At 51.2% G+C, this 121,803-nt stretch overlaps 59 pseudogenes; all 59 read left to right on the forward strand.

The window, feature by feature from the left end:
- The first annotated feature begins 12,984 nt into the window (after positions 1-12,984).
- On the forward strand, positions 12,985-13,103 carry LOC141051943 (5S ribosomal RNA; annotated as a pseudogene).
- Positions 13,104-16,707: 3,604 nt separating this feature from the next.
- LOC141055562 (5S ribosomal RNA) lies at positions 16,708-16,826 on the forward strand (annotated as a pseudogene).
- Positions 16,827-23,761: 6,935 nt separating this feature from the next.
- On the forward strand, positions 23,762-23,880 carry LOC141055567 (5S ribosomal RNA; annotated as a pseudogene).
- A 5,360-nt stretch (positions 23,881-29,240) lies between these two features.
- Positions 29,241-29,359, forward strand: LOC141052112 (5S ribosomal RNA; annotated as a pseudogene).
- A 1,049-nt stretch (positions 29,360-30,408) lies between these two features.
- Positions 30,409-30,527, forward strand: LOC141056689 (5S ribosomal RNA; annotated as a pseudogene).
- A 1,841-nt stretch (positions 30,528-32,368) lies between these two features.
- LOC141055570 (5S ribosomal RNA) lies at positions 32,369-32,487 on the forward strand (annotated as a pseudogene).
- Positions 32,488-34,722: 2,235 nt separating this feature from the next.
- On the forward strand, positions 34,723-34,841 carry LOC141059200 (5S ribosomal RNA; annotated as a pseudogene).
- A 1,449-nt stretch (positions 34,842-36,290) lies between these two features.
- Positions 36,291-36,409, forward strand: LOC141055556 (5S ribosomal RNA; annotated as a pseudogene).
- A 1,057-nt stretch (positions 36,410-37,466) lies between these two features.
- On the forward strand, positions 37,467-37,585 carry LOC141058859 (5S ribosomal RNA; annotated as a pseudogene).
- A 665-nt stretch (positions 37,586-38,250) lies between these two features.
- On the forward strand, positions 38,251-38,369 carry LOC141055296 (5S ribosomal RNA; annotated as a pseudogene).
- Positions 38,370-39,230: 861 nt separating this feature from the next.
- LOC141057685 (5S ribosomal RNA) lies at positions 39,231-39,349 on the forward strand (annotated as a pseudogene).
- Positions 39,350-41,378: 2,029 nt separating this feature from the next.
- On the forward strand, positions 41,379-41,497 carry LOC141058863 (5S ribosomal RNA; annotated as a pseudogene).
- Positions 41,498-41,574: 77 nt separating this feature from the next.
- LOC141058627 (5S ribosomal RNA) lies at positions 41,575-41,693 on the forward strand (annotated as a pseudogene).
- A 665-nt stretch (positions 41,694-42,358) lies between these two features.
- On the forward strand, positions 42,359-42,477 carry LOC141055307 (5S ribosomal RNA; annotated as a pseudogene).
- Positions 42,478-43,338: 861 nt separating this feature from the next.
- LOC141058357 (5S ribosomal RNA) lies at positions 43,339-43,457 on the forward strand (annotated as a pseudogene).
- Positions 43,458-45,486: 2,029 nt separating this feature from the next.
- On the forward strand, positions 45,487-45,605 carry LOC141058870 (5S ribosomal RNA; annotated as a pseudogene).
- A 77-nt stretch (positions 45,606-45,682) lies between these two features.
- Positions 45,683-45,801, forward strand: LOC141058632 (5S ribosomal RNA; annotated as a pseudogene).
- A 469-nt stretch (positions 45,802-46,270) lies between these two features.
- LOC141058584 (5S ribosomal RNA) lies at positions 46,271-46,389 on the forward strand (annotated as a pseudogene).
- An 861-nt stretch (positions 46,390-47,250) lies between these two features.
- Positions 47,251-47,369, forward strand: LOC141059040 (5S ribosomal RNA; annotated as a pseudogene).
- Positions 47,370-53,317: 5,948 nt separating this feature from the next.
- LOC141051585 (5S ribosomal RNA) lies at positions 53,318-53,436 on the forward strand (annotated as a pseudogene).
- Positions 53,437-55,269: 1,833 nt separating this feature from the next.
- On the forward strand, positions 55,270-55,388 carry LOC141058882 (5S ribosomal RNA; annotated as a pseudogene).
- A 665-nt stretch (positions 55,389-56,053) lies between these two features.
- LOC141058591 (5S ribosomal RNA) lies at positions 56,054-56,172 on the forward strand (annotated as a pseudogene).
- An 862-nt stretch (positions 56,173-57,034) lies between these two features.
- On the forward strand, positions 57,035-57,153 carry LOC141052143 (5S ribosomal RNA; annotated as a pseudogene).
- Positions 57,154-62,289: 5,136 nt separating this feature from the next.
- On the forward strand, positions 62,290-62,408 carry LOC141058889 (5S ribosomal RNA; annotated as a pseudogene).
- A 665-nt stretch (positions 62,409-63,073) lies between these two features.
- LOC141058594 (5S ribosomal RNA) lies at positions 63,074-63,192 on the forward strand (annotated as a pseudogene).
- An 861-nt stretch (positions 63,193-64,053) lies between these two features.
- Positions 64,054-64,172, forward strand: LOC141051616 (5S ribosomal RNA; annotated as a pseudogene).
- A 665-nt stretch (positions 64,173-64,837) lies between these two features.
- On the forward strand, positions 64,838-64,956 carry LOC141056667 (5S ribosomal RNA; annotated as a pseudogene).
- A 5,165-nt stretch (positions 64,957-70,121) lies between these two features.
- Positions 70,122-70,240, forward strand: LOC141055083 (5S ribosomal RNA; annotated as a pseudogene).
- Positions 70,241-70,513: 273 nt separating this feature from the next.
- Positions 70,514-70,632, forward strand: LOC141055092 (5S ribosomal RNA; annotated as a pseudogene).
- Positions 70,633-71,101: 469 nt separating this feature from the next.
- LOC141051849 (5S ribosomal RNA) lies at positions 71,102-71,220 on the forward strand (annotated as a pseudogene).
- A 1,433-nt stretch (positions 71,221-72,653) lies between these two features.
- On the forward strand, positions 72,654-72,772 carry LOC141058272 (5S ribosomal RNA; annotated as a pseudogene).
- Positions 72,773-82,797: 10,025 nt separating this feature from the next.
- Positions 82,798-82,916, forward strand: LOC141051332 (5S ribosomal RNA; annotated as a pseudogene).
- Positions 82,917-84,561: 1,645 nt separating this feature from the next.
- On the forward strand, positions 84,562-84,680 carry LOC141059115 (5S ribosomal RNA; annotated as a pseudogene).
- A 3,008-nt stretch (positions 84,681-87,688) lies between these two features.
- Positions 87,689-87,807, forward strand: LOC141056781 (5S ribosomal RNA; annotated as a pseudogene).
- Positions 87,808-89,052: 1,245 nt separating this feature from the next.
- On the forward strand, positions 89,053-89,171 carry LOC141058282 (5S ribosomal RNA; annotated as a pseudogene).
- Positions 89,172-89,248: 77 nt separating this feature from the next.
- Positions 89,249-89,367, forward strand: LOC141055095 (5S ribosomal RNA; annotated as a pseudogene).
- Positions 89,368-89,640: 273 nt separating this feature from the next.
- Positions 89,641-89,759, forward strand: LOC141055102 (5S ribosomal RNA; annotated as a pseudogene).
- A 77-nt stretch (positions 89,760-89,836) lies between these two features.
- Positions 89,837-89,955, forward strand: LOC141058842 (5S ribosomal RNA; annotated as a pseudogene).
- A 1,245-nt stretch (positions 89,956-91,200) lies between these two features.
- Positions 91,201-91,319, forward strand: LOC141056733 (5S ribosomal RNA; annotated as a pseudogene).
- Positions 91,320-92,572: 1,253 nt separating this feature from the next.
- Positions 92,573-92,691, forward strand: LOC141054113 (5S ribosomal RNA; annotated as a pseudogene).
- A 2,029-nt stretch (positions 92,692-94,720) lies between these two features.
- Positions 94,721-94,839, forward strand: LOC141051339 (5S ribosomal RNA; annotated as a pseudogene).
- Positions 94,840-97,072: 2,233 nt separating this feature from the next.
- On the forward strand, positions 97,073-97,191 carry LOC141058736 (5S ribosomal RNA; annotated as a pseudogene).
- A 3,008-nt stretch (positions 97,192-100,199) lies between these two features.
- LOC141056785 (5S ribosomal RNA) lies at positions 100,200-100,318 on the forward strand (annotated as a pseudogene).
- An 853-nt stretch (positions 100,319-101,171) lies between these two features.
- On the forward strand, positions 101,172-101,290 carry LOC141058288 (5S ribosomal RNA; annotated as a pseudogene).
- Positions 101,291-101,367: 77 nt separating this feature from the next.
- LOC141055107 (5S ribosomal RNA) lies at positions 101,368-101,486 on the forward strand (annotated as a pseudogene).
- Positions 101,487-101,759: 273 nt separating this feature from the next.
- LOC141055110 (5S ribosomal RNA) lies at positions 101,760-101,878 on the forward strand (annotated as a pseudogene).
- A 77-nt stretch (positions 101,879-101,955) lies between these two features.
- Positions 101,956-102,074, forward strand: LOC141058848 (5S ribosomal RNA; annotated as a pseudogene).
- Positions 102,075-104,691: 2,617 nt separating this feature from the next.
- On the forward strand, positions 104,692-104,810 carry LOC141054937 (5S ribosomal RNA; annotated as a pseudogene).
- A 1,057-nt stretch (positions 104,811-105,867) lies between these two features.
- On the forward strand, positions 105,868-105,986 carry LOC141058671 (5S ribosomal RNA; annotated as a pseudogene).
- Positions 105,987-106,063: 77 nt separating this feature from the next.
- Positions 106,064-106,182, forward strand: LOC141052955 (5S ribosomal RNA; annotated as a pseudogene).
- Positions 106,183-107,241: 1,059 nt separating this feature from the next.
- Positions 107,242-107,360, forward strand: LOC141059181 (5S ribosomal RNA; annotated as a pseudogene).
- A 1,636-nt stretch (positions 107,361-108,996) lies between these two features.
- Positions 108,997-109,115, forward strand: LOC141058293 (5S ribosomal RNA; annotated as a pseudogene).
- Positions 109,116-109,192: 77 nt separating this feature from the next.
- Positions 109,193-109,311, forward strand: LOC141055115 (5S ribosomal RNA; annotated as a pseudogene).
- A 273-nt stretch (positions 109,312-109,584) lies between these two features.
- LOC141055120 (5S ribosomal RNA) lies at positions 109,585-109,703 on the forward strand (annotated as a pseudogene).
- Positions 109,704-109,780: 77 nt separating this feature from the next.
- Positions 109,781-109,899, forward strand: LOC141059176 (5S ribosomal RNA; annotated as a pseudogene).
- Positions 109,900-113,496: 3,597 nt separating this feature from the next.
- Positions 113,497-113,615, forward strand: LOC141051343 (5S ribosomal RNA; annotated as a pseudogene).
- Positions 113,616-116,232: 2,617 nt separating this feature from the next.
- On the forward strand, positions 116,233-116,351 carry LOC141058048 (5S ribosomal RNA; annotated as a pseudogene).
- An 852-nt stretch (positions 116,352-117,203) lies between these two features.
- On the forward strand, positions 117,204-117,322 carry LOC141051328 (5S ribosomal RNA; annotated as a pseudogene).
- Positions 117,323-119,139: 1,817 nt separating this feature from the next.
- On the forward strand, positions 119,140-119,258 carry LOC141051346 (5S ribosomal RNA; annotated as a pseudogene).
- Positions 119,259-121,803: the final 2,545 nt, after the last annotated feature.

A 121,803-nucleotide genomic window follows, 5' to 3' on the forward strand; every position in this document is an offset into this window, starting at 1 on the left:
CCTGGTCCTGTTGACATTTTGTACGTTTTATTTCCAAGCTTGCCCTTCCGAGTTTATCCTTCTTGAAAAGAACATCAGAGATGGCACGCTACCGTCAACGGCCATTCTAAGCTGAATATGCATTCCCTCGTCAGATCACAGCCTCTAAGCAGCTTGAGGCCGGGCCAGTACCGACATGGGACACTGGCTGGGAATCCCTGGTCCTGTTGACATTCTGTATGTTTTTTTTCCAAGCTTGCCCTTCCGAGTTTATCCTTCTTGAAAAAAATGTCAGAGATGGCACGCTTCCATCATCGGCCATTCTAAGCTGAATATGCATGCCCTCGTCACATCGCAGCCGCTAAGCAGCTTGAGGCTGGGCCAGTACCGGCATGGGAGACTGGCTGGGAATCCCTGGTCCTGTTGACTTTTTGTACTTTTTTTTCCAAGCTTGCCCTTCCGAGTTTATCCTTCTTGAAAAGAACGTCAGAGATGGCACGTTTCCGTCAACGGCCATTCTAAGCTGTAAATGCATTCCCTCGTCACATCGCAGCCGCTAAGCAGCTTGAGGCCGGGCCAGTACCGGCATGGGAGACTGGCTGGAAATCCCTGATCCTGTTGACATATTGTACATTTTATTTCCAAGCTTGCCCTTCCGAGTTTATCCTTCTTGAAAAGAACGTTAGAGATGACACGCTTCCGTCAACGGCCATTCTAAGCTGAATATGCATGCCCTCGTCAGATCGCAGCCGCTAAGCAGCTTGAGGCAGAGCCAGTACCGGCATGCGAGACTGGCTGGGAATCCCTGGTCCTGTTGACATTTTGTACGTTTTTTTCCAAGCTTGCCCTTCCGAGTTTATCCTTCTTGAAAAGAACGTCAGAGATGGCACGCTTCCGTCAACGGCCATTCTAAGCTGAATATGCATGCCCTCCTCAGATCGCAGCCGCTAAGCAGCTTGAGGCCGGGCCAGTACCGGCATGGGAGACTGGCTGGGAATCCCTGGTCCTGTTGACATTTTGTACGTTTTTTTTCCAAGCTTGCCCTTCCGAGTTTATCCTTCTTGAAAAAAACGTCAGAGATGGCACGCTTCCGTCAACGGCCATTCTAAGCTGAATATGCCTGCCCTCGTCAGATCACAGCAGCTTGAGGCCGGGCTAGTACCGGCATGGGAGACTGGCTGGGAATCCCTGGTCCTGTTGACATTTTGTACGTTTTTTTTCCAAGCTTGCCCTTCCGAGTTTATCCTTCTTGAAAAAAACGTCAGAGATGGCACGTTTCCGTCAACGGCTATTCTAAGCTGAATATGCCTGCCCTCGTCAGATCGCAGCCGCTAAGCAGCTTGAGGCCGGGCCAGTACCGGCATGGGAGACTGGCTGGGAATCCCTGGTCCTGTTGACATTTTGTACGTTTTTTTTCCAAGCTTGCCCTTCCGAGTTTATCCTTCTTGAAAAGAACGTCAGAGATGGCACGCTTCCGTCAACGGCCATTCTAAGCTGAATATGCATTCCCTCGTCAGATCGCAGCCACTAAGCAGCTTGAGGCTGGGCCAGTACCTGCATGGGAGACTGGCTACGAATCCCTGGTCCTGTTGACATTTTGTACGTTTTTTTTCCAAGCTTGCCCTTCCGAGTTTATCCTTCTTGAAAAGAACGTCAGAGATGGCACGCTTCCGTCAACGGCCATTCTAAGCTGAATATGCATGCCCTCGTCAGATCGTAGCAGCTTGAGGCCGGGCCAGTACCGGCATGGGAGACTGGCTGGGAATCCCTGGTCCTGTTGACATTTTGTACGTTTTATTTGTAAGCTTGCCCTTCCGAGTTTATCCTTCTTGAAAAGAACGTCAGAGATGGCACGCTTCCGTCAACGGCCATTCTAAGCTGAATATGCATGCCCTCGTCAGATCGCAGCCGCTAAGCAGCTTGAGGCTGGGCCAGTACCTGCATGGGAGACTGTCTGGGAATCCCTGGTCCTGTTGACATTTTGTACATTTTTTTTCCAAGCTTGCCCTTCCGAGTTTATCCTTCTTGAAAAGAACGTCAGAGATGGCACACTTCCGTCAACGGCCATTCTAAGCTGAATATGCATGCCCTCGTCAGATCGCAGCAGCTTCAGGCCGGGCCAGTACCGGCATGGGAGACTGGCTGGGAATCCCTGGTCCTGTTGACATTTTGTACGTTTTATTTCCAAGCTTGCCCTTCCGAGTTTATCCTTCTTGAAAAGAACATCAGAGATGGCACACTTCCATCAACGGGCATTCTAAGCTGAATATGCATGCCCTCGTCAGATCGCAGCCGCTAAGCAGCTTGAGGCCGGGCCAGTACCGGCATGGGAGACTGGCTGGGAATCACTGGTCCTGTTGACATTTTGTACGTTTTATTTCCAAGCATGCCCTTCCGAGTGTATCCTTCTTGAAAAGAACGTCAGAGATGACACGCTTCCGTCAACGGGCATTCTAAGCTGAATATGCATGCCCTTGTCAGATCGCAGCCGCTAAGCAGCTTGAGGCAGGGCCAGTACCGGCATGGGAGACTTGCTGGGAATCCCTGGTCCTGTTGACATTTTGTACGTTTTATTTCCAAGCTTGCCCTTCCGAGTTTATCCTTCTTGAAAAGAACATCAGAGATGGCACGCTACCGTCAACGGCCATTCTAAGCTGAAAATGCATTCCCTCGTCAGATCACAGCCTCTAAGCAGCTTGAGGCCGGGCCAGTACCGACATGGGACACTGGCTGGGAATCCCTGGTCCTGTTGACATTCTGTATGTTTTTTTTCCAAGCTTGCCCTTCCGAGTTTATCCTTCTTGAAAAAAATGTCAGAGATGGCACTCTTCCATCATCGGCCATTCTAAGCTGAATATGCATGCCCTCGTCACATCGCAGCCGCTAAGCAGCTTGAGGCTGGGCCAGTACCGGCATGGGAGACTGGCTGGGAATCCCTGGTCCTGTTGACTTTTTGTACTTTTTTTTCCAAGCTTGCCCTTCCGAGTTTATCCTTCTTGAAAAGAACGTCAGAGATGGCACGTTTCCGTCAACGGCTATTCTAAGCTGTAAATGCATGCCCTCGTCACATCGCAGCCGCTAAGCAGCTTGAGGCCGGGCCAGTACCGGCATGGGAGACTGGCTGGAAATCCCTGATCCTGTTGACATATTGTACATTTTATTTCCAAGCTTGCCCTTCCGAGTTTATCCTTCTTGAAAAGAACGTTAGAGATGACACGCTTGCGTCAACGGCCATTCTAAGCTGAATATGCATGCCCTCGTCAGATCGCAGCCGCTAAGCAGCTTGAGGCACAGCCAGTACCGGCATGCGAGACTGGCTGGGAATCCCTGGTCCTGTTGACATTTTGTACGTTTTTTTTCCAAGCTTGCCCTTCCGAGTTTATCCTTCTTGAAAAGAACGTCAGAGATGGCACGCTTCCGTCAACGGCCATTCTAAGCTGAATATGCATGCCCTCCTCAGATCGCAGCCGCTAAGCAGCTTGAGGCCGGGCCAGTACCGGCATGGGAGACTGGCTGGGAATCCCTGGTCCTGTTGACATTTTGTACGTTTTTTTTCCAAGCTTGCCCTTCCGAGTTTATCCTTCTTGAAAAAAACGTCAGAGATGGCACGCTTCCGTCAATGGCCATTCTAAGCTGAATATGCCTGCCCTCGTCAGATCGCAGCCGCTAAGCAGCTTGAGGCTGGGCCAGTACCGGCATGGGAGACTGGCTGGGAATCCCTGGTCCTGTTGACATTTTGTACGTTTTATTTCCAAGCTTGCCCTTCCGAGTTTATCCTTCTTGAAAAGAACGTCAGAGATGGCACGCTTCCGTCAACGGCCATTCTAAGCTGAATATGCATTCCCTCGTCAGATCGCAGCCTCTAAGCAGCTTGAGGCCGGGCCAGTACCGGCATGGGAGACTGGCTGGGAATCCCTGGTCCTGTTGACATTCTGTATGTTTTTTTTCCAAGCTTGCCCTTCCGAGTTTATCCTTCTTGAAAAAAACGTCAGAGATGGCACGCTTCCGTCATCGGACATTCTAAGCTGAATATGCATGCCCTCGTCACATCACAGCCGCTAAGCAGCTTGAGGCCGGGCCAGTACCGGCATGGGAGACTGGCTGGGAATCCCTGGTCCTGTTGACATTTTGTACGTTTTTTTTCCAAGCTAGCCCTTCCGAGTTTATCCTTCTTGAAAAGAACGTCAGAGATGGCACGCTTCCGTCAACGGCCATTCTAAACTCAATATGCATGCCCTCGTCACATCGCAGCCACTAAGCAGCTTGAGGCCGGGCCAGTACCGGCATGGGAGACTGGCTGGGAATCACTGGTCCTGTTGACATTTTGTACGTTTTATTTCCAAGCTTGCCCTTCCGAGTTTATCCTTCTTGAAAAAAACGTCAGAGATGGCACGCTTCCGTCAACGGCCATTCTAAGCTCAATATGCATTCCCTCGTCAGATCGCAGCCTCTAAGCAGCTTGAGGCCGGGCCAGTACCGGCATGGGAGACTGGCTGGGAATCCCTGATCCTGTTGACATTCTGTATGTTTTTTTTCCAAGCTTGCCCTTCCGAGTTTATCCTTCTTGAAAAAATCGTCAGAGATGGCACGCTTCCATCATCGGCCATTCTAAGCTGAATATGCATGCCCTCGTCACATCGCAGCCGCTAAGCAGCTTGAGGCCGGGCCAGTACCGGCATGGGAGACTGGCTGGGAATCCCTGGTCCTGTTGACATTTTGTACGTTTTTTTTCCAAGCTTGCCCTTACGAGTTTATCCTTCTTGAAAAGAACGTCAGAGATGTCACACTTCCGTCAACGGCCATTCTAAGCTGAATATGCATGCCCCTGTCAGAGCGCAGCTGCTAAGCAGCTTGAGGCCGGGCCAGTACCGGCATGGGAGACTGGCTGGGAATCCCTGGTCCTGTTGACATTTTGTACGTTTTTTTTCCAAGCTTGCCCTTCCGAGTTTATCCTTCTTGAAAAAAACGTCAGAGATGGCACGCTTCCGTCAACGGCCATTCAAGGCTGAATATGCCTGCCCTCGTCAGATCGCAGCCGCTAAGCAGCTTGAGGCCGGGCCAGTACCGGCATGGGAGACTGGCTGGGAATCCCTGGTCCTCTTGACATTTTGTACGTTTTTTTTCCAAGCTTGCCCTTCCGAGTTTATCCTTCTTGAAAAGAACGTCAGAGATGGCAAGCTTCTGTCAATGGCCATTCTAAGCTGAATATGCATGCCCTCTTCAGATCGCAGCCGCTAAGCAGCTTGAGGCCGGGCCAGTACCGGCATGGGAGACTGGCTGGGAATCCCTGGTCCTGTTGACAATTTGTACGTTTTTTTTCCAAGCTTGCCCTTCCGAGTTTATCCTTCTTGAAAAGAACGTCAGAGATGGCACGCTTCCGTCAACGGCCATTCTAAGCTGAATATGCATGCCCTCATCAGATCGCAGCCGCTAAGCAGCTTGAGGCCGGGCCAGTACCGGCATGGAAGACTGGCTGGGAATCCCTGATCCTGTTGACATTTTGTACGTTTTATTTCCAATCTTGCCCTTCCGAGTTTATTCTTCTTGAAAAGAACGTCAGAGATGACACGCTTCCGTCAACGGCCATTCTATGCTGAATATGCATGCCCTCGTCAGATCGCAGCCGCTAAGCAGCTTGAGGCAGGGCCAGTACCGGCATGCGAGACTGGCTGGGAATCCCTGGTCCTGTTGACATTTTGTACGTTTTTTTTCCAAGCTTGCCCTTCCGAGTTTATCCTTCTTGAAAAGAACGTCAGAGATGGCACGCTTCCATCAACGGCCATTCTAAGCTGAATATGCATGCCCTCGTCAGATCGCAGCCGCTAAGCAGCTTGAGGCAGGGCCAGTACCGGCATGGGAGACTGGCTGGGAATCCCTGGTCCTGTTGACATTTTGTACGTTTTTTTTCCAAGCTTGCCCTTCCGAGTTTATCCTTCTTGAAAAAAACGTCAGAGATGGCACGCTTCCGTCAACGGCCATTCTAAGCTGAATATGCCTGCCCTCATCAGATCGCAGCCGCTAAGCAGCTTGAGGCCGGGCCAGTACCAGCATGGGAGACTGGCTGGGAATCCCTGGTCCTGTTGACATTTTGTACGTTTTTTTTCCAAGCTTGCCCTTCCGAGTTTATCCTTCTTGAAAAGAACGTCAGAGATGGCACTCTTCCGTCAACGGCCATTCTAAGCTGAATATGCATTCCCTCGTCAGATCGCATCCGCTAAGCAGCTTGAGGCTGGGCCAGTACCTGCATGGGAGACTGGCTGGGAATCCCTGGTCCTGTTGACATTTTGTACGTTTTTTTTCCAAGCTTGCCCTTCCGAGTTTATCCTTCTTGAAAAGAACGTCAGAGATGGCACACTTCCGTCAACGGCCATTCTAAGCTGAATATGCATGCCCTCGTCAGATCGCAGCAGCTTGAGGCCGGGCCAGTACCGGCATGGGAGACTGGCTGGGAATCCCTGGTCCTGTTGACATTTTGTACGTTTTATTTCCAAGCTTGCCCTTCCGAGTTTATCCTTCTTGAAAAGAACATCAGAGATGGCACGCTTCCGTCAATGGCCATTCTAAGCTGAATATGCATGCCCTCGTCAGATCGTAGCCGCTAAGCAGCTTGAGGCCGGGCCAGTACCGGCATGGGAGACTGGCTGGGAATCACTGGTCCTGTTGACATTTTGTACGTTTTATTTCCAAGCTTGCCCTTCTGAGTGTATCCTTCTTGAAAAGAACGTCAGAGATGACACGCTTCCGTCAACGGCCATTCTAAGCTGAATATGCATGCCCTTGTCAGATCGCAGCCGCTAAGCAGCTTGAGGCAGGGCCAGTACCGGCATGGGAGACTAGCTGGGAATCCCTGGTCCTGTTGACATTCTGTATGTTTTTTTTCCAAGCTTGCCCTTCCGAGTTTATCCTTCTTGAAAAAAACGTCAGAGATGGCACGCTTCCATCATCGGCCATTCTAAGCTGAATATGCATGCCCTCGTCACATCGCAGCCGCTAAGCAGCTTGTGGCCGGGCCAGTACCGGCATGGAAGACTGGTTGGGAATCCCTGGTCCTGTTGACTTTTTGTACGTTTTTTTTCCAAGCTTGCCCTTCCGAGTTTATCCTTCTTGAAAAAAACGTCAGAGATGGCACGCTTCCGTCAACGGCCATTCTAAGCTGAATATGCCTTCCCTCTTCAGATCGCAGCCGCTAAGCAGCTTGAGGCCGGGCCAGGACCGGCATGGGAGACTGGCTGGGAATCCCTGGTCCTGTTGACATTTTGTACGTTTTTTTTCCAAGCTTGCCCTTCCGAGTTTATCCTTCTTGAAAAGAACGTCAGAGATGGCACGCTTCCGTCAACGGCCATTCTAAGCTGAATATGCATGCCCTCGTCACATTGCAGCCGCTAAGCAGCTTGAAGCCGGGCCAGTACCGGCATGGGAGACTGGCTGGGAATCGCTGGTCCTGTTGACATTTTGTACGTTTTTTTTCCAAGCTTGCCCTTCCGAGTTTATCCTTCTTGAAAAGAACGTCAGAGATGGCACGCTTCTGCCAACGGCCATTCTAAGCTGAATATGCATGCCCTCGTCAGATTGCAGCCGCTAAGCAGCTTGAGGCTGGGCCAGTACCGGCATGGGAGACTGTCTGGGAATCCCTGGTCCTGTTGACATTTTGTACGTTTTATTTCCAAGCTTGCCCTTCCGAGTTTATCCTTCTTGAAAAGAACGTCAGAGATGGCACGCTTCTGTCAACGGCCATTCTAAGCTGAATATGCATGCCCTCGTCAGATCGCAGCCGCTAAGCAGCTTGAGGCAGGGCCAGTACCGGCATGTGAGACTGGCTGGGAATCACTGGTCCTGTTGACATTTTGTACGTTTTTTTTCCACGCTTGCCCTTCCGAGTTTATCCTTCTTGAAAAGAACGTCAGAGATGGCACGCTTCCGTCAACGGCCATTCTAAGCTGAATATGCATTCCCTCGTCAGATCGCAGCCGCTAAGCAGCTTGAGGCTGGGCCAGTACCGGCATGGGAGACTGGCTGGGAATCCCTAGTCCTGTTGACATTTTGTACGTTTTTTTTCCAAGCTTGCCCTTCCGAGTTTATCCTTCTTGAAAAAAACGTCAGAGATGGCACACTTCCGTCAACGGCCATTCTAAACTGAATATGCCTGCCCTCGTCAGATCGCTGCCGCTAAGCAGCTTGAGGCTGGGCCAGTACCGGCATGGGAGGCTGGCTGGGAATCCCTGGTCCTGTTGACATTTTGTACGTTTTATTTCCAAGCTTGCCCTTCCGAGTTTATCCTTCTTGAAAAGAACGTCAGAGATGGCACGCTTCCGTCAACGGCCATTCTAAGCTGAATATGCATTCCCTCGTCAGATCGCAGCCTCTAAGCAGCTTGAGGCCGGGCCAGTACCGGCATGGCAGACTGGCTGGGAATCCCTGGTCCTGTTGACATTCTGTATGTTTTTTTTCCAAGCTTGCCCTTCCGAGTTTATCCTTCTTGAAAAAAACGTCAGAGATGGCACGCTTCCGTCATCGGCCATTCTAAGCTGAATATGCATGCCCTCGTCACATCGCAGCCGCTAAGCAGCTTGAGGCCGGGCCAGTACCGGCATGGGAGACTGGCTGGGAATCCCTGGTCCTGTTGACATTTTGTACGTTTTTTTTCCAAGCTTGCCCTTCCGAGTTTATCCTTCTTGAAAAGAACGTCAGAGATGGCACGCTTCCGTCAATGGCCATTCTAAACTGAATATGCATGCCCTCGTCACATCGCAGCCGCTAAGCAGCTTGAGGCCGGGCCAGTACCGGCATGGGAGACTGGCTGGGAATCCCTGGTCCTGTTGACATTTTGTATGTTTTATTTCCAAGCTTGCCCTTCCGAGTTTATCCTTCTTGAAAAAAACGTCAGAGATGGCACCCTTCCGTCAACGGCCATTCTAAGCTGAATATGCATTCCTTCGTCAGATCGCGGCCTCTAAGCAGCTTGAGGCCGGGCCAGTACCGGCATGGGAGACTGGCTGGGAATCCCTGGTCCTGTTGACATTCTGTATGTTTTTTTTCCAAGCTTGCCCTTCCGAGTTTATCCTTCTTGAAAAAAACGTCAGAGATGGCAAGCTTCCATCATCGGCCATTCTAAGCTGAATATGCATGCCCTCGTCACATCGCAGCCGCTAAGCAGCTTGAGGCAGGGCCAGTACCAGCATGCGAGACTGGCTGGGAATCCCTGGTCCTGTTGACGTTTTTTTTCCAAGCTTGCCCTTCCGAGTTTATCCTTCTTGAAAAGAACGTCAGAGATGGCACGCTTCCATCAACGGCCATTCTAAGCTGTATATGCATGCCCTCGTCAGATCGCAGCTGCTAAGCAGCTTGAGGCAGGGCCAGAACCGGCATGGGAGACTGGCTGGGAATCCCTGGTCCTGTTGACATTTTGTACATTTTTTTTCCAAGCTTGCCCTTCCGAGTTTATCCTTCTTGAAAAAAACGTCAGAGATGGCACGCTTCCGTCAACGGCCATTCTAAGCTGAATATGCCTGCCCTAATCAGATCGCAGCCGCTAAGCACCTTGAGGCCGGGCCAGTACCGGCATGGGAGACTGGCAGGGAATCCCTGGTCCTGTTGACATTTTGTACGTTTTTTTTCCAAGCTTGCCCTTCCGAGTTTATCCTTCTTGAAAAGAACGTCAGAGATGGCACACTTCCGTCAACGGCCATTCTAAGCTGAATATGCATTCCCTCGTCAGATCGCAGCCGCTAAGCAGCTTGAGGCTGGGCCAGTACCTGCATGGGAGACTGGCTGGGAATCCCTGGTCCTGTTGACATTTTGTACGTTTTTTTTCCAAGCTTGCCCTTCCGAGTTTATCCTTCTTGAAAAAAACGTCAGAGATGGCACGCTTCCGTCAATGGCCATTCTAAGCTGAATATGCCTTCCCTCGGCAGATCGCAGCCGCTAAGCAGCTTGAGGCTGGGCCAGTACCGGCATGGGAGACTGGCTGGGAATCCCTGGTCCTGTTGACATTTTGTACGTTTTATTTCCAAGCTTGCCCTTCCGAGTTTATCCTTCTTGAAAAGAACGTCAGAGATGGCACACTTCCGTCAACGGCCATTCTAAGCTGAATATGCATTCCCTCGTCAGATCGCAGCCGCTAAGCAGCTTGAGGCTGGGCCAGTACCTGCATGGGAGACTGGCTGGGAATCCCTGGTCCTGTTGACATTCTGTATGTTTTTTTTCCAAGCTTGCCCTTCCGAGATTATCCTTCTTGAAAAAAACGTCAGAGATGGCACGCTTCTGTCATCGGCTATTCTAAGCTGAATATGCATGCCCTCGTCACATCGCAGCCGCTAAGCAGCTTGAGGCCGGGCCAGTACCGGCATGGGAGACTGGCTGGGAATCCCTGGTCCTGCTGACATTTTGTACGTTTTTTTTCCAAGCTTGCCCTTCCGAGTTTATCCTTCTTGAAAAGAACGTCAGAGATGGCACGCTTGCGTCAACGGCCATTCTAAACTCAATATGCATGCCCTCGTCACATCGCAGCCGCTAAGCAGCTTGAGGCCGGGCCAGTACCGGCATCGGAGACTGGCTGGGAATCCCTGGTCCTGTTGACATTTTGTACGTTTTATTTCCAAGCTTGCCCTTCCGAGTTTATCCTTCTTGAAAAAAACGTCAGAGATGGCACGCTTCCGTCAACGGCCATTCTAAGCTGAATATGCATTCCCTCGTCAGATCGCAGCCTCTAAGCAGCTTGAGGCCGGGCCAGTACCGGCATGGGAGACTGGCTGGGAATCCCTGGTCCTGTTGACTTTCTGTATGTTTTTTTTCCAAGCTTGCCCTTCCGAGTTTATCCTTCTTGAAAAAAACGTCAGAGATGGCATGCTTCCATCATCGGCCATTCTAAGCTGAATATGCATGCCCTCGTCACATCGCAGCCGCTAAGCAGCTTGAGGCCGGGCCAGTACCGGCATGGGAGACTGGCTGGGAATCACTGGTCCTGTTGACATTTTGTACGTTTTTTTCCAAGCTTGCCCTTCCGAGTTTATCCTTCTTGAAAAGAACGTCAGAGATGGCACGCTTCCGTCAACGGCCATTCTAAGCTGAATATGCATGCCCTTGTCAGATCGCAGCCGCTAAGCAGCTTGAGGCCGGGCCAGTACCGGCATGGGAGACTGGCTGGGAATCCCTGGTCCTGTTGACATTTTGTACGTTTTTTTTCCAAGCTTGCCCTTCCGAGTTTATCCTTCTTGAAAAAAACGTCAGAGATGGCACTCTTCTGTCAACGGCCATTCTAAGCTGAATATGCCTGCCCTCGTCAGATCGCAGCCGCTAAGCAGCTTGAGGCCGGGCCAGTACCGGCATGGGAGACTGGCTGGGAATCCCTGGTCCTCTTGACATTTTGTACGTTTTTTTTCCAAGCTTGCCCTTCCGAGTTTATCCTTCTTGAAAAGAACGTCAGAGATGGCAAGCTTCTGTCAACGGCCATTCTAAGCTGAATATGCATGCCCTCGTCAGATCGCAGCCGCTAAGCAGCTAGAGACCGGGCCAGTACCGGCATGGGAGACTGGCTGGGAATCCCTGGTCCTGTTGACATTTTGTACGTTTTTTTTCCAAGCTTGCCCTTCCGAGTTTATCCTTCTTGAAAAGAACGTCAGAGATGGCACGCTTCCGTCAACGGCCATTCTAAGCTGAATATGCATTCCCTCGTCAGATCGCAGCCTCTAAGCAGCTTGAGGCCGGGCCAGTACCGGCATGGGAGACTGGCTGGGAATCCCTGGTCCTGTTGACATTCTGTATGTTTTTTTTCCAAGCTTGCCCTTCCGAGTTTATCCTTCTTGAAAAAAACGTCAGAGATGGCACGCTTCCGTCATCGGCTATTCTAAGCTGAATATTTATGCCCTCGTCACATCGCAGCCGCTAAGCAGCTTGAGGCCGGGCCAGTACCGGCATGGGAGACTGGCTGGGAATCCCTGGTCCTGTTGACATTTTGTACGTTTTTTTTCCAAGCTTGCCCTTCCGAGTTTATCCTTCTTGAAAAGAACGTCAGAGATGGCACGCTTCCGTCAACGGCCATTCTAAACTGAATATGCATGCCCTCGTCACATCGCAGCCGCTAAGCAGCTTGAGGACGGGCCAGTACCGGCATCGGAGACTGGCTGGGAATCCCTGGTCCTGTTGACATTTTGTACGTTTTATTTCCAAGCTTGCCCTTCCGAGTTTATCCTTCTTGAAAAAAACGTCAGAGATGGCTTGCTTCCGTCAACGGCCATTCTAAGCTGAATATGCATTCCCTCGTCAGATCGCAGCCTCTAAGCAGCATGAGGCCGGGCCAGTACCGGCATGGGAGACTGGCTGGGAATCCCTGGTCCTGTTGACTTTCTGTATGTTTTTTTTCCAAGCTTGCCCTTCCGAGTTTATCCTTCTTGAAAAAAACGTCAGAGATGGCATGCTTCCATCATAGGACATTCTAATCTGAATATGCATGCCCTCGTCACATCGCAGCCGCTAAGCAGCTTGAGGCCGGGCCAGTACCGGCATGGGAGACTGGCTGGGAATCACTGGTCCTGTTGACATTTTGTACGTTTTTTTTCCAAGCTTGCCCTTCCGAGTTTATCCTTCTTGAAAAGAACGTCAGAGATGGCACGCTTCCGTCAACGGCCATTCTAAGCTGAATATGCATGCCCTTGTCAGATTGCAGCCGCTAAGCAGCTTGAGGCCGGGCCAGTACCGGCATGGGAGACTGGCTGGGAATCCCTGGTCCTGTTGACATTTTGTACGTTTTTTTTCCAAGCTTTCCCTTCCGAGTTTATCCTTCTTGAAAAGAACGTCAGAGATGGCACGCTTCCGTCAACGGCCATTCTAAGCTCAATATGCATGCCCTCGTCAGATCGCAGCTGCTAAGCAGCTTGAGGCAGGGCCAGTACCGGCATGGGAGACTGGCTGGGAATGCCTTGTCCTGTTGACATTTTGTACGTTTTTTTTCCAAGCTTGCCCTTCCGAGTTTATCCTTCTTGAAAAAAACGTCAGAGATGGCACGCTTCCGTCAACGGCCATTCTAAGCTGAATATGCCTGCCCTCATCAGTTCGCAGCCGCTAAGCACCTTAAGGCCGGGCCAGTACCGGCATGGGAGACTGGCAGGGAATCCCTGGTCCTGTTGACATTTTGTACGTTTTTTTTCCAAGCTTGCCCTTCCGAGTTTATCCTTCTTGAAAAGAACGTCAGAGATGGCACACTTCCGTCAACGGCCATTCTAAGCTGAATATGCATTCCCTCGTCAGATCGCAGCCGCTAAGCAGCTTGAGGCTGGGCCAGTACCTGCATGGGAGACTGGCTGGGAATCCCTGGTCCTGTTGACATTTTGTACGTTTTTTTTCCAAGCTTGCCCTTCCGAGTTTATCCTTCTTGAAAAAAACGTCAGAGATGGCACGCTTCCGTCAATGGCCATTCTAAGCTGAATATGCCTTCCCTCGTCAGATCGCAGCCGCTAAGCAGCTTGAGGCTGGGCCAGTACCGGCATGGGAGACTGGCTGGGAATCCCTGGTCCTGTTGACATTTTGTACGTTTTATTTCCAAGCTTGCCCTTCCGAGTTTATCCTTCTTGAAAAGAACGTCAGAGATGGCACGCTTCCGTCAACGGCCATTCTAAGCTGAATATGCATTCCCTCGTCAGATCGCAGCCTCTAAGCAGCTTGAGGCCGGGCCAGTACCGGCATGGGAGACTGGCTGGGAATCCCTGGTCCTGTTGACATTCTGTATGTTTTTTTTCCAAGCTTGCCCTTCCGAGATTATCCTTCTTGAAAAAAACGTCAGAGTTGGCACGCTTCCGTCAACGGCTATTCTAAGCTGAATATGCATGCCCTCGTCACATCGCAGCCGCTAAGCAGCTTGAGGCCGGGCCAGTACCGGCATGGGAGACTGGCTGGGAATCCCTGGTCCTGCTGACATTTTGTACGTTTTTTTTCCAAGCTTGCCCTTCCGAGTTTATCCTTCTTGAAAAGAACGTCAGAGATGGCACGCTTCCGTCAACGGCCATTCTAAACTGAATATGCATGCCCTCGTCACTTCGCAGCCGCTAAGCAGCTTGAGGCCGGGCCAGTACCGGCATCGGAGACTGGCTGGGAATCCCTGGTCCTGTTGACATTTTGTACGTTTTATTTCCAAGCTTGCCCTTTCGAGTTTATCCTTCTTGAAAAAAACGTCAGAGATGGCACGCTTCCGTCAATGGCCATTCTAAGCTGAATATGCCTTCCCTCGTCAGATCGCAGCCGCTAAGCAGCTTGAGGCTGGGCCAGTACCGGCATGGGAGACTGGCTGGGAATCCCTGGTCCTGTTGACATTTTGTACGTTTTATTTCCAAGCTTGCCCTTCCGAGTTTATCCTTCTTGAAAAGAACGTCAGAGATGGCACACTTCCGTCAACGGCCATTCTAAGCTGAATATGCATTCCCTCATCAGATCGCAGCCTCTAAGCAGCTTGAGGCCGGGCCAGTACCGGCATCGGAGACTGGCTGGGAATCCCTGGTCCTGTTGACATTTTGTACGTTTTATTTCCAAGCTTGCCCTTCCGAGTTTATCCTTCTTGAAAAGAACGTCAGAGATGGCACGCTTCCGTCAACGGCCATTCTAAACTGAATATGCATTCCCTCGTCACATCGCAGCGGCTAAGCAGCTTGAGGCCGGGCCAGTACCGGCATCGGAGACTGGCTGGGAATCCCTGGTCCTGTTGACATTTTGTACGTTTTATTTCCAAGCTTGCCCTTCCGAGTTTATCCTTCTTGAAAAAAACGTCAGAGATGGCACGCTTCCGTCAACGGCCATTCTAAGCTGAATATGCATTCCCTCGTCAGATCGCAGCCTCTAAGCAGCTTGAGGCCGTGCCAGTACCGGCATGGGAGACTGGCTGGGAATCCCTGGTCCTGTTGACTTTCTGTATGTTTTTTTTCCAAGCTTGCCCTTCCGAGTTTATCCTTCTTGAAAAAAACGTCAGAGATGGCATGCTTCCATCATCGGCCATTCTAAGCTGAATATGCATGCCCTCGTCACATCGCAGCCGCTAAGCAGCTTGAGGCCGGGCCAGTACCGGCATGGGAGACTGGCTGGGAATCACTGGTCCTGTTGACATTTTGTACGTTTTTTTCCAAGCTTGCCCTTCCGAGTTTATCCTTCTTGAAAAGAACGTCAGAGATGGCACGCTTCCGTCAACGGCCATTCTAAGCTGAATATGCATGCCCTTGTCAGATCGCAGCCGCTAAGCAGCTTGAGGCCGGGCCAGTACCGGCATGGGAGACTGGCTGGGAATCCCTGGTCCTGTTGACATTTTGTACGTTTTTTTTCCAAGCTTGCCCTTCCGAGTTTATCCTTCTTGAAAAAAACGTCAGAGATGGCACTCTTCTGTCAACGACCATTCTAAGCTGAATATGCCTGCCCTCGTCAGATCGCAGCCGCTAAGCAGCTTGAGGCCGGGCCAGTACCGGCATGGGAGACTGGCTGGGAATCCCTGGTCCTCTTGACATTTTGTACGTTTTTTTTCCAAGCTTGCCCTTCCGAGTTTATCCTTCTTGAAAAGAACGTCAGAGATGGCAAGCTTCTGTCAACGGCCATTCTAAGCTGAATATGCATGCCCTCGTCAGATCGCAGCCGCTAAGCAGCTAGAGACCGGGCCAGTACCGGCATGGGAGACTGGCTGGGAATCCCTGGTCCTGTTGACATTTTGTACGTTTTTTTTCCAAGCTTGCCCTTCCGAGTTTATCCTTCTTGAAAAGAACGTCAGAGATGGCACGCTTCCGTCAACGGCCATTCTAAGCTGAATATGCATTCCCTCGTCAGATCGCAGCCTCTAAGCAGCTTGAGGCCGGGCCAGTACCGGCATGGGAGACTGGCTGGGAATCCCTGGTCCTGTTGACATTCTGTATGTTTTTTTTCCAAGCTTGCCCTTCCGAGTTTATCCTTCTTGAAAAAAACGTCAGAGATGGCACGCTTCCGTCATCGGCTATTCTAAGCTGAATATTTATGCCCTCGTCACATCGCAGCCGCTAAGCAGCTTGAGGCCGGGCCAGTACCGGCATGGGAGACTGGCTGGGAATCCCTGGTCCTGTTGACATTTTGTACGTTTTATTTCCAAGCTTGCCCTTCCGAGTTTATCCTTCTTGAAAAAAACGTCAGAGATGGCATGCTTCCGTCAACGGCCATTCTAAGCTGAATATGCATTCCCTCGTCAGATCGCAGCCTCTAAGCAGCATGAGGCCGGGCCAGTACCGGCATGGGAGACTGGCTGGGAATCCCTGGTCCTGTTGACATTTTGTACGTTTTTTTTCCAAGCTTGCCCTTCCGAGTTTATCCTTCTTGAAAAGAACGTCAGAGATGGCACACTTCCGTCAACGGCCATTCTAAGCTGAATATGCATGCCCTTGTCAGATTGCAGCCGCTAAGCAGCTTGAGGCCGGGCCAGTACCGGCATGGGAGACTGGCTGGGAATCCCTGGTCCTGTTGACATTTTGTACGTTTTTTTTCCAAGCTTGCCCTTCCGAGTTTATCCTTCTTGAAAAGAACGTCAGAGATGGCACGCTTCCGTCAACGGCCATACTAAGCTCAATATGCATGCCCTCGTCAGATCGCAGCTGCTAAGCAGCTTGAGGCAGGGCCAGTACCGGCATGGGAGACTGGCTGGGAATCCCTGGTCCTGTTGACATTTTGTACGTTTTTTTTCCAAGCTTGCCCTTCCGAGTTTATCCTTCTTGAAAAAAACGTCAGAGATGGCACGCTTCCGTCAACGGCCATTCTAAGCTGAATATGCCTGCCCTCATCAGATCGCAGCCGCTAAGCACCTTGAGGCCGGGCCAGTACCGGCATGGGAGACTGGCAGGGAATCCCTGGTCCTGTTGACATTTTGTACGTTTTTTTTCCAAGCTTGCCCTTCCGAGTTTATCCTTCTTGAAAAGAACGTCAGAGATGGCACACTTCCGTCAACGGCCATTCTAAGCTGAATATGCATTCCCTCGTCAGATCGCAGCCGCTAAGCAGCTTGAGGCTGGGCCAGTACCTGCATGGGAGACTGGCTGGGAATCCCTGGTCCTGTTGACATTTTGTACGTTTTTTTTCCAAGCTTGCCCTTCCGAGTTTATCCTTCTTGAAAAAAACGTCAGAGATGGCACGCTTCCGTCAATGGCCATTCTAAGCTGAATATGCCTTCCCTCGTCAGATCGCAGCCGCTAAGCAGCTTGAGGCTGGGCCAGTACCGGCATGGGAGACTGGCTGGGAATCCCTGGTCCTGTTGACATTTTGTACGTTTTATTTCCAAGCTTGCCCTTCCGAGTTTATCCTTCTTGAAAAGAACGTCAGAGATGGCACGCTTCCGTCAACGGCCATTCTAAGCTGAATATGCATTCCCTCGTCAGATCGCAGCCTCTAAGCAGCTTGAGGCCGGGCCAGTACCGGCATGGGAGACTGGCTGGGAATCCCTGGTCCTGTTGACATTCTGTATGTTTTTTTTCCAAGCTTGCCCTTCCGAGATTATCCTTCTTGAAAAAAACGTCAGAGATGGCACGCTTCCGTCATCGGCTATTCTAAGCTGAATATGCATGCCCTCGTCACATCGCAGCCGCTAAGCAGCTTGAGGCCGGGCCAGTACCGGCATGGGAGACTGGCTGGGAATCCCTGGTCCTGCTGACATTTTGTACGTTTTTTTTCCAAGCTTGCCCTTCCGAGTTTATCCTTCTTGAAAAGAACGTCAGAGATGGCACGCTTCCGTCAACGGCCATTCTAAACTGAATATGCATGCCCTCGTCACATCGCAGCCGCTAAGCAGCTTGAGGCCGGGCCAGTACCGGCATCGGAGACTGGCTGGGAATCCCTGGTCCTGTTGACATTTTGTACGTTTTATTTCCAAGCTTGCCCTTCCGAGTTTATCCTTCTTGAAAAAAACGTCAGAGATGGCACGCTTCCGTCAACGGCCATTCTAAGCTGAATATGCATTCCCTCGTCAGATCGCAGCCTCTAAGCAGCTTGAGGCCGGGCCAGTACCGGCATGGGAGACTGGCTGGGAATCCCTGGTCCTGTTGACTTTCTGTATGTTTTTTTTCCAAGCTTGCCCTTCCGAGTGTATCCTTCTTGAAAAAAACGTCAGAGATGGCATGCTTCCATCATCGGCCATTCTAAGCTGAATATGCATGCCCTCGTCACATCGCAGCCGCTAAGCAGCTTGAGGCCGGGCCAGTACCGGCATGGGAGACTGGCTGGGAATCACTGGTCCTGTTGACATTTTGTACGTTTTTTTCCAAGCTTGCCCTTCCGAGTTTATCCTTCTTGAAAAGAACGTCAGAGATGGCACGCTTCCGTCAACGGCCATTCTAAGCTGAATATGCATGCCCTTGTCAGATCGCAGCCGCTAAGCAGCTTGAGGCCGGGCCAGTACCGGCATGGGAGACTGGCTGGGAATCCCTGGTCCTGTTGACATTTTGTACGTTTTTTTTCCAAGCTTGCCCTTCCGAGTTTATCCTTCTTGAAAAAAACGTCAGAGATGGCACTCTTCTGTCAACGGCCATTCTAAGCTGAATATGCCTGCCCTCGTCAGATCGCAGCCGCTAAGCAGCTTGAGGCCGGGCCAGTACCGGCATGGGAGACTGGCTGGGAATCCCTGGTCCTCTAGACATTTTGTACGTTTTTTTTCCAAGCTTGCCCTTCCGAGTTTATCCTTCTTGAAAAGAACGTCAGAGATGGCAAGCTTCTGTCAACGGCCATTCTAAGCTGAATATGCATGCCCTCGTCAGATCGCAGCCGCTAAGCAGCTAGAGACCGGGCCAGTACCGGCATGGGAGACTGGCTGGGAATCCCTGGTCCTGTTGACATTTTGTACGTTTTTTTTCCAAGCTTGCCCTTCCGAGTTTATCCTTCTTGAAAAGAACGTCAGAGATGGCACGCTTCCGTCAACGGCCATTCTAAGCTGAATATGCATTCCCTCGTCAGATCGCAGCCTCTAAGCAGCTTGAGGCCGGGCCAGTACCGGCATGGGAGACTGGCTGGGAATCCCTGGTCCTGTTGACATTCTGTATGTTTTTTTTCCAAGCTTGCCCTTCCGAGTTTATCCTTCTTGAAAAAAACGTCAGAGATGGCACGCTTCCGTCATCGGCTATTCTAAGCTGAATATTTATGCCCTCGTCACATCGCAGCCGCTAAGCAGCTTGAGGCCGGGCCAGTACCGGCATGGGAGACTGGCTGGGAATCCCTGGTCCTGTTGACATTTTGTACGTTTTTTTTCCAAGCTTGCCCTTCCGAGTTTATCCTTCTTGAAAAGAACGTCAGAGATGGCACGCTTCCGTCAACGGCCATTCTAAACTGAATATGCATGCCCTCGTCACATCGCAGCCGCTAAGCAGCTTGAGGACGGGCCAGTACCGGCATCGGAGACTGGCTGGGAATCCCTGGTCCTGTTGACATTTTGTACGTTTTATTTCCAAGCTTGCCCTTCCGAGTTTATCCTTCTTGAAAAAAACGTCAGAGATGGCACGCTTCCGTCAACGGCCATTCTAAGCTGAATATGCATTCCCTCGTCAGATCGCAGCCTCTAAGCAGCATGAGGCCGGGCCAGTACCGGCATGGGAGACTGGCTGGGAATCCCTGGTCCTGTTGACTTTCTGTATGTTTTTTTTCCAAGCTTGCCCTTCCGATTTTATCCTTCTTGAAAAAAACGTCAGAGATGGCATGCTTCCATCATCGGCCATTCTAAGCTGAATATGCATCCCCTCGTCACATCGCAGCCGCTAAGCAGCTTGAGGCCGGGCCAGTACCGGCATGGGAGACTGGCTGGGAATCACTGGTCCTGTTGACATTTTGTACGTTTTTTTTCCAAGCTTGCCCTTCCGAGTTTATCCTTCTTGAAAAGAACGTCAGAGATGGCACGCTTCCGTCAACGGCCATTCTAAGCTGAATATGCCTGCCCTTGTCAGATCGCAGCCGCTAAGCAGCTTGAGGCCGGGTCAGTACCGGCATGGGAGACTGGCTGGGAATCCCTGGTCCTATTGACATTTTGTACGTTTTTTTTCCAAGCTTGCCCTTCCGAGTTTATCCTTCTTGAAAAAAACATCAGAGATGGCACTCTTCCGTCAACGGCCATTCTAAGCTGAATATGCCTGCCCTCGTCAGATCGCAGCCGCTAAGCAGCGTGAGGCCGGGCCAGTACCGGCATGGGAGACTGGCTGGGAATCCCTGGTCCTCTTGACATTTTGTACATTTTTTTTCCAAGCTTGCCCTTCCGTGTTTATCCTTCTTGAAAAGAACGTCAGAGATGGCAAGCTTCTGTCAACGGCCATTCTAAGCTGAATATGCATGACCTCGTCAGATCGCAGCCGCTAAGCAGCTAGAGGCCGGGCCTGTACCGGCATGGGAGACTGGCTGGGAATCCCTGGTCCTGTTGACATTTTGTACGTTTTTTTTCCAAGCTTGCCCTTCCGAGTTTATCCTTCTTGAAAAGAACGTGAGAGATGGCACGCTTCCGTTAACGGCCATTTTAAGCTGAATATGCATGCCCTCGTCAGATCGCAGCCGCTAAGCAGCTTGAGGCCGGGCCAGTACCGGCATGGGAGACTGGCTGGGAATCCCTGGTCCTGTTGACATTTTGTACGTTTTATTTCCAAGCTTGCCCTTCCGAGTTTATCCTTCTTGAAAAGAACGTCAGAGATGGCACGCTTCCGTCAACGGCCATTCTAAGCTGAATATGCATTCCCTCGTCAGATCGCAGCCTCTAAGCAGCTTGAGGCCGGGCCAGTACCGGCATGGGAGACTGGCTGGGAATCCCTGGTCCTGTTGACATTCTGTATGTTTTTTTTCCAAGCTTGCCCTTCCGAGATTATCCTTCTTGAAAAAAACGTCAGAGTTGGCACGCTTCCGTCATCGGCTATTCTAAGCTGAATATGCATGCCCTCGTCACATCGCAGCCGCTAAGCAGCTTGAGGCCGGGCCAGTACCGGCATGGGAGACTGGCTGGGAATCCCTGGTCCTGCTGACATTTTGTACGTTTTTTTTCCAAGCTTGCCCTTCCGAGTTTATCCTTCTTGAAAAGAACGTCAGAGATGGCACGCTTCCGTCAACGGCCATTCTAAACTGAATATGCATGCCCTCGTCACTTCGCAGCCGCTAAGCAGCTTGAGGCCGGGCCAGTACCGGCATCGGAGACTGGCTGGGAATCCCTGGTCCTGTTGACATTTTGTACGTTTTATTTCCAAGCTTGCCCTTTCGAGTTTATCCTTCTTGAAAAAAACGTCAGAGATGGCACGCTTCCGTCAATGGCCATTCTAAGCTGAATATGCCTTCCCTCGTCAGATCGCAGCCGCTAAGCAGCTTGAGGCTGGGCCAGTACCGGCATGGGAGACTGGCTGGGAATCCCTGGTCCTGTTGACATTTTGTACGTTTTATTTCCAAGCTTGCCCTTCCGAGTTTATCCTTCTTGAAAAGAACGTCAGAGATGGCACACTTCCGTCAACGGCCATTCTAAGCTGAATATGCATTCCCTCATCAGATCGCAGCCTCTAAGCAGCTTGAGGCCGGGCCAGTACCGGCATCGGAGACTGGCTGGGAATCCCTGGTCCTGTTGACATTTTGTACGTTTTATTTCCAAGCTTGCCCTTCCGAGTTTATCCTTCTTGAAAAGAACGTCAGAGATGGCACGCTTCCGTCAACGGCCATTCTAAACTGAATATGCATGCCCTCGTCACATCGCAGCGGCTAAGCAGCTTGAGGCCGGGCCAGTACCGGCATCGGAGACTGGCTGGGAATCCCTGGTCCTGTTGACATTTTGTACGTTTTATTTCCAAGCTTGCCCTTCCGAGTTTATCCTTCTTGAAAAAAACGTCAGAGATGGCACGCTTCCGTCAACGGCCATTCTAAGCTGAATATGCATTCCCTCGTCAGATCGCAGCCTCTAAGCAGCTTGAGGCCGTGCCAGTACCGGCATGGGAGACTGGCTGGGAATCCCTGGTCCTGTTGACTTTCTGTATGTTTTTTTTCCAAGCTTGCCCTTCCGAGTTTATCCTTCTTGAAAAAAACGTCAGAGATGGCATGCTTCCATCATCGGCCATTCTAAGCTGAATATGCATGCCCTCGTCACATCGCAGCCGCTAAGCAGCTTGAGGCCGGGCCAGTACCGGCATGGGAGACTGGCTGGGAATCACTGGTCCTGTTGACATTTTGTACGTTTTTTTCCAAGCTTGCCCTTCCGAGTTTATCCTTCTTGAAAAGAACGTCAGAGATGGCACGCTTCCGTCAACGGCCATTCTAAGCTGAATATGCATGCCCTTGTCAGATCGCAGCCGCTAAGCAGCTTGAGGCCGGGCCAGTACCGGCATGGGAGACTGGCTGGGAATCCCTGGTCCTGTTGACATTTTGTACGTTTTTTTTCCAAGCTTGCCCTTCCGAGTTTATCCTTCTTGAAAAAAACGTCAGAGATGGCACTCTTCTGTCAACGACCATTCTAAGCTGAATATGCCTGCCCTCGTCAGATCGCAGCCGCTAAGCAGCTTGAGGCCGGGCCAGTACCGGCATGGGAGACTGGCTGGGAATCCCTGGTCCTCTTGACATTTTGTACGTTTTTTTTCCAAGCTTGCCCTTCCGAGTTTATCCTTCTTGAAAAGAACGTCAGAGATGGCAAGCTTCTGTCAACGGCCATTCTAAGCTGAATATGCATGCCCTCGTCAGATCGCAGCCGCTAAGCAGCTAGAGACCGGGCCAGTACCGGCATGGGAGACTGGCTGGGAATCCCTGGTCCTGTTGACATTTTGTACGTTTTTTTTCCAAGCTTGCCCTTCCGAGTTTATCCTTCTTGAAAAGAACGTCAGAGATGGCACGCTTCCGTCAACGGCCATTCTAAGCTGAATATGCATTCCCTCGTCAGATCGCAGCCTCTAAGCAGCTTGAGGCCGGGCCAGTACCGGCATGGGAGACTGGCTGGGAATCCCTGGTCCTGTTGACATTCTGTATGTTTTTTTTCCAAGCTTGCCCTTCCGAGTTTATCCTTCTTGAAAAAAACGTCAGAGATGGCACACTTCCGTCATCGGCTATTCTAAGCTGAATATTTATGCCCTCGTCACATCGCAGCCGCTAAGCAGCTTGAGGCCGGGCCAGTACCGGCATGGGAGACTGGCTGGGAATCCCTGGTCCTGTTGACATTTTGTACGTTTTATTTCCAAGCTTGCCCTTCCGAGTTTATCCTTCTTGAAAAAAACGTCAGAGATGGCATGCTTCCGTCAACGGCCATTCTAAGCTGAATATGCATTCCCTCGTCAGATCGCAGCCTCTAAGCAGCATGAGGCCGGGCCAGTACCGGCATGGGAGACTGGCTGGGAATCCCTGGTCCTGTTGACATTTTGTACGTTTTTTTTCCAAGCTTGCCCTTCCGAGTTTATCCTTCTTGAAAAGAACGTCAGAGATGGCACACTTCCGTCAACGGCCATTCTAAGCTGAATATGCATGCCCTTGTCAGATTGCAGCCGCTAAGCAGCTTGAGGCCGGGCCAGTACCGGCATGGGAGACTGGCTGGGAATCCCTGGTCCTGTTGACATTTTGTACGTTTTTTTTCCAAGCTTGCCCTTCCGAGTTTATCCTTCTTGAAAAGAACGTCAGAGATGGCACGCTTCCGTCAACGGCCATACTAAGCTCAATATGCATGCCCTCGTCAGATCGCAGCTGCTAAGCAGCTTGAGGCAGGGCCAGTACCGGCATGGGAGACTGGCTGGGAATCCCTGGTCCTGTTGACATTTTGTACGTTTTTTTTCCAAGCTTGCCCTTCCGAGTTTATCCTTCTTGAAAAAAACGTCAGAGATGGCACGCTTCCGTCAACGGCCATTCTAAGCTGAATATGCCTGCCCTCATCAGATCGCAGCCGCTAAGCACCTTGAGGCCGGGCCAGTACCGGCATGGGAGACTGGCAGGGAATCCCTGGTCCTGTTGACATTTTGTACGTTTTTTTTCCAAGCTTGCCCTTCCGAGTTTATCCTTCTTGAAAAGAACGTCAGAGATGGCACACTTCCGTCAACGGCCATTCTAAGCTGAATATGCATTCCCTCGTCAGATCGCAGCCGCTAAGCAGCTTGAGGCTGGGCCAGTACCTGCATGGGAGACTGGCTGGGAATCCCTGGTCCTGTTGACATTTTGTACGTTTTTTTTCCAAGCTTGCCCTTCCGAGTTTATCCTTCTTGAAAAAAACGTCAGAGATGGCACGCTTCCGTCAATGGCCATTCTAAGCTGAATATGCCTTCCCTCGTCAGATCGCAGCCGCTAAGCAGCTTGAGGCTGGGCCAGTACCGGCATGGGAGACTGGCTGGGAATCCCTGGTCCTGTTGACATTTTGTACGTTTTATTTCCAAGCTTGCCCTTCCGAGTTTATCCTTCTTGAAAAGAACGTCAGAGATGGCACGCTTCCGTCAACGGCCATTCTAAGCTGAATATGCATTCCCTCGTCAGATCGCAGCCTCTAAGCAGCTTGAGGCCGGGCCAGTACCGGCATGGGAGACTGGCTGGGAATCCCTGGTCCTGTTGACATTCTGTATGTTTTTTTTCCAAGCTTGCCCTTCCGAGATTATCCTTCTTGAAAAAAACGTTAGAGATGGCACGCTTCCGTCATCGGCTATTCTAAGCTGAATATGCATGCCCTCGTCACATCGCAGCCGCTAAGCAGCTTGAGGCCGGGCCAGTACCGGCATGGGAGACTGGCTGGGAATCCCTGGTCCTGCTGACATTTTGTACGTTTTTTTTCCAAGCTTGCCCTTCCGAGTTTATCCTTCTTGAAAAGAACGTCAGAGATGGCACGCTTCCGTCAACGGCCATTCTAAACTGAATATGCATGCCCTCGTCACATCGCAGCCGCTAAGCAGCTTGAGGCCGGGCCAGTACCGGCATCGGAGACTGGCTGGGAATCCCTGGTCCTGTTGACATTTTGTACGTTTTATTTCCAAGCTTGCCCTTCCGAGTTTATCCTTCTTGAAAAAAACGTCAGAGATGGCACGCTTCCGTCAACGGCCATTCTAAGCTGAATATGCATTCCCTCGTCAGATCGCAGCCTCTAAGCAGCTTGAGGCCGGGCCAGTACCGGCATGGGAGACTGGCTGGGAATCCCTGGTCCTGTTGACTTTCTGTATGTTTTTTTTCCAAGCTTGCCCTTCCGAGTGTATCCTTCTTGAAAAAAACGTCAGAGATGGCATGCTTCCATCATCGGCCATTCTAAGCTGAATATGCATGCCCTCGTCACATCGCAGCCGCTAAGCAGCTTGAGGCCGGGCCAGTACCGGCATGGGAGACTGGCTGGGAATCACTGGTCCTGTTGACATTTTGTACGTTTTTTTCCAAGCTTGCCCTTCCGAGTTTATCCTTCTTGAAAAGAACGTCAGAGATGGCACGCTTCCGTCAACGGCCATTCTAAGCTGAATATGCATGCCCTTGTCAGATCGCAGCCGCTAAGCAGCTTGAGGCCGGGCCAGTACCGGCATGGGAGACTGGCTGGGAATCCCTGGTCCTGTTGACATTTTGTACGTTTTTTTTCCAAGCTTGCCCTTCCGAGTTTATCCTTCTTGAAAAAAACGTCAGAGATGGCACTCTTCTGTCAACGGCCATTCTAAGCTGAATATGCCTGCCCTCGTCAGATCGCAGCCGCTAAGCAGCTTGAGGCCGGGCCAGTACCGGCATGGGAGACTGGCTGGGAATCCCTGGTCCTCTAGACATTTTGTACGTTTTTTTTCCAAGCTTGCCCTTCCGAGTTTATCCTTCTTGAAAAGAACGTCAGAGATGGCAAGCTTCTGTCAACGGCCATTCTAAGCTGAATATGCATGCCCTCGTCAGATCGCAGCCGCTAAGCAGCTAGAGACCGGGCCAGTACCGGCATGGGAGACTGGCTGGGAATCCCTGGTCCTGTTGACATTTTGTACGTTTTTTTTCCAAGCTTGCCCTTCCGAGTTTATCCTTCTTGAAAAGAACGTCAGAGATGGCACGCTTCCGTCAACGGCCATTCTAAGCTGAATATGCATTCCCTCGTCAGATCGCAGCCTCTAAGCAGCTTGAGGCCGGGCCAGTACCGGCATGGGAGACTGGCTGGGAATCCCTGGTCCTGTTGACATTCTGTATGTTTTTTTTCCAAGCTTGCCCTTCCGAGTTTATCCTTCTTGAAAAAAACGTCAGAGATGGCACGCTTCCGTCATCGGCTATTCTAAGCTGAATATTTATGCCCTCGTCACATCGCAGCCGCTAAGCAGCTTGAGGCCGGGCCAGTACCGGCATGGGAGACTGGCTGGGAATCCCTGGTCCTGTTGACATTTTGTACGTTTTTTTTCCAAGCTTGCCCTTCCGAGTTTATCCTTCTTGAAAAGAACGTCAGAGATGGCACGCTTCCGTCAACGGCCATTCTAAACTGAATATGCATGCCCTCGTCACATCGCAGCCGCTAAGCAGCTTGAGGACGGGCCAGTACCGGCATCGGAGACTGGCTGGGAATCCCTGGTCCTGTTGACATTTTGTACGTTTTATTTCCAAGCTTGCCCTTCCGAGTTTATCCTTCTTGAAAAAAACGTCAGAGATGGCACGCTTCCGTCAACGGCCATTCTAAGCTGAATATGCCTTCCCTCGTCAGATCGCAGCCTCTAAGCAGCATGAGGCCGGGCCAGTACCGGCATGGGAGACTGGCTGGGAATCCCTGGTCCTGTTGACTTTCTGTATGTTTTTTTTCCAAGCTTGCCCTTCCGATTTTATCCTTCTTGAAAAAAACGTCAGAGATGGCATGCTTCCATCATCGGCCATTCTAAGCTGAATATGCATCCCCTCGTCACATCGCAGCCGCTAAGCAGCTTGAGGCCGGGCCAGTACCGGCATGGGAGACTGGCTGGGAATCACTGGTCCTGTTGACATTTTGTACGTTTTTTTTCCAAGCTTGCCCTTCCGAGTTTATCCTTCTTGAAAAGAACGTCAGAGATGGCACGCTTCCGTCAACGGCCATTCTAAGCTGAATATGCCTGCCCTTGTCAGATCGCAGCCGCTAAGCAGCTTGAGGCCGGGTCAGTACCGGCATGGGAGACTGGCTGGGAATCCCTGGTCCTATTGACATTTTGTACGTTTTTTTTCCAAGCTTGCCCTTCCGAGTTTATCCTTCTTGAAAAAAACATCAGAGATGGCACTCTTCCGTCAACGGCCATTCTAAGCTGAATATGCCTGCCCTCGTCAGATCGCAGCCGCTAAGCAGCGTGAGGCCGGGCCAGTACCGGCATGGGAGACTGGCTGGGAATCCCTGGTCCTCTTGACATTTTGTACATTTTTTTTCCAAGCTTGCCCTTCCGTGTTTATCCTTCTTGAAAAGAACGTCAGAGATGGCAAGCTTCTGTCAACGGCCATTCTAAGCTGAATATGCATGACCTCGTCAGATCGCAGCCGCTAAGCAGCTAGAGGCCGGGCCTGTACCGGCATGGGAGACTGGCTGGGAATCCCTGGTCCTGTTGACATTTTGTACGTTTTTTTTCCAAGCTTGCCCTTCCGAGTTTATCCTTCTTGAAAAGAACGTGAGAGATGGCACGCTTCCGTTAACGGCCATTTTAAGCTGAATATGCATGCCCTCGTCAGATCGCAGCCGCTAAGCAGCTTGAGGCCGGGCCAGTACCGGCATGGGAGACTGGCTGGGAATCCCTGATCCTGTTGACATTTTGTACGTTTTATTTCCAAGCTTGCCCTTCCGAGTTTATCCTTCTTGAAAAGAACGTCAGAGATGACACGCTTCCGTCAACGGCCATTCTATGCTGAATATGCATGCCCTCGTCAGATCGCAGCCGCTAAGCAGCTTGAGGCAGGGCCAGTACCGGCATGCGAGACTGGCTGGGAATCCCTGGTCCTGTTGACATTTTGTACGTTTTTTTTCCAAGCTTGCCCTTCCGAGTTTATCCTTCTTGAAAAGAACGTCAGAGATGACACGCTTCCGTCAACGGCCATTCTAAGCTGAATATGCATGCCCTCGTCAGATCGCAGCCGCTAAGCAGCTTGAGGCAGGGCCAGTACCGGCATGGGAGACTGGCTGGGAATCCCTGGTCCTGTTGACATTTTGTACGTTTTTTTTCCAAGCTTGCCCTTCCGAGTTTATCCTTCTTGAAAAGAACGTCAGAGATGGCACGCTTCCGTCAACGGCCATTCTAAGCTGAATATGCATGCCCTCGTCAGAACGCAGCAGGTTGAGGCCGGGCCAGTACCGGCATGGGAGACTGGCTGGGAATCCCTCGTCCTGTTGACATTTTGTACGTTTTATTTCCAAGCTTGCCCTTCCGAGTTTATCCTTCTTGAAAAGAACATCAGAGATGGCACGCTTCCGTCAACGGCCATTCTATGCTGAATATGCATTCCCTCGTCATATCGCAGCCGCTAAGCAGCTTGAGGCCGGGCCAGTACCGGCATGGGAGACTGGCTGGGAATCACTGGTCCTGTTGACATTTTGTACGTTTTATTTCCAAGCTTGCCCTTCCGAGTGTATCCTTCTTGAAAAGAACGTCAGAGATGACATGCTTCCGTCAACGGCCATTCAAAGCTGAATATGCATGCCCTTGTCAGATCGCAGCCGCTAAGCAGCTTGAGGCAGGGCCAGTACCGGCATGGGAGACTTGCTGGGAATCCCTGGTCCTGTTGACAATTTGTACGTTTTTTTTCCAAGCTTGCCCTTCCGAGTTTATCCTTCTTGAAAAGAACGTCAGAGATGGCACGCTTCCGTCAACGGCCATTCTAAGCTGAATATGCATGCCCTCATCAGATCGCAGCCGCTAAGCAGCTTGAGGCCGGGCCAGTACCGGCATGGGAGACTGGCTGGGAATCCCTGATCCTGTTGACATTTTGTACGTTTTATTTCCAATCTTGCCCTTCCGAGTTTATTCTTCTTGAAAAGAACGTCAGAGATGACACGCTTCCGTCAACGGCCATTCTATGCTGAATATGCATGCCCTCGTCAGCTCGCAGCCGCTAAGCAGCTTGAGGCAGGGCCAGTACCAGCATGCGAGACTGGCTGGGAATCCCTGGTCCTGTTGACATTTTGTACGTTTTTTTTCCAAGCTTGCCCTTCCGAGTTTATCCTTCTTGAAAAGAACGTCAGAGATGGCACGCTTCCGTCAACGGCCATTTTAAGCTGAATATGCATGCCCTCGTCAGATCGCAGCCGCTAAGCAGCTTGAGGCAGGGCCAGTACCGGCATGGGAGACTGGCTGGGAATCCCTGGTCCTGTTGACATTTTGTACGTTTTTTTTCCAAGCTTGCCCTTCCGAGTTTATCCTTCTTGAAAAAAACGTCAGAGATGGCACGCTTCCGTCAACGGCCATTCTAAGCTGAATATGCCTGCCCTCATCAGATCGCAGCCGCTAAGCAGCTTGAGGCCGGGCCAGTACCGGCATGGGAGACTGGCTGGGAATCCCTGGTCCTGTTGACATTTTGTACGTTTTTTTTCCAAGCTTGCCCTTCTGAGTTTATCCTTCTTGAAAAGAACGTCAGAGATGGCACTCTTCCGTCAACGGCCATTCTAAGCTGAATATGCATTCCCTCGTCAGATCGCAGCCGCTAAGCAGCTTGAGGCTGGGCCAGTACCTGCATGGGAGACTGGCTGGGAATCCCTGGTCCTGTTGACATTTTGTACGTTTTTTTTCCAAGCTTGCCCTTCCGAGTTTATCCTTCTTGAAAAGAACGTCAGAGATGGCACGCTTCCGTCAACGGCCATTCTAAGCTGAATATGCATGCCCTCGTCAGATCGCAGCAGCTTGAGGCCGGGCCAGTACCGGCATGGGAGACTGGCTGGGAATCCCTGGTCCTGTTGACATTTTGTACGTTTTATTTCCAAGCTTGCCCTTCCGAGTTTATCCTTCTTGAAAAGAACATCAGAGATGGCACGCTTCCGTCAACGGCCATTCTAAGCTGAATATGCATGCCCTCGTCAGATCGTAGCCGCTAAGAAGCTTGAGGCCGGGCCAGTACCGGCATGGGAGACTGGCTGGGAATCACTGGTCCTGTTGACATTTTGTACGTTTTATTTCCAAGCTTGCCCTTCCGAGTGTATCCTTCTTGAAAAGAACGTCAGAGATGACACGCTTCCGTCAACGGCCATTCTAAGCTGAATATGCATGCCCTTGTCAGATCGCAGCCGCTAAGCAGCTTGAGGCAGGGCCAGTACCGGCATGGGAGACTTGCTGGGAATCCCTGGTCCTGTTGACATTCTGTATGTTTTTTTTCCAAGCTTGCCCTTCCGAGTTTATCCTTCTTGAAAAAAACGTCAGAGATGGCACGCTTCCATCATCGGCCATTCTAAGCTGAATATGCATGCCCTCGTCACATCGCAGCCGCTAAGCAGCTTGAAGCCGGGCCAGTACCGGCATGGGAGACTGGCTGGGAATCCCTGGTCCTGTTGACATTTTGTACGTTTTTTTTCCAAGCTTGCCCTTCCGAGTTTATCCTTCTTGAAAAGAACGTCAGAGATGGCACGCTTCTGTCAACGGCCATTCTAAGCTGAATATGCATGCCCTCGTCAGATCGCAGCCGCTAAGCAGCTTGAGGCTGGGCCAGTACCGGCATGGGAGACTGTCTGGGAATCCCTGGTCCTGTTGACATTTTGTACGTTTTATTTCCAAGCTTGCCCTTCCGAGTTTATCCTTCTTGAAAAGAACGTCAGAGATAGCACGCTTCTGTCAACGGCCATTCTAAGCTGAATATGCATGCCCTCGTCAGATCGCAGCCGCTAAGCAGCTTGAGGCAGGGCCAGTACCGGCATGCGAGACTGGCTGGGAATCACTGGTCCTGTTGACATTTTGTACGTTTTTTTTCCAAGCTTGCCCTTCCGAGTTTATCCTTCTTGAAAAGAACGTCAGAGATGGCACGCTTCCGTCAACGGCCATTCTAAGCTGAATATGCATTCCCTCGTCAGATCGCAGCCGCTAAGCAGCTTGAGGCTGGGCCAGTACCGGCATGGGAGACTGGCTGGGAATCCCTGGTCCTGTTGACATTTTGTACGTTTTTTTTCCAAGCTTGCCCTTCCGAGTTTATCCTTCTTGAAAAAAACGTCAGAGATGGCACACTTCCGTCAACGGCCATTCTAAACTGAATATGCCTTCCCTCGTCAGATCGCAGCCGCTAAGCAGCTTGAGGCTGGGCCAGTACCGGCATGGGAGGCTGGCTGGGAATCCCTGGTCCTGTTGACATTTTGTACGTTTTATTTCCAAGCTTGCCCTTCCGAGTTTATCCTTCTTGAAAAGAACGTCAGAGATGGCACGCTTCCGTCAACGGCCATTCTAAGCTCAATATGCATTCCCTCGTCAGATCGCAGCCTCTAAGCAGCTTGAGGCCGGGCCAGTACCGGCATGGGAGACTGGCTGGGAATCCCTGGTCCTGTTGACATTCTGTATGTTTTTTTTCCAAGCTTGCCCTTCCGAGTTTATCCTTCTTGAAAAAAACGTCAGAGATGGCACGCTTCCGTCATCGGCCATTCTAAGCTGAATATGCATGCCCTCGTCACATCGCAGCCGCTAAGCAGCTTGAGGCCGGGCCAGTACCGGCATGGGAGACTGGCTGGGAATCCCTGGTCCTGTTGACATTTTGTACGTTTTTTTTCCAAGCTTGCCCTTCCGAGTTTATCCTTCTTGAAAAGAACGTCAGAGATGGCACACTTCCGTCAATGGCCATTCTAAACTGAATATGCATGCCCTCGTCACATCGCAGCCGCTAAGCAGCTTGAGGCCGGGCCAGTACCGGCATGGGAGACTGGCTGGGAATCCCTGGTCCTGTTGACATTTTGTATGTTTTATTTCCAAGCTTGCCCTTCCAAGTTTATCCTTCTTGAAAAAAACGTCAGAGATGGCACCCTTCCGTCAACGGCCATTCTAAGCTGAATATGCATTCCTTCGTCAGATCGCGGCCTCTAAGCAGCTTGAGGCCGGGCCAGTACCGGCATGGGAGACTGGCTGGGAATCCCTGGTCCTGTTGACAATCTGTATGTTTTTTTTCCAAGCTTGCCCTTCCGAGTTTATCCTTCTTGAAAAAAACGTCAGAGATGGCAAGCTTCCATCATCGGCCATTCTAAGCTGAATATGCATGCCCTCGTCACATCGCAGCCGCTAAGCAGCTTGAGGCAGGGCCAGTACCGGCATGCGAGACTGGCTGGGAATCCCTGGTCCTGTTGACATTTTGTACGTTTTTTTTCCAAGCTTGCCCTTCCGAGTTTATCCTTCTTGAAAAGAACGTCAGAGATGGCACGCTTCCGTCAACGGCCATTCTAAGCTGAATATGCATGCCCTCGTCAGATCGCAGCTGCTAAGCAGCTTGAGGCAGGGCCAGTACCGGCATGGGAGACTGGCTGGGAAACCCTGGTTCTGTTGACATTTTGTACGTTTTTTTTCCAAGCTTGCCCTTCCGAGTTTATCCTTCTTGAAAAAAACGTCAGAGATGGCACGCTTCCGTCAACGGCCATTCTAAGCTGAATATGCCTGCCCTCATCAGATCGCAGCCGCTAAGCACCTTGAGGCCGGGCCAGTACCGGCATGGGAGACTGGCAGGGAATCCCTGGTCCTGTTGACATTTTGTACGTTTTTTTTCCAAGCTTGCCCTTCCGAGTTTATCCTTCTTGAAAAGAACGTCAGAGATGGCACACTTCCGTCAACGGCCATTCTAAGCTGAATATGCATTCCCTCGTCAGATCGCAGCCGCTAAGCAGCTTGAGGCAGGGCCAGTACCTGCATGGGAGACTGGCTGGGAATCCCTGGTCCTGTTGACATTTTGTACGTTTTTTTTCCAAGCTTGCCCTTCCGAGTTTATCCTTCTTGAAAAAAACGTCAGAGATGGCACGCTTCCGTCAATGGCCATTCTAAGCTGAATATGCCTTCCCTCGTCAGATCGCAGCCGCTAAGCAGCTTGAGGCTGGGCCAGTACCGGCATGGGAGACTGGCTGGGAATCCCTGGTCCTGTTGACATTTTGTACGTTTTATTTCCAAGCTTGCCCTTCCGAGTTTATCCTTCTTGAAAAGAACGTCAGTGATGGCACACTTCCGTCAACGGCCATTCTAAGCTGAATATGCATTCCCTCGTCAGATCGCAGCCTCTAAGCAGCTTGAGGCCGGGCCAGTACCGGCATGGGAGACTGGCTGTGAATCCGTGGTCCTGTTGACATTCTGTATGTTTTTTTTCCAAGCTTGCCCTTCCGAGATTATCCTTCTTGAAAAAAACGTCAGAGATGGCACGCTTCCGTCATCGGCTATTCTAAGCTGAATATGCATGCCCTCGTCACATCGCAGCCGCTAAGCACCTTGAGGCCGGGCCAGTACCGGCATGGGAGACTGGCTGGGAATCCCTGGTCCTGCTGACATTTTGTACGTTTTTTTTCCAAGCTTGCCCTTCCGAGTTTATCCTTCTTGAAAAGAACGTCAGAGATGGCACGCTTCCGTCAACGGCCATTCTAAACTGAATATGCATGCCCTCGTCAGATCGCAGCCGCTAAGCAGCTTGAGGCTGGGCCAGTACCGGCATGGGAGACTGGCTGGGAATCCCTGGTCCTGTTGACATTTTGTACGTTTTATTTCCAAGCTTGCCCTTCCGAGTTTATCCTTCATGAAAAGAACGTCAGAGATGGCACGCTTCCGTCAACGGCCATTCTAAGCTGAATATGCATTCCCTCGTCAGATCGCAGCCGCTAAACAGCTTGAGGCAGGGCCAGGACCGGCATGCAAGACTGGCTGGGAATCCCTGGTCCTGTTGACATTTCGTACGTTTTTTTTCCAAGCTTGCCCTTCCGACTTTATCCTTCTTGAAAAGAACGTCAGAGATGGCACGCTTCCGTCAACGGCCATTCTAAGCTGAATATGCATTCCCTCGTCAGATCGCAGCCGCTAAGCAGCTTGAGGCCGGGCCAGTACCGGCATGGGAGACTGGCTGGGAATCCCTGGTCCTGTTGACATTTTGTACGTTTTTTTTTCCAAGCTTGCCCTTCCGAGTTTATACTTCTTGAAAAAAACGTCAGATATGGCACGCTTCCGTCAACGGCCATTCTAAGCAGAATATGCCTGCCCTCGTCAGATCACAGCCGCTAAGCAGCTAGAGGCCGGGCCAGTACCGGCATGGGAGACTGGCTGGGAATCCCTGGTCCTGTTGACATTTTGTACGTTTTTTTTTCCAAGCTTGCCCTTCCGAGTTTATCCTTCTTGAAAAGAACGTCAGAGATGGCACGCTTCCGTCAACGGCCATTCTAAGCTGAATATGCATGCCCTCGTCACATCGCAGCCGCTAAGCAGCTTGAGGCCGGGCCAGTACCGGCATGGGAGACTGGCTGGGAATCCCTGGTCCTGTTGACATTTTGTACGTTTTTTTTCCAAGCTTGCCCTTCCGAGTTTATCCTTCTTGAAAAGAACGTCAGAGATGGCACACTTCCGTCAACGGCCATTCTAAGCTGAATATGCATGCCCTCGTCAGATCGCAGCCGCTAAGCAGCTTGAGGCTGGGCCAGTACCGGCATGGGAGACTGGCTGGGAATCCCTGGTCCTGTTGACATTTTGTACGTTTTATTTCCAAGCTTGCCCTTCCGAGTTTATCCTTCTTGAAAAGAACGTCAGAGATGGCATGCTTCTGTCAACGGCCATTCTAAGCTGAATATGCATGCCCTCGTCAGATCGCAGACGCTAAGCAGCTTGAGGCAGGGCCAGTACCGGCATGCGAGACTGGCTGGGAATCCCTGGTCCTGTTGACATTTTGTACGGTTTTTTTCCAAGCTTGCCCTTCCGAGTTTATCCTTCTTGAAAAGAACGTCAGAGATGGCACGCTTCCGTCAACGGCCATTCTAAGCTGAATATGCATGCCCTCGTCAGATCGCAGCAGCTAAGCAGCTTGAGGCTGGGCCAGTACCAGCATGGGAGACTGGCTGGGAATCCCTGGTCCTGTTGACATTTTGTACGTTTTTTTTCCATGCTTGCCCTTCCGAGTTTATCCTTCTTGAAAAAAACGTCAGAGATGGCATGCTTCCGTCAACGGCCATTCTAAGCTGAATATCCCTGCCCTTGTCAGATCGCAGCCGCTAAGCAGCTTGAGGCTGGGCCAGTACCGGCATGGGAGACTGGCTGGGAATCCCTGGTCCTGTTGACATTTTGTACGTTTTATTTCCAAGCTTGCCCTTCCGAGTTTATCCTTCTTGAAAAGAACGTCAGAGATGGCACGCTTCCGTCAACGGCCATTCTAAGCTGAATATGCATTCCCTCGTCAGATCGCAGCCTCTAAGCAGCTTGAGGCCGGGCCAGTACCGGCATGGGAGACTGGCTGGGAATCCCTGGTCCTGTTGACATTTTGTACGTTTTTTTTCCAAGCTTGCCCTTCCGAGTTTATCCTTCTTGAAAAAAACGTCAGAGATGGCACGCTTCCGTCAACGGCCATTCTAAGCTGAATATGCTTGACCTCGTCAGATCACAGCCGCTAAGCAGCTTGAGGCCGGGCCAGTACCGGCATGGGAGACTGGCTGGGAATCCCTGGTCCTGTTGACATTTTGTACGTTTTTTTTCCAAGCTTGCCCTTCCGGGTTTATCCTTCTTGAAAAGAACGTCAGAGATGGCACGCTTCCGTCAACGGCCATTCTAAGCTGAATATGCATGCCCTCGTCACATCGCAGCCGCTAAGCAGCTTGAGGCCGGGCCAGTACCGGCATGGGAGACTGGCTGGGAATCCCTGGTCCTGTTGACATTTTGTACGTTTTTTTTCCAAGCTTGCCCTTCCGAGTTTATCCTTCTTGAAAAGAACGTCAGAGATGGCACGCTTCCGTCAACGGCCATTCTAAGCTGAATATGCATGCCCTCGTCAGATCGCAGCCGCTAAGCAGCTTGAGGCTGGGCCAGTACCGGCATGGGAGACTGGCTGGGAATCCCTGGTCCTGTTGACATTTTGTACGTTTTATTTCCAAGCTTGCCCTTCCGAGTTTATCCTTCTTGAAAAGAACGTCAGAGATGGCACGCTTCTGTCAACGGCCATTCTAAGCTGAATATGCATGCCCTCGTCAGATCGCAGCCACTAAGCAGCTTGAGGCAGGGCCAGTACCGGCATGCGAGACTGGCTGGGAATCCCTGGTCCTGTTGACATTTTGTACGGTTTTTTTCCAAGCTTGCCCTTCCGAGTTTATCCTTCTTGAAAAGAACGTCAGAGATGGCACGCTTCCGTCAATGGCCATTCTAAGCTGAATATGCATGCCCTCGTCAGATCGCAGCCGCTAAGCAGCTTGAGGCTGGGCCAGTACCGGCATGGGAGACTGGCTGGGAATCCCTGGTCCTGTTGACATTTTGTACGTTTTTTTTCCAAGCTTGCCCTTCCGAGTTTATCCTTCTTGAAAAAAACGTCAGAGATGGCACACTTCCATCAACGGCCATTCTAAGCTGAATATGCCTGCCCTCGTCAGATCGCAGCCACTAAGCAGCTTGAGGCTGGGCCAGTACCGGCATGGGAGACTGGCTGGGAATCCCTGGTCCTGTTGACATTTTGTACGTTTTATTTCCAAGCTTGCCCTTCCGAGTTTATCCTTCTTGAAAAGAACGTCAGAGATGGCACGCTTCCGTCAACGGCCATTCTAAGCTGAATATGCATTCTCTCGTCAGATCGCAGCCTCTAAGCAGCTTGAGGCCGGGCCAGTACCGGCATGGGAGACTGGCTGGGAATCCCTGGTCCTGTTGACATTCTGTATGTTTTTTTTCCAAGCTTGCCCTTCCGAGTTTATCCTTCTTGAAAAAAACATCAGAGATGGCACGCTTCCGTCATCGGCCATTCTAAGCTGTATATGCATGCCCTCGTCACATCGCAGCCGCTAAGCAGCTTGAGGCCGGGCCAGTACCGGCATGGGAGACTGGCTGGGAATCCCTGGTCCTGTTGACATTTTGTACGTTTTTTTTCCAAGCTTGCCCTTCCGAGTTTATCCTTCTTGAAAAGAACGTCAGAGATGGCACGCTTCCGTCAACGGCCATTCTAAGCTGAATATGCATGCCCTCGTCAGATCGCAGCCGCTAAGCAGCTTGAGGCTGGGCCAGTACCGGCATGGGAGACTGGCTGGGAATCCCTGGTCCTGTTGACATTTTGTACGTTTTTTTTCCAAGCTTGCCCTTCCGAGTTTATCCTTCTTGAAAAGAACGTCAGAGATGGCACGCTTCCGTCAACGGCCATTCTAAGCTGAATATGCATTCCCTCGTCAGATCGCAGCCGCTAAGCAGCTTGAGGCTGGGACAGTACCGGCATGGGAGACTGGCTGGGAATCCCTGGTCCTGTTGACATTTTGTACGTTTTATTTCCAAGCTTGCCCTTCCGAGTTTATCCTTCTTGAAAAGAACGTCAGAGATGGCACGCTTTTGTCAACGGCCATTCTAAGCTGAATATGCATGCCCTCGTCAGATCGCAGACGCTAAGCAGCTTGAGGCAGGGCCAGTACCGGCATGCGAGACTGGCTGGGAATCCCTGGTCCTGTTGACATTTTGTACGGTTTTTTTCCAAGCTTGCCCTTCCGAGTTTATCCTTCTTGAAAAGAACGTCAGAGATGGCACGCTTCCGTCAACGGCCATTCTAAGCTGAATATGCATGCCCTCGTCAGATCGCAGCAGCTAAGCAGCTTGAGGCTGGGCCAGTACCAGAATGGGAGACTGGCTGGGAATCCCTGGTCCTGTTGACATTTTGTACGTTTTTTTTCCAAGCTTGCCCTTCCGAGTTTATCCTTCTTGAAAAAAACGTCAGAGATGGCATGCTTCCGTCAACGGCCATTCTAAGCAGAATATGCCTGCCCTCGTCAGATCGCAGCCGCTAAGCAGCTTGAGGCTGGGCCAGTACCGGCATGGGAGACTGGCTGGGAATCCCTGGTCCTGTTGACATTTTGTACGTTTTATTTCCAAGCTTGCCCTTCCGAGTTTATCCTTCTTGAAAAGAACGTCAGAGATGGCACGCTTCCGTCAACGGCCATTCTAAGCTGAATATGCATTCCCTCGTCAGATCGCAGCCTCTAAGCAGCTTGAGGACAGGCCAGTACCGGCATGGGAGACTGGCTGGGAATCCCTGGTCCTGTTGACATTCTGTATGTTTTTTTTCCAAGCTTGCCCTTCCGAGTTTATCCTTCTTGAAAAAATCGTCAGAGATGGCACGCTTCCATCATCGGCCATTCTAAGCTGAATATGCATGCCCTCGTCACATCGCAGCCGCTAAGCAGCTTGAGGCCGGGCCAGTACCGGCATGGGAGACTGGCTGGGAATCCCTGGTCCTGTTGACATTTTGTACGTTTTTTTTCCAAGCTTGCCCTTCCGAGTTTATCCTTCTTGAAAAAAACGTCAGAGATGGCACGCTTCCATCAATGGCCATTCTAAGCTGAATATGCCTGCCCTCGTCAGATCGCAGCCGCTAAGCAGCTTGAGGCCGGGCCAGTACCGGCATGGGAGACTGGCTGGGAATCCCTGGTCCTGTTGACATTTTGTACGTTTTTTTTCCAAGCTTGCCCTTCCGAGTTTATCCTTCTTGAAAAGAACGTCAGAGATGGCAAGCTTCTGTCAACGGCCATTCTAAGTTGAATATGCATGCCCTCGTCAGATCGCAGCCGCTAAGCAGCTTGAGGCCGGGCCAGTACCGGCATGGGAGACTGGCTGGGAATCCCTGGTCCTGTTGACATTTTGTACGTTTTTTTTCCAAGCTTGCCCTTCCGAGTTTATCCTTCTTGAAAAGAATGTCAGAGATGGCACGCTTCCGTCAACGGCCATTCTAAGCTGAATATGCATGCCCTCGTCAGAGCGCAGCCGCTAAGCAGCTTGAGGCAGGGCCAGTACCGGCATGGGAGACTGGCTGGGAATCCCTGATCCTGTTGACATTTTGTACGTTTTATTTCCAAGCTTGCCCTTCCGAGTTTATCCTTCTTGAAAAGAACGTCAGAGATGACACGCTTCCGTCAATGGCCATTCTAAGCTGAATATGCATGCCCTCGTCAGATCGCAGCCGCTAAGCAGCTTGAGGCAGGGCCAGTACCGGCATTCGAGACTGGCTGGGAATCCCTGGTCCTGTTGACATTTTGTACGTTTTTTTTCCAAGCTTGCCCTTCCGAGTTTATCCTTCTTGAAAAGAACGTCAGAGATGGCACGCTTCCGTCAACGGCCATTCTAAGCTGAATACGCATGCCCTCGTCAGATCGCAGCCGCTTAGCAGCTTGAGGCTGGGCCAGTACCGGCATGGGAGACTGGCTGGGAATCCCTGGTCCTGTTGACATTTTGTACGTTTTTTTTCCAAGCTTGCCCTTCCGAGTTTATCCTTCTTGAAAAAAACGTCAGAGATGGCACGCTTCCGTCAACGGCCATTCTAAGCTGAATATGCCTGCCCTCATCAGATCGCAGCCGCTAAGCAGCTTGAGGCCGGGCCAGTACCGGGATGGGAGACTGGCTGGGAATCCCTGGTCCTGTTGACATTTTGTACGTTTTTTTTCCAAGCTTGCCCTTCCGAGTTTATCCTTCTTGAAAAGAACGTCAGAGATGGCACGCTTCCGTCAACGGCCATTCTAAGCTGAATATGCATTCCCTCGTCAGATCGCAGCCGCTAAGCAGCTTGAGGCTGGGCCAGTACCTGCATGGGAGACTGGCTGCGAATCCTTGGTCCTGTTGACATTTTGTACGTTTTTTTTCCAAGCTTGCCCTTCCGAGTTTATCCTTCTTGAAAAGAACGTCAGAGATGGCACGCTTCCGTCAACGGCCATTCTAAGCTGAATATGCATGCCCTCGTCAGATCGCAGCAGCTTGAGGCCGGGCCAGTCCCGGCATGGGAGATTGGCTGGGAATCCCTGGTCCTGTTGACATTTTGTACATTTTATTTCCAAGCTTGCCCTTCCGAGTTTATCCTTCTTGAAAAGAACATCAGAGATGGCACGCTTCCGTCAACGGCCATTCTAAGCTGAATATGCATGCCCTCGTCAGATCGCAGCCGATAAGCAGCTTGAGGCCGGGCCAGTACCGGCATGGGAGACTGGCTGGGAATCACTGGTCCTGTTGACATTTTGTACGTTTTATTTCCAAGCTTGCCCTTCCGAGTGTATCCTTCTTGAAAAGAACGTCAGAGATGACACGCTTCCGTCAACGGCCATTCTAAGCTGAATATGCATGCCCTTGTCAGATCGCAGCCGCTAAGCAGCTTGATGCAGGGCCAGTACCTGCATGGGAGACTTGCTGGGAATCCCTGGTCCTGTTGACATTTTGTACGTTTTATTTCCAAGCTTGCCCTTCCGAGTTTATCCTTCTTGAAAAGAACGTCAGAGATGGCACGCTTCCGTCAACGGCCATTCTAAGCTGAATATGCATTCCCTCGTCAGATCGCAGCCTCTAAGCAGCTTGAGGCCGGGCCAGTGCGAGCATGGGAGACTGGCTGGGAATCCCTGGTCCTGTTGACATTCTGTATGTTTTTTTTCCAAGCTTGCCCTTCCGAGTTTATCCTTCTTGAAAAAATCGTTAGAGATGGCACGCTTCCATCATCGGCCATTCTAAGCTGAATATGCATGCCCTCGTCACATCGCAACCGCTAAGCAGCTTGAGGCCGGGCCAGTACCGGCATGGGAGACTGGCTGGGAATCCCTGGTCCTGTTGACATTTTGTACGTTTTTTTTCCAAGCTTGCCCTTCCGAGTTTATGCTTCTTGAAAAGAACGTCAGAGATGGCACGCTTCCGTCAACGGCCATTCTAAGCTGAATATGCATGCCCTTGTCAGATCGCAGCCGCTAAGCAGCTTGAGGCCGGGCCAGTACCGGCATGGGAGACTGGCTGGGAATCCCTGGTCCTGTTGACATTTTGTACGTTTTTTTTCCAAGCTTGCCCTTCCGAGTTTATCCTTCTTGAAAAAAACGTCAGAGATGGCACGCTTCCGTCAACGGCCATTCTAAGCTGAATATGCCTACCCTCGTCAGATCGCAGCCGCTAAGCAGCTTGAGGCCGGGCCAGTACCGGCATGGGAGACTGGCTGGGAATCCCTGGTCCTCTTGACATCTTGTACGTTTTTTTTCCAAGCTTGCCCTTCCGAGTTTATCCTTCTTGAAAAGAACGTCAGAGATGGCAATCTTCTGTCAACGGCCATTCTAAGCTGAATATGCATGCCCTCGTCAGATCGCAGCCGCTAAGCAGCTTGAGGCTGGGCCAGTACCGGCATGGGAGACTGGCTGGGAATCCCTGGTCCTGTTGACATTTTGTACGTTTTATTTCCAAGCTTGCCCTTCCGAGTTTATCCTTCTTGAAAAGAACGTCAGAGATGGCACGCTTCTGTCAACGGCCATTCTAAGCTGAATATGCATGCCCTCGTCAGATCGCAGACGCTAAGCAGCTTGAGGCAGGGCCAGTACCGGCATGCGAGACTGGCTGGGAATCCCTGGTCCTGTTGACATTTTGTACGGTTTTTTTCCAAGCTTGCCCTTCCGAGTTTATCCTTCTTGAAAAGAACGTCAGAGATGGCACGCTTCCGTCAACGGCCATTCTAAGCTGAATATGCATGCCCTCGTCAGATCGCAGCAGCTAAGCAGCTTGAGGCTGGGCCAGTACCAGAATGGGAGACTGGCTGGGAATCCCTGGTCCTGTTGACATTTTGTACATTTTTTTTCCAAGCTTGCCCTTCCGAGTTTATCCTTCTTGAAAAAAACGTCAGAGATGGCATGCTTCCGTCAACGGACATTCTAAGCTGAATATGCCTGCCCTCGTCAGATCGCAGCCGCTAAGCAGCTTGAGGCTGGGCCAGTACCGGCATGGGAGACTGGCTGGGAATCCCTGGTCCTGTTGACATTTTGTACGTTTTTTTTCCAAGCTTGCCCTTCCGAGTTTATCCTTCTTGAAAAAAACGTCAGAGATGGCATGCTTCCGTCAACGGCCATTCTAAGCAGAATATGCCTGCCCTCGTCAGATCGCAGCCGCTAAGCAGCTTGAGGCTGGGCCAGTACCGGCATGGGAGACTGGCTGGGAATCCCTGGTCCTGTTGACATTTTGTACGTTTTATTTCCAAGCTTGCCCTTCCGAGTTTATCCTTCTTGAAAAGAACGTCAGAGATGGCACGCTTCCGTCAACGGCCATTCTAAGCTGAATATGCATTCCCTCGTCAGATCGCAGCCTCTAAGCAGCTTGAGGACAGGCCAGTACCGGCATGGGAGACTGGCTGGGAATCCCTGGTCCTGTTGACATTCTGTATGTTTTTTTTCCAAGCTTGCCCTTCCGAGTTTATCCTTCTTGAAAAAATCGTCAGAGATGGCACGCTTCCATCATCGGCCATTCTAAGCTGAATATGCATGCCCTCGTCACATCGCAGCCGCTAAGCAGCTTGAGGCCGGGCCAGTACCGGCATGGGAGACTGGCTGGGAATCCCTGGTCCTGTTGACATTTTGTACGTTTTTTTTCCAAGCTTGCCCTTCCGAGTTTATCCTTCTTGAAAAAAACGTCAGAAATGGCACGCTTCCATCAATGGCCATTCTAAGCTGAATATGCCTGCCCTCGTCAGATCGCAGCCGCTAAGCAGCTTGAGGCCGGGCCAGTACCGGCATGGGAGACTGGCTGGGAATCCCTGGTCCTGTTGACATTTTGTACGTTTTTTTTCCAAGCTTGCCCTTCCGAGTTTATCCTTCTTGAAAAGAACGTCAGAGATGGCAAGCTTCTGTCAACGGCCATTCTAAGTTGAATATGCATGCCCTCGTCAGATCGCAGCCGCTAAGCAGCTTGAGGCCGGGCCAGTACCGGCATGGGAGACTGGCTGGGAATCCCTGGTCCTGTTGACATTTTGTACGTTTTTTTTCCAAGCTTGCCCTTCCGAGTTTATCCTTCTTGAAAAGAATGTCAGAGATGGCACGCTTCTGTCAACGGCCATTCTAAGCTGAATATGCATGCCCTCGTCAGAGCGCAGCCGCTAAGCAGCTTGAGGCAGGGCCAGTACCGGCATGGGAGACTGGCTGGGAATCCCTGATCCTGTTGACATTTTGTACGTTTTATTTCCAAGCTTGCCCTTCCGAGTTTATCCTTCTTGAAAAGAACGTCAGAGATGACACGCTTCCGTCAATGGCCATTCTAAGCTGAATATGCATGCCCTCGTCAGATCGCAGCCGCTAAGCAGCTTGAGGCAGGGCCAGTACCGGCATTCGAGACTGGCTGGGAATCCCTGGTCCTGTTGACATTTTGTACGTTTTTTTTCCAAGCTTGCCCTTCCGAGTTTATCCTTCTTGAAAAGAACGTCAGAGATGGCACGCTTCCGTCAACGGCCATTCTAAGCTGAATACGCATGCCCTCGTCAGATCGCAGCCGCTTAGCAGCTTGAGGCTGGGCCAGTACCGGCATGGGAGACTGGCTGGGAATCCCTGGTCCTGTTGACATTTTGTACGTTTTTTTTCCAAGCTTGCCCTTCCGAGTTTATCCTTCTTGAAAAAAACGTCAGAGATGGCACGCTTCCGTCAACGGCCATTCTAAGCTGAATATGCCTGCCCTCATCAGATCGCAGCCGCTAAGCAGCTTGAGGCCGGGCCAGTACCGGGATGGGAGACTGGCTGGGAATCCCTGGTCCTGTTGACATTTTGTACGTTTTTTTTCCAAGCTTGCCCTTCCGAGTTTATCCTTCTTGAAAAGAACGTCAGAGATGGCACGCTTCCGTCAACGGCCATTCTAAGCTGAATATGCATTCCCTCGTCAGATCGCAGCCGCTAAGCAGCTTGAGGCTGGGCCAGTACCTGCATGGGAGACTGGCTGCGAATCCTTGGTCCTGTTGACATTTTGTACGTTTTTTTTCCAAGCTTGCCCTTCCGAGTTTATCCTTCTTGAAAAGAACATCAGAGATGGCACGCTTCCGTCAACGGCCATTCTAAGCTGAATATGCATGCCCTCGTCAGATCGCAGCAGCTTGAGGCCGGGCCAGTCCCGGCATGGGAGATTGGCTGGGAATCCCTGGTCCTGTTGACATTTTGTACATTTTATTTCCAAGCTTGCCCTTCCGAGTTTATCCTTCTTGAAAAGAACATCAGAGATGGCACGCTTCCGTCAACGGCCATTCTAAGCTGAATATGCATGCCCTCGTCAGATCGCAGCCGATAAGCAGCTTGAGGCCGGGCCAGTACCGGCATGGGAGACTGGCTGGGAATCACTGGTCCTGTTGACATTTTGTACGTTTTATTTCCAAGCTTGCCCTTCCGAGTGTATCCTTCTTGAAAAGAACGTCAGAGATGACACGCTTCCGTCAACGGCCATTCTAAGCTGAATATGCATGCCCTTGTCAGATCGCAGCCGCTAAGCAGCTTGATGCAGGGCCAGTACCTGCATGGGAGACTTGCTGGGAATCCCTGGTCCTGTTGACATTTTGTACGTTTTATTTCCAAGCTTGCCCTTCCGAGTTTATCCTTCTTGAAAAGAACGTCAGAGATGGCACACTTCCGTCAACGGCCATTCTAAGCTGAATATGCATTCCCTCGTCAGATCGCAGCCTCTAAGCAGCTTGAGGCCGGGCCAGTGCGAGCATGGGAGACTGGCTGGGAATCCCTGGTCCTGTTGACATTCTGTATGTTTTTTTTCCAAGCTTGCCCTTCCGAGTTTATCCTTCTTGAAAAAATCGTTAGAGATGGCACGCTTCCATCATCGGCCATTCTAAGCTGAATATGCATGCCCTCGTCACATCGCAGCCGCTAAGCAGCTTGAGGCCGGGCCAGTACCGGCATGGGAGACTGGCTGGGAATCCCTGGTCCTGTTGACATTTTGTACGTTTTTTTTCCAAGCTTGCCCTTCCGAGTTTATGCTTCTTGAAAAGAACGTCAGAGATGGCACGCTTCCGTCAACGGCCATTCTAAGCTGAATATGCATGCCCTTGTCAGATCGCAGCCGCTAAGCAGCTTGAGGCCGGGCCAGTACCGGCATGGGAGACTGGCTGGGAATCCCTGGTCCTGTTGACATTTTGTACGTTTTTTTTCCAAGCTTGCCCTTCCGAGTTTATCCTTCTTGAAAAAAACGTCAGAGATGGCACGCTTCCGTCAACGGCCATTCTAAGCTGAATATGCCTGCCCTCGTCAGATCGCAGCCGCTAAGCAGCTTGAGGCCGGGCCAGTACCGGCATGGGAGACTGGCTGGGAATCCCTGGTCCTCTTGACATCTTGTACGTTTTTTTTCCAAGCTTGCCCTTCCGAGTTTATCCTTCTTGAAAAGAACGTCAGAGATGGCAATCTTCTGTCAACGGCCATTCTAAGCTGAATATGCATGCCCTCGTCAGATCGCAGCCGCTAAGCAGCTTGAGGCTGGGCCAGTACCGGCATGGGAGACTGGCTGGGAATCCCTGGTCCTGTTGACATTTTGTACGTTTTATTTCCAAGCTTGCCCTTCCGAGTTTATCCTTCTTGAAAAGAACGTCAGAGATGGCACGCTTCTGTCAACGGCCATTCTAAGCTGAATATGCATGCCCTCGTCAGATCGCAGACGCTAAGCAGCTTGAGGCAGGGCCAGTACCGGCATGCGAGACTGGCTGGGAATCCCTGGTCCTGTTGACATTTTGTACGGTTTTTTTCCAAGCTTGCCCTTCCGAGTTTATCCTTCTTGAAAAGAACGTCAGAGATGGCACGCTTCAGTCAACGGCCATTCTAAGCTGAATATGCATGCCCTCGTCAGATCGCAGCAGCTAAGCAGCTTGAGGCTGGGCCAGTACCAGAATGGGAGACTGGCTGGGAATCCCTGGTCCTGTTGACATTTTGTACATTTTTTTTCCAAGCTTGCCCTTCCGAGTTTATCCTTCTTGAAAAAAACGTCAGAGATGGCATGCTTCCGTCAACGGACATTCTAAGCTGAATATGCCTGCCCTCGTCAGATCGCAGCCGCTAAGCAGCTTGAGGCTGGGCCAGTACCGGCATGGGAGACTGGCTGGGAATCCCTGGTCCTGTTGACATTTTGTACGTTTTATTTCCAAGCTTGCCCTTCCGAGTTTATCCTTCTTGAAAAGAACGTCAGAGATGGCACGCTTCCGTCAACGGCCATTCTAAGCTGAATATGCATTCCCTCGTCAGATCGCAGCCTCTAAGCAGCTTGAGGCCGGGCCAGTACCGGCATGGGAGACTGGCTGGGAATCCCTGGTCCTGTTGACATTCTGTATGTTTTTTTTCCAAGCTTGCCCTTCCGAGTTTATCCTTCTTGAAAAAATCGTCAGAGATGGCACGCTTCCATCATCGGCCATTCTAAGCTGAATATGCATGCCCTCGTCACATCGCAGCCGCTAAGCAGCTTGAGGCCGGGCCAGTACCGGCATGGGAGACTGGCTGGGAATCCCTGGTCCTGTTGACATTTTGTACGTTTTTTTTCCAAGCTTGCCCTTCCGAGTTTATCCTTCTTGAAAAAAACGTCAGAGATGGCACGCTTCCGTCAATGGCCATTCTAAGCTGAATATGCCTGCCCTCGTCAGATCGCAGCCGCTAAGCAGCTTGAGGCCGGGCCAGTACCGGCATGGGAGACTGGCTGGGAATCCCTGGTCCTGTTGACATTTTGTACGTTTTTTTTCCAAGCTTGCCCTTCCGAGTTTATCCTTCTTGAAAAGAACGTCAGAGATGGCAAGCTTCTGTCAACGGCCATTCTAAGTTGAATATGCATGCCCTCGTCAGATCGCAGCCGCTAAGCAGCTTGAGGCCGGGCCAGTACCGGCATGGGAGACTGGCTGGGAATCCCTGGTCCTGTTGACATTTTGTACGTTTTTTTTCCAAGCTTGCCCTTCCGAGTTTATCCTTCTTGAAAAGAACGTCAGAGATGGCACGCTTCCGTCAACGGCCATTCTAAGCTGAATATGCATGCCCTCGTCAGAGCGCAGCCGCTAAGCAGCTTGAGGCAGGGCCAGTACCGGCATGGGAGACTGGCTGGGAATCCCTGATCCTGTTGACATTTTGTACGTTTTATTTCCAAGCTTGCCCTTCCGAGTTTATCCTTCTTGAAAAGAACGTCAGAGATGACACGCTTCCGTCAATGGCCATTCTAAGCTGAATATGCATGCCCTCGTCAGATCGCAGCCGCTAAGCAGCTTGAGGCAGGGCCAGTACCGGCATTTGAGACTGGCTGGGAATCCCTGGTCCTGTTGACATTTTGTACGTTTTTTTTCCAAGCTTGCCCTTCCGAGTTTATCCTTCTTGAAAAGAACGTCAGAGATGGCACGCTTCCGTCAACGGCCATTCTAAGCTGAATATGCATGCCCTCGTCAGATCGCAGCCGCTTAGCAGCTTGAGGCCGGGCCAGTACCGGCATGGGAGACTGGCTGGGAATCCCTGGTCCTGTTGACATTTTGTACGTTTTTTTTCCAAGCTTGCCCTTCCGAGTTTATCCTTCTTGAAAAAAACGTCAGAGATGGCATGCTTCCGTCAACGGCCATTCTAAGCTGAATATGCCTGCCCTCATCAGATCGCAGCCGCTAAGCAGCTTGAGGCCGGGCCAGTACCGGGATGGGAGACTGGCTGGGAATCCCTGGTCCTGTTGACATTTTGTACGTTTTTTTTCCAAGCTTGCCCTTCCGAGTTTATCCTTCTTGAAAAGAACGTCAGAGATGGCACGCTTCCGTCAACGGCCATTCTAAGCTGAATATGCATTCCCTCGTCAGATCGCAGCCGCTAAGCAGCTTGAGGCTGGGCCAGTACCTTCATGGGAGACTGGCTGCGAATCCTTGGTCCTGTTGACATTTTGTACGTTTTTTTTCCAAGCTTGCCCTTCCGAGTTTATCCTTCTTGAAAAGAACGTCAGAGATGGCACGCTTCCGTCAACGGCCATTCTAAGCTGAATATGCATGCCCTCGTCAGATCGCAGCAGCTTGAGGCCGGGCCAGTCCCGGCATGGGAGACTGGCTGGGAATCCCTGGTCCTGTTGACATTTTGTACATTTTATTTCCAAGCTTGCCCTTCCGAGTTTATCCTTCTTGAAAAGAACATCAGAGATGGCACGCTTCCGTCAACGGCCATTCTAAGCTGAATATGCATGCCCTCGTCAAATCGCAGCCGCTAAGCAGCTTGAGGCCGGGCCAGTACCGGCATGGGAGTCTGGCTGGGAATCACTGGTCCTGTTGACATTTTGTACGTTTTATTTCCAAGCTTGCCCTTCCGAGTGTATCCTTCTTGAAAAGAACGTCAGAGATGACACGCTTCCGTCAACGGCCATTCTAAGCTGAATATGCATGCCCTTGTCAGATCGCAGCCGCTAAGCAGCTTGATGCAGGGCCAGTACCGGCATGGGAGACTTGCTGGGAATCCCTGGTCCTGTTGACATTTTGTACGTTTTATTTCCAAGCTTGCCCTTCCGAGTTTATCCTTCTTGAAAAGAACGTCAGAGATGGCACGCTTCCGTCAACGGCCATTCTAAGCTGAATATGCATTCCCTCGTCAGATCGCAGCCTCTAAGCAGCTTGAGGCCGGGCCAGTGCCAGCATGGGAGACTGGCTGGGAATCCCTGGTCCTGTTGACATTCTGTATGTTTTTTTTCCAAGCTTGCCCTTCCGAGTTTATCCTTCTTGAAAAAATCGTCAGAGATGGCACGCTTCCATCATCGGCCATTCTAAGCTGAATATGCATGCCCTCGTCACATCGCAGCCGCTAAGCAGCTTGAGGCCGGGCCAGTACCGGCATGGGAGACTGGCTGGGAATCCCTGGTCCTGTTGACATTTTGTACGTTTTTTTTCCAAGCTTGCCCTTCCGAGTTTATGCTTCTTGAAAAGAACGTCAGAGATGGCATGCTTCCGTCAACGGCCATTCTAAGCTGAATATGCATGCCCTTGTCAGATCGCAGCCGCTAAGCAGCTTGAGGCCGGGCCAGTACCGGCATGGGAGACTGGCTGGGAATCCCTGGTCCTGTTGACATTTTGTACGTTTTTTTTCCAAGCTTGCCCTTCCGAGTTTATCCTTCTTGAAAAAAACGTCAGAGATGGCACGCTTCCGTCAACGGCCATTCTAAGCTGAATATGCCTGCCCTCGTCAGATCGCAGCCGCTAAGCAGCTTGAGGCCGGGCCAGTACCGGCATGGGAGACTGGCTGGGAATCCCTGGTCCTCTTGACATCTTGTACGTTTTTTTTCCAAGCTTGCCCTTCCGAGTTTATCCTTCTTGAAAAGAACGTCAGAGATGGCAATCTTCTGTCAACGGCCATTCTAAGCTGAATATGCATGCCCTCGTCAGATCGCAGCCGCTAAGCAGCTTGAGGCCGGTCCATTACTGGCATGGGAGACTGGCTGGGAATCCCTGGTCCTGTTGACATTTTGTACGTTTTTTTTCCAAGCTTGCCCTTCCGAGTTTATCCTTCTTGAAAAGAACGTCAGAGATAGCACGCTTCCGTCAACGGCCATTCTAAGCTGAATATGCATGCCCTCGTCAGATCGCAGCCGCTAAGCAGCTTGAGGCCGGGCCAGTACCGGCATGGGAGACTGGCTGGGAATCCCTGATCCTGTTGACATTTTGTACGTTTTATTTCCAAGCTTGCCCTTCCGAGTTTATCCTTCTTGAAAAGAACGTCAGAGATGACACGCTTCCGTCAACGGCCATTCTATGCTGAATATGCATGCCCTCGTCAGATCGCAGCCGCTAAGAAGCTTGAGGCAGGGCCAGTACCGGCATGCGAGACTGGCTGGGAATCCCTGGTACTGTTGACATTTTTTACGTTTTTTTTCCAAGCTTGCCCTTCCGAGTTTATCCTTCTTGAAAAGAACGTCAGAGATGGCACGCTTCCGTCAACGGCCATTCTATGCTGAATATGCATGCCCTCGTCAGATCGCAGCCGCTAAGCAGCTTGAGGCAGGGCCAGTACCGGCATGGGAGACTGGCTGGGAATCCCTGGTCCTGTTGACATTTTGTACGTTTTTTTTCCAAGCTTGCCCTTCCGAGTTTATCCTTCTTGAAAAAAACGTCAGAGATGGCACGCTTCCGTCAACGGCCATTCTAAGCTGAATATGCCTGCCCTCATCAGATCGCAGCCGCTAAGCAGCTTGAGGTCGGGCCAGTGCCGGCATGGGAGACTGGCTGGGAATCCCTGGTCCTGTTGACATTTTGTACGTTTTTTTTCCAAGCTTGCCCTTCCGAGTTTATCCTTCTTGAAAAGAACGTCAGAGATGGCAAGCTTCTGTCAACGGCCATTCTAAGTTGAATATGCATGCCCTCGTCAGATCGCAGCCGCTAAGCAGCTTGAGGCCGGGCCAGTACCGGCATGGGAGACTGGCTGGGAATCCCTGGTCCTGTTGACATTTTGTACGTTTTTTTTCCAAGCTTGCCCTTCCGAGTTTATCCTTCTTGAAAAGAATGTCAGAGATGGCACGCTTCCGTCAACGGCCATTCTAAGCTGAATATGCATGCCCTCGTCAGAGCGCAGCCGCTAAGCAGCTTGAGGCAGGGCCAGTACCGGCATGGGAGACTGGCTGGGAATCCCTGATCCTGTTGACATTTTGTACGTTTTATTTCCAAGCTTGCCCTTCCGAGTTTATCCTTCTTGAAAAGAACGTCAGAGATGACACGCTTCCGTCAATGGCCATTCTAAGCTGAATATGCATGCCCTCGTCAGATCGCAGCCGCTAAGCAGCTTGAGGCCGGGCCAGTACCGGCATGGGAGTCTGGCTGGGAATCACTGGTCCTGTTGACATTTTGTACGTTTTATTTCCAAGCTTGCCCTTCCGAGTGTATCCTTCTTGAAAAGAACGTCAGAGATGACACGCTTCCGTCAACGGCCATTCTAAGCTGAATATGCATGCCCTTGTCAGATCGCAGCCGCTAAGCAGCTTGATGCAGGGCCAGTACCGGCATGGGAGACTTGCTGGGAATCCCTGGTCCTGTTGACATTATGTACGTTTTATTTCCAAGCTTGCCCTTCCGAGTTTATCCTTCTTGAAAAGAACGTCAGAGATGGCACGCTTCCGTCAACGGCCATTCTAAGCTGAATATGCATTCCCTCGTCAGATCGCAGCCTCTAAGCAGCTTGAGGCCGGGCCAGTGCCAGCATGGGAGACTGGCTGGGAATCCCTGGTCCTGTTGACATTCTGTATGTTTTTTTTCCAAGCTTGCCCTTCCGAGTTTATCCTTCTTGAAAAAATCGTCAGAGATGGCACGCTTCCATCATCGGCCATTCTAAGCTGAATATGCATGCCCTCGTCACATCGCAGCCGCTAAGCAGCTTGAGGCCGGGCCAGTACCGGCATGGGAGACTGGCTGGGAATCCCTGGTCCTGTTGACATTTTGTACGTTTTTTTTCCAAGCTTGCCCTTCCGAGTTTATGCTTCTTGAAAAGAACGTCAGAGATGGCATGCTTCCGTCAACGGCCATTCTAAGCTGAATTTGCATGCCCTTGTCAGATCGCAGCCGCTAAGCAGCTTGAGGCCGGGCCAGTACCGGCATGGGAGACTGGCTGGGAATCCCTGGTCCTGTTGACATTTTGTACGTTTTTTTTCCAAGCTTGCCCTTCCGAGTTTATCCTTCTTGAAAAAAACGTCAGAGATGGCACGCTTCCGTCAACGGCCATTCTAAGCTGAATATGCCTGCCCTCGTCAGATCGCAGCCGCTAAGCAGCTTGAGGCCGGGCCAGTACCGGCATGGGAGACTGGCTGGGAATCCCTGGTCCTCTTGACATCTTGTACGTTTTTTTTCCAAGCTTGCCCTTCCGAGTTTATCCTTCTTGAAAAGAACGTCAGAGATGGCAATCTTCTGTCAACGGCCATTCTAAGCTGAATATGCATGCCCTCGTCAGATCGCAGCCGCTAAGCAGCTTGAGGCCGGTCCATTACTGGCATGGGAGACTGGCTGGGAATCCCTGGTCCTGTTGACATTTTGTACGTTTTTTTTCCAAGCTTGCCCTTCCGAGTTTATCCTTCTTGAAAAGAACGTCAGAGATAGCACGCTTCCGTCAACGGCCATTCTAAGCTGAATATGCATGCCCTCGTCAGATCGCAGCCGCTAAGCAGCTTGAGGCCGGGCCAGTACCGGCATGGGAGACTGGCTGGGAATCCCTGATCCTGTTGACATTTTGTACGTTTTATTTCCAAGCTTGCCCTTCCGAGTTTATCCTTCTTGAAAAGAACGTCAGAGATGACACGCTTCCGTCAACGGCCATTCTATGCTGAATATGCATGCCCTCGTCAGATCGCAGCCGCTAAGAAGCTTGAGGCAGGGCCAGTACCGGCATGCGAGACTGGCTGGGAATCCCTGGTACTGTTGACATTTTTTACGTTTTTTTTCCAAGCTTGCCCTTCCGAGTTTATCCTTCTTGAAAAGAACGTCAGAGATGGCACGCTTCCGTCAACGGCCATTCTATGCTGAATATGCATGCCCTCGTCAGATCGCAGCCGCTAAGCAGCTTGAGGCAGGGCCAGTACCGGCATGGGAGACTGGCTGGGAATCCCTGGTCCTGTTGACATTTTGTACGTTTTTTTTCCAAGCTTGCCCTTCCGAGTTTATCCTTCTTGAAAAAAACGTCAGAGATGGCACGCTTCCGTCAACGGCCATTCTAAGCTGAATATGCCTGCCCTCATCAGATCGCAGCCGCTAAGCAGCTTGAGGTCGGGCCAGTGCCGGCATGGGAGACTGGCTGGGAATCCCTGGTCCTGTTGACATTTTGTACGTTTTTTTTCCAAGCTTGCCCTTCCGAGTTTATCCTTCTTGAAAAGAACGTCAGAGATGGCAAGCTTCTGTCAACGGCCATTCTAAGTTGAATATGCATGCACTCGTCAGATCGCAGCCGCTAAGCAGCTTGAGGCCGGGCCAGTGCCGGCATGGGAGACTGGCTGGGAATCCCTGGTCCTGTTGACATTTTGTACTTTTTTTTCCAAGCTTGCCCTTCCGAGTTTATCCTTCTTGAAAAGAATGTCAGAGATGGCACGCTTCCGTCAACGGCCATTCTAAGCTGAATATGCATGCCCTCGTCAGAGCGCAGCCGCTAAGCAGCTTGAGGCAGGGCCAGTACCGGCATGGGAGACTGGCTGGGAATCCCTGATCCTGTTGACATTTTGTACGTTTTATTTCCAAGCTTGCCCTTCCGAGTTTATCCTTCTTGAAAAGAACGTCAGAGATGACACGCTTCCGTCAATGGCCATTCTAAGCTGAATATGCATGCCCTCGTCAGATCGCAGCCGCTAAGCAGCTTGAGGCAGGGCCAGTACCGGCATTCGAGACTGGCTGGGAATCCCTGGTCCTGTTGACATTTTGTACGTTTTTTTTCCAAGCTTGCCCTTCCGAGTTTATCCTTCTTGAAAAGAACGTCAGAGATGGCACGCTTCCGTCAACGGCCATTCTAAGCTGAATACGCATGCCCTCGTCAGATCGCAGCCGCTTAGCAGCTTGAGGCTGGGCCAGTACCGGCATGGGAGACTGGCTGGGAATCCCTGGTCCTGTTGACATTTTGTACGTTTTTTTTCCAAGCTTGCCCTTCCGAGTTTATCCTTCTTGAAAAAAACGTCAGAGATGGCACGCTTCCGTCAACGGCCATTCTAAGCTGAATATGCCTGCCCTCATCAGATCGCAGCCGCTAAGCAGCTTGAGGCCGGGCCAGTACCGGGATGGGAGACTGGCTGGGAATCCCTGGTCCTGTTGACATTTTGTACGTTTTTTTTCCAAGCTTGCCCTTCCGAGTTTATCCTTCTTGAAAAGAACGTCAGAGATGGCACTCTTCCGTCAACGGCCATTCTAAGCTGAATATGCATTCCCTCGTCAGATCGCAGCCGCTAAGCAGCTTGAGGCTGGGCCAGTACCTGCATGGGAGACTGGCTGCGAATCCTTGGTCCTGTTGACATTTTGTACGTTTTTTTTCCAAGCTTGCCCTTCCGAGTTTATCCTTCTTGAAAAGAACGTCAGAGATGGCACGCTTCCGTCAACGGCCATTCTAAGCTGAATATGCATGCCCTCGTCAGATCGCAGCAGCTTGAGGCCGGGCCAGTCCCGGCATGGGAGACTGGCTGGGAATCCCTGGTCCTGTTGACATTTTGTACATTTTATTTCCAAGCTTGCCCTTCCGAGTTTATCCTTCTTGAAAAGAACATCAGAGATGGCACGCTTCCGTCAACGGCCATTCTAAGCTGAATATGCATGCCCTCGTCAGATCGCAGCCGATAAGCAGCTTGAGGCCGGGCCAGTACCGGCATGGGAGACTGGCTGGGAATCACTGGTCCTGTTGACATTTTGTACGTTTTATTTCCAAGCTTGCCCTTCCGAGTGTATCCTTCTTGAAAAGAACGTCAGAGATGACACGCTTCCGTCAACGGCCATTCTAAGCTGAATATGCATGCCCTTGTCAGATCGCAGCCGCTAAGCAGCTTGATGCAGGGCCAGTACCTGCATGGGAGACTTGCTGGGAATCCCTGGTCCTGTTGACATTTTGTACGTTTTATTTCCAAGCTTGCCCTTCCGAGTTTATCCTTCTTGAAAAGAACGTCAGAGATGGCACACTTCCGTCAACGGCCATTCTAAGCTGAATATGCATTCCCTCGTCAGATCGCAGCCTCTAAGCAGCTTGAGGCCGGGCCAGTGCCAGCATGGGAGACTGGCTGGGAATCCCTTGTCCTGTTGACATTCTGTATGTTTTTTTTCCAAGCTTGCCCTTCCGAGTTTATCCTTCTTGAAAAAATCGTTAGAGATGGCACGCTTCCATCATCGGCCATTCTAAGCTGAATATGCATGCCCTCGTCACATCGCAGCCGCTAAGCAGCTTGAGGCCGGGCCAGTACCGGCATGGGAGACTGGCTGGGAATCCCTGGTCCTGTTGACATTTTGTACGTTTTTTTTCCAAGCTTGCCCTTCCGAGTTTATCCTTCTTGAAAAAAACGTCAGAGATGGCACGCTTCCGTCAACGGCCATTCTAAGCTGAATATGCCTGCCCTCGTCAGATCGCAGCCGCTAAGCAGCTTGAGGCCGGGCCAGTACCGGCATGGGAGACTGGCTGGGAATCCCTGGTCCTCTTGACATCTTGTACGTTTTTTTTCCAAGCTTGCCCTTCCGAGTTTATCCTTCTTGAAAAGAACGTCAGAGATGGCAATCTTCTGTCAACGGCCATTCTAAGCTGAATATGCATGCCCTCGTCAGATCGCAGCCGCTAAGCAGCTTGAGGCTGGGCCAGTACCGGCATGGGAGACTGGCTGGGAATCCCTGGTCCTGTTGACATTTTGTACGTTTTATTTCCAAGCTTGCCCTTCCGAGTTTATCCTTCTTGAAAAGAACGTCAGAGATGGCACGCTTCTGTCAACGGCCATTCTAAGCTGAATATGCATGCCCTCGTCAGATCGCAGACGCTAAGCAGCTTGAGGCAGGGCCAGTACCGGCATGCGAGACTGGCTGGGAATCCCTGGTCCTGTTGACATTTTGTACGGTTTTTTTCCAAGCTTGCCCTTCCGAGTTTATCCTTCTTGAAAAGAACGTCAGAGATGGCACGCTTCCGTCAACGGCCATTCTAAGCTGAATATGCATGCCCTCGTCAGATCGCAGCAGCTAAGCAGCTTGAGGCTGGGCCAGTACCAGAATGGGAGACTGGCTGGGAATCCCTGGTCCTGTTGACATTTTGTACGTGTTTTTTCCAAGCTTGCCCTTCCGAGTTTATCCTTCTTGAAAAAAACGTCAGAGATGGCATGCTTCCGTCAACGGCCATTCTAAGCTGAATATGCCTTCCCTCGTCAGATCGCAGCCGCTAAGCAGCTTGAGGCTGGGCCAGTACCGGCATGGGAGACTGGCTGGGAATCCCTGGTCCTGTTGACATTTTGTACGTTTTATTTCCAAGCTTGCCCTTCCGAGTTTATCCTTCTTGAAAAGAACGTCAGAGATGGCACGCTTCCGTCAACGGCCATTCTAAGCTCAATATGCATTCCCTCGTCAGATCGCAGCCTCTAAGCAGCTTGAGGCCGGGCCAGTACCGGCATGGGAGACTGGCTGGGAATCCCTGGTCCTGTTGACATGATGTATGTTTTTTTTCCAAGCTTGCCCTTCCGAGTTTATCCTTCTTGAAAAAATCGTCAGAGATGGCACGCTTCCATCATCGGCCATTCTAAGCTGAATATGCATGCCCTCGTCACATCGCAGCCGCTAAGCAGCTTGAGGCCGGGCCAGTACCGGCATGGGAGACTGGCTGGGAATCCCTGGTCCTGTTGACATTTTGTACGTTTTTTTTCCAAGCTTGCCCTTCCGAGTTTATCCTTCTTGAAAAAAACGTCAGAGATGGCACGCTTCCGTCAATGGCCATTCTAAGCTGAATATGCCTGCCCTCGTCAGATCGCAGCCGCTAAGCAGCTTGAGGCCGGGCCAGTACCGGCATGGGAGACTGGCTGGGAATCCCTGGTCCTGTTGACATTTTGTACGTTTTTTTTCCAAGCTTGCCCTTCCGAGTTTATCCTTCTTGAAAAGAACGTCAGAGATGGCAAGCTTCTGTCAACGGCCATTCTAAGTTGAATATGCATGCCCTCGTCAGATCGCAGCCGCTAAGCAGCTTGAGGCCGGGCCAGTACCGGCATGGGAGACTGGCTGGGAATCCCTGGTCCTGTTGACATTTTGTACGTTTTTTTTCCAAGCTTGCCCTTCCGAGTTTATCCTTCTTGAAAAGAACGTCAGAGATGGCACGCTTCCGTCAACGGCCATTCTAAGCTGAATATGCATGCCCTCGTCAGAGCGCAGCCGCTAAGCAGCTTGAGGCAGGGCCAGTACCGGCATGGGAGACTGGCTGGGAATCCCTGATCCTGTTGACATTTTGTACGTTTTATTTCCAAGCTTGCCCTTCCGAGTTTATCCTTCTTGAAAAGAACGTCAGAGATGACACGCTTCCGTCAATGGCCATTCTAAGCTGAATATGCATGCCCTCGTCAGATCGCAGCCGCTAAGCAGCTTGAGGCAGGGCCAGTACCGGCATTCGAGACTGGCTGGGAATCCCTGGTCCTGTTGACATTTTGTACGTTTTTTTTCCAAGCTTGCCCTTCCGAGTTTATCCTTCTTGAAAAGAACGTCAGAGATGGCACGCTTCCGTCAACGGCCATTCTAAGCTGAATATGCATGCCCTCGTCAGATCGCAGCCGCTTAGCAGCTTGAGGCCGGGCCAGTACCGGCATGGGAGACTGGCTGGGAATCCCTGGTCCTGTTGACATTTTGTACGTTTTTTTTTCCAAGCTTGCCCTTCCGAGTTTATCCTTCTTGAAAAAAACGTCAGAGATGGCACGCTTCCGTCAACGGCCATTCTAAGCTGAATATGCCTGCCCTCATCAGATCGCAGCCGCTAAGCAGCTTGAGGCCGGGCCAGTACCGGGATGGGAGACTGGCTGGGAATCCCTGGTCCTGTTGACATTTTGTACGTTTTTTTTCCAAGCTTGCCCTTCCGAGTTTATCCTTCTTGAAAAGAACGTCAGAGATGGCACGCTTCCGTCAACGGCCATTCTAAGCTGAATATGCATTCCCTCGTCATTTCGCAGCCGCTAGGCAGCTTGAGGCTGGGCCAGTACCTGCATGGGAGACTGGCTGCGAATCCTTGGTCCTGTTGATATTTTGTACGTTTTTTTTCCAAGCTTGCCCTTCCGAGTTTATCCTTCTTGAAAAGAACGTCAGAGATGGCACGCTTCCGTCAACGGCCATTCTAAGCTGAATATGCATGCCCTTGTCAGATCGCAGCAGCTTGAGGCCGGGCCAGTCCCGGCATGGGAGACTGGCTGGGAATCCCTGGTCCTGTTGACATTTTGTACATTTTATTTCCAAGCTTGCCCTTCCGAGTTTATCCTTCTTGAAAAGAACATCAGAGATGGCACGCTTCCGTCAACGGCCATTCTAAGCTGAATATGCATGCCCTCGTCAGATCGCAGCCGCTAAGCAGCTTGAGGCCGGGCCAGTACCGGCATGGGAGTCTGGCTGGGAATCACTGGTCCTGTTGACATTTTGTACGTTTTATTTCCAAGCTTGCCCTTCCGAGTGTATCCTTCTTGAAAAGAACGTCAGAGATGACACGCTTCCGTCAACGGCCATTCTAAGCTGAATATGCATGCCCTTGTCAGATCGCAGCCGCTAAGCAGCTTGATGCAGGGCCAGTACCGGCATGGGAGACTTGCTGGGAATCCCTGGTCCTGTTGACATTTTGTACGTTTTATTTCCAAGCTTGCCCTTCCGAGTTTATCCTTCTTGAAAAGAACGTCAGAGATGGCACGCTTCCGGCAACGGCCATTCTAAGCTGAATATGCATTCCCTCGTCAGATCGCAGCCTCTAAGCAGCTTGAGGCCGGGCCAGTGCTAGCATGGGAGACTGGCTGGGAATCCCTGGTCCTGTTGACATTCTGTATGTTTTTTTTCCAAGCTTGCCCTTCCGAGTTTATCCTTCTTGAAAAAATCGTCAGAGATGGCACGCTTCCATCATCGGCCATTCTAAGCTGAATATGCATGCCCTCGTCACATCGCAGCCGCTAAGCAGCTTGAGGCCGGGCCAGTACCGGCATGGGAGACTGGCTGGGAATCCCTGGTCCTGTTGACATTTTGTACGTTTTTTTTCCAAGCTTGCCCTTCCGAGTTTATGCTTCTTGAAAAGAACGTCAGAGATGGCATGCTTCCGTCAACGGCCATTCTAAGCTGAATATGCATGCCCTTGTCAGATCGCAGCCGCTAAGCAGCTTGAGGCCGGGCCAGTACCGGCATGGGAGACTGGCTGGGAATCCCTGGTCCTGTTGACATTTTGTACGTTTTTTTTCCAAGCTTGCCCTTCCGAGTTTATCCTTCTTGAAAAAAACGTCAGAGATGGCACGCTTCCGTCAACGGCCATTCTAAGCTGAATATGCCTGCCCTCGTCAGATCGCAGCCGCTAAGCAGCTTGAGGCCGGGCCAGTACCGGCATGGGAGACTGGCTGGGAATCCCTGGTCCTCTTGACATCTTGTACGTTTTTTTTCCAAGCTTGCCCTTCCGAGTTTATCCTTCTTGAAAAGAACGTCAGAGATGGCAATCTTCTGTCAACGGCCATTCTAAGCTGAATATGCATGCCCTCGTCAGATCGCAGCCGCTAAGCAGCTTGAGGCCGGTCCATTACTGGCATGGGAGACTGGCTGGGAATCCCTGGTCCTGTTGACATTTTGTACGTTTTTTTTCCAAGCTTGCCCTTCCGAGTTTATCCTTCTTGAAAAGAACGTCAGAGATAGCACGCTTCCGTCAACGGCCATTCTAAGCTGAATATGCATGCCCTCGTCAGATCGCAGCCGCTAAGCAGCTTGAGGCCGGGCCAGTACCGGCATGGGAGACTGGCTGGGAATCCCTGATCCTGTTGACATTTTGTACGTTTTATTTCCAAGCTTGCCCTTCCGAGTTTATCCTTCTTGAAAAGAACGTCAGAGATGACACGCTTCCGTCAACGGCCATTCTATGCTGAATATGCATGCCCTCGTCAGATCGCAGCCGCTAAGAAGCTTGAGGCAGGGCCAGTACCGGCATGCGAGACTGGCTGGGAATCCCTGGTACTGTTGACATTTTTTACGTTTTTTTTCCAAGCTTGCCCTTCCGAGTTTATCCTTCTTGAAAAGAACGTCAGAGATGGCACGCTTCCGTCAACGGCCATTCTATGCTGAATATGCATGCCCTCGTCAGATCGCAGCCGCTAAGCAGCTTGAGGCAGGGCCAGTACCGGCATGGGAGACTGGCTGGGAATCCCTGGTCCTGTTGACATTTTGTACGTTTTTTTTCCAAGCTTGCCCTTCCGAGTTTATCCTTCTTGAAAAAAACGTCAGAGATGGCACGCTTCCGTCAACGGCCATTCTAAGCTGAATATGCCTGCCCTCATCAGATCGCAGCCGCTAAGCAGCTTGAGGTCGGGCCAGTGCCGGCATGGGAGACTGGCTGGGAATCCCTGGTCCTGTTGACATTTTGTACGTTTTTTTTCCAAGCTTGCCCTTCCGAGTTTATCCTTCTTGAAAAGAACGTCAGAGATGGCACGCTTCCGTCAACGGCCATTCTAAGCTGAATTTGCATGCCCTCGTCAGATCGCAGCAGCTTGAGGCCGGGCCAGTCCCGGCATGGGAGACTGGCTGGGAATCCCTGGTCCTGTTGACATTTTGTACGTTTTATTTCCAAGCTTGCCCTTCCGAGTTTATCCTTCTTGAAAAGAACATCAGAGATGGCACGCTTCCATCAACGGCCATTCTAAGCTGAATATGCATGCCCTCGTCAGATCGCAGCCGCTAAGCAGCTTGAGGCCGGGCCAGTACCGGCATGGGAGACTGGCTGGGAATCACTGGTACTGTTGACATTTTGTACGTTTTATTTCCAAGCTTGCCCTTCCGAGTGTATCCTTCTTGAAAAGAACGTCAGAGATGACACGCTTCCGACAACGGCCATTCTAAGCTGAATATGCATGCCCTTGTCAGATCGCAGCCGCTAAGCAGCTTGAGGCAGGGCCAGGACTGGCTGGGAATCCCTGGTCCTGTTGACATTTTGTACGTTTTATTTCCAAGCTTGCCCTTCCGAGTTTATCCTTCTTGAAAAGAACGTCAGAGATGGCACGCTTCTGTCAACGGCCATTCTAAGCTGAATATGCATGCCCTCGTCAGATCGCAGCCGCTAAGCAGCTTGAGGCAGGTCCAGTACCGGCATGCGAGACTGGCTGGGAATCCCTGGTCCTGTTGACATTTTGTACGTTTTTTTTCCAAGCTTGCCCTTCCGAGTTTATCCTTCTTGAAAAGAACGTCAGAGATGGCACGCTTCCGTCAATGGCCATTCTAAGCTGAATATGCATGCCCTCGTCAGATCGCAGCCGCTAAGCAGCTTGAGGCTGGGCCAGTACCTGCATGGGAGACTGGCTGCGAATCCTTGGTCCTGTTGACATTTTGTACGTTTTTTTTCCAAGCTTGCCCTTCCGAGTTTATCCTTCTTGAAAAGAACGTCAGAGATGGCACGCTTCCGTCAACGGCCATTCTAAGCTGAATATGCATGCCCTCGTCAGATCGCAGCAGCTTGAGGCCGGGCCAGTCCCGGCATGGGAGACTGGCTGGGAATCCCTGGTCCTGTTGACATTTTGTACATTTTATTTCCAAGCTTGCCCTTCCGAGTTTATCCTTCTTGAAAAGAACATCAGAGATGGCACGCTTCCGTCAACGGCCATTCTAAGCTGAATATGCATGCCCTCGTCAGATCGCAGCCGATAAGCAGCTTGAGGCCGGGCCAGTACCGGCATGGGAGACTGGCTGGGAATCACTGGTCCTGTTGACATTTTGTACGTTTTATTTCCAAGCTTGCCCTTCCGAGTGTATCCTTCTTGAAAAGAACGTCAGAGATGACACGCTTCCGTCAACGGCCATTCTAAGCTGAATATGCATGCCCTTGTCAGATCGCAGCCGCTAAGCAGCTTGATGCAGGGCCAGTACCTGCATGGGAGACTTGCTGGGAATCCCTGGTCCTGTTGACATTTTGTACGTTTTATTTCCAAGCTTGCCCTTCCGAGTTTATCCTTCTTGAAAAGAACGTCAGAGATGGCACACTTCCGTCAACGGCCATTCTAAGCTGAATATGCATTCCCTCGTCAGATCGCAGCCTCTAAGCAGCTTGAGGCCGGGCCAGTGCCAGCATGGGAGACTGGCTGGGAATCCCTTGTCCTGTTGACATTCTGTATGTTTTTTTTCCAAGCTTGCCCTTCCGAGTTTATCCTTCTTGAAAAAATCGTTAGAGATGGCACGCTTCCATCATCGGCCATTCTAAGCTGAATATGCATGCCCTCGTCACATCGCAGCCGCTAAGCAGCTTGAGGCCGGGCCAGTACCGGCATGGGAGACTGGCTGGGAATCCCTGGTCCTGTTGACATTTTGTACGTTTTTTTTCCAAGCTTGCCCTTCCGAGTTTATCCTTCTTGAAAAAAACGTCAGAGATGGCACGCTTCCGTCAACGGCCATTCTAAGCTGAATATGCCTGCCCTCGTCAGATCGCAGCCGCTAAGCAGCTTGAGGCCGGGCCAGTACCGGCATGGGAGACTGGCTGGGAATCCCTGGTCCTCTTGACATCTTGTACGTTTTTTTTCCAAGCTTGCCCTTCCGAGTTTATCCTTCTTGAAAAGAACGTCAGAGATGGCAATCTTCTGTCAACGGCCATTCTAAGCTGAATATGCATGCCCTCGTCAGATCGCAGCCGCTAAGCAGCTTGAGGCTGGGCCAGTACCGGCATGGGAGACTGGCTGGGAATCCCTGGTCCTGTTGACATTTTGTACGTTTTATTTCCAAGCTTGCCCTTCCGAGTTTATCCTTCTTGAAAAGAACGTCAGAGATGGCACGCTTCTGTCAACGGCCATTCTAAGCTGAATATGCATGCCCTCGTCAGATCGCAGACGCTAAGCAGCTTGAGGCAGGGCCAGTACCGGCATGCGAGACTGGCTGGGAATCCCTGGTCCTGTTGACATTTTGTACGGTTTTTTTCCAAGCTTGCCCTTCCGAGTTTATCCTTCTTGAAAAGAACGTCAGAGATGGCACGCTTCCGTCAACGGCCATTCTAAGCTGAATATGCATGCCCTCGTCAGATCGCAGCAGCTAAGCAGCTTGAGGCTGGGCCAGTACCAGAATGGGAGACTGGCTGGGAATCCCTGGTCCTGTTGACATTTTGTACGTGTTTTTTCCAAGCTTGCCCTTCCGAGTTTATCCTTCTTGAAAAAAACGTCAGAGATGGCATGCTTCCGTCAACGGCCATTCTAAGCTGAATATGCCTTCCCTCGTCAGATCGCAGCCGCTAAGCAGCTTGAGGCTGGGCCAGTACCGGCATGGGAGACTGGCTGGGAATCCCTGGTCCTGTTGACATTTTGTACGTTTTATTTCCAAGCTTGCCCTTCCGAGTTTATCCTTCTTGAAAAGAACGTCAGAGATGGCACGCTTCCGTCAACGGCCATTCTAAGCTGAATATGCATTCCCTCGTCAGATCGCAGCCTCTAAGCAGCTTGAGGCCGGGCCAGTACCGGCATGGGAGACTGGCTGGGAATCCCTGGTCCTGTTGACATGATGTATGTTTTTTTTCCAAGCTTGCCCTTCCGAGTTTATCCTTCTTGAAAAAATCGTCAGAGATGGCACGCTTCCATCATCGGCCATTCTAAGCTGAATATGCATGCCCTCGTCACATCGCAGCCGCTAAGCAGCTTGAGGCCGGGCCAGTACCGGCATGGGAGACTGGCTGGGAATCCCTGGTCCTGTTGACATTTTGTACGTTTTTTTTCCAAGCTTGCCCTTCCGAGTTTATCCTTCGTGAAAAAAACGTCAGAGATGGCACGCTTCCGTCAATGGCCATTCTAAGCTGAATATGCCTGCCCTCGTCAGATCGCAGCCGCTAAGCAGCTTGAGGCCGGGCCAGTACCGGCATGGGAGACTGGCTGGGAATCCCTGGTCCTGTTGACATTTTGTACGTTTTTTTTCCAAGCTTGCCCTTCCGAGTTTATCCTTCTTGAAAAGAACGTCAGAGATGGCAAGCTTCTGTCAACGGCCATTCTAAGTTGAATATGCATGCCCTCGTCAGATCGCAGCCGCTAAGCAGCTTGAGGCCGGGCCAGTACCGGCATGGGAGACTGGCTGGGAATCCCTGGTCCTGTTGACATTTTGTACGTTTTTTTTCCAAGCTTGCCCTTCCGAGTTTATCCTTCTTGAAAAGAACGTCAGAGATGGCACGCTTCCGTCAACGGCCATTCTAAGCTGAATATGCATGCCCTCGTCAGAGCGCAGCCGCTAAGCAGCTTGAGGCAGGGCCAGTACCGGCATGGGAGACTGGCTGGGAATCCCTGATCCTGTTGACATTTTGTACGTTTTATTTCCAAGCTTGCCCTTCCGAGTTTATCCTTCTTGAAAAGAACGTCAGAGATGACACGCTTCCGTCAATGGCCATTCTAAGCTGAATATGCATGCCCTCGTCAGATCGCAGCCGCTAAGCAGCTTGAGGCAGGGCCAGTACCGGCATTCGAGACTGGCTGGGAATCCCTGGTCCTGTTGACATTTTGTACGTTTTTTTTCCAAGCTTGCCCTTCCGAGTTTATCCTTCTTGAAAAGAACGTCAGAGATGGCACGCTTCCGTCAACGGCCATTCTAAGCTGAATATGCATGCCCTCGTCAGATCGCAGCCGCTTAGCAGCTTGAGGCCGGGCCAGTACCGGCATGGGAGACTGGCTGGGAATCCCTGGTCCTGTTGACATTTTGTACGTTTTTTTTCCAAGCTTGCCCTTCCGAGTTTATCCTTCTTGAAAAAAACGTCAGAGATGGCACGCTTCCGTCAACGGCCATTCTAAGCTGAATATGCCTGCCCTCATCAGATCGCAGCCGCTAAGCAGCTTGAGGCCGGGCCGGTACCGGGATGGGAGACTTGCTGGGAATCCCTGGTCCTGTTGACATTTTGTACGTTTTATTTCCAAGCTTGCCCTTCCGAGTTTATCCTTCTTGAAAAGAACGTCAGAGATGGCACGCTTCCGGCAACGGCCATTCTAAGCTGAATATGCATTCCCTCGTCAGATCGCAGCCTCTAAGCAGCTTGAGGCCGGGCCAGTGCTAGCATGGGAGACTGGCTGGGAATCCCTGGTCCTGTTGACATTCTGTATGTTTTTTTTCCAAGCTTGCCCTTCCGAGTTTATCCTTCTTGAAAAAATCGTCAGAGATGGCACGCTTCCATCATCGGCCATTCTAAGCTGAATATGCATGCCCTCGTCACATCGCAGCCGCTAAGCAGCTTGAGGCCGGGCCAGTACCGGCATGGGAGACTGGCTGGGAATCCCTGGTCCTGTTGACATTTTGTACGTTTTTTTTCCAAGCTTGCCCTTCCGAGTTTATGCTTCTTGAAAAGAACGTCAGAGATGGCATGCTTCCGTCAACGGCCATTCTAAGCTGAATATGCATGCCCTTGTCAGATCGCAGCCGCTAAGCAGCTTGAGGCCGGGCCAGTACCGGCATGGGAGACTGGCTGGGAATCCCTGGTCCTGTTGACATTTTGTACGTTTTTTTTCCAAGCTTGCCCTTCCGAGTTTATCCTTCTTGAAAAAAACGTCAGAGATGGCACGCTTCCGTCAACGGCCATTCTAAGCTGAATATGCCTGCCCTCGTCAGATCGCAGCCGCTAAGCAGCTTGAGGCCGGGCCAGTACCGGAATGGGAGACTGGCTGGGAATCCCTGGTCCTCTTGACATCTTGTACGTTTTTTTTCCAAGCTTGCCCTTCCGAGTTTATCCTTCTTGAAAAGAACGTCAGAGATGGCAATCTTCTGTCAACGGCCATTCTAAGCTGAATATGCATGCCCTCGTCAGATCGCAGCCGCTAAGCAGCTTGAGGCCGGTCCATTACTGGCATGGGAGACTGGCTGGGAATCCCTGGTCCTGTTGACATTTTGTACGTTTTTTTTCCAAGCTTGCCCTTCCGAGTTTATCCTTCTTGAAAAGAACGTCAGAGATAGCACGCTTCCGTCAACGGCCATTCTAAGCTGAATATGCATGCCCTCGTCAGATCGCAGCCGCTAAGCAGCTTGAGGCCGGGCCAGTACCGGCATGGGAGACTGGCTGGGAATCCCTGATCCTGTTGACATTTTGTACGTTTTATTTCCAAGCTTGCCCTTCCGAGTTTATCCTTCTTGAAAAGAACGTCAGAGATGACACGCTTCCGTCAACGGCCATTCTATGCTGAATATGCATGCCCTCGTCAGATCGCAGCCGCTAAGAAGCTTGAGGCAGGGCCAGTACCGGCATGCGAGACTGGCTGGGAATCCCTGGTACTGTTGACATTTTTTACGTTTTTTTTCCAAGCTTGCCCTTCCGAGTTTATCCTTCTTGAAAAGAACGTCAGAGATGGCACGCTTCCGTCAACGGCCATTCTATGCTGAATATGCATGCCCTCGTCAGATCGCAGCCGCTAAGCAGCTTGAGGCAGGGCCAGTACCGGCATGGGAGACTGGCTGGGAATCCCTGGTCCTGTTGACATTTTGTACGTTTTTTTTCCAAGCTTGCCCTTCCGAGTTTATCCTTCTTGAAAAAAACGTCAGAGATGGCACGCTTCCGTCAACGGCCATTCTAAGCTGAATATGCCTGCCCTCATCAGATCGCAGCCGCTAAGCAGCTTGAGGTCGGGCCAGTGCCGGCATGGGAGACTGGCTGGGAATCCCTGGTCCTGTTGACATTTTGTACGTTTTTTTTCCAAGCTTGCCCTTCCGAGTTTATCCTTCTTGAAAAGAACGTCAGAGATGGCACGCTTCCGTCAACGGCCATTCTAAGCTGAATTTGCATGCCCTCGTCAGATCGCAGCAGCTTGAGGCCGGGCCAGTCCCGGCATGGGAGACTGGCTGGGAATCCCTGGTCCTGTTGACATTTTGTACGTTTTATTTCCAAGCTTGCCCTTCCGAGTTTATCCTTCTTGAAAAGAACATCAGAGATGGCACGCTTCCATCAACGGCCATTCTAAGCTGAATATGCATGCCCTCGTCAGATCGCAGCCGCTAAGCAGCTTGAGGCCGGGCCAGTACCGGCATGGGAGACTGGCTGGGAATCACTGGTACTGTTGACATTTTGTACGTTTTATTTCCAAGCTTGCCCTTCCGAGTGTATCCTTCTTGAAAAGAACGTCAGAGATGACACGCTTCCGACAACGGCCATTCTAAGCTGAATATGCATGCCCTTGTCAGATCGCAGCCGCTAAGCAGCTTGAGGCAGGGCCAGTACCGGCATGGGAGACTGGCTGGGAATCCCTGGTCCTGTTGACATTTTGTACGTTTTATTTCCAAGCTTGCCCTTCCGAGTTTATCCTTCTTGAAAAGAACGTCAGAGATGGCACGCTTCTGTCAACGGCCATTCTAAGCTGAATATGCATGCCCTCGTCAGATCGCAGCCGCTAAGCAGCTTGAGGCAGGTCCAGTACCGGCATGCGAGACTGGCTGGGAATCCCTGGTCCTGTTGACATTTTGTACGTTTTTTTTCCAAGCTTGCCCTTCCGAGTTTATCCTTCTTGAAAAGAACGTCAGAGATGGCACGCTTCCGTCAATGGCCATTCTAAGCTGAATATGCATGCCCTCGTCAGATCGCAGCCGCTAAGCAGCTTGAGGCTGGGCCAGTACCGGCATGGGAGACTGGCTGGGAATCTCTGGTCCTGTTGACATTTTGTACGTTTTTTTTCCAAGCTTGCCCTTCCGAGTTTATCCTTCTTGAAAAAAACGTCAGAGATGGCACGCTTCCGTCAACGGCCATTCTAAGCTGAATATGCCTGCCCTCGTCAGATCGCAGCCGCTAAGCAGCTTGAGGCTGGGCCAGTACCGGCATGGGAGGCTGGCTGGGAATCCCTGGTCCTGTTGAAATTTTGTACGTTTTATTTCCAAGCTTGCCCTTCCGAGTTTATCCTTCTTGAAAAGAACGTCAGAGATGGCACGCTTCCGTCAACGGCCATTCTAAGCTGAATATGCATTCACTCGTCAGATCGCAGCCTCTAAGCAGCTTGAGGCCGGGCCAGTACCGGCATGGGAGACTGGCTGGGAATCCCTGGTCCTGTTGACATTCTGTATGTTTTTTTTCCAAGCTTGCCCTTCCGAGTTTATCCTTCTTGAAAAAAACGTCAGAGATGGCACGCTTCCGTCATCGGCCATTCTAAGCTGAATATGCATGCCCTCGTCACATCGCAGCCGCTAAGCAGCTTGAGGCCGGGCCATTACTGGCATGGGAGACTGGCTGGGAATCCCTGGTCCTGTTGACATTTTGTACGTTTTTTTTCCAAGCTTGCCCTTCCGAGTTTATCCTTCTTGAAAAGAACGTCAGAGATGGCACGCTTCCATCAATGGCCATTCTAAACTGAATATGCATGCCCTCGTCACATCGCAGCCGCTAAGCAGCTAGAGGCTGGGCCAGTACCGGCAGGGGAGACTGGCTGGGAATCCCTGGTCCTGTTGACATTTTGTATGTTTTATTTCCAAGCTTGCCCTTCCGAGTTTATCCTTCTTGAAAAAAACGTCAGAGATGGCACGCTTCCGTCAACGGACATTCTAAGCTGAATATGCATTCCCTCGTCAGATCGCAGCCTCTAAGCAGCTTGAGGCCGGGCCAGTACCGGCATGGGAGACTGGCTGGGAATCCCTGGTCCTGTTGACATTCTGTATGTTTTTTTTCCAAGCTTGCCCTTCCGAGTTTATCCTTCTTGAAAAAAACGTCAGAGATGGCACGCTTCCATCAACGGCCATTCTAAGCTGAATATGCATGCCCTCGTCACATCGCGGCCGCTAAGCAGCTTGAGGCCGGGCCAGTACCGGCATGGGAGACTGGCTCGGAATCCCTGGTCCTGTTGACATTTTGTTCGTTTTTTTTCCAAGCTTGCCCTTCCGAGTTTATCCTTCTTGAAAAGAACGTCAGAGATGGCACGCTTCCGTCAACGGCCATTCTAAGCTGAATATGCATGCCCTTGTCAGATCGCAGCCGCTAAGCAGCTTGAGGCCGGGCCAGTACCGGCATGGGAGACTGGCTGGGAATCCCTGGTCCTGTTGACATTTTGTACGTTTTTTTTCCAAGCTTGCCCTTCCGAGTTTATCCTTCTTGAAAAGAACGTCAGAGATGGCACGCTTCCGTCAACGGCAATTCTAAGCTGAATATGCATGCCCTCGTCAGATCGCAGCCGCTAAGCAGCTTGAGGCTGGGCCAGTACCGGCATGGGAGACTGGCTGGGAATCTCTGGTCCTGTTGACATTTTGTACGTTTTTTTTCCAAGCTTGCCCTTCCGAGTTTATCCTTCTTGAAAAAAACGTCAGAGATGGCACGCTTCCGTCAACGGCCATTCTAAGCTGAATATGCCTGCCCTCGTCAGATCGCAGCTGCTAAGCAGCTTGAGGCTGGGCCAGTACCGGCATGGGAGGCTGGCTGGGAATCCCTGGTCCTGTTGACATTTTGTACGTTTTATTTCCAAGCTTGCCCTTCCGAGTTTATCCTTCTTGAAAAGAACGTCAGAGATGGCACGCTTCCGTCAACGGCCATTCTAAGCTGAATATGCATTCACTCGTCAGATCGCAGCCTCTAAGCAGCTTGAGGCCCGGCCAGTACCGGCATGGGAGACTGGCTGGGAATCCCTGGTCCTGTTGACATTCTGTATGTTTTTTTTCCAAGCTTGCCCTTCCGAGTTTATCCTTCTTGAAAAAAACGTCAGAGATGGCACGCTTCCGTCATCGGCCATTCTAAGCTGAATATGCATGCCCTCGTCACATCGCAGCCGCTAAGCAGCTTGAGGCCGGGCCATTACCGGCATGGGAGACTGGCTGGGAATCCCTGGTCCTGTTGACAATTTGTACGTTTTTTTTCCAAGCTTGCCCTTCCGAGTTTATCCTTCTTGAAAAGAACGTCAGAGATGGCACGCTTCAATCAATGGCCATTCTAAACTGAATATGCATGCCCTCGTCACATCGCAGCCGCTAAGCAGCTAGAGGCTGGGCCAGTACCGGCAGGGGAGACTGGCTGGGAATCCCTGGTCCTGTTGACATTTTGTATGTTTTATTTCCAAGCTTGCCCTTCCGAGTTTATCCTTCTTGAAAAAAACGTCAGAGATGGCACGCTTCCGTCAACGGCCATTCTAAGCTGAATATGCATTCCCTCGTCAGATCGCAGCCTATAAGCAGCTTGAGGCCGGGCCAGTACCGGCATGGGAGACTGGCTGGGAATCCCTGGTCCTGTTGACATTCTGTATGTTTTTTTTCCAAGCTTGCTCTTCCGAGTTTATCCTTCTTGAAAAAAACGTCAGAGATGGCACGCTTCCATCATCGGCCATTCTAAGCTGAATATGCATGCCCTCGTCACATCGCGGCCGCTAAGCAGCTTGAGGCCGGGCCAGTACCGGCATGGGAGACTGGCTCGGAATCCCTGGTCCTGTTGACATTTTGTACGTTTTTTTTCCAAGCTTGCCCTTCCGAGTTTATCCTTCTTGAAAAGAACGTCAGAGATGGCACGCTTCCGTCAACGGCCATTCTAAGCTGAATATGCATGCCCTTGTCAGATCGCAGCCGCTAAGCAGCTTGAGGCCGGGCCAGTACCGGCATGGGAGACTGGCTGGGAATCCCTGGTCCTGTTGACATTTTGTACGTTTTTTTTCCAAGCTTGCCCTTCCGAGTTTATCCTTCTTGAAAAAAACGTCAGAGATGGCACGCTTCCGTCAACGGCCATTCTAAGCTGAATATGCCTTCCCTCGTCAGATCGCAGCCGCTAACCAGCTTGAGGCCGGGCCAGTACCGGCATGGGAGACTGGCAGGGAATCCCTGGTCCTGTTGACATTTTGTACGTTTTTTTTCCAAGCTTGCCCTTCCGAGTTTATCCTTCTTGAAAAGAACGTCAGAGATGGCAAGCTTCTGTCAACGGCCATTCTAAGCTGAATATGCATGCCCTCGTCAGATCGCAGCCGCTAAGCAGCTTGAGGCCGGGCCAGTACCGGCATGGGAGACTGGCTGGGAATCCCTGGTCCTGTTGACATTTTGTACGTTTTTTTTCCAAGCTTGCCCTTCCGAGTTTATCCTTCTTGAAAAAAACGTCAGAGATGGCACGCTTCCGTCAACGGCCATTCTAAGCTGAATATGCCTTCCCTCGTCAGATCGCAGCCGCTAACCAGCTTGAGGCCGGGCCAGTACCGGCATGGGAGACTGGCAGGGAATCCCTGGTCCTGTTGACATTTTGTACGTTTTTTTTCCAAGCTTGCCCTTCCGAGTTTATCCTTCTTGAAAAGAACGTCAGAGATGGCAAGCTTCTGTCAACGGCCATTCTAAGCTGAATATGCATGCCCTCGTCAGATCGCAGCCGCTAAGCAGCTTGAGGCCGGGCCAGTACCGGCATGGGAGACTGGCTGGGAATCCCTGGTCCTGTTGACATTTTGTACGTTTTTTTTCCAAGCTTGCCCTTCCGAGTTTATCCTTCTTGAAAAGAACGTCAGAGATGGCACGCTTCCGTCAACGGCCATTCTAAGCTTAATATGCATGCCCTCGTCAGATCGCAGCCGCTAAGCAGCTTGAGGCAGGGCCAGTACCGGCATGGGAGACTGGCTGGGAATCCCTGATCCTGTTGACATTTTGTACGTTTTATTTCCTAGCTTGCCCTTCCGAGTTTATCCTTCTTGAAAAGAACGTCAGAGATGACACGCTTCCGTCAACGGCCATTCTAAGCTGAATATGCATGCCCTCGTCAGATCGCAGCCGCTAAGCAGCTTGAGGCAGGGCCAGTACCGGCATGCGAGACTGGCTGGGAATCCCTGGTCCTGTTGACATTTTGTACGTTTTTTTTCCAAGCTTGCCCTTCCGAGTTTATCCTTCTTGAAAAGAACGTCAGAGATGTCACGCTTCCATCAACGGACATTCTAAGCTGAATATGCCTGCCCTCGTCAGATCGCAGCAGCTAAGCAGCTTGAGGCCGGGCCAGTACTGGCATGGGAGACTGGCTGGGAATCCCTGTTCCTGTTGACATTTTGTACGTTTTTTTTCCAAGCTTGCCCTTCCGAGTTTATCCTTCTTGAAAAGAACGTCAGAGATGGCACTCTTCCGTCAACGGCCATTCTAAGCTGAATATGCATTCCCTCGTCAGATCGCAGCCGCTAAGCAGCTTGAGGCTGGGCCAGTACCTGCATGGGAGACTGGCTGGGAATCCCTGGTCCAGTTGACATTTTGTACGTTTTTTTTCCAAGCTTGCCCTTCCGAGTTTATCCTTCTTGAAAAGAACGTCAGTGATGGCACGCTTCCGTCAACGGCCATTCTAAGCTGAATATGCATGCCCTCGTCAGATCGCAGCAGCTTGAGGCCGGGCCAGTACCGGCATGGGAGACTGGCTGGGAATCACTGGTCCTGTTGACATTTTGTACGTTTTATTTCCAAGCTTGCCCTTCCGAGTGTATCCTTCTTGAAAAGAACGTCAGAGATGACACGCTTCCGTCAACGGCCATTCTAAGCTGAATATGCATGCCCTTGTCAGATCGCAGCCGCTAAGCAGCTTGAGGCAGGGCCAGTACCGGCATGGGAGACTTGCTGGGAATCCCTGGTCCTGTTGACATTTTGTACGTTTTATTTCCAAGCTTGCCCTTCCGAGTTTATCCTTCTTGAAAAGAACGTCAGAGATGGCACGCTTCCGTCAACGGCCATTCTAAGCTGAATATGCATTCCCTCGTCAGATCGCAGCCTCTAAGCAGCTTGAGGCCGGGCCAGTACCGGCATGGGAGACTGGCTGGGAATCCCTGGTCCTGTTGACATTCTGTATGTTTTTTTTCCAAGCTTGCCCTTCCGAGTTTATCCTTCTTGAAAAAAATGTCAGAGATGGCACGCTTCCATCATCGGCCATTCTAAGCTGAATATGCATGCCCTCGTCACATCGCAGCCGCTAAACATCTTGAGGCTGGGCCAGTACCGGCATGGGAGACTGGCTGGGAATCCCTGGTCCTGTTGACATTTAGTACGTTTTATTTCCAAGCTTGACCTTCCGAGTTTATCCTTCTTGAAAAGAACGTCAGAGATGGCACGCTTCCGTCACCGGCCATTCTAAGCTGAATATGCATGCCCTCGTCAGATCGCAGCCGCTAAGCAGCTTGAGGCCGGGCCAGTACCGGCATGGGAGACTGGCTGGGAATCCCTGGTCCTGTTGACATTTTGTACGTTTTTTTTCCAAGCTTGCCCTTCCGAGTTTATCCTTCTTGAAAAAAACGTCAGAGATGGCACGCTTCCGTCAATGGCCATTCTAAGCTGAATATGCCTGCCTTCGTCAGATCGCAGCAGCTTGAAGCCGGGCCAGTACCGGCATGGGAGACTGGCTGGGAATCCCTGGTCCTGTTGACATTTTGTACGTTTTTTTTCCAAGCTTGCCCTTCCGAGTTTATCCTTCTTGAAAAAAACATCAGAGATGGCACGCTTCCGTCAACGGCCATTCTAAGCTGAATATGCCTGCCCTCGTCAGATCGCAGCCGCTAAGCAGCTTGAGGCCGGGCCAGTACCGGCATGGGAGACTGGCTGGGAATCCCTGGTCCTGTTGACATTTTGTACGTTTTTTTTCCAAGCTTGCCCTTCCGAGTTTATCCTTCTTGAAAAGAACGTCAGAGATGGCACGCTTCCGTCAACGGCCATTCTAAGCTGAATATGCATTCCCTCGTCAGATCGCAGCCGCTAAGCAGCTTGAGGCTGGGCCAGTACCTGCATGGGAGACTGGCTGCGAATCCCTGGTCCTGTTGACATTTTGTACGTTTTTTTTCCAAGCTTGCCCTTCCGAGTTTATCCTTCTTGAAAAGAACGTCAGAGATGGCACGCTTCCGTCAACGGCCATTCTAAGCTGAATATGCATGCCCTCGTCAGATCGCAGCAGCTTGAGCCCGGGCCAGTACCGGCATGGGAGACTGGCTGAGAATCCCTGGTCCTGTTGACATTTTGTACGTTTTTTTTCCAAGCTTGCCCTTCCGAGTTTATCCTTCTTGAAAAGAACGTCAGAGATGGCACGCTTCCGTCAACGGCCATTCTAAGCTGAATATGCATTCCCTCGTCAGATCACAGCCGCTAAGCAGCTTGAGGCTGGGCCAGTACCTGCATGGGAGACTGTCTGGGAATCCCTGGTCCTGTTGACATTTTGTACGTTTTTTTTCCAAGCTTGCCCTTCCGAGTTTATCCTTCTTGAAAAGAACGTCAGAGATGGCACACTTCCGTCAACGGCCATTCTAAGCTGAATATGCATGCCCTCGTCAGATCGCAGCAGCTTCAGGCCGGGCCAGTACCGGCATGGGAGACTGGCTGGGAATCCCTGGTCCTGTTGACATTTTGTACGTTTTATTTCCAAGCTTGCCCTTCCGAGTTTATCCTTCTTGAAAAGAACATCAGAGATGGCACGCTTCCATCAACGGGCATTCTAAGCTGAATATGCATGCCCTCGTCATTTCGCAGCCGCTAAGCAGCTTGAGGCCGGGCCAGTACCGGCATGGGAGACTGGCTGGTAATCACTGGTCCTGTTGACATTTTGTACGTTTTATTTCCAAGCATGCCCTTCCGAGTGTATCCTTCTTGAAAAGAACGTCAGAGATGACACGCTTCCGTCAACGGGCATTCTAAGCTGAATATGCATGCCCTTGTCAGATCGCAGCCGCTAAGCAGCTTGAGGCAGGGCCAGTACCGGCATGGGAGACTTGCTGGGAATCCCTGGTCCTGTTGACATTTTGTACGTTTTATTTCCAAGCTTGCCCTTCCGAGTTTATCCTTCTTGAAAAGAACATCAGAGATGGCACGCTACCGTCAACGGCCATTCTAAGCTGAATATGCATTCCCTCGTCAGATCGCAGCCTCTAAGCAGCTTGAGGCCGGGCCAGTACCGGCATGGGAGACTGGCTGGGAATCCCTGGTCCTGTTGACATTCTGTATGTTTTTTTTCCAAGCTTGCCCTTCCGAGTTTATCCTTCTTGAAAAAAATGTCAGAGATGGCACGCTACCATCATCGGCCATTCTAAGCTGAATATGCATGCCCTCGTCACATCGCAGCCGCTAAGCAGCTTGAGGCTGGGCCAGTACCGGCATGGGAGACTGGCTGGCAATCCCTGGTCCTGTTGACTTTTTGTACGTTTTTTTTCCAAGCTTGCCCTTCCGAGTTTATCTTTCTTGAAAAGAACGTCAGAGATGGCACGCTTCCGTCAACGGCCATTCTAAGCTGTATATGCATGCCCTCGTCACATCGCAGCCGCTAAGCAGCTTGAGGCCGGGCCAGTACCGGCATGGGAGACTGGCTGGAAATCCCTGATCCTGTTGACATATTGTACATTTTATTTCCAAGCTTGCCCTTCCGAGTTTATCCTTCTTGAAAAGAACGTCAGAGATGACACGCTTCCGTCAACGGCCATTCTAAGCTGAATATGCATGCCCTCGTCAGATCGCAGCCGCTAAGCAGCTTGAGGCAGGGCCAGTACCAGCATGCGAGACTGGCTGGGAATCCCTGGTCCTGTTGACATTTTGTACGTTTTTTTTCCAAGCTTGCCCTTCCGAGTTTATCCTTCTTGAAAAGAACGTCAGAGATGGCACGCTTCCGTCAACGGCCATTCTAAGCTGAATATGCATGCCCTCCTCAGATCGCAGCCGCTAAGCAGCTTGAGGCCGGGCCAGTACCGGCATGGTAGACTGGCTGGGAATCCCTGGTCCTGTTGACATTTTGTACGTTTTTTTTCCAAGCTTGCCCTTCTGAGTTTATCCTTCTTGAAAAGAACGTCAGAGATGGCACGCTTCCGTCAACGGCCATTCTAAGCTGAATATGCATTCCCTCGTCAGATCGCAGCCGCTAAGCAGCTTGAGGCTGGGCCAGTACCTGCATGGGAGACTGTCTGGGAATCCCTGGTCCTGTTGACATTTTGTACGTTTTTTTTCCAAGCTTGCCCTTCCGAGTTTATCCTTCTTGAAAAGAACGTCAGAGATGGCACACTTCCGTCAACGGCCATTCTAAGCTGAATATGCATGCCCTCGTCAGATCGCAGCAGCTTCAGGCCGGGCCAGTACCGGCATGGGAGACTGGCTGGGAATCCCTGGTCCTGTTGACATTTTGTACGTTTTATTTCCAAGCTTGCCCTTCCGAGTTTATCCTTCTTGAAAAGAACATCAGAGATGGCACGGTTCCATCAACGGGCATTCTAAGCTGAATATGCATGCCCTCGTCAGATCGCAGCCGCTAAGCATCTTGAGGCCGGGCCAGTACCGGCATGGGAGACTGGCTGGGAATCACTGGTCCTGTTGACATTTTGTACGTTTTATTTCCAAGCTTGCCCTTCCGAGTTTATCCTTCTTGAAAAGAACATCAGAGATGGCACGGTTCCATCAACGGGCATTCTAAGCTGAATATGCATGCCCTCGTCAGATCGCAGCCGCTAAGCAGCTTGAGGCAGGGCCAGTACCGGCATGGGAGACTTGTTGGGAATCCCTGGTCCTGTTGACATTTTGTACGTTTTATTTCCAAGCTTGCCCTTCCGAGTTTATCCTTCTTGAAAAGAACATCAGAGATGGCACGCTACTGTCAACGGCCATTCTAAGCTGAATATGCATTCCCTCGTCAGATCGCAGCCTCTAAGCAGCTTGAGGCCGGGCCAGTACCGGCATGGGAGACTGGCTGGGAATCCCTGGTCCTGTTGACATTCTGTATGTTTTTTTTCCAAGCTTGCCCTTCCGAGTTTATCCTTCTTGAAAAAAATGTCAGAGATGGCACGCTTCCATCATCGGCCATTCTAAGCTGAATATGCATGCCCTCGTCACATCGCAGCCGCTAAGCAGCTTGAGGCTGGGCCAGTACCTGCATGGGAGACTGGCTGGGAATCCCTGGTCCTGTTGACTTTTTGTACGTTTTTTTTCCAAGCTTGCCCTTCCGAGTTTATCCTTCTTGAAAAGAACGTCAGAGATGGCACGCTTCCGTCAACGGCCATTCTAAGCTGTATATGCATGCCCTCGTCAAATCGCAGCCGCTAAGCAGCTTGAGGCCGGGCCAGTACCGGCATGGGAGACTGGCTGGAAATCCCTGATCCTGTTGACATATTGTACATTTTATTTCCAAGCTTGCCCTTCCGAGTTTATCCTTCTTGAAAAGAACATCAGAGATGACACGCTTCCGTCAACGGCCATTCTAAGCTGAATATGCATGCCCTCATCAGATCGCAGCCGCTAAGCAGCTTGAGGCAGGGCCAGTACCGGCATGCGAGACTGGCTGGGAATCCCTGGTCCTGTCGACATTTTGTACGTTTTTTTTCCAAGCTTGCCCTTCCGAGTTTATCCTTCTTGAAAAGAACGTCAGAGATGGCACGCTTCCGTCAACGGCCATTCTAAGCTGAATATGCATGCCCTCCTCAGATCGCAGCCGCTAAGCAGCTTGAGGCCGGGCCAGTACCGGCATGGGAGACTGGCTGGGAATCACTGGTCCTGTTGACATTTTGTACGTTTTATTTCCAAGCATGCCCTTCCGAGTGTATCCTTCTTGAAAAGAACATCAGAGATGACACGCTTCCGTCAACGGGCATTCTAAGCTGAATATGCATGCCCTTGTCAGATCGCAGCCGCTAAGCAGCTTGAGGCAGGGCCAGTACCGGCATGGGAGACTTGCTGGGAATCCCTGGTCCTGTTGACATTTTGTACGTTTTATTTCCAAGCTTGCCCTTCCGAGTTTATCCTTCTTGAAAAGAACATCAGAGATGGCACGCTGCTGTCAACGGCCATTCTAAGCTGAATATGCATTCCCTCGTCAGATCGCAGCCTCTAAGCAGCTTGAGGCCGGGCCAGTACCGGCATGGGAGACTGGCTGGGAATCCCTGGTCCTGTTGACATTCTGTATGTTTTTTTTCCAAGCTTGCCCTTCCGAGTTTATCCTTCTTGAAAAAAATGTCAGAGATGGCACGCTTCCATCATCGGCCATTCTAAGCTGAATATGCATGCCCTCGTCACATCGCAGCCGCTAAGCAGCTTGAGGCTGGGCCAGTACCGGCATGGGAGACTGGCTGGGAATCCCTGGTCCTGTTGACTTTTTGTACGTTTTTTTTCCAAGCTTGCCCTTCCGAGTTTATCCTTCTTGAAAAGAACGTCAGAGATGGCACGCTTCCGTCAACGGCCATTCTAAGCTGTATATGCATGCCCTCGTCACATCGCAGCCGCTAAGCAGCTTGAGGCCGGGCCAGTACCGGCATGGGAGACTGGCTGGAAATCCCTGATCCTGTTGACATATTGTACATTTTATTTCCAAGCTTGCCCTTCCGAGTTTATCCTTCTTGAAAAGAACGTCAGAGATGACACGCTTCCGTCAACGGCCATTCTAAGCTGAATATGCATGCCCTCGTCAGATCGCAGCCGCTAAGCAGCTTGAGGCAGGGCCAGTACCGGCATGCGAGACTGGCTGGGAATCCCTGGTCCTGTTGACATTTTGTACGTTTTTTTTCCAAGCTTGCCCTTCCGAGTTTATCCTTCTTGAAAAGAACGTCAGAGATGGCACGCTTCCGTCAACGGCCATTCTAAGCTGAATATGCATGCCCTCCTCAGATCGCAGCCGCTAAGCAGCTTGAGGCCGGGCCAGTACCGGCATGGGAGACTGGCTGGGAATCCCTGGTCCTGTTGACATTTTGTACGTTTTTTTTCCAAGCTTGCCCTTCCGAGTTTATCCTTCTTGAAAAAAACGTCAGAGATGGCACGCTTCCGTCAATGGCCATTCTAAGCTGAATATGCCTTCCCTCGTCAGATCGCAGCCGCTAAGCAGCTTGAGACTGGGCCAGTACCGGCATGGGAGACTGGCTGGGAATCCCTGGTCCTGTTGACATTTTGTACGTTTTATTTCCAAGCTTGCCCTTCCGAGTTTATCCTTCTTGAAAAGAACGTCAGAGATGGCACGTTTCCGTCAACGGCCATTCTAAGCTGAATATGCATTCCCTCGTCAGATCGCAGCCTCTAAGCAGCTTGAGGCCGGGCCAGTACCGGCATGGGAGACTGGCTGGGAATCCCTGGTCCTGTTGACATTCTGTATGTTTTTTTTCCAAGCTTGCCCTTCCGAGTTTATCCTTCTTGAAAAGAACGTCAGAGATGGCACGCTTCCGTCAACGGCCATTCTAAGCTGAATATGCATTCCCTCGTCAGATCGCAGCCTCTAAGCAGCTTGAGGCCGGGCCAGTACCGGCATGGGAGACTGGCTGGGAATCCCTGGTCCTGTTGACATTCTGTATGTTTTTTTTCCAAGCTTGCCCTTCCGAGTTTATCCTTCTTGAAAAAAATGTCAGAGATGGCACGCTCCCATCATCGGCCATTCTAAGCTGAATATGCATGCCCTCGTCACATCGCAGCCGCTAAACATCTTGAGGCTGGGCCAGTACCGGCATGGGAGACTGGCTGGGAATCCCTGGTCCTGTTGACATTTAGTACGTTTTATTTCCAAGCTTGACCTTCCGAGTTTATCCTTCTTGAAAAGAACGTCAGAGATGGCACGCTTCCGTCACCGGCCATTCTAAGCTGAATATGCATGCCCTCGTCAGATCGCAGCCGCTAAGCAGCTTGAGGCCGGGCCAGTACCGGCATGGGAGACTGGCTGGGAATCCCTGGTCCTGTTGACATTTTGTACGTTTTTTTTCCAAGCTTGCCCTTCCGAGTTTATCCTTCTTGAAAAAAACGTCAGAGATGGCACGCTTCCGTCAACGGCCATTCTAAGCTGAATATGCCTGCCTTCGTCAGATCGCAGCAGCTTGAAGCCGGGCCAGTACCGGCATGGGAGACTGGCTGGGAATCCCTGGTCCTGTTGACATTTTGTACGTTTTTTTTCCAAGCTTGCCCTTCCGAGTTTATCCTTCTTGAAAAAAACATCAGAGATGGCACGCTTCCGTCAACGGCTGTTCTAAGCTGAATATGCCTCCCCTCGTCAGATCGCAGCCGCTAAGCAGCTTGAGGCCGGGCCAGTACCGGCATGGGAGACTGGCTGGGAATCCCTGGTCCTGTTGACATTTTGTACATTTTTTTTCCAAGCTTGCCCTTCCGAGTTTATCCTTCTTGAAAAGAACGTCAGAGATGGCACGCTTCCGTCAACGGCCATTCTAAGCTGAATATGCATTCCCTCGTCAGATCGCAGCCGCTAAGCAGCTTGAGGCTGGGCCAGTACCTGCATGGGAGACTGGCTGCGAATCCCTGGTCCTGTTGACATTTTGTACGTTTTTTTTCCAAGCTTGCCCTTCCGAGTTTATCCTTCTTGAAAAGAACGTCAGAGATGGCACGCTTCCGTCAACGGCCATTCTAAGCTGAATATGCATGCCCTCGTCAGATCGCAGCAGCTTGAGCCCGGGCCAGTACCGGCATGGGAGACTGGCTGGGAATCCCTGGTCCTGTTGACATTTTGTACGTTTTTTTTCCAAGCTTGCCCTTCCGAGTTTATCCTTCTTGAAAAGAACGTCAGAGATGGCACGCTTCCGTCAACGGCCATTCTAAGCTGAATATGCATTCCCTCGTCAGATCACAGCTGCTAAGCAGCTTGAGGCTGGGCCAGTACCTGCATGGGAGACTGTCTGGGAATCCCTGGTCCTGTTGACATTTTGTACGTTTTTTTTCCAAGCTTGCCCTTCCGAGTTTATCCTTCTTGAAAAGAACGTCAGAGATGGCACACTTCCGTCAACGGCCATTCTAAGCTGAATATGCATGCCCTCGTCAGATCGCAGCAGCTTCAGGCCGGGCCAGTACCGGCATGGGAGACTGGCTGGGAATCCCTGGTCCTGTTGACATTTTGTACGTTTTATTTCCAAGCTTGCCCTTCCGAGTTTATCCTTCTTGAAAAGAACATCAGAGATGGCACGCTTCCATCAACGGGCATTCTAAGCTGAATATGCATGCCCTCGTCAGATCGCAGCCGCTAAGCAGCTTGAGGCCGGGCCAGTACCGGCATGGGAGACTGGCTGGTAATCACTGGTCCTGTTGACATTTTGTACGTTTTATTTCCAAGCATGCCCTTCCGAGTGTATCCTTCTTGAAAAGAACGTCAGAGATGACACGCTTCCGTCAACGGGCATTCTAAGCTGAATATGCATGCCCTTGTCAGATCGCAGCCGCTAAGCAGCTTGAGGCAGGGCCAGTACCGGCATGGGAGACTTGCTGGGAATCCCTGGTCCTGTTGACATTTTGTACGTTTTATTTCCAAGCTTGCCCTTCCGAGTTTATCCTTCTTGAAAAGAACATCAGAGATGGCACGCTACCGTCAACGGCCATTCTAAGCTGAATATGCATTCCCTCGTCAGATCGCAGCCTCTAAGCAGCTTGAGGCCGGGCCAGTACCGGCATGGGAGACTGGCTGGGAATCCCTGGTCCTGTTGACATTCTGTATGTTTTTTTTCCAAGCTTGCCCTTCCGAGTTTATCCTTCTTGAAAAAAATGTCAGAGATGGCACGCTTCCATCATCGGCCATTCTAAGCTGAATATGCATGCCCTCGTCACATCGCAGCCGCTAAGCAGCTTGAGGCTGGGCCAGTACCGGCATGGGAGACTGGCTGGCAATCCCTGGTCCTGTTGACTTTTTGTACGTTTTTTTTCCAAGCTTGCCCTTCCGAGTTTATCTTTCTTGAAAAGAACGTCAGAGATGGCACGCTTCCGTCAACGGCCATTCTAAGCTGTATATGCATGCCCTCGTCACATCGCAGCCGCTAAGCAGCTTGAGGCCGGGCCAGTACCGGCATGGGAGACTGGCTGGAAATCCCTGATCCTGTTGACATATTGTACATTTTATTTCCAAGCTTGCCCTTCCGAGTTTATCCTTCTTGAAAAGAACGTCAGAGATGACACGCTTCCGTCAACGGCCATTCTAAGCTGAATATGCATGCCCTCGTCAGATCGCAGCCGCTAAGCAGCTTGAGGCAGGGCCAGTACCAGCATGCGAGACTGGCTGGGAATCCCTGGTCCTGTTGACATTTTGTACGTTTTTTTTCCAAGCTTGCCCTTCCGAGTTTATCCTTCTTGAAAAGAACGTCAGAGATGACACGCTTCCGTCAACGGCCATTCTAAGCTGAATATGCATGCCCTCGTCAGATCGCAGCCGCTAAGCAGCTTGAGGCAGGGCCAGTACCGGCATGCGAGACTGGCTGGGAATCCTTGGTCCTGTTGACATTTTGTACGTTTTTTTTCCAAGCTTGCCCTTCCGAGTTTATCCTTCTTGAAAAGAACGTCAGAGATGGCACGCTTCCGTCAACGGCCATTCTAAGCTGAATATGCATGCCCTCCTCAGATCGCAGCCGCTAAGCAGCTTGAGGCCGGGCCAGTACCGGCATGGGAGACTGGCTGGGAATCACTGGTCCTGTTGACATTTTGTACGTTTTATTTCCAAGCATGCCCTTCCGAGTGTATCCTTCTTGAAAAGAACGTCAGAGATGACACGCTTCCGTCAACGGGCATTCTAAGCTGAATATGCATGCCCTTGTCAGATCGCAGCCGCTAAGCAGCTTGAGGCAGGGCCAGTACCGGCATGGGAGACTTGCTGGGAATCCCTGGTCCTGTTGACATTTTGTACGTTTTATTTCCAAGCTTGCCCTTCCGAGTTTATCCTTCTTGAAAAGAACATCAGAGATGGCACGCTACTGTCAACGGCCATTCTAAGCTGAATATGCATTCCCTCGTCAGATCGCAGCCTCTAAGCAGCTTGAGGCCGGGCCAGTACCGGCATGGGAGACTGGCTGGGAATCCCTGGTCCTGTTGACATTCTGTATGTTTTTTTTCCAAGCTTGCCCTTCCGAGTTTATCCTTCTTGAAAAAAATGTCAGAGATGGCACGCTTCCATCATCGGCCATTCTAAGCTGAATATGCATGCCCTCGTCACATCGCAGCCGCTAAGCAGCTTGAGGCTGGGCCAGTACCGGCATGGGAGACTGGCTGGGAATCCCTGGTCCTGTTGACTTTTTGTACGTTTTTTTTCCAAGCTTGCCCTTCCGAGTTTATCCTTCTTGAAAAGAACGTCAGAGATGGCACGCTTCCGTCAACGGCCATTCTAAGCTGTATATGCATGCCCTCGTCACATCGCAGCCGCTAAGCAGCTTGAGGCCGGGCCAGTACCGGCATGGGAGACTGGCTGGAAATCCCTGATCCTGTTGACATATTGTACATTTTATTTCCAAGCTTGCCCTTCCGAGTTTATCCTTCTTGAAAAGAACGTCAGAGATGACACGCTTCCGTCAACGGCCATTCTAAGCTGAATATGCATGCCCTCGTCAGATCGCAGCCGCTAAGCAGCTTGTGGCAGGGCCAGTACCGGCATGCGAGACTGGCTGGGAATCCCTGGTCCTGTTGACATTTTGTACGTTTTTTTTCCAAGCTTGCCCTTCCGAGTTTATCCTTCTTGAAAAGAACGTCAGAGATGGCACGCTTCTGTCAACGGCCATTCTAAGCTGAATATGCATGCCCTCCTCAGATCGCAGCCGCTAAGCAGCTTGAGGCCGGGCCAGTACCGGCATGGGAGACTGGCTGGGAATCCCTGGTCCTGTTGACATTTTGTACGTTTTTTTTCCAAGCTTGCCCTTCCGAGTTTATCCTTCTTGAAAAAAACGTCAGAGATGGCACGCTTCCGTCAATGGCCATTCTAAGCTGAATATGCCTGCCCTCGTCAGATCGCAGCCGCTAAGCAGCTTGAGGCTGGGCCAGTACCGGCATGGGAGACTGGCTGGGAATCCCTGGTCCTGTTGACATTTTGTACGTTTTATTTCCAAGCTTGCCCTTCCGAGTTTATCCTTCTTGAAAAGAACGTCAGAGATGGCACGTTTCCGTCAACGGCCATTCTAAGCTGAATATGCATTCCCTCGTCAGATCGCAGCCTCTAAGCAGCTTGAGGCCGGGCCAGTACCGGCATGGGAGACTGGCTGGGAATCCCTGGTCCTGTTGACATTCTGTATGTTTTTTTTCCAAGCTTGCCCTTCCGAGTTTATCCTTCTTGAAAAAAACGTCAGAGATGGCACGCTTCCGTCATCGGCCATTCTAAGCTGAATATGCATGCCCTCGTCACATCGCAGCCGCTAAGCAGCTTGAGGCCGGGCCAGTACCGGCATGGGAGACTGGCTGGGAATCCCTGGTCCTGTTGACATTTTGTACGTTTTTTTTCCAAGCTTGCCCTTCCGAGTTTATCCTTCTTGAAAAGAACGTCAGAGATGGCACGCGTCCGTCAACGGCCATTCTAAACTGAATATGCATGCCCTCGTCACATCGCAGCCACTAAGCAGCTTGAGGCCGGGCCAGTACCGGCATGGGAGACTGGCTGGGAATCCCTGGTCCTGTTGACATTTTGTACGTTTTATTTCCAAGCTTGCCCTTCCGAGTTTATCCTTCTTGAAAAAAACGTCAGAGATGGCACGCTTCCGTCAACGGCCATTCTAAGCTGAATATGCATTCCCTCGTCAGATCGCAGCCTCTAAGCAGCTTGAGGCCGGGCCAGTACCGGCATGGGAGACTGGCTGGGAATCCCTGGTCCTGTTGACATTCTGTATGTTTTTTTTCCAAGCTTGCCCTTCCGAGTTTATCCTTCTTGAAAAAATCGTCAGAGATGGCACGCTTCCATCATCGGCCATTCTAAGCTGAATATGCATGCCCTCGTCACATCGCAGCCACTAAGCAGCTTGAGGCCGGGCCAGTACCGGCATGGGAGACTGGCTGGGAATCCCTGGTCCTGTTGACATTTTGTACGTTTTTTTTCCAAGCTTGCCCTTCCGAGTTTATCCTTCTTGAAAAGAACGTCAGAGATGGCACACTTCTGTCAACGGCCATTCTAAGCTGAATATGCATGCCCCTGTCAGAGCGCAGCCGCTAAGCAGCTTGAGGCCGGGCCAGTACCGGCATGGGAGACTGGCTGGGAATCCCTTGGCCTGTTGACATTTTGTACGTTTTTTTTCCAAGCTTGCCCTTCCGAGTTTATCCTTCTTGAAAAAAACGTCAGAGATGGCACGCTTCCGTCAACGGCCATTCTAAGCTGAATATTCCTGCCCTCGTCAGATCGCAGCCGCTAAGCAGCTTGAGGCCGGGCCAGTACCGGCATGGGAGACTGGCTGGGAATCCCTGGTCCTCTTGACATTTTGTACGTTTTTTTTCCAAGCTTGCCCTTCCGAGTTTATCCTTCTTGAAAAGAACGTCAGAGATGGCAAGCTTCTGTCAATGGCCATTCTAAGCTGAATATGCATGCCCTCGTCAGATTGCAGCCGCTAAGCAGCTTGAGGCCGGGCCAGTACCGGCATGGGAGACTGGCTGGGAATCCCTGGTCCTGTTGACAATTTGTACGTTTTTTTTCCAAGCTTGCCCTTCCGAGTTTATCCTTCTTGAAAAGAACGTCAGAGATGGCACACTTCCGTCAACGGCCATTCTAAGCTGAATATGCATGCCCTCATCAGATCGCAGCCGCTAAGCAGCTTGAGGCCGGGCCAGTACCGGCATGGGAGACTGGCTGGGAATCCCTGGTCCTGTTGACATTTTGTACGTTTTTTTTCCAAGCTTGCCCTTCCGAGTTTATCCTTCTTGAAAAGAACGTCAGAGATGGCACTCTTCCGTCAACGGCCATTCTAAGCTGAATATGCATTCCCTCGTCAGATCGCAGCCGCTAAGCAGCTTGAGGCTGGGCCAGTACCTGCATGGGAGACTGGCTGGGAATACCTGGTCCTGTTGACATTTTGTACGTTTTATTTCCAAGCTTGCCCTTCCGAGTTTATCCTTCTTGAAAAGAACATCAGAGATGGCACGCTTCCGTCAACGGCCATTCTAAGCTGAATATGCATGCCCTCGTCAGATCGCAGCCGCTAAGCAGCTTGAGGCCGGGCCAGTACCGGCATGGGAGACTGGCTGGGAATCACTGGTCCTGTTGACATTTTGTACGTTTTATTTCCAAGCTTGCCCTTCCGAGTGTATCCTTCTTGAAAAGAACGTCAGAGATGACACGCTTCCGTCAACGGCCATTCTAAGCTGAATATGAATGCCCTTGTCAGATCGCAGCCGCTAAGCAGCTTGAGGCAGGGCCAGTACCGGCATGGGAGACTTGCTGGGAATCCCTGGTCCTGTTGACATTTTGTACGTTTTATTTCCAAGCTTGCCCTTCCGAGTTTATCCTTCTTGAAAAGAACTTCAGAGATGGCACGCTTCCGTCAACGACCATTCTAAGCTGAATATGCATTCCCTCGTCAGATCGCAGCCGCTAAGCAGCTTGAGGCCGGGCCAGTACCGGCGTGGGAGACTGGCTGGGAATCCCTGGTCCTCTTGACATTTTGTACGTTTTTTTTCCAAGCTTGCCCTTCCGAGTTTATCCTTCTTGAAAAGAACGTCAGAGATGGCAAGCTTCTGTCAACGGCCATTCTAAGCTGAATATGCATGCCCTCGTCAGATCGCAGCCGCTAAGCAGCTAGAGGCCGGGCCAGTACGGCATGGGAGACTGCCTGGGAATCCCTGGTCCTGTTGACATTTTGTACGTTTTTTTTCCAAACTTGCCCTTCCGAGTTTATCCTTCTTGAAAAGAACGTCAGAGATGGCACGCTTCCGTTAACGGCCATTCTAAGCTGAATATGCATGCCCTCGTCAGATCGCAGCCGCTAAGCAGCTTGAGGCCGGGTCAGTACCGGCATGGGAGACTGGCTGGGAATCCCTGATCCTGCTGACATTTTGTACGTTTTATTTCCAAGCTTGCCCTTCCGAGTTTATCCTTCTTGAAAAGAACGTCAGAGATGACACGCTTCCGTCAACGGCCATTCTATGCTGAATATGCATTCCCTCGTCAGATCGCAGCCGCTAAGCAGCTTGAGGCAGGGCCAGTACCGGCATGCGAGACTGGCTGGGAATCCCTGGTCCTGTTGACATTTTGTACGTTTTTTTTCCAAGCTTGCCCTTCCGAGTTTATCCTTCTTGAAAAGAACGTCAGAGATGGCACGCTTCCGTCAACGGCCATTCTAAGCTGAATATGCATGCCCTCGTCAGATCGCAGCCGCTAAGCAGCTTGAGGCAGGGCCAGTACCGGCATGGGAGACAGGCTGGGAATCCCTGGTCCTGTTGACATTTTGTACGTTTTTTTTCCAAGCTTGCCCTTCCGAGTTTATCCTTCTTGAAAAGAACGTCAGAGATGGCACGCTTCCGTCAACGGCCATTCTAAGCTGAATATGCCTTCCCTCGTCAGATCGCAGCAGGTTGAGGCCGGGCCAGTACCGGTATGGGAGACTGGCTGGGAATCCCTGGTCCTGTTGACATTTTGTACGTTTTATTTCCAAGCTTGCCCTTCCGAGTTTATCCTTCTTGAAAAGAACATCAGAGATGGAACGCTTCCGTCAACGGCCATTCTATGCTGAATATGCATGCCCTCGTCATATCGCAGCCGCTAAGCAGCTTGAGGCCGGGCCAGTACCGGCATGGGAGACTGGCTGGGAATCACTGGTCCTGTTGACATTTTGTACGTTTTATTTCCAAGCTTGCCCTTCCGAGTGTATCCTTCTTGAAAAGAACGTCAGAGATGACACGCTTCCGTCAACGGCCATTCTAAGCTGAATATGCATGCCCTTGTCAGATCGCAGCCGCTAAGCAACTTGAGGCAGGGCCAGTACCGGCATGGGAGACTTGCTGGGAATCCCTGGTCCTGCTGACATTTTGTACGTTTTATTTCCAAGCTTGCCCTTCCGAGTTTATCCTTCTTGAAAAGAACGTCAGAGATGGCACACTTCCGTCAACGGCCATTCTAATCTGAATATGCATTCCCTCGTCAGATCGCAGCCTCTAAGCAGCTTGAGGCCGGGCCAGTACCGGCATGGGAGACTGGCTGGGAATCCCTGGTCCTGTTGACATTCTGTATGTTTTTTTTCCAAGCTTGCCCTTCCGAGTTTATCCTTCTTGAAAAAAATGTCAGAGATGGCACACTTCCATCATCGGCCATTCTAAGCTGAATATGCATGCCCTCGTCACATCGCAGCCGCTAAGCAGCTTGTGGCCGGGCCAGTACCGGCATGGAAGACTGGCTGGGAATCCCTGGTCCTGTTGACATTTTGTACGTTTTTTTTCCAAGCTTGCCCTTCCGAGTTTATCCTTCTTTAAAAGAACGTCAGAGATGGCACGCTTCCGTCAACGGCCATTCTAAGCTGAATATGCATTCCCTCGTCAGATCGCAGCCGCTAAGCAGCTTGAGGCAGGGCCAGTACCGGCATGGGAGACTGGCTGGGAATCCCTGATCCTGTTGACATTTTGTACGTTTTATTTCCAAGCTTGCCCTTCCGAGTTTATCCTTCTTGAAAAGAACGTCAGAGATGGCACGCTTCCGTCAACGGCCATTCTAAGCTGAATATGCATGCCCTCGTCAGATCGCAGCCGCTAAGCAGCTTGAGGCCGGGCCAGTATCGGCATGGGAGACTGGTTGGGAATCCCTGGTCCTGTTGACATTTTGTACGTTTTTTTTCCAAGCTTGCCCTTCCGAGTTTATCCTTCTTGAAAAAAACGTCAGAGATGGCACGCTTCCGCCAACGGCCATTCTAAGCTGAATATGCCTGCCCTCAACAGATCGCAGCCGCTAAGCAGCTTGAGGCCGGGCCAGTACCGGCATGGGAGACTGGCTGGGAATCCCTGGTCCTGTTGACATTTTGTACGTTTTTTTTCCAAGCTTGCCCTTCCGAGTTTATCCTTCTTGAAAAGAACGTCAGAGATGGCACTCTTCCGTCAACGGCCATTCTAAGCTGAATATGCATTCCCTCGTCAGATCGCAGCCCCTAAGCAGCTTGAGGCTGGGCCAGTACCTGCATGGGAGACTGGCTGGGAATCCCTGGTCCTGTTGACATTTTGTACATTTTTTTTCCAAGCTTGCCCTTCCGAGTTTATCCTTCTTGAAAAGAACGTCAGAGATGGCACGCTTCCGTCAACGGCCATTCTAAGCTGAATATGCATGCCCTCGTCAGATTGCAGCAGCTTGAGGCCGGGCCAGTACCGGCATGGGAGACTGGCTGGGAATCCCTGGTCCTGTTGACATTTTGTACGTTTTATTTCCAAGCTTGCCCTTCCGAGTTTATCCTTCTTGAAAAGAACATCAGAGATGGCACGCTTCCGTCAACGGCCATTCTAAGCTGAATATGCATTCCCTCGTCAGATCGCTGCCGCTAAGCAGCTTGAGGCCGGGCCAGTACCGGCGTGGGAGACTGGCTGGGAATCCCTGGTCCTGTTGACATTTTGTATGTTTTATTTCCAAGCTTGCCCTTCCGAGTTTATCCTTCTTGAAAAAAACGTCAGAGATGGCACGCTTCCGTCAACGGCCATTCTAAGCTGAATATGCATTCCCTCGTCAGATCGCAGCCTCTAAGCAGCTTGAGGCCGGGCCAGTACCGGCATGGGAGACTGGCTGGGAATCCCTGGTCCTTTTGACATTCTGTATGTTTTTTTTCCAAGCTTGGCCTTCCGAGTTTATCCTTCTTGAAAAAAACGTCAGAGATGGCACGCTTCCATCATCGGCCATTCTAAGCTGAATATGCATGCCCTTGTCACATCGCAGCCGCTAAGCAGCTTGAGGCCGGGCCAGTACCGGCATGGGAGACTGGCTGGGAATCCCTGGTCCTGTTGACATTTTGTACGTTTTTTTTCCAAGCTTGTCCTTCCGAGTTTATCCTTCTTGAAAAGAACGTCAGAGATGGCACGCTTCCGTCAACGGCCATTCTAAGCTGAATATGCATGCCCTTGTCAGATCGCAGCCGCTAAGCAGCTTGAGGCCGGGCCAGTACCGGCATGGGAGACTGGCTGGGAATCCCTGGTCCTGTTGACATTTTGTACGTTTTTTTTCCAAGCTTGCCCTTCCAAGTTTATCCTTCTTGAAAAAAACGTCAGAGATGGCACGCTTCCGTCAACGGCCATTCTAAGCTGAATATGCCTGCCCTCGTCAGATCGCAGCCGCTAAGCAGCTTGAGGCCGGGCCAGTACCGGCATGGGAGACTGGCTGGGAATCCCTGGTCCTGTTGACATTTTGTACGTTTTTTTTCCAAGCTTGCCCTTCCGAGTTTATCCTTCTTGAAAAGAACGTCAGAGATGGCAAGCTTCTGTCAACGGCCATTCTAAGCTGAATATGCATGCCCTCGTCAGATCGCAGCCGCTAAGCAGCTTGAGGCCGGGCCAGTACCGGCATGGGAGACTGGCTGGGAATCCCTGGTCCTGTTGACATTTTGTACGTTTTTTATCCAAGCTTACCCTTCCGAGTTTATCCTTCTTGAAAAGAACGTCAGAGATGGCACGCTTCCGTCAACGGCCATTCTAAGCTGAATATGCATGCCCTCGTCAGATCGCAGCCGCTAAGCAGCTTGAGGCCGGGCCAGTACCGGCATGGGAGATTGGCTGGGAATCCCTGATCCTGTTGACATTTTGTACGTTTTATTTCCAAGCTTGCCCTTCCGAGTTTATCCTTCTTGAAAAGAACGTCAGAGATGACACGCTTCCGTCAACGGCCATTCTAAGCTGAATATGCATGCCCTCGTCAGATCGCAGCCGCTAAGCAGCTTGAGGCCGGGCCAGTACCGGCATGGGAGACTGGCTGGGAATCCCTGGTCCTGTTGACATTTTGTACGTTTTTTTTCCAAGCTTGCCCTTCCGAGTTTATCCTTCTTGAAAAAAACGTCAGAGATGGCACGCTTCCGTCAACGGCCATTCTAAGCTGAATATGCCTGCCCTCATCAGATTGCAGCCGCTAAGCAGCTTGAGGCCGGGCCAGTACCGGCATGGGAGACTGGCTGGGAATCCCTGGTCCTGTTGACATTTTGTATGTTTTTTTTCCAAGCTTGCCCTTCCGAGTTTATCCTTCTTGAAAAGAACGTCAGAGATGGCACGCTTCCGTCAACGGCCATTCTAAGCTGAATATGCATTCCCTCATCAGATCGCAGCCGCTAAGCAGCTTGAGGCTGGGCCAGTACCTGCATGGGAGACTGGCTGGGAATCCCTGGTCCTGTTGACATTTTGTACGTTTTTTTTCCAAGCTTGCCCTTCCGAGTTTATCCTTCTTGAAAAGAACGTCAGAGATGGCACGCTTCCGTCAACGACCATTCAAAGCTGAATATGCATGCCCTCGTCAGATCGCAGCAGCTTGAGGCCGGGCCAGTACCGGCATGGGAGACTGGCTGGGAATCCCTGGTCCTGTTGATATTTTGTACGTTTTATTTCCAAGCTTGCCCTTCCGCGTTTCTCCTTCTTGAAAAGAACATCAGAGATAGCACGCTTCCGTCAACGGCCATTCTAAGCTGAATATGCATGCCCTCGTCAGATAGCAGCCGCTAAGCAGCTTGAGGCCGGGCCAGTACCGGCATGGGAGACTGGCTGGGAATCACTGGTCCTGTTGACATTTTGTACGTTTTATTTCCAAGCTTGCCCTTCCGAGTGTATCCTTCTTGAAAAGAACGTCAGAGATGACACGCTTCCGTCATCGCCCATTCTAAGCTGAATATGCATGCCCTTGTCAGATCGCAGCCGCTAAGCAGCTTGAGGCAGGGCCAGTACCGGCATGGGAGACTTGGTGGGAATCCCTGGTCCTGTTGACATTTTGTACGTTTTATTTCCAAGCTTTCCCTTCTGAGTTTATCCTTCTTGAAAAGAACGTCAGAGATGGCACGCTTCTGTCAACGGCCATTCTAAGCTGAATATGCATGCCCTCGTCAGATCGCAGCCGCTAAGCAGCTTGAGGCAGGGCCAGTATCGGCATGCGAGACTGGCTGGGAATCCCTGGTCCTGTTGACTTTTTGTACGTTTTTTTTCCAAGCTTGCCCTTCCGAGTTTATCCTTCTTGAAAAGAACGTCAGAGATGGCACGCTTCCGTCAACGGCCATTCTAAGCTGAATATGCATGCCCTCGTCAGATCGCAGCCGCTAAGCAGCTTGAGGCTGGGCCAGTACCGGCATGGGAGACTGGCTGGGTTTCCCTGGTCCTGTTGACACTTTGTACGTTTTTTTTCCAAGCTTGCCCTTCCGAGTTTATCCTTCTTGAAAAAAACGTCAGAGATGGCACGCTTCCGTCAACGGCCATTCTAAGCTGAATATGCCTGCCCTCGTCAGATCGCAGCCGCTAAGCAGCTTGAGGCTGGGCCAGTATCAGCATGGGAGACTGGCTGGGAATCCCTGGTCCTGTTGACATTTTGTACGTTTTATTTCCAAGCTTGCCCTTCCGAGTTTATCCTTCTTGAAAAGAACGTCAGAGATGGAACGCTTCCGTCAACGGCCATTCTAAGCTGAATATGCATTCCCTCGTCAGATCGCAGCCTCTAAACAGCTTGAGGCCGGGCCAGTACCGGCATGGGAGACTGGCTGGGAATCCCTGGTCCTGTTGACATTCTGTATGTTTTTTTTCCAAGCTTGCCCTTCCGAGTTTATCCTTCTTGAAAAAAACGTCAGAGATGGCACGCTTCCGTCATCGGCCATTCTAAGCTGAATATGCATGCCCTCGTCACATCGCAGCCGCTAAGCAGCTTGAGGCCGGGCCAGTACCGGCATGGGAGACTGGCTGGGAATCCCTGGTCCTGTTGACATTTTGTACGTTTTTTTTCCAAGCTTGCCCTTCCGAGTTTATCCTTCTTGAAAAGAACGTCAGAGATGGCACGCTTCCGTCAATGGCTATTCTAAACTGAATAAGCATTCCCTCGTCACATCGCAGCCGCTAAGCAGCTTGAGGCCGCGCCAGTACCGGCATGGGAGACTGGCTGGGAATCCCTGGTCCTGTTGACATTTTGTACGTTTTATTTCCAAGCTTGCCCTTCCGAGTTTATCCTTCTTGAAAAAAACGTCAGAGATGGCACGCTTCCGTCAACGGCCATTCTAAGCTGAATATGCATTCCCTCGTCAGATCGCAGCCTCTAAGCAGCTTGAGGCCGGGCCAGTACCGGCATGGGAGACTGGCTGGGAATCCCTGGTCCTGTTGACATTCTGTATGTTTTTTTTCCAAGCTTGCCATTCCGAGTTTATCCTTCTTGAAAAAAACGTCAGAGATGGCACGCTTCCATCATCGGCCATTCTAAGCTGAATATGCATTCCCTCGTCACATCGCAGCCGCTAAGCAGCTTGAGGCCGGGCCAGTACCGGCATGGGAGACTGGCTGGGAATCCCTGGTCCTGTTGACATTTTGTACGTTTTTTTTCCAAACTTGCCCTTCCGAGTTTTTCCTTCTTGAAAAGAACGTCAGAGATGGCACGCTTCCGTCAACGGCCATTCTAAGCTGAATATGCATGCCCTTGTCAGATCGCAGCCGCTAAGCAGCTTGAGGCCGGGCCAGTACCGGCATGGGAGACTGGCTGGGAATCCCTGGTCCTGTTGACATTTTGTACGTTTTTTTTCCAAGCTTGCCCTTCCGAGTTTATCCTTCTTGAAAAAAACGTCAGAGATGGCATGCTTCCGTCAACGGCCATTCTAAGCTGAATATGCCTGCCCTCGTCAGATCGCAGCAGCTAAGCAGCTTGAGGCCGGGCCAGTACCGGCATGGGAGACTGGCTGGGAATCCCTGGTCCTGTTGACATTTTGTACGTTTTTTTTCCAAGCTTGCCCTTCCGAGTTCATCCTTCTTGAAAAGAACGTCAGAGATGGCAAGCTTCAGTCAACAGCCATTCTAAGCTGAATATGCATTCCCTCGTCAGATCGCAGCCGCTAAGCAGCTTTAGGCCGGGAAAGTACCGGCTTGGGAGACTGGCTGGGAATCCCTGGTCCTGTCGACATTTTGTACGTTTTTTTTCCAAGCTTGCCCTTCCGAGTTTATCCTTCTTGAAAAGAACGTCAGAGATGGCACGCTTCCGTCAACGGCCATTCTAAGCTGAATATGCATGCCCTCGTCAGATCGCAGCCGCTAAGCAGCTTGAGGCCGGGTCAGTACCGGCATGGGAGACTGGCTGGGAATCCCTGATCCTGTTGACATTTTGTACGTTTTATTTCCAAGCTTGCCATTCCGAGTTTATCCTTCTTGAAAAGAACGTCAGAGATGACACGCTTCCGTCAACGGCCATTCTAAGCTGAATATGCATGCCCTCGTCAGATCGCAGCCGCTAAGCATCTTGAGGCAGGGCCAGTACCGGCATGCGAGACTGCCTGGGAATACCTGGTCCTGTTGACATTTTGTACGTTTTTTTTCCAAGCTTGCCCTTCCGAGTTTATCCTTCTTGAAAAGAACGTCAGAGATGGCACGCTTCCGTCAACGGCCATTCTAAGCTGAATATGCATGCCCTCGTCAGATCGCAGCCTCTAAGCAGCTTGAGGCCGGGCCAGTACCGGCATGGGAGACTGGCTGGGAATCCCTGGTCCTGTTGACATTCTGTATGTTTTTTTTCCAAGCTTGCCCTTCCGAGTTTATCCTTCTTGAAAAAAACGTCAGAGATGGCACGCTTCCATCATCGGCCATTCTAAGCTGAATATGCATGCCCTCGTCAGATCGCAGCCGCTAAGCAGCTTGAGGCCGGGCCAGTACCGGCATGGGAGACTGGCTGGGAATCCCTGGTACTGTTGACATTTTGTACGTTTTTTTTCCAAGCTTGCCCTTCCGAGTTTATCCTTCTTGAAAAGAACGTCAGAGATGACACGCTTCCGTCAACGGCCATTCTAAGCTGAATATGCATGCCCTCCTCAGATCGCAGCCGCTAAGCAGCTTGAGGCCGGGCCAGTACCGGCATGGGAGACTGGCTGGGAATCCCTGGTCCTGTTGACATTTTGTACGTTTTTTTTCCAAGCTTGCCCTTCTGAGTTTATCCTTCTTGAAAAGAACGTCAGAGATGGCACGCTTCCGTCAACGGCCATTCTAAGCTGAATATGCATTCCCTCGTCAGATCGCAGCCGCTAAGCAGCTTGAGGCTGGGCCAGTACCTGCATGGGAGACTGTCTGGGAATCCCTGGTCCTGTTGACATTTTGTACGTTTTTTTTCCAAGCTTGCACTTCCGAGTTTATCCTTCTTGAAAAGAACGTCAGAGATGGCACACTTCCGTCAACGGCCATTCTAAGCTGAATATGCATGCCCTCGTCAGATCGCAGCAGCTTCAGGCCGGGCCAGTACCGGCATGGGAGACTGGCTGGGAATCCCTGGTCCTGTTGACATTTTGTACGTTTTATTTCCAAGCTTGCCCTTCCGAGTTTATCCTTCTTGAAAAGAACATCAGAGATGGCACGGTTCCATCAACGGGCATTCTAAGCTGAATATGCATGCCCTCGTCAGATCGCAGCCGCTAAGCAGCTTGAGGCCGGGCCAGTACCGGCATGGGAGACTGGCTGGGAATCACTGGTCCTGTTGACATTTTGTACGTTTTTTTTCCAAGCTTGCCCTTCCGAGTTTATCCTTCTTGAAAAGAACGTCAGAGATGGCACGCTTCCGTCAACGGCCATTCTAAGCTGAATATGCATGCCCTCCTCAGATCGCAGCCGCTAAGCAGCTTGAGGCCGGGCCAGTACCGGCATGGGAGACTGGCTGGGAATCCCTGGTCCTGTTGACATTTTGTACGTTTTTTTTCCAAGCTTGCCCTTCCGAGTTTATCCTTCTTGAAAAAAACGTCAGAGATGGCACGCTTCCGTCAATGGCCATTCTAAGCTGAATATGCCTGCCCTCGTCAGATCGCAGCCGCTAAGCAGCTTGAGGCTGGGCCAGTACCGGCATGGGAGACTGGCTGGGAATCCCTGGTCCTGTTGACATTTTGTACGTTTTATTTCCAAGCTTGCCCTTCCGAGTTTATCCTTCTTGAAAAGAACGTCAGAGATGGCACGTTTCCGTCAACGGCCATTCTAAGCTGAATATGCATTCCCTCGTCAGATCGCAGCCTCTAAGCAGCTTGAGGCCGGGCCAGTACCGGCATGGGAGACTGGCTGGGAATCCCTGGTCCTGTTGACATTCTGTATGTTTTTTTTCCAAGCTTGCCCTTCCGAGTTTATCCTTCTTGAAAAAAACGTCAGAGATGGCACGCTTCCGTCATCGGCCATTCTAAGCTGAATATGCATGCCCTCGTCACATCGCAGCCGCTAAGCAGCTTGAGGCCGGGCCAGTACCGGCATCGGAGACTGGCTGGGAATCCCTGGTCCTGTTGACATTTTGTACGTTTTTTTTCCAAGCTTGCCCTTCCGAGTTTATCCTTCTTGAAAAGAACGTCAGAGATGCCACGCTTCCGTCAACGGCCATTCTAAACTGAATATGCATGCCCTCGTCACATCGCAGCCACTAAGCAGCTTGAGGCCGGGCCAGTACCGGCATGGGAGACTGGCTGGGAATCCCTGGTCCTGTTGACATTTTGTACGTTTTATTTCCAAGCTTGCCCTTCCGAGTTTATCCTTCTTGAAAAAAACGTCAGAGATGGCACGCTTCCGTCAACGGCCATTCTAAGCTGAATATGCATTCCCTCGTCAGATCGCAGCCTATAAGCAGCTTGAGGCCGGGCCAGTACCGGCATGGGAGACTGGCTGGGAATCCCTGGTCCTGTTGACATTCTGTATGTTTTTTTTCCAAGCTTGCCCTTCCGAGTTTATCCTTCTTGAAAAAATCGTCAGAGATGGCACGCTTCCATCATCGGCCATTCTAAGCTGAATATGCATGCCCTCGTCACATCGCAGCCGCTAAGCAGCTTGAGGCCGGGCCAGTACCGGCATGGGAGACTGGCTGGGAATCCCTGGTCCTGTTGACATTTTGTACGTTTTTTTTCCAAGCTTGCCCTTCCGAGTTTATCCTTCTTGAAAAGAACGTCAGAGATGGCACACTTCTGTCAACGGCCATTCTAAGCTGAATATGCATGCCCCTGTCAGAGCGCAGCCGCTAAGCAGCTTGAGGCCGGGCCAGTACCGGCATGGGAGACTGGCTGGGAATCCCTTGGCCTGTTGACATTTTGTACGTTTTTTTTCCAAGCTTGCCCTTCCGAGTTTATCCTTCTTGAAAAAAACGTCAGAGATGGCACGCTTCCGTCAACGGCCATTCTAAGCTGAATATGCCTGCCCTCGTCAGATCGCAGCCGCTAAGCAGCTTGAGGCCGGGCCAGTACCGGCATGGGAGACTGGCTGGGAATCCCTGGTCCTCTTGACATTTTGTACGTTTTTTTTCCAAGCTTGCCCTTCCGAGTTTATCCTTCTTGAAAAGAACGTCAGAGATGGCAAGCTTCTGTCAATGGCCATTCTAAGCTGAATATGCATGCCCTCGTCAGATTGCAGCCGCTAAGCAGCTTGAGGCCGGGCCAGTACCGGCATGGGAGACTGGCTGGGAATCCCTGGTCCTGTTGACAATTTGTACGTTTTTTTTCCAAGCTTGCCCTTCCGAGTTTATCCTTCTTGAAAAGAACGTCAGAGATGGCACACTTCCGTCAACGGCCATTCTAAGCTGAATATGCATGCCCTCATCAGATCGCAGCCGCTAAGCAGCTTGAGGCCGGGCCAGTACCGGCATGGGAGACTGGCTGGGAATCCCTGATCCTGTTGACATTTTGTACGTTTTATTTCCAAGCTTGCCCTTCCGAGTTTATTCTTCTTGAAAAGAACGTCAGAGATGACACGCTTCCGTCAACGGCCATTCTATGCTGAATATGCATGCCCTCGTCAGATCGCAGCCGCTAAGCAGCTTGAGGCAGGGCCAGTACCGGCATGCGAGACTGGCTGGGAATCCCTGGTCCTGTTGACATTTTGTACGTTTTTTTTCCAAGCTTGCCCTTCCGAGTTTATCCTTCTTGAAAAGAACGTCAGAGATGGCACGCTTCCGTCAACGGCCATTCTAAGCTGAATATGCATGCCCTCGTCAGATCGCAGCCGCTAAGCAGCTTGAGGCAGGGCCAGTACCGGCATGGGAGACTGGCTGGGAATCCCTGGTCCTGTTGACATTTTGTACGTTTTTTTTCCAAGCTTGCCCTTCCGAGTTTATCCTTCTTGAAAAAAACGTCAGAGATGGCATGCTTCCGTCAACGGCCATTCTAAGCTGAATATGTCTGCCCTCATCAGATCGCAGCCGCTAAGCAGCTTGAGGCCGGGCCAGTACCGGCATGGGAGACTGGCTGGGAATCCCTGGTCCTGTTGACATTTTGTACGTTTTTTTTCCAAGCTTGCCCTTCCGAGTTTATCCTTCTTGAAAAGAACGTCAGAGATGGCACTCTTCCGTCAACGGCCATTCTAAGCTGAATATGCATTCCCTCGTCAGATCGCAGCCGCTAAGCAGCTTGAGGCTGGGCCAGTACCTGCATGCGAGACTGGCTGGGAATCCCTGGTCCTGTTGACATTTTGTACGTTTTATTTCCAAGCTTGCCCTTCCGAGTTTATCCTTCTTGAAAAGAACATCAGAGATGGCACGCTTCCGTCAACGGCCATTCTAAGCTGAATATGCATGCCCTCGTCAGATCGCAGCCGCTAAGCAGCTTGAGGCCGGGCCAGTACCGGCATGGGAGACTGGCTGGGAATCACTGGTCCTGTTGACATTTTGTACGTTTTATTTCCAAGCTTGCCCTTCCGAGTGTATCCTTCTTGAAAAGAACGTCAGAGATGACACGCTTCCGTCAACGGCCATTCTAAGCTGAATATGCATGCCCTTGTCAGATCGCAGCCGCTAAGCAGCTTGAGGCAGGGACAGTACCGGCATGGGAGACTTGCTGGGAATCCCTGGTCCTGTTGACATTTTGTACGTTTTATTTCCAAGCTTGCCCTTCCGAGTTTATCCTTCTTGAAAAGAACGTCAGAGATGGCACGCTTCCGTCAACGACCATTCTAAGCTGAATATGCATTCCCTCGTCAGATCGCAGCCGCTAAGCAGCTTGAGGCCGGGCCAGTACCGGCGTGGGAGACTGGCTGGGAATCCCTGGTCCTCTTGACATTTTGTACGTTTTTTTTCCAAGCTTGCCCTTCCGAGTTTATCCTTCTTGAAAAGAACGTCAGAGATGGCAAGCTTCTGTCAACGGCCATTCTAAGCTGAATATGCATGCCCTCGTCAGATCGCAGCCGCTAAGCAGCTAGAGGCCGGGCCAGTACGGCATGGGAGACTGCCTGGGAATCCCTGGTCCTGTTGACATTTTGTACGTTTTTTTTCCAAACTTGCCCTTCCGAGTTTATCCTTCTTGAAAAGAACGTCAGAGATGGCACGCTTCCGTTAACGGCCATTCTAAGCTGAATATGCATGCCCTCGTCAGATCGCAGCCGCTAAGCAGCTTGAGGCCGGGTCAGTACCGGCATGGGAGACTGGCTGGGAATCCCTGATCCTGCTGACATTTTGTACGTTTTATTTCCAAGCTTGCCCTTCCGAGTTTATCCTTCTTGAAAAGAACGTCAGAGATGACACGCTTCCGTCAACGGCCATTCTATGCTGAATATGCATTCCCTCGTCAGATCGCAGCCGCTAAGCAGCTTGAGGCAGGGCCAGTACCGGCATGCGAGACTGGCTGGGAATCCCTGGTCCTGTTGACATTTTGTACGTTTTTTTTCCAAGCTTGCCCTTCCGAGTTTATCCTTCTTGAAAAGAACGTCAGAGATGGCACGCTTCCGTCAACGGCCATTCTAAGCTGAATATGCATGCCCTCGTCAGATCGCAGCCGCTAAGCAGCTTGAGGCAGGGCCAGTACCGGCATGGGAGACTGGCTGGGAATCCCTGGTCCTGTTGACATTTTGTACGTTTTTTTTCCAAGCTTGCCCTTCCGAGTTTATCCTTCTTGAAAAGAACGTCAGAGATGGCACGCTTCCGTCAACGGCCATTCTAAGCTGAATATGCCTTCCCTCGTCAGATCGCAGCAGGTTGAGGCCGGGCCAGTACCGGCATGGGAGACTGGCTGGGAATCCCTGGTCCTGTTGACATTTTGTACGTTTTATTTCCAAGCTTGCCCTTCCGAGTTTATCCTTCTTGAAAAGAACATCAGAGATGGCACGCTTCCGTCAACGGCCATTCTATGCTGAATATGCATGCCCTCGTCATATCGCAGCCGCTAAGCAGCTTGAGGCCGGGCCAGTACCGGCATGGGAGACTGGCTGGGAATCACTGGTCCTGTTGACATTTTGTACGTTTTATTTCCAAGCTTGCCCTTCCGAGTGTATCCTTCTTGAAAAGAACGTCAGAGATGACACGCTTCCGTCAACGGCCATTCTAAGCTGAATATGCATGCCCTTGTCAGATCGCAGCCGCTAAGCAACTTGAGGCAGGGCCAGTACCGGCATGGGAGACTTGCTGGGAATCCCTGGTCCTGCTGACATTTTGTACGTTTTATTTCCAAGCTTGCCCTTCCGAGTTTATCCTTCTTGAAAAGAACGTCAGAGATGGCACACTTCCGTCAACGGCCATTCTAATCTGAATATGCATTCCCTCGTCAGATCGCAGCCTCTAAGCAGCTTGAGGCCGGGCCAGTACCGGCATGGGAGACTGGCTGGGAATCCCTGGTCCTGTTGACATTCTGTATGTTTTTTTTCCAAGCTTGCCCTTCCGAGTTTATCCTTCTTGAAAAAAATGTCAGAGATGGCACACTTCCATCATCGGCCATTCTAAGCTGAATATGCATGCCCTCGTCACATCGCAGCCGCTAAGCAGCTTGTGGCCGGGCCAGTACCGGCATGGAAGACTGGCTGGGAATCCCTGGTCCTGTTGACATTTTGTACGTTTTTTTTCCAAGCTTGCCCTTCCGAGTTTATCCTTCTTTAAAAGAACGTCAGAGATGGCACGCTTCCGTCAACGGCCATTCTAAGCTGAATATGCATGCCCTCGTCAGATCGCAGCCGCTAAGCAGCTTGAGGCAGGGCCAGTACCGGCATGGGAGACTGGCTGGGAATCCCTGATCCTGTTGACATTTTGTACGTTTTATTTCCAAGCTTGCCCTTCCGAGTTTATCCTTCTTGAAAAGAACGTCAGAGATGGCACACTTCCGTCAACGGCCATTCTAAGCTGAATATGCATGCCCTCGTCAGATCGCAGCCGCTAAGCAGCTTGAGGCCGGGCCAGTATCGGCATGGGAGACTGGTTGGGAATCCCTGGTCCTGTTGACATTTTGTACGTTTTTTTTCCAAGCTTGCCCTTCCGAGTTTATCCTTCTTGAAAAAAACGTCAGAGATGGCACGCTTCCGCCAACGGCCATTCTAAGCTGAATATGCCTGCCCTCAACAGATCGCAGCCGCTAAGCAGCTTGAGGCCGGGCCAGTACCGGCATGGGAGACTGGCTGGGAATCCCTGGTCCTGTTGACATTTTGTACGTTTTTTTTCCAAGCTTGCCCTTCCGAGTTTATCCTTCTTGAAAAGAACGTCAGAGATGGCACTCTTCCGTCAACGGCCATTCTAAGCTGAATATGCATTCCCTCGTCAGATCGCAGCCCCTAAGCAGCTTGAGGCTGGGCCAGTACCTGCATGGGAGACTGGCTGGGAATCCCTGGTCCTGTTGACATTTTGTACGTTTTTTTTCCAAGCTTGCCCTTCCGAGTTTATCCTTCTTGAAAAGAACTTCAGAGATGGCACGTTTCCGTCAACGGCCATTCTAAGCTGAATATGCATGCCCTCGTCAGATTGCAGCAGCTTGAGGCCGGGCCAGTACCGGCATGGGAGACTGGCTGGGAATCCCTGGTCCTTTTGACATTCTGTATGTTTTTTTTCCAAGCTTGGCCTTCCGAGTTTATCCTTCTTGAAAAAAACGTCAGAGATGGCACGCTTCCATCATTGGCCATTCTAAGCTGAATATGCATGCCCTTGTCACATCGCAGCCGCTAAGCAGCTTGAGGCCGGGCCAGTACCGGCATGGGAGACTGGCTGGGAGTCCCTGGTCCTGTTGACATTTTGTACGTTTTTTTTCCAAGCTTGTCCTTCCGAGTTTATCCTTCTTGAAAAGAACGTCAGAGATGGCACGCTTCCGTCAACGGCCATTCTAAGCTGAATATGCATGCCCTTGTCAGATCGCAGCCGCTAAGCAGCTTGAGGCCGGGCCAGTACCGGCATGGGAGACTGGCTGGGAATCCCTGGTCCTGTTGACATTTTGTACGTTTTTTTTCCAAGCTTGCCCTTCCAAGTTTATCCTTCTTGAAAAAAACGTCAGAGATGGCACGCTTCCGTCAACGGCCATTCTAAGCTGAATATGCCTGCCCTCGTCAGATCGCAGCCGCTAAGCAGCTTGAGGCCGGGCCAGTACCGGCATGGGAGACTGGCTGGGAATCCCTGGTCCTGTTGACATTTTGTACGTTTTTTTTCCAAGCTTGCCCTTCCGAGTTTATCCTTCTTGAAAAGAACGTCAGAGATGGCAAGCTTCTGTCAACGGCCATTCTAAGCTGAATATGCATGCCCTCGTCAGATCGCAGCCGCTAAGCAGCTTGAGGCCGGGCCAGTACCGGCATGGGAGACTGGCTGGGAATCCCTGGTCCTGTTGACATTTTGTACGTTTTTTATCCAAGCTTACCCTTCCGAGTTTATCCTTCTTGAAAAGAACGTCAGAGATGGCACGCTTCCGTCAACGGCCATTCTAAGCTGAATATGCATGCCCTCGTCAGATTGCAGCCGCTAAGCAGCTTGAGGCCGGGCCAGTACCGGCATGGGAGATTGGCTGGGAATCCCTGATCCTGTTGACATTTTGTACGTTTTATTTCCAAGCTTGCCCTTCCGAGTTTATCCTTCTTGAAAAGAACGTCAGAGATGACACGCTTCCGTCAACGGCCATTCTAAGCTGAATATGCATGCCCTCGTCAGATCGCAGCCGCTAAGCAGCTTGAGGCCGGGCCAGTACCGGCATGGGAGACTGGCTGGGAATCCCTGGTCCTGTTGACATTTTGTACGTTTTTTTTCCAAGCTTGCCCTTCCGAGTTTATCCTTCTTGAAAAAAACGTCAGAGATGGCACGCTTCCGTCAACGGCCATTCTAAGCTGAATATGCCTGCCCTCATCAGATTGCAGCCGCTAAGCAGCTTGAGGCCGGGCCAGTACCGGCATGGGAGACTGGCTGGGAATCCCTGGTCCTGTTGACATTTTGTATGTTTTTTTTCCAAGCTTGCCCTTCCGAGTTTATCCTTCTTGAAAAGAACGTCAGAGATGGCACGCTTCCGTCAACGGCCATTCTAAGCTGAATATGCATTCCCTCATCAGATCGCAGCCGCTAAGCAGCTTGAGGCTGGGCCAGTACCTGCATGGGAGACTGGCTGGGAATCCCTGGTCCTGTTGACATTTTGTACGTTTTTTTTCCAAGCTTGCCCTTCCGAGTTTATCCTTCTTGAAAAGAACGTCAGAGATGGCACGCTTCTGTCAACGACCATTCAAAGCTGAATATGCATGCCCTCGTCAGATCGCAGCAGCTTGAGGCCGGGCCAGTACCGGCATGGGAGACTGGCTGGGAATCCCTGGTCCTGTTGATATTTTGTACGTTTTATTTCCAAGCTTGCCCTTCCGCGTTTCTCCTTCTTGAAAAGAACATCAGAGATAGCACGCTTCCGTCAACGGCCATTCTAAGCTGAATATGCATGCCCTCGTCAGATAGCAGCCGCTAAGCAGCTTGAGGCCGGGCCAGTACCGGCATGGGAGACTGGCTGGGAATCACTGGTCCTGTTGACATTTTGTACGTTTTATTTCCAAGCTTGCCCTTCCGAGTGTATCCTTCTTGAAAAGAACTTCAGAGATGACACGCTTCCGTCATCGCCCATTCTAAGCTGAATATGCATGCCCTTGTCAGATCGCAGCCGCTAAGCAGCTTGAGGCAGGGCCAGTACCGGCATGGGAGACTTGGTGGGAATCCCTGGTCCTGTTGACATTTTGTACGTTTTATTTCCAAGCTTTCCCTTCTGAGTTTATCCTTCTTGAAAAGAACGTCAGAGATGGCACGCTTCTGTCAACGGCCATTCTAAGCTGAATATGCATGCCCTCGTCAGATCGCAGCCGCTAAGCAGCTTGAGGCAGGGCCAGTATCGGCATGCGAGACTGGCTGGGAATCCCTGGTCCTGTTGACTTTTTGTACGTTTTTTTTCCAAGCTTGCCCTTCCGAGTTTATCCTTCTTGAAAAGAACGTCAGAGATGGCACGCTTCCGTCAACGGCCATTCTAAGCTGAATATGCATGCCCTCGTCAGATCGCAGCCGCTAAGCAGCTTGAGGCTGGGCCAGTACCGGCATGGGAGACTGGCTGGGTTTCCCTGGTCCTGTTGACACTTTGTACGTTTTTTTTCCAAGCTTGCCCTTCCGAGTTTATCCTTCTTGAAAAAAACGTCAGAGATGGCACGCTTCCGTCAACGGCCATTCTAAGCTGAATATGCCTGCCCTCGTCAGATCGCAGCCGCTAAGCAGCTTGAGGCTGGGCCAGTATCGGCATGGGAGACTGGCTGGGAATCCCTGGTCCTGTTGACATTTTGTACGTTTTATTTCCAAGCTTGCCCTTCCGAGTTTATCCTTCTTGAAAAGAACGTCAGAGATGGAACGCTTCCGTCAACGGCCATTCTAAGCTGAATATGCATTCCCTCGTCAGATCGCAGCCTCTAAACAGCTTGAGGCCGGGCCAGTACCGGCATGGGAGACTGGCTGGGAATCCCTGGTCCTGTTGACATTCTGTATGTTTTTTTTCCAAGCTTGCCCTTCCGAGTTTATCCTTCTTGAAAAAAACGTCAGAGATGGCACGCTTCCGTCATCGGCCATTCTAAGCTGAATATGCATGCCCTCGTCACATCGCAGCCGCTAAGCAGCTTGAGGCCGGGCCAGTACCGGCATGGGAGACTGGCTGGGAATCCCTGGTCCTGTTGACATTTTGTACGTTTTTTTTCCAAGCTTGCCCTTCCGAGTTTATCCTTCTTGAAAAGAACGTCAGAGATGGCACGCTTCCGTCAATGGCTATTCTAAACTGAATAAGCATTCCCTCGTCACATCGCAGCCGCTAAGCAGCTTGAGGCCGCGCCAGTACCGGCATGGGAGACTGGCTGGGAATCCCTGGTCCTGTTGACATTTTGTACGTTTTATTTCCAAGCTTGCCCTTCCGAGTTTATCCTTCTTGAAAAAAACGTCAGAGATGGCACGCTTCCGTCAACGGCCATTCTAAGCTGAATATGCATTCCCTCGTCAGATCGCAGCCTCTAAGCAGCTTGAGGCCGGGCCAGTACCGGCATGGGAGACTGGCTGGGAATCCCTGGTCCTGTTGACATTCTGTATGTTTTTTTTCCAAGCTTGCCATTCCGAGTTTATCCTTCTTGAAAAAAACGTCAGAGATGGCACGCTTCCATCATCGGCCATTCTAAGCTGAATATGCATTCCCTCGTCACATCGCAGCCGCTAAGCAGCTTGAGGCCGGGCCAGTACCGGCATGGGAGACCGGCTGGGAATCCCTGGTCCTGTTGACATTTTGTACGTTTTTTTTCCAAACTTGCCCTTCCGAGTTTTTCCTTCTTGAAAAGAACGTCAGAGATGGCACGCTTCCGTCAACGGCCATTCTAAGCTGAATATGCATGCCCTTGTCAGATCGCAGCCGCTAAGCAGCTTGAGGCCGGGCCAGTACCGGCATGGGAGACTGGCTGGGAATCCCTGGTCCTGTTGACATTTTGTACGTTTTTTTTCCAAGCTTGCCCTTCCGAGTTTATCCTTCTTGAAAAAAACGTCAGAGATGGCATGCTTCCGTCAACGGCCATTCTAAGCTGAATATGCCTGCCCTCGTCAGATCGCAGCAGCTAAGCAGCTTGAGGCCGGGCCAGTACCGGCATGGGAGACTGGCTGGGAATCCCTGGTCCTGTTGACATTTTGTACGTTTTTTTTCCAAGCTTGCCCTTCCGAGTTCATCCTTCTTGAAAAGAACGTCAGAGATGGCAAGCTTCAGTCAACGGCCATTCTAAGCTGAATATGCATTCCCTCGTCAGATCGCAGCCGCTAAGCAGCTTTAGGCCGGGAAAGTACCGGCTTGGGAGACTGGCTGGGAATCCCTGGTCCTGTCAACATTTTGTACGTTTTTTTTCCAAGCTTACCCTTCCGAGTTTATCCTTCTTGAAAAGAACGTCAGAGATGGCACGCTTCCGTCAACGGCCATTCTAAGCTGAATATGCATGCCCTCGTCAGATCGCAGCCGCTAAGCAGCTTGAGGCCGGGTCAGTACCGGCATGGGAGACTGGCTGGGAATCCCTGATCCTGTTGACATTTTGTACGTTTTATTTCCAAGCTTGCCATTCCGAGTTTATCCTTCTTGAAAAGAACGTCAGAGATGACACGCTTCCGTCAACGGCCATTCTAAGCTGAATATGCATGCCCTCGTCAGATCGCAGCCGCTAAGCATCTTGAGGCAGGGCCAGTACCGGCATGCGAGACTGCCTGGGAATACCTGGTCCTGTTGACATTTTGTACGTTTTTTTTCCAAGCTTGCCCTTCCGAGTTTATCCTTCTTGAAAAGAACGTCAGAGATGGCACGCTTCCGTCAACGGCCATTCTAAGCTGAATATGCATGCCCTCGTCAGATCGCAGCCTCTAAGCAGCTTGAGGCCGGGCCAGTACCGGCATGGGAGACTGGCTGGGAATCCCTGGTCCTGTTGACATTCTGTATGTTTTTTTTCCAAGCTTGCCCTTCCGAGTTTATCCTTCTTGAAAAAAACGTCAGAGATGGCACGCTTCCATCATCGGCCATTCTAAGCTGAATATGCATGCCCTCGTCACATCGCAGCCGCTAAGCAGCTTGAGGCCGGGCCAGTACCGGCATGGGAGACTGGCTGGGAATCCCTGGTCCTGTTGACATTTTGTACGTTTTTTTTCCAAGCTTGCCCTTCCGAGTTTATCCTTCTTGAAAAGAACGTCAGAGATGGCACGCTTCCGTCAACGGCCATTCTAAGCTGAATATGCATGCCCTCGTCAGATCGCAGCCGCTAAGCAGCTTGAGGCCGGGCCAGTACCGGCATGGGAGACTGGCTGGGAATCCCTGGTACTGTTGACATTTTGTACGTTTTTTTTCCAAGCTTGCCCTTCCGAGTTTATCCTTCTTGATAAAAACGTCAGAGATGGCACGCTTCCGTCAACGGCCATTCTAAGCTGAATATGCCTGCCCTCGTCAGATCGCAGCCGCTAAGCAGCTTGAGGCCGGGCCAGTACCGGCATGGGAGACTGGCTGGGAATCCCTGGTCCTGTTGACTTTTTGTACGTTTTTTTTTCCAAGCTTGCCCTTCCGAGTTTATCCTTCTTGAAAAGAACGTCAGAGATGACAAGCTTCTGTCAACGGCCGTTCTAAGCTGAATATGCATGCCCTCGTCAGATCGCAGCCGCTAAGCAGCTTGAGGCCGGGCCAGTACCGGCATGGTAGACTGGCTGGGAATCCCTTATCCTGTTGACATTTTGTACGTTTTATTTCCAAGCTTGCCCTTCCGAGTTTATCCTTCTTGAAAAGAACGTCAGAGATGACACGCTTCCGTCAACGGCCATTCTAAGCTGAATATACATGCCCTCGTCAGATCGCAGCCGCTAAGCAGCTTGAGGCAGGGCCAGTACCGGCATGCGAGACTGGCTGGGAATCCCTGGTCCTGTTGACATTTTGAACGTTTTTTTTCCAAGCTTGCCCTTCCGAGTTTATCCTTCTTGAAAAGAACGTCAGAGAAGGCACGCTTCCGTCAACGGCCATTCTAAGCTGAATATGCCTTCCCTCGTCAGATCGCAGCCGCTAAGCAGCTTGAGGCTGGGCCAGTACCGGCATGGGAGACTGGCTGGGAATCCCTGATCCTGTTGACATTTTGTACGTTTTATTTCCAAGCTTGCCCTTAGGAGTTTATCCTTCTTGAAAAGAACGTCAGAGATGACACGCTTCCGTCAACGGCCATTCTAAGCTCAATATGCATGCCCTCGTCAGATCACAGCCGCTAAGCAGCTTGAGGCAGGGCCAGTACCGGCATGCGAGACTGGCTGGGAATCCCTGGTCCTGTTGACATTTTGTACGGTTTTTTTTCCAAGCTTGCCCTTCCGAGTTTATCCTTCTTGAAAAGAACGTCAGAGATGGCACGCTTCCATCAACGGCCATTCTAAGCTGAATATGCATGCCCTCGTCAGATCGCAGCCGCTAAGCAGCTTGAGGCCGGGCCAGTACCGGCATGGGAGACTGGCTGGGAATCCCTGGTCCTGTTGACATTTTGTACGTTTTTTTTCCAAGCTTGCCCTTCCGAGTTTATCCTTCTTGAATAAAACGTCAGAGATGGCACGCTTACGTCAACGGCCATTCTAAGCTGAATATGCCTGCACTCATCAGATCGCAGCCGCTAAGCAGCTTGAGGCCGGGCCAGTACCGGCATGGGAGACTGGCTGGGAATCCCTGGTCCTGTTGACATTTTGTATGTTTTTTTTCCAAGCTTGCCCTTCCGAGTTTATCCTTCTTGAAAAGAACGTCAGAGATGGCACGCTTCCGTCAACGGCCATTCTAAGCTGAATATGCATTCCCTCGTCCGATCGCAGCCGCTAAGTAGCTTGAGGCTGGGCCAGTACCTGCATGGGAGACTGGCTGGGAATCCCTGGTCCTGTTGACATTTTGTACGTTTTTTTTCCAAGCTTGCCCTTCCGAGTTTATCCTTCTTGAAAAGAACGTCAGAGATGGCACGCTTCCGTCAACGGCCATTCTAAGATGAATATGCATGCCCTCGTCAGATCGCAGCAGCTTGAGGCCGGGCCAGTACCGGCATGGGAGACTGGCTGGGAATCCCTGGTCCTGTTGACATTTTGTACGTTTTATTTCCAAGCTTGCCCTTCCGAGTTTATCCTACTTGAAAAGAACGTCAGAGATGGCAAGCTTCCGTCAACGGCCATTCTAAGCTGAATATGCATTCCCTCGTCACATCGCAGCCTCTAAGCAGCTTGAGGCCGGGCCAGTACCGGCATGGGAGACTGGCTGGGAATCCCTGGTCCTGTTGACATTCTGTATATTTTTTTTCCAAGCTTGCCCTTCCGAGTTTATCCTTCTTGAAAAAAACGTCAGAGATGGCACACTTCCGTCATCGGCCATTCTAAGCTGAATATGCATGCCCTCGTCACATTGCAGCCGCTAAGCAGCTTGAGGCGGGCCAGTACCGGCATGGGAGACTGGCTGGGAATCCCTGGTCCTGTTGACATTTTGTACGTTTTTTTTCCAAGCTTGCCCTTCCGAGTTTATCCTTCTTGAAAAGAACGTCAGAGATGGCACGCTTCCGTCAATGGCCATTCTAAACTGAATATGCATGCCCTCGTCACATCGCAGCCGCTAAGCAGCTTGAGGCCGGGCCAGTACCGGCATGGGAGACTGGCTGGGAATCCCTGGTCCTGTTGACATTTTGTATGTTTTATTTCCAAGCTTGCCCTTCCGAGTTTATCCTTCTTGAAAAAAACGTCAGAGATGGCACGCTTCCGTCAACGGCCATTCTAAGCTGAATATGCATTCCCTCGTCAGATCGCAGCCTCTAAGCAGCTTGAGGCCGGGCCAGTACCGGCATGGGAGACTGGCTGGGAATCCCTGGTCCTTTTGACATTCTGTATGTTTTTTTTCCAAGCTTGGCCTTCCGAGTTTATCCTTCTTGAAAAAAACGTCAGAGATGGCACGCTTCCATCATCGGCCATTCTAAGCTGAATATGCATGCCCTTGTCACATCGCAGCCGCTAAGCAGCTTGAGGCCGGGCCAGTACCGGCATGGGAGACTGGCTGGGAATCCCTGGTCCTGTTGACATTTTGTACGTTTTTTTTCCAAGCTTGTCCTTCCGAGTTTATCCTTCTTGAAAAGAACGTCAGAGATGGCACGCTTCCGTCAACGGCCATTCTAAGCTGAATATGCATGCCCTTGTCAGATCGCAGCTGCTAAGCAGCTTGAGGCCGGGCCAGTACCGGCATGGGAGACTGGCTGGGAATCCCTGGTCCTGTTGACATTTTGTACGTTTTTTTTCCAAGCTTGCCCTTCCAAGTTTATCCTTCTTGAAAAAAACGTCAGAGATGGCACGCTTCCGTCAACGGCCATTCTAAGCTGAATATGCCTGCCCTCGTCAGATCGCAGCCGCTAAGCAGCTTGAGGCCGGGCCAGTACCGGCATGGGAGACTGGCTGGGAATCCCTGGTCCTGTTGACATTTTGTACGTTTTTTTTCCAAGCTTGCCCTTCCGAGTTTATCCTTCTTGAAAAGAACGTCAGAGATGGCAAGCTTCTGTCAACGGCCATTCTAAGCTGAATATGCATGCCCTCGTCAGATCGCAGCCGCTAAGCAGCTTGAGGCCGGGCCAGTACCGGCATGGGAGACTGGCTGGGAATCCCTGGTCCTGTTGACATTTTGTACGTTTTTTATCCAAGCTTACCCTTCCGAGTTTATCCTTCTTGAAAAGAACGTCAGAGATGGCACGCTTCCGTCAACGGCCATTCTAAGCTGAATATGCATGCCCTCGTCAGATCGCAGCCGCTAAGCAGCTTGAGGCCGGGCCAGTACTGGCATGGGAGATTGGCTGGGAATCCCTGATCCTGTTGACATTTTGTACGTTTTATTTCCAAGCTTGCCCTTCCGAGTTTATCCTTCTTGAAAAGAACGTCAGAGATGACACGCTTCCGTCAACGGCCATTCTAAGCTGAATATGCATGCCCTCGTCAGATCGCAGCCGCTAAGCAGCTTGAGGCCGGGCCAGTACCGGCATGGGAGACTGGCTGGGAATCCCTGGTCCTGTTGACATTTTGTACGTTTTTTTTCCAAGCTTGCCCTTCCGAGTTTATCCTTCTTGAAAAAAACGTCAGAGATGGCACGCTTCCGTCAACGGCCATTCTAAGCTGTATATGCCTGCCCTCATCAGATTGCAGCCGCTAAGCAGCTTGAGGCCGGGCCAGTACCGGCATGGGAGACTGGCTGGGAATCCCTGGTCCTGTTGACATTTTGTACGTTTTTTTTCCAAGCTTGCCCTTCCGAGTTTATCCTTCTTGAAAAGAACGTCAGAGATGGCACGCTTCCGTCAATGGCCATTCTAAGCTGAATATGCATTCCCTCGTCAGATCGCAGCCGCTAAGCAACTTGAGGCTGGGCCAGTACCTGCATGGGAGACTGGCTGGGAATCCCTGGTCCTGCTGACATTTTGTACGTTTTTTTTTCCAAGCTTGCCCTTCCGAGTTTATCCTTCTTGAAAAGAACGTCAGAGATGGCACGCTTCCGTCAACGGCCATTCTAAGCTGAATATGCATCCCTCGTCAGATCGCAGCAGCTTGAGGCCGGGCCAGTACCGGCATGGGAGACTGGCTGTGAATCCCTGGTCCTGTTGACATTTTGTACGTTTTATTTCCAAGCTTGCCCTTCCGAGTTTATCCTTCTTGAAAAGAACATCAGAGATGGCACTCTTCCGTCAACGGCCATTCTAAGCTGAATATGCATGCCCTCGTCAGATCGCAGCCGCTAAGCAGCTTGAGGCCGGGCCAGTACCGGCATGGGAGACTGGCTGGGAATCACTGGTCCTGTTGACATTTTGTACGTTTTATTTCCAAGCTTGCCCTTCTGAGTGTATCCTTCTTGAAAAGAACGTCAGAGATGACACGCTTCCGTCAACGGCCATTCTAAGCTGAATATGCATTCCCTCGTCAAATCGCAGCCGCTAAGCAGCTTGAGGCCGGGTCAGTACTGGCATGGGAGACTGGCTGGGAATCACTGGTCCTGTTGACATTTTGTACGTTTTATTTCCAAGCTTGCCCTTCTGAGTTTATCCTTCTTGAAAAGAACGTCAGAGATGGCACGCTGCCGTCAACGGCCATTCTAAGCTGAATATGCATTCCCTCGTCAGATCGCAACCTCTAAGCAGCTTGAGGCCGGGCCAGTACCGGCATGGGAGACTAGATGGGAATCCCTGGTCCTGTTGACATTCTGTATGTTTTTTTTCCAAGCTTGCCCTTCCGAGTTTATCCTTCTTGAAAAAAATGTCAGAGATGGCACGCTTCCATCATCGGCCATTCTAAGCTGAATATGCATGCCCTCGTCACATCGCAGCCGCTAAGCAGCTTGAGGCCGGGCCAGTACCGGCATGGGAGACTGGCTGGGAATCACTGGTCCTGTTGACTTTTTGTACGTTTTTTTTCCAAGCTTGCCCTTCCGAGTTTATCCTTCTTGAAAAGAACGTCAGAGATGGAATGCTTCCGTCAACGGCCATTCTAAGCTGTATATGCATGCCCTCGTCACATCGCAGCTGCTAAGCAGCTTGAGGCCGGGCCAGTACCGGCATGGGAGACTGGCTGGGAATCCCTGATCCTGTTGACATATTATACGTTTTATTTCCAAGCTTGCCCTTCCGAGTGTATCCTTCTTGAAAAGAACGTCAGAGATGACACGCTTCCGTCAACGGCCATTCTAAGCTGAATATGCATGCCCTCGTCACATCGCAGCCGCTAAGCAGCTTGGGGCAGGGCCAGTACCGGCATGGGAGACTTGCTGGGAATCCCTCGTCCTGTTGACATTTTGTACGTTTTATTTCCAAGCTTGCCCTTCCGAGTTTATCCTTCTTGAAAAGAACGTCAGAGATGACACGCTTCCGTCAACGGCCATTCTAAGTTGAATATGCATGCCCTCGTCAGATCGCAGCCGCTAAGCAGCTTGAGGCAGGGCCAGTACCGGCATGTGAGACTGGCTGGGAATCCCTGGTCCTGTTGACATTTTGTACGTTTTTTTTCCAAGCTTGCCCTTCCGAGTTTATCCTTCTTGAAAAGAACGTCAGAGATGGCACGCTTCCGTCAACGGCCATTCGAAGCTGAATATGCATGCCCTCGTCAGATCGCAGCCGCTAAGCAGCTTGAGGCCGGGCCAGTACCGGCATGGGAGACTGGCTGGGAATCCCTGGTCCTGTTGACATTTTGTACGTTTTTTTTCCAAGCTTGCCCTTCCGAGTTTATCCTTCTTGAAAAAAACGTCAGAGATGGCACACTTCCGTCAGTGGCCATTCTAAGCTGAATATTCCTCCCCTCGTCAGATCGCAGCCGCTAAGCAGCTTGAGGCTGGGCCTGTACCGGCATGGGAGACTGGCTGGGAATCCCTGGTCCTGTTGACATTTTGTACGTTTTATTTCCAAGCTTGCCCTTCCGAGTTTATCCTTCTTGAAAAGAACGTCAGAGATGGCATGCTTCCGTCAACGGCCATTCTAAGCTGAATATGCATTTCCTCGTCAGATCGCAGCCTCTTAGCAGCTTGAGGCCGGGCCAGTACCGGCATGGGAGACTGGCTGGGTATCCCTGGTCCTGTTGACATTCTGTATGTTTTTTTTCCAAGCTTGCCCTTCCGAGTTTATCCTTCTTGAAAAAAACGTCAGAGATGGCACGCTTCCGTCATCGGCCATTCTAAGCTGAATATGCATGCCCTCGTCACATCGCAGCCTCTAAGCAGCTTGAGGCCGGGCCAGTACCGGCGTGGGAGACTGGCTGGGAATCCCTGGTCCTGTTGACATTTTGTACGTTTTTTTTCCAAGCTTGCCCTTCCGAGTTTATCCTTCTTGAAAAGAACGTCAGAGATGGCACGCTTCCGTCAACGGCCATTCTAAACTGAATATGCATGCCCTCGTCACATCGCAGCCGCTAAGCAGCTTGAGGCCGTGCCAGTACCGGCATGGGAGACTGGCTGGGAATCGCTGGTCCTGTTGACATTCTGTATGTTTTTTTTCCAAGCTTGCCCTTCCGAGTTTATCCTTCTTGAAAAAAACGTCAGAGATGGCACGCTTCCATCATCTGCCATTCTAAGCTGAATATGCATGCCCTCGTCACATCGCAGCCGCTAAGCAGCTTGAGGCCGGGCCAGTACCGGCATGGGAGACTGGCTGGGAATCCCTGGTCCTGCTGACATTTTGTACGTTTTTTTTCCAAGCTTGCCCTTCCGAGTTTATCCTTCTTGAAAAGAACGTCAGAGATGGCACGCTTCCGTCAACGGCCATTCTAAGCTGAATATGCATGCCCTCGTCAGATCGCAGCCGCTAAGCAGCTTGAGGCCGGGCCAGTACCGGCATGGGAGACTGGCTGGGAATCCCTGATCCTGTTGACATTTTGTACGTTTTATTTCCAAGCTTGCCCTTCCGAGTTTATCCTTCTTGAAAAGAACGTCAGAGATGACACGCTTCCATCAACGGCCATTCTAAGCTGAATATGCATGCCCTCGTCAGATCGCAGCCGCTAAGCAGCTTGAGGCAGGGCCAGTACCGGCATGCGAGACTGGCTGGGAATCCCTGGTCCTGTTGACATGTTGTACGTTTTTTTTCCAAGCTTGCACTTCCGAGTTTATCCTTCTTGAAAAGAACGTCAGAGATGGCACGCTTCCGTCAACGGCCATTCTAAGCTGAATATGCATGCCCTCGTCAGATTGCAGCCGCTAAGCAGCTTGAGGCCGGGCCAGTACCGGCATGGGAGACTGGCTGGGAATCCCTGGTCCTGTTGACTTTTTGTACGTTTTTTTTCCAAGCTTGCCCTTCCGAGTTTATCCTTCTTGAAAAAAACGTCAGAGATGGCACACTTCTGTCAATGGCCATTCTAAGCTGAATATGCCTGCCCTCGTCAGATCGCAGCCGCTAAGCAGCTTGAGGCTGGGCCAGTACCGGCATGGGAGACTGGCTGGGAATCCCTGGTCCTGTTGACATTTTGTACGTTTTATTTCCAAGCTTGCCCTTCCGAGTTTATCCTTCTTGAAAAGAACGTCAGAGATGGCATGCTTCCGTCAACGGCCATTCTAAGCTGAATATTCATTCCCTCGTCAGATCGCAGCCTCTAAGCAGCTTGAGGCCGGGCCAGTACCGGCATGGGAGACTGGCTGGGAATCCCTGGTCCTGTTGACATTCTGTATGTTTTTTTTCCAAGCTTGCCCTTCCAAGTTTATCCTTCTTGAAAAAAACGTCAGAGATGGCACGCTTCCGTCATCGGCCATTCTAAGCTGAATATGCATGCTCTCGTCACATCGCAGCCGCTAAGCAGCTTGAGGCCGGGCCAGTACCGGCATGGGAGACTGGCTGGGAATCCCTGGTCCTGTTGACATTTTGTACGTTTTTTTTCCAAGCTTGCCCTTCCGAGTTTATCCTTCTTGAAAAGAACGTCAGAGATGGCACGTTTCCGTCAACGGCCATTCTAAACTGAATATGCATGCCCTCGTCACATCGCAGCCGCTAAGCAGCTTGAGGCCGGGCCAGTACCGGCATGGGAGACTGGCTGGGAATCCCTGGTCATGTTGACATTTTGTACGTTTTATTTCCAAGCTTGCCCTTCCGAGTTTATCCTTCTTGAAAAAAACGTCAGAGATGGCACGCTTCCGTCAACGGCCATTCTAAGCTGAATATGCATTCCCTCGTCAGATCGCAGCCTCTAAGCAGCTTGAGGCCGGGCCAGTACCGGCATGGGAGACTGGCTGGGAATCCCTGGTCCTGTTGACATTCTGTATGTTTTTTTCCAAGCTTGCTCTTCCGAGTTTATCCTTCTTGAAAAAAACGTCAGAGATGGCACACTTCCATCATCGGTCATTCTAAGCTGAATATGCATGCCCTCGTCACATCGCAGCCGCTAAGCAGCTTGAGGCCGGGCCAGTACCGGCATGGGAGACTGGCTGGGAATCCCTGGTCCTGTTGACATTTTGTACGTTTTTTTTTCCAAGCTTGCCCTTCCGAGTTTATCCTTCTTGAAAAAAACGTCAGAGATGGGATACTTCCGTCAATGGCCATTCTAAGCTGAATATGCATGCCCTCGTCAGATCGCAGCAGCTTGAGGCCGGGCCAGTACCGGCATGGGAGACTGGCTGGGAATCCCTGTTCCTGTTGACATTTTGTACGTTTTATTTCCAAGCTTGCCCTTCCGAGTTTATCCTTCTTGAAAAGAACATCAGAGATGTCACGCTTCCGTCAACGGCCATTCTAAGCTGAATATGCATGCCCTCGTCAGATCGCAGCCGCTAAGCAGCTTGAGGCCGAGCCAGTACCGGCAGGGGAGACTGGCTGGGAAACACTGGTCCTGTTGACATTTTGTACGTTTTATTTCCAAGCTTGCCCTTCCGAGTTTATCCTTCTTGAAAAGAACGTCAGAGATGGCACGCTTCCGTCAACGGTCATTCTAAGCTGAATATGCATTTCCTCGTCAGATCGCAGCCTCTAAGCAGCTTGAGGCCGGGCCAGTACCGGCATGGGAGACTGGCTGGGAATCCCTGGTCCTGTTGACATTCTGTATGTTTTTTTTCCAAGCTTGCCCTTCCGAGTTTATCCTTCTTGAAAAAAACGTCAGAGATGGCACGCTTCCATCATCGGCCATTCTAAGCTGAATATGCATGCCCTCGTCACATCGCAGCCGCTAAGCAGCTTGTGGCCGGGCCAGTACCGGCATGGGAGACTGGCTGGGAATCCCTGGTCCTGTTGACATTTTGTACGTTTTTTTTCCAAGCTTGCCCTTCCGAGTTTATCCTTCTTGAAAAGAACGTCAGAGATGGCACGCTTCTGTCAACGGCCATTCTAAGCTGAATATGCATGCCCTCATCACATCGCAGCCGCTAAGCAGCTTGAGGCCGGGCCAGTACCGGCATGGGAGACTGGCTGGGAATCCCTGGTCCTGTTGACATTTTGTACGTTTTTTTTCCAAGCTTGCCCTTCCGAGTTTATCCTTCTTGAAAAGAACGTCAGAGATGGCACGCTTCCGTCAACGGCCATTCTAAGCTGAATATGCATGCCCTCGTCAGATCGCAGCCGCTAAGCAGCTTGAGGCTGGGCCAGTACCGGCATGGGAGACTGGCTGGGAATCCCTGGTCCTGTTGACATTTTGTACGTTTTATTTCCAAGCTTGCCCTTCCGAGTTTATCCTTCTTGAAAAGAACGTCAGAGATGGCACGCTTCTGTTAACGGCCATTCTAAGCTTAATATGCATGCCCTCGTCAGATCGCAGCCGCTAAGCAGCTTGAGGCAGGGCCAGTACCGGCATGCGAGACTGGCTGGGAATCCCTGGTCCTGTTGACATTTTGTACGTTTTTTTTCCAAGCTTGCCCTTCCGAGTTTATCCTTCTTGAAAAGAACGTCAGAGATGGCATGCTTCCGTCAACGGCCATTCTAAGCTGAATATGCATGCCCTCGTCAGATCGCAGCCGCTAAGCAGCTTGAGGCTGGGCCAGTACCGGCATGGGAGACTGGCTGGGAATCCCCGGTCCTGTTGACATTTTGTACGTTTTTTTTCCAAGCTTGCCCTTCCGAGTTTATCCTTCTTGAAAAAAACGTCAGAGATGGCACACTTCCGTCAACGGCCATTCTAAGCTGAATATACCTGCCCTCGTCAGATCGCAGCCGCTAAGCAGCTTGAGGCTGGGCCAGTACTGGCATGGGAGACTGGCTGGGAATCCCTGGTCCTGTTGACATTTTGTACGTTTTATTTCCAAGCTTGCCCTTCCGAGTTTATCCTTCTTGAAAAGAACGTCAGAGATGGCACGCTTCCGTCAACGGCCATTCTAAGCTGAATATGCATTCCCTCGTCAGATCGCAGCCTCTAAGCAGCTTGAGGCCGGGCCAGTACCGGCATGGGAGACTGGCTGGGAATCCCTGGTCCTGTTGACATTCTGTATGTTTTTTTTCCAAGCTTGCCCTTCCGAGTTTATCCTTCTTGAAAAAAACGTCAGAGATGGTACGCTTCCGTCATCGGCCATTCTAAGCTGAATATGCATGCCCTCGTCACATAGCAGCCACTAAGCAGCTTGAGGCCGGGCCAGTACCGGCATGGGAGACTGGCTGGGAATCCCTGATCCTGTTGACATTTTGTACGTTTTATTTCCAAGCTTGCCCTTCCGAATTTATCCTTCTTGAAAAGAACGTCAGAGATGACACGCTTCCGTCAACGGCCATTCTAAGCTGAATATGCATGCCCTCGTCACATCGCAGCCGCTAAGCAGCTTGAGGCAGGGCCAGTACCGGCATGCGAGACTGGCTGGGAATCCCTGGTCCTGTTGACATTTTGTACGTTTTTTTTCCAAGCTTGCCCTTCCGAGTTTATCCTTCTTGAAAAGAACGTCAGAGATGGCACGCTTCCGTCAACGGCCATTCTAAACTGAATATGCATGCCCTCGTCAGATCGCAGCCGCTAAGCAGCTTGAGGCCGGGCCAGTACCGGCATGGGAGACTGGCTGGGAATCCCTGGTCCTGTTGACGTTTTTTTTCCAAGCTTGCCCTTCCGAGTTTATCCTTCTTGAAAAAAACGTCAGAGATGGCACGCTTCCGTCAACGGCCATTCTAAGCTGAATATGCCTGCCCTCATCAGATCGCAGCCGCTAAGCAGCTTGAGGCGGGGCCAGTACCGGCATGGGAGACTGGCTGGGAATCCCTGGTCCTGTTGACATTTTGTACGTTTTTTTTCCAAGCTTGCCCTTCCGAGTTTATCCTTCTTGAAAAGAACGTCAGAGATGGCACGCTTCCGTCAACGGCCATTCTAAGCTGAATATGCATTCCCTCGTCAGATCGCAGCCGCTAAGCAGCTTGAGGCAGGGCCAGTACCTGCATGGGAGACTGGCTGGGAATCCCTGGTCCTTTTGACATTTTGTACGTTTTTTTTCCAAGCTTGCCCTGCCGAGTTTATCCTTCTTGAAAAGAACGTCAGAGATGGCACGCTTCCGTCAAAGGCCATTCTAAGCTGAATATGCATGCCCTCGTCAGATCGCAGCAGCTTGAGGCCGGGCCAGTACCGGCATGGGAGACTGGCTGGGAATCCCTGGTCCTGTTGACATTTTGTACGTTTTATTTCCAAGCTTGCCATTCCGAGTTTATCCTTCTTGAAAAGAACATCAGAGATGGCACGCTTCCGTCAACGGCCATTCTAAGCTGAATATGCATGCCCTCGTCAGATTGCAGCCGCTAAGCAGCTTGAGGCCGGGCCAGTACCGGCATGGGAGACTGGCTGGGAATCACTGGTCCTGTTGACATTTTGTACGTTTTATTTCCAAGCTTGCCCTTCCGAGTGTATCCTTCTTGAAAAGAACGTCAGAGATGACACGCTTCCGACAACGGCCATTCTAAGCTGAATATGCATGCCCTTGTCAGATCGCAGCCGCTAAGCAGCTTGAGGCAGGGCCAGTACCGGCATGGGAGACTTGCTGGGAATCCCTGGTCCTGTTGACATTTTGTACGTTTTATTTCCAAGCTTGCCCTTCCGAGTTTATCCTTCTTGAAAAGAATGTCAGAGATGGCACGCTTCCGTCAACGGCCATTCTAAGCTGAATATGCATTCCCTCGTCAGATCGCAGCCTCTAAGCAGCTTGAGGCCGGGCCAGTACCGGCATGGGAGACTGGCTGGGAATCCCTGGTCCTGTTGACATTCTGTATGTTTTTTTCCCAAGCTTGCCCTTCCGAGTTTATGCTTCTTGAAAAAAATGTCAGAGATGGCACGCTTCCATCATCGGCCATTCTTAGCTGAATATGCATGCTGCTAAGCAGCTTGAGGCTGGGCCAGTACCGGCATGGGAGACTGGCTGGGAATCCCTGTTCCTGTTGACTTTTTGTACGTTTTTTTTCCAAGCTTGCCCTTCCGAGTTTATCCTTCTTGAAAAGAACATCAGAGATGGCACGCTTCCGTCAACGGCCATTCTAAGCTGTATATGCATGCCCTCGTCACATCGCAGCCGCTAAGCAGCTTGAGGCCGGGCCAGTACCGGCATGGGAGACTGGCTGGGAATCCCTGATCCTGTTGACATATTGTACGTTTTTTTTTCCAAGCTTGCCCTTCCGAGTGTATCCTTCTTGAAAAGAACGTCAGAGATGACACGCTTCCGTCAACGGCCATTCTAAGCTGAATATGCATGCCCTCGTCAGATCGCAGCCGCTAAGCAGCTTGAGGCAGGGCCAGTACCGGCATGGGAGACTTGCTGGGAATCCCTCGTCCTGTTGACATTTTGTACGTTTTATTTCCAAGCTTGCCCTTCCGAGTTTATCCTTCTTGAAAAGAACGTCAGAGATGACACGCTTCCATCAACGGCCATTCTAAGCTGAATATGCATGCCCTCGTCATATCGCAGCCGCTAAGCAGCTTGAGGCCGGGCCAGTATCGGCATGGGAGACTGGCTGGGAATCCCTGGTCCTGTTGACATTTTGTACGTTTTTTTTCCAAGCTTGCCCTTCCGAGTTTATCCTTCTTGAAAAAAACGTCAGAGATGGCACGCTTCCGTCAATGGCCATTCTAAGCTGAATATGCCTGCCCTCGTCAGATCGCAGCCGCTAAGCAGCTTGAGGCTGGGCCAGTACCGGCATGGGAGACTGGCTGGGAATCCCTGGTCCTGTTGACATTTTGTACGTTTTATTTCCAAGCTTGCCCTTCCGAGTTTATTCTTCTTGAAAAGAACGTCAGAGATGGCACGCTTCCGTCAACGGCCATTCTAAGCTGAATATGCATTCCCTCGTCAGATCGCAGCCTCTAAGCAGCTTGAGGCCGGGCCAGTACCGGCATGGGAGACTGGCTGGGAATCCCTGGTCCTGTTGACATTCTGTATGTTTTTTTTCCAAGCTTGCCCTTCCAAGTTTATCCTTCTTGAAAAAAACGTCAGAGATGGCACGCTTCCGTCATCGGTCATTCTAAGCTGAATATGCATTCCCTCGTCACATCGCAGCCGCTAAGCAGCTTGAGGCCGGGCCAGTACCGGCATGGGAGACTGGCTGGGAATCCCTGGTCCTGTTGACATTTTGTACGTTTTTTTTCCAAGCTTGCCCTTCCGAGTTTATCCTTCTTGAAAAGAACGTCAGAGATGGCACGCTTCCGTCAACGGCCATTCTAAACTGAATATGCATGCCCTCGTCACATCGCAGCCGCTAAGCAGCTTGAGGCGGTGCCAGTACCGGCATGGGAGACTGGCTGGGAATCCCTGGTCATGTTGACATTATGTACGTTTTATTTCCAAGCTTGCCCTTCCGAGTTTATTCTTCTTGAAAAAAACGTCAGAGATGGCACGCTTCCGTCAACGGCCATTCTAAGCTGAATATGCAATCCCTCGTCAGATCGCAGCCTCTAAGCAGCTTGAGGCCGGGCCAGTACCGGCATGGGAGACTGGCTGGGAATCACTGGTCCTGTTGACATTCTGTAAGTTTTTTTTCCAAGCTTGCCCTTCCGAGTTTATCCTTCTTGAAAAAAACGTCAGAGATGGCACGCTTCCATCATCGGCCATTCTAAGCTGAATATGCATGCCCTCGTCACATCGCAGCCCCTAAGCAGCTTGAGGCCGGGCCAGTACCGGCATGGGAGACTGGCTGGGAATCCCTGGTCCTGTTGACATTTTGTACGTTTTTTTTTCCAAGCTTGCCCTTCCGAGTTTATCCTTCTTGAAAAGAACGTCAGAGATGGCACGCTTCCGTCAACGGCCATTCTAAACTGAATATGCATGCCCTCGTCACATCGCAGCCGCTAAGCAGCTTGAGGCGGTGCCAGTACCGGCATGGGAGACTGGCTGGGAATCCCTGGTCATGTTGACATTATGTACGTTTTATTTCCAAGCTTGCCCTTCCGAGTTTATTCTTCTTGAAAAAAACGTCAGAGATGGCACGCTTCCGTCAACGGCCATTCTAAGCTGAATATGCAATCCCTCGTCAGATCGCAGCCTCTAAGCAGCTTGAGGCCGGGCCAGTACCGGCATGGGAGACTGGCTGGGAATCCCTGGTCCTGCTGACATTTTGTACGTTTTTTTTCCAAGCTTGCCCTTCCGAGTTTATCCTTCTTGAAAAGAACGTCAGAGATGGCACGCTTCCGTCAATGGCCTTTCTAAGCTTAATATGCATTCCCTCGTCAGATCGCAGCCGCTAAGCAGCTTGAGGCTGGGTCAGTACCTGCGTGGGAGACTGGCTGGGAATCCCTGGTCCTGTTGACATTTTGTACGTTTTTTTTCCAAGCTTGCCCTTCCGAGTTTATCCTTCTTGAAAAGAACGTCAGAGATGGCACGCTTCCGTCAACGGCCATTCTAAGCTGAATATGCATGCCCTCGTCAGATCGCAGCAGCTTGAGGCCGGGCCAGTACCCGCATGGGAGACTGGCTGGGAATCCCTGGTCCTGTTGACATTTTGTACGTTTTATTTCCAAGCTTGCCCTTCCGAGTTTATCCTTCTTGAAAAGAACATCAGAGATGGCACGCTTCTGTCAACGGCTATTCTAAGCTGAATATGCATTCCCTCGTCAGATCGCAGCCGCTAAGCAGCTTGAGGCCGGGCCAGTACCGGCATGGGAGACTGGCTGGGAATCACTGGTCCTGTTGACATTTTGTACGTTTTATTTCCAAGCTTGCCCTTCCGAGTGTATCCTTCTTGAAAAGAACGTCAGAGATGACACACTTCCATCAACGGCCATTCTAAGCTGAATATGCATGCCCTTGTCATATCGCAGCCGCTAAACAGCTTGAGGCAGGGCCAGTACCGGCATGGGAGACTTGCTGGGAATCCCTGGTCCTGTTGACATTTTGTACGTTTTATTTCCAAACTTGCCCTTCCGAGTTTATCCTTCTTGAAAAGAACGTCAGAGATGGCACGCTTCCGTCAACAGTCATTCTAAGCTGAATATGCATTCCCTTGTCAGATCGCAGCCTCTAAGCAGCTTGAGGCCGGGCCAGTACCGGCATGGGAGACTGGCTGGGAATCCCTGGTCCTGTTGACATTCTGTATGTTTTTTTTCCAAGCTTGCCCTTCCGAGTTTATCCTTCTTGAAAAAAACGTCAGAGATGGCACGCTTCCATCATCGGCCATTCTAAGCTGAATATGCATGCCCTCGTCACATCGCAGCCGCTAAGCAGCTTGAGGCCGGCCCAGTACCGGCATGGGAGACTGGCTGGGAATCCTAGGTCCTGTTGACTTTTT

Source organism: Dendrobates tinctorius, unplaced genomic scaffold (genome assembly GCF_039654945.1).
Source record: "Dendrobates tinctorius isolate UK_male_01 unplaced genomic scaffold, ASM3965494v1 ptg000011l, whole genome shotgun sequence".
Lineage (NCBI taxonomy): Eukaryota > Metazoa > Chordata > Amphibia > Anura > Dendrobatidae > Dendrobates > Dendrobates tinctorius.